The 144179-nt window shown below is 43.9% G+C and overlaps 5 protein-coding genes and 4 pseudogenes across 8 annotated transcripts; 5 read left to right on the top strand and 4 right to left on the bottom strand.

Annotated features, from left to right (window-relative positions):
* The first annotated feature begins 8254 nt into the window (after positions 1 to 8254).
* Positions 8255 to 12687, top strand: LOC132884733 (endonuclease domain-containing 1 protein-like). Of its 2 annotated transcripts, XM_060918628.1 has the most exons (5): positions 8255 to 8383; positions 8432 to 8495; positions 8544 to 8607; positions 11203 to 11643; positions 11837 to 12687. In XM_060918628.1, exons 4-5 carry the CDS (start codon positions 11341 to 11343, stop codon positions 12398 to 12400), a joined length of 867 nt encoding a protein of 288 aa, XP_060774611.1. In that variant the 5' UTR covers positions 8255 to 8383; positions 8432 to 8495; positions 8544 to 8607; positions 11203 to 11340; the 3' UTR covers positions 12401 to 12687. The 2 variants fall into 2 exon arrangements, with proteins under 2 accessions (XP_060774611.1, XP_060774612.1); XM_060918629.1 differs by having other exon boundaries at positions 8255 to 8495; positions 11207 to 11643.
* A 10222-nt stretch (positions 12688 to 22909) lies between these two features.
* Positions 22910 to 23023, bottom strand: LOC132885571 (U2 spliceosomal RNA; annotated as a pseudogene).
* A 12890-nt stretch (positions 23024 to 35913) lies between these two features.
* Positions 35914 to 40129, top strand: LOC132884257 (endonuclease domain-containing 1 protein-like). 2 transcript variants are annotated; one of them, XM_060918074.1, is made up of 3 exons: positions 35914 to 36058; positions 38677 to 39082; positions 39276 to 40129. In XM_060918074.1, the coding sequence occupies exons 2-3, from the start codon at positions 38780 to 38782 to the stop codon at positions 39840 to 39842; spliced, it is 870 nt and encodes a 289-aa protein (XP_060774057.1). In that variant the 5' UTR covers positions 35914 to 36058; positions 38677 to 38779; the 3' UTR covers positions 39843 to 40129. The 2 variants fall into 2 exon arrangements, with proteins under 2 accessions (XP_060774057.1, XP_060774058.1); XM_060918075.1 differs by having other exon boundaries at positions 35916 to 35954.
* A 6904-nt stretch (positions 40130 to 47033) lies between these two features.
* Positions 47034 to 47147, bottom strand: LOC132885569 (U2 spliceosomal RNA; annotated as a pseudogene).
* Positions 47148 to 60302: 13155 nt separating this feature from the next.
* LOC132884256 (endonuclease domain-containing 1 protein-like) lies at positions 60303 to 64281 on the top strand. Its single transcript, XM_060918073.1, has 3 exons — positions 60303 to 60373; positions 62821 to 63237; positions 63431 to 64281. The coding sequence occupies exons 2-3, from the start codon at positions 62935 to 62937 to the stop codon at positions 63992 to 63994; spliced, it is 867 nt and encodes a 288-aa protein (XP_060774056.1). The 5' UTR covers positions 60303 to 60373; positions 62821 to 62934; the 3' UTR covers positions 63995 to 64281.
* Positions 64282 to 71163: 6882 nt separating this feature from the next.
* On the bottom strand, positions 71164 to 71277 carry LOC132885570 (U2 spliceosomal RNA; annotated as a pseudogene).
* Positions 71278 to 72285: 1008 nt separating this feature from the next.
* LOC132884255 (endonuclease domain-containing 1 protein-like) lies at positions 72286 to 92413 on the top strand. Its single transcript, XM_060918072.1, has 3 exons — positions 72286 to 72372; positions 90998 to 91390; positions 91584 to 92413. Exons 2-3 carry the CDS (start codon positions 91088 to 91090, stop codon positions 92148 to 92150), a joined length of 870 nt encoding a protein of 289 aa, XP_060774055.1. The 5' UTR covers positions 72286 to 72372; positions 90998 to 91087; the 3' UTR covers positions 92151 to 92413.
* An 11917-nt stretch (positions 92414 to 104330) lies between these two features.
* Positions 104331 to 104430, bottom strand: LOC132885568 (U2 spliceosomal RNA; annotated as a pseudogene).
* A 638-nt stretch (positions 104431 to 105068) lies between these two features.
* Positions 105069 to 142986, top strand: LOC132884731 (endonuclease domain-containing 1 protein-like). 2 transcript variants are annotated; one of them, XM_060918626.1, is made up of 3 exons: positions 105069 to 105407; positions 116939 to 117312; positions 142394 to 142986. In XM_060918626.1, the coding sequence occupies exons 2-3, from the start codon at positions 117007 to 117009 to the stop codon at positions 142949 to 142951; spliced, it is 864 nt and encodes a 287-aa protein (XP_060774609.1). In that variant the 5' UTR covers positions 105069 to 105407; positions 116939 to 117006; the 3' UTR covers positions 142952 to 142986. The 2 variants fall into 2 exon arrangements, with proteins under 2 accessions (XP_060774609.1, XP_060774610.1); XM_060918627.1 differs by lacking the exon at positions 105069 to 105407 and adding an exon at positions 107834 to 107918.
* Positions 142987 to 144179: the final 1193 nt, after the last annotated feature.

Below are 144179 nucleotides of genomic sequence, written 5' to 3'. Positions count from 1 at the left end.
GATATGTATCCCCTTGGATACTCACCAGTATGCGATATGCTCCGGCCCGATCGAGGGCGGCTCCTGGCACGTGGGGGATCCGAACCACCGCGTCCACTTCCATTGCCAAGCACTGCTGTTGGAGGTGGCCTGGCTCCCCGCAGCGCCAGCAAATCGGCCCAGGCTTCCTCTCTGCACTGGCGATCTGGGGCTCACTCACCTGAGGGGGGGAAGAGACAGACACAGAAGGGAAAAACGGGAGGGCACCGCGGGTGTGACAGGCTGGCTGGGGTGGGGCCGGCCCTCGCCTCAGCGGTCCACCCGCTGGAGGACGGCCCGGCGAAGGTCCGCGTAGGCCAGCCGGCGGTCGGCGGGGAGCTATAGCGCGGCCAGCTGTGCCTCGCCCATTAGCAGGGGGAGGAGGCGCGCGGCGCGCTGTTCCACCGGCCAGCCCAAGGCCTCTGCTGCCTGCTCAAAGAGCATGAGGAAGGCCTCGGGGTCATCATGCGGGCCCATCTTAGTTAGGGTGAGGGAAGAAGGGCCCGCGGTGGTGGAGATGGTGGACCCCGCCGACATGAGGAGGTGCCGGAATGCCTGTCGATCTTCCTGCTGCGCCAGCACCAGGGCCTCGAACCGGTGCTCTTGCTCCTTCTGGAGGGTGACTAGTGCTTGGTGCTGGCTCTGCTGGGCCGTGGCGAGGGTGTGGACCAGGTCTGCGAAGGGGGAGGACTCCATGGGGCTGTTCTTTTCCTGTGCTCACTCCCAGGTTTCGGCACCACTGTAGCAGTTCGTAGGAGGGGAGGAGCACAGAAAGACGGCAGGCCAGAATAAAGTTCCATAATTTGTTTATTTTGCCCTTTTCAGATGCAAATTCACTCTCCCAGCCGCGCGCACACGCGCGCACACACACACACACACACACACACAAGTCATCTGGTTGGGGAGAGAGCTCACTTCCTCTGCTCTCTCTCTCTCTTTATATAGGGCGCGGTCACTGGGAAGACACACAAACACAGGTTAATTGACATCAGGTGTAGTGATTCTGCCTCTTACCTTCCATGACTCCGCCCTCTGGTCACAGACCGGCGCTTGACCACGCCCCTGCTGCCACAGAAAGCTACTGAATTCGAATCACAGACTGCCAATTTTATTTTTTTAACAGAACAATTAATGAATTTATCTCCATGTGGCCCTAAATTCTCTGCTATTTGTTCCTGCTTCAACATGACCCAACTCAAGATACTATGTCATGCATCGCGTGGTGGGCTTTCCCCGTTCATGCAAGTCATTGTGGGATACAAATTTGAAACAGGAGAGAAAAATGGAGGATGTGAGTGTGCGAATGAAACGTGAAAGACCGACGACAGTAACGGAAAGCGAGAAGAAAAAACGTTATGTTATCTATGAAGGAAAGGAAACGCAGGACCAAACTAATAAATATCAGCACTCACCGAGCACCTCGGTGTGATGAGCTGTTTGTTTAGCGACAGAATGATGGAACTGTCAGTGCACGCTCAAAGGGAAACCTGTAGATGGTGGTAATGCAACACTGTGGATGCCAGCTGCCATAAAACCCAAAAGAAGAAGAAGGTAAATCTGCGCATGCACACACGGACTTCCTCTGTCTGCTTGACTGCGCGAAGCGAGCGATTTCATGCACATTATTTGCTTGCTTCTTCTTCTTCTTCTTTCTCTCCACCTTTTCTCACTTCTACATGGGGTTGGCGTTTCTGACAAGTCTCCTCCACTCGCTCCTATGCTGCACTTCTTCCCCTGTGAGTCCTTTTCTTCTTAGAGCTTCCCTCACACTGTCCATCCATCTTCTTTTTGGTCTTCCATGATTTTGTGTTCCCTGCACTTCCATCTCCATCACTATCCTTCCAACGTGCTCCTCCTCCCTTCTCATTACATGGCCATACCATGGGAGTCTCTTTTCTTGCACTTTCTTGGAAGCTTCCATCACCTTAATAGTTCCTATTATTCTTTCATTCCTGACCTGATCCCTCTTTGTTACTCCACACACCCATCTTAACATTCTCATCTCAGCCACATCCAATCTTTTGTCTTGCGTCTTCTTTGTAGCCCATGTTTCTGTTCCATATAGCAGTGCTGGGCTTACTACTGTCTTATAAACCTTGCCCTTGGTCATGGCCGTAACTACCATTGAGGACACCGAGGTCATGTCCTCGGTATTTTTTTCAGAAATTTAAAATTGGTCTACGCTGAATTCGAGCAGTGATCAATGTAAAATGTAACGTCCACATCCACATGTCGTCTGTATTTCCCCCCAATAAAATTCACATTTGTCTAATGTCATCTGAAATCTCTCAGCCTCTATCTCTATCGTTGCCATGTCTAACGCAGCGTCACGCGACGTAGCCTATACTAGTGTCGGCCGGGGAAGTTGGGTTTTGGATAAAACAGGCAGGGTGTAGTCTACGCTCTATCACATATGCCTACCTAACCTAACGTAGGCTAATCGTCACATCGCATTATAGAGCTTTACCTGAGTGCAAAATGAAAACGTTGCAACAAACTACAGTGGTGCTTGAAAGTTTGTGAACCCTTTAGAATTTTCTATATTTCTGCATAAATAGGACCTAAAACATCATCAGATTTTCACACAAGTCCTAAAAATAGATAAAGAGAACCCAGTTAAACAAATGAGACAAAAATATTATACTTGGTCATTTATTTATTGAGGAAAATGATCCAATATTACATATCTGTGAGTGGCAAAAGTATGTGAACCTCTAGGTTTAGCAGTTAATTTGAAGTTGAAATTCAAGTCAGGTGTTTTCAATCAATGGGATGACAATCAGGTGTGAGTGGGGACCCTGTTTTATTTAAAGAAGAGGAATCCATCAAAGTCTGATCTTCACAACACAAGTTTGTGGAAGGGTATCATGGCACGAACAAAGGAGATTTCTGAGGACCTCAGAAAAAGTGTTGTTGATGCTCATCAGGCTGGAAAAGGTTACAAAGCCATCTCTAAAGAGTTTGGACTACACCAATCCACAGTCAGACAGATTGTGTACAAATGGAGGAAATTCAAGACCATTGTTACCCTCCCCAGGAGTGGTCAACCAACAAAGATCACTCCAAGAGCAAGGCGTGTAATAGTCGGCGAGGTCACAAAGGACCCCAGGGTAACTTCTAAGCAACTGAAGGCCTCTCTCACATTGGCTAATGTTAATGTTCATGAGTCCACCATCAGGAGAACACTGAACAACAATGGTGTGCATGGCAGGGTTGCAAGGAGAAAGCCACTGCTCTCCAGAAAGAACATTGTTGCTCTTCTGCAGTTTGCTAAAGATCACATGGACAAGCCAGAATGCTATTGGAAAAATGTTTTGTGGACAGATGAGACCAAAATAGAACTTTTTGGTTTAAATGAGAAGCCTTATATTTGGAGAAAGGGAAACACTGCATTCCAGCATAAGAACCATATCCCATCTGTGAAACATGGTGGTGGTAGTATCGTGGTTTGGGCCTGTTTTGCTGCATCTGGGCCAGGACGGCTTGCCATCGTTGATGGAACAATGAATTCTGAATTATATGAGCGAATTCGAAAGGAAAATGTCAGGACATCTGTCCATGAACTGAACTGCAAGAGAAGGTGGGTCATGCAGCAAGACAACGACCCTAAGCACACAAGTCGTTCTAATAAAGAATGGTTAAAGAAAAATAAAGTTAATGTTTTGGAATGGCCAAGTCAAAGTCCTGACCTTAATCCAATCGAAATGTTGTGGAAGGACCTGAAGCGAGCAGTTCATGTGAGGAAACACATTAACATCCCAGAGTTGAAGCTGTTCTGTACGGAGGAACGGGCTAAAATTCCTCCAAGCCGGTGTGCAGGACTGATCAACAGTTACCGCAAACGTTTAGTTGCAGTTATTGCTGCACAAGGGGGTCACACCAGATACTGAAAGCAAAGGTTCACATACTTTTGCCACTCACAGATATGTAATATTGGATCATTTTCCTCAATAAATAAATGACCAAGTATAATATTTTTGTCTCATTTGTTTAACTGGGTTCTCTTTATCTACTTTTAGGACTTGTGTGAAAATCTGATGATGTTTTAGGTCCTATTTATGCAGAAATATAGAAATTTCTAAAGGGTTCACAAACTTTCAAGCACCACTGTAAATTAAGGTTTGGACAGCCAACAGAAGAGCAGGGAAAGAGAAGGAGGGAAGGTGAGAAAATATTGTCAGTGCAGTGGCAGACCGTTCAGCGGTGTCATGCCAACTTTCCAAGGGGAAACGTTTCATTGTCATTGCCTATTACATTTTAGTTAGCATTTCAAGAAACATTCAAAACTACGTTGTCACAGGCAGCCCTGTGCAGGGCTGAGTAAACGGGCTTGTTTGAGTAACTCTCTCTCTTTCTCTCATAACTCTCTCTTTCTCTCTCACTCACTCACACAGACACACACACAAATAATACACTCTCACACACTCTCTAATACATAGTCTTCACACAGAACTAATAGCCCTACATTCTAATGTAATTTAAGATAATGAAATGTAAATAATGCCAATACTTCAGGTAGCTGAGCAATACACTCAGTTCAGTTCAGTTTTGACTTTTATGTCAGACAAAACTCCACAGTTATGATGGCACAGTTTTAGAATTGTTGAAGTAAATGTGTTGTGAGCCAAACTTACATTACAGGCAATGGTGAGAAAGAACACTCTGTTTCAGAGAATGCATGCAAATGGATCTCAATTCAAGACAGCCAGATAGACTGATGCCTTTACATTACTGCTCAGAATGTCTCTACACATACAGACACCCACAAATAACACACAAACTCTCAGTCTCTCTCTCTCTCTCTCTCTCTCACACACACACACACACTCACACACTACTATTATAAGGTGTAATACTAAAGCTTACAATTCAGCAGTTCACACCCTTTCTGTCATGTGTATGCTGCAATGTAAATAATGCCAATACTTTAGGTAACTGGTACTTTAGGTATGTATACTCAGTTCAAGAGTTCACTACCTTTCTACTTTTATGTCAGATAAAACACCACAGTTATGGTGCCACAGTTGTAGAATTGTTAAAATAAATGTGTCCACCACCAAATCTATCCCTGGTTTGTTATTTATTTAAGTTGTGCTGGGGGGGCCTTCGGTGCTGTCAGCCATGCTTGACCTCGGTATTTGAAAAATCCTGGTTATGGCCCTGCCCTTGGTCACAATATTTATTTTTCTGTCACATAATACTCCTGATGTCTTTTTCCAATTCCTCCAACCTGCCTGGATTCTACGTGTTATTTCAGCATCTAAATCTCCATCACTTGCCACTGTGGATCCCAGGTATTTAAAGTTCTCCACTCTTTTCAAGGACTCCCCTTGCATACTAACCTCACCCTCACTTCACAGAAACTCAGGTATTCAGTTTTCTTCCTGCTGATCTTTAATCCTCTCTCTTCTAAAGCCCTCCTCCAAAGCTCCAATTTCCTTCCGACTTCCAATCTGTTTGTGCAGCATATCACAAAGTCATCAGCAGACAGCATGCACCAGGGAGATGGGTCCCTTATTCCTTCAGAGATGACGTCTATTATTAAATCAAAGAGGTAGGGGCTGAGAGAAGACCCCTGATGCAGGCCCACTTGAATAGTAGTCCATCCAGTCAGGCCTACACTGGTCCTTACCCGAGTTCTAGCGCCCAAGTACATATCTTGTACTAAGCACACATACTTTTCTGGCCCACCTTTAATCCTCATGCACCACCATAATTCCTTTTCTCGGTCAATGAATGCCAGGTGCAAGCCTTTTCTCCTTTCCCAATGTTTTTCCATTAGCTGCCTCAGTGCAAAAACTGCATCCATGGTTCCCCTATCTGGCATAAAACCAAATTGCTCATTGCCTATTAATGTTTCTACCCTAAACCTTTTCTCTATTAACTTTTCCCAGATTTTCATTGTATGCAACATCAATTTTATACCTCTGTAATTGCCACAGTCTTGGGTGTCTCCCTTCTCCTTGTAGATAGGTACAATAACACTGTCTGTCCATTCATTTGGCATTTTCTCTTCCTGATAGATCTTTCGCATCAGGTCCCACAGCATATCCACTTCCTCTTCCCCCAAGCTCTTCCATACTTTCACTGGAAAACCATCTGGCCCACTTGCTTTTCCATTTTTCATCTTTTTTAATGCCTTCTCCACCTCATCCCTACTTATATCTGTGGTTAAACCCTATCCCCAAAAACTGTCCTAGGATTCTCCTCATTAAGCAAATTATCATAATATGTCTTCCATCTTTCCTTGATCTTGTCCTCATCATTTAACACCATTCCTTGGCCATCCTTAACTTGCTTTACATGAGTAAAATCCCTTGACGCTTTGTCCTGAGCCTTTGCAATCCTGTACAACTTCCTTTCTCCTCCCGGTGTTTCCAATTCTTCTTCCACCTCTTTCCACGCCTTTGCTTTGGCTACAGCCACCGCCTTTTTTGCCCTTTTCTTTGCTTGTTTAAACTCTTTTCTATCTACTTGTGATCTAGATAGCTCCCACTTCTTTTTCACCTTCTTCTTATCTTTCACTGCTTCTTGCACTTCTTCATTCCACCATCAAGCTTCTTTATCTTCCGGAGGTCCCTTTCTCAATGTTTTGCCTAGTACCTCCTCACCCACTTCATAACTCGCTTTACTATTTTCCTCCCATCACTGCTGGACTCCAGCGTATGGTCATGTTCTTTCCAACACTTTCTCTTTAAACTCCCTCTTAAGCTCTCCTTCTTTCAACCGCCACCACTTGATCTTTGATTCCACTTGCCTCCGTTTACTTCTCCTGGCCACTCTCCACTCTATATCCGCCACCGCCACCCACTCCCCATTTATGACCTTGCAGTTTCTCACCTCTTTCAAATGTTGCCTTCCACACATTAGAAAGACTATTTGAATTTCCCTCGCACTGCTCTTGTAGGTCACATACCAGTTCTCTTCTTTCTGGAAGAAAGTGTTGCATATCGCCAGATCAAAGGACGTAGTGTAATCTATCACTCTCTCCCCTTCCTCATTCATGTCTCTGATTCCTCACCCTCCATGCACTCTCTTCACCACTCCTCTTCCTCTGCCGATATGTCCATTCAGATCAGCACCAGAATTAAACTCTCCTCTGGCATCATACCAGTCTGCAGATCCATCTGCACCCAAAAGGCTTCTTTCTCTTCTTCCTCACAGCCAGTTTGGGGTGCATATGCACACAGGCTGTTCACAGTCTCCTCAAGACTAAGTCTGATGCTCATCACCCTATCACTCCTTCTGCTAATGCTGACTATGCTATCTTTGAGATACTTTGATATCACAATCCCCACTCCATTCCTTCCCTGCTGGTTTGCTCCAATGAAAAGTAGCTTATAGCCACTTCCCAGTTCCTTTATGTTAAAATGGACTTAATGAGAGAAAAACACAACCTTTTAATTGACAACCCGATCCCAGCTGTAAAATATGGTGGAGGTTCTGTGATGTTTTGGGGCTGTTTTTCCTCCACAGGCCTGGAAACCTTGTTAGGGTCCATGGCATCATGGACTCCATGAAACACCAGGACATTTTAAATCAGAATCTGGCTCCTCTGCTGGGAAACTAAAACTGGGTCATCATTGAATCTTCCAATAGTCCAATGATCCGATGCCCAAATTAACACAAAAATGGTCCACTGAGCACAGATTCAATCTTCTGCCTTGGCCAGCTCAGTCCCCTGAGCTGAACCACAGTGAAAACCTGTGGGCTGAGCTGAAGAGGAGAGAGCACAAGAGAGGGTCGAGGACTCTGGATGATCTGGAGAGATTGGGTCAAGAGGAGATGCCCTGCTCTGGATCTCCAACTTTATAAAATGTTACAGGAGAGACTCAGGGCTGTTTTACTGGTCAAGGGGGCTGGACAAAGGGACTATTAAACGCAGGGGTGCCAATAATAGTGGCACATGTATTTTTGTTGAAAATTATTATTTATTGATGAGGGATTTATTTTCCTCTGAATAAATTCATATCTATTAAAGTTTGGATTTTTCTCATTTTTTCAGTGCGAGATGAAGCGACTTCACTAAAATGTGGATTTTTTTCTAATCTTTTTACTAATCTTTACAAGGGTGCCAATAATTGTGGAGGGCTGTGTGTAATTACTTGGACATTTGAGAGAGGAATTAGTGTGTACATGTGACAGGAAGGGTGTTCGTTTCTCCCTAACCATGACTTTGACTTTTTTAACCATGAAACAGCGACAGCAGTGTTATAAAAAGGAGAGGATCTGAGACAGGAGAGCGAGAGAGCAGACGCTCCTTCTGCAGGTAAAGATCTCTCTCTCTCTCTCTCTCTGAAGATCTCCTCCTGGCATCATCTCACATCATCTACTGAACTGCAACATCAAGGTCCAGCAGCTAGTGGTGAGGCTCTCTCTCTCTCTCTCTCTCTCTCTCTCTCTCTCTCTGAAGATCTCCTCCTGGCATCATCTCACATCATCTACTGAACTGCAACATCAAGGTCCAGCAGCTAGTGGTGAGACTCTCGCTCTCTCTCTCTCTCTCTCTCTCTCTCTCTCTGAAGATCTCCTCCTGGCATCATCTCACATCATCTACTGAACTGCAACATCAAGGTCCAGCAGCTAGTGGTGAGACTCTCGCTCTCTCTCTCTCTCTCTCTCTCTCTCCCTCTTTCTCTCACGCTCTCCCTCTCTCTCACACACACACAGACACACACACGTGCATATACACACTGTTCTCTCTCTCTAGCACTGCATGCTGGGAGTTTGGGTGTGTGAGTGATTGTGGAATGAATGGGAAAGTTTTCTGACTGATACTTTCTTTTTCTACTTCCCACTTGTTTCTTGGTGTAAGGTGAGAGGAGTTTAATTCATCATTTTGTGGTTATTGGTTGGGATTTCTGTATAGTGGTAGATTTTCCATGAAGTATGGCGTCCCCCCTCAATGAGGTCCCCCCCATCTATTAGACATGGGATTAGAGTGGTGGCTGACACTCGTTATACCGTTGAACAAATTCTCCTGGCTGTAGGAGAGCAAATCGGACACAAGAACATCACCTACGGCTCTTGGATGAATAAGGTCATGATGGCTTTTGTCTGCGAGGAGCGTCTAGTTCACCTGTTGGTGGAGAAAGGCCTGGTGTTAGATGATCAGTTTATTGTTGTCTCACCGTTATTTGTACCATCAACATGTATTACCGTGTCAGGTGTTCCCCCATTTATCCCGAATGAGCTCCTCGAAAAAGAACTGACCCGGTTCGGAAAGTTTGTCAGTGGTTTTAGGACAGTCCGTCTGGGGTGTAAAGACGCTAGACTGCAGCATGTCCAGTCCCTGTGGAGACAGGCTTTCATGTGTCTTAACAGCCCCTCACAAACCCTTGAGATGTCTTTTAATGTGAAATATGAAATTGGTTTCTCCACAGTGTATGCGAGCTCTGGCAATATGAAATGTTTTGAATGTGGTGATGTCGGACATAAGCGCTCATCCTGTCCGCACAGAGAGCAAACAGCGGTCGGTGGTGCAGGTGAGCCACAGCCTGAGGGGGACGCTCACAGCGGGACCCCGCAAATCACACAGCAGGTCTCAGGAGACACTGATACCTCTTGATCTGGTACGAAAAGAAAGATGACAACTGAGGAAAACATCTCTAATTATAATGATGTTGAGGAAACTGAGGCACAGCCTGGATGTCGTGGAGTTGGACAGACTAAAGCAGTGAGAGACAGTCAGACAGCTGAGGCTGAGGAACAGCTCAGTGCACGTCCCGGTTCTCTCAGACAGGCGCTTGGGGCCGAATCTGCGGCTCAACCAACTACAGTGCTTGACTTTCCATCCTTGCCTGTCTGTGCTGCAGTGGAGGAACAGGAGGAGGAAGAAGATGGAGCCATTCTGTCTTTTCAAACTCCAGTACTACAGGACTTCTCAGCATCATTAAAGAAGGCCTTGTATGCAGTTGCTGTGAAGGTTCTAAATAGAATATTACTAGCTGGTGTATGGGAGTCAAGGTGGTTGGGTGTGTTGGCACCAAGTTCATCACCCAAAAGTAGCTGCAGATTTCTATATAAACCCTCCATAGAGAAACGCACAGCAGATCTGCAGTGGAGCTGTGGCACATATACTGTAGATCCAACAGATATGTGGCACATATAGATCCAAGGATGGAGAGTCATTGCCATTTTCGTAATGATGAGGAGACACTGCAGCACTTGTGGCTCAGCTGTCCCAGACCGAGTCCCCTTTTTTCTGTGCTACAGCCGATACGCAGGGGGTTAGGAGAGGTTTTAGAAGATACATTGCTTGTCTTTGGTCCAGGGTACATAGCAGCACAACGCAGACATATCAATTTGGTTAACTTTCTGATAGGTCAGGCAAAAATGTGCATCTGTCTCAGTAGAAGGAACAAAATGAAAGGGACAGGGTCCACAGATGTTTCGAGGGCTTACAGCTGCTCGGCTGAAAGTTGAGTTTGTATATTATAAAATGATGTTGAATTTAGAAGCTTTTCTTTCTGTTTGGGGAGATGGAGAGGTTTTATACACGATAGTGAACCATTCCCTTTTCCTAATTTTTGAATCACAGTCTTGTATTTTTTTTTTTTTTTTGGTGGGGGGGTAATTTAATGTAATTATCATCCAACTATTAAAGGACTGGTTAAAGGTCAAGGTCTCTCTCTCTCTCTCTCTTGCCCTCTCTCTCTCTCACACACACACACACACACACACACACACACATGTGCATATACACACTGCTCTATCTCTCTCTCTCTCTCTCTCTCTTTCTCAGTTCTGTATGGATTGTAATCTTACACAGATAATTACTGCACAAAACGTCTTAAGTATTTGGGAAAATATTTATTTATTTATTTTTATACATTTATTTTAAAGAACAATGTAAGACATTAAGAAATGAATAATATTTAAATTAATTCTGTTGTATTTAGAATAATCTTCAGGTCAGTTGTCGTCCACAGAGGTTGTTAACTGAGAGACTCCACTTCTGATCACATGTGAACCGTGTTTATCTCGTGCTGTGATGCAGAAAGATCACCTGAAAACATCAAAACTGTCCGAGTTTAAAGAGATTTGATATGAAATGGAAGATTGGAGACGACAGTTTGTTTGTTTGTTTGTTTGTTTGTTTAAAACGATGATTAACAGATTGATGGACGGATTCAGATGATGAACTTGAGTTTTGATTGGTGTTTGTGTTCCTCTTGTCCTCAGGTAGATTTCTGCTCTCCATCATCACACACCCCTCACACTCCTCACACACACTCCTCACACACACCCTTCACACTCCTCATACACACTCCTCACACACACCCTTCACACTCCTCACACACTCCTCCACCGTGTATCAGGATGAAGCTCCTCGCTCTTGTGCTCCTGCTCGCCGCTTTCTCCTCACCGATCCTGACGGAGGTTGTGGGTTCTTTCCAACAATCCTGTCCTAACTTCTTCATCCGAAACCCAGCAAACCAAAATCAGATCATCGTCCCGACTGTCTTCTCTGGACGTCAGTATCAGAAGATTTGTCAGCGCTTGGAAAACAATTACAGATTTGCCACCGTGTATGACACCGTGAGGAGGATCCCTGTTTACTCGGCCTATACGTTCATCAAGTTCGTGAACACTGAACGTTTTGACTGGAAAATTGAACCTCAGGTCAGTCGGTGTGTTTAAATGTTACAGGACTGATTTATTAACATGTGGAGCATTTAAGTACACAGATAATATCAAGTAAATATGCAGCAGTTAAAAGCACACCACTAGTTTCATTTCTGTAAAATCAGATTCTTATGTTTTATTTATCATGAACAGTGTAATTCACTACTGTTTCATTTCTCCTCCTTAACAGCTTGAAGACATCCCTGAATATAAAGATATCAGATACATGATTGACTCCCCGACAGATCCCGGAGATATCTGGAACCAGGCTGTGGACTCAGATTATGTCGGTAGTGGTTATACTCGAGGTCATGTGTTTCCAAATAGCTATGCTGCTGATCAGGATCAAGCAAATTCCACCTTCACTTTAACCAACATAGCACCACAAACCCAAAACGACAACGGGCAGTGGGAAAGGCAAGTGGAGCAACAGATGCTTAGACACTTGAGAGATGATTGCAGGCTAGACCAAAATCACCCGGCGTACATTGTGACCGGGGTCGTTCCTGGGAATCAGTGGTTACCCATAACAAGAAATAATGACAGTGACCCAAACGGAATTAACATTCCCAGTCATTATTGGAGCGCTTTCTGTTGCACCAATAAAAAGAATATTAAAGAACGCGAATCGAAGGCCTACATTGCTGAGATGGGGACCTTTTCTGTCCGAGAGCCCTCCCTTGACAAACTGAATAGCCGACTCACTTCCTTGTATGGTCAGTCGTTCAGTGTGTTTCCAGGATTACACTGCTGAAATCTGTTTTTAATCTGATCGCTAGTATTTTGTTTAGCAGTCAGTTAAAAGCCAAATTGATTGCTAAGCTTCTTCTTAACCTGAAATTCTTTCTTTACATCGAAAAAAAGCATAAAAACCGTTTTGCTTAATGAATGCTGATTTTAAAGAAAAGGGAAAAAATGCTGCATTAATCCTGGTACTATTAAAGAAAATAAATAAATAAAGCTATGTCTCATCTGTCTGATGCATTTCTCAGTTAATCATCCTACAGATCTTTTAATAAAACTTCACTGTTTGCTGCAAAACTGGTCGTTTTGTCGCCTCATCATTTCACAAAGTTTTAAGGTGAAATGTCACCTGAGTTTTCAGCTCCTTTATAAAAATGCTGAGCTGTTTCACTGTTGTGAAATTTTCTCAGAAACCGTTATTCTGTGAGATTCTTCTGATTAGAGATTTTTTTTTCAGAATAGTGTGTTGTAATTGCAAGTTTTGCAAGCTTCTTGAAACTGGTTCAAGGTCACTTGATGTTTGTTGAGTTCAGGGGAAAGTGATCTGGTGGTTAAAGATGTTCGAACTTCAACTGTGTCAGGAATGAATAAGTGATGACGTTCAGGAACAGTTTATTTCAGAGTGGTATCACGGCTTTCTTCGCTCTTCTTTCTCTAATAAACGGTCTTCTCTGGTCACATGTTGTTGTGTATTAAAGCTGTTCCTGCTCCTTTCGGTGGAGATAAAGCACCAAGTCCTGACTTGAGGAATAAACTCACCTCAGTTTTGTCCACAGGTTTATTATAGACGCTGTGTTTTCTATCACTCATGTACAAGTCTGTTTATTCCTGTATATATTGTACTGCTCGGCCTCCATGTTGGTGTCAATACTAACGTTTACTGCATTAGGTAACATGAACCGAGGTTCAACTTCAACATGAAGAAACCATCAGTGACATTAAAGAATTAACAAATTATTAACAGATGGTTGTTTCAATGTTAATGTTAAAAAGACTAAAAAAAAACAAAAGGAGTGTCATTTTTTTTTCTCCACTAAAGTTACGCGTGTGCATGAGTTCTGGGCAAAAACACTGCAGCTGAAATAAAGCACACACCTGCTCTCATGCATCTCCTTTATTATTATTATTATTATTATTATTATTATTATTATCCATCCATCATGGGCGTAACGACCATAGGCACTGGGGGGGACATGTCCCCCCCAATATTGGGAAAGTACCAATCTGTCCCCCCCAATATTTGGCGTATTAAATCAATATGAGACAAATAATATGCCATCCTGAACCATGGCATTATAATGAATCCTTGTTATGTCCGATTTACTTTCAATTTAGGAAGCACAGAGAAACAAACAAACAAAAAAAAACCCTTTGCGACCACCCCCTATGATTGTGCACTTGGGTCAGCCCATGTGGTTCGTTGGTTTGAAAATCCACTCAGTCGGACTGTCAGGTAGGCTGCTGGTGGACACATTCAAATGGCGGTAGCCGCAAAGAAAAGGAAGGACCCATGGGCGTAAAAATGCGTATGGACGCGTCCATACCAATATTCAGCTGAGTTTAAAATGTCCATACCATTTTTGAATGGAGAAGCCGCGATGCGGGAAACGCTGAATAAAAACACCAAACGCGGTATCGCTTCCAGCTGATTTTCAGTTGTGAACCTCAAAGACGGCTGGCTATTGGTGGGGACAGCAGGTAAAAAAAGCTTTATGAAGCTTTGATTGGCCCACCTCCCGTTGCCTTGACGTTGCTATGGTTTTTGATTGGCCCACCTCCCGTTGCCTTGACGTTGCTATGGTTTTTTGTTGTCATTGGCTGTAAGCAGTAGCAAGCGGTAAAATCAGCATCCAGCTCGCTGCTACAGCAAAACAGCACACAGGCAGTGATGTCGGGCAATAAAAGAAAACGTAAGGAAGACATATGACATTTTTGTCATATGATCCTGTAACAGCAAGGAGTTTCTGTTTGCAATCTCTCTCTATGTCTGTCTCTCTCTCTCTCACACACACACACACACACACACACACTAATAAATGCTTGTAGGTAATGCTAAATGTTTACTTATATTTACTTTTTTCTTGCTCATTGTTTGCATGTATATGCTTATGTATATGCATGTGTATGTAACCTCTGCAATAAAATGTAAAAATGTGAAACAATTGTCACGTAACCCTTTCAACTTAATGAATAAACATTTTTGCAAAATGCACTACAACTACCAAAACTCTTCACACTTCTACCACCCATACCTACATTACTTCCAGATTCTGAAATTGCAGTAACTCAAAAGGAAGCACATGATGTTTCAAATGTGTGAAAATAGTAAAAGTTGTGTGAAAATGAAGCAGCAGCACATAATTTTGATTGATTGTGTTGTTGTATTTTGGGTAGGTCATCCACTACAGCGAAATTCACAGCAACTTCAATGTCCACTTTCTCTGTGTGATAATGTATTGCCCATATACATGCAGATGTTAGCCTAAGTCTAAGACTGAGTGTACCTGGTGCTAAAAATCAAAATAACACAAAGGAATGGACAACCAATCATTTGTACAGTGTAGGCCACATTTCGTGCGACAACCATGGCGCACTGGGGCGCTTGGCCAAATTATGTCCCCACCAATATCAACACCGTTTTTACGCCCTTGGAAGGACCAACGGGCTGACATTCGCCTTTTTTTCCAGACGAGTCACAGACATGATGAGTCTGTCACAGAGAGTCACAGGCATGATGGAGGAAGGGAACAGACAGAAACCTGCTCTGAAGATGAACTGGTAAAGAGCATTGTATTACGAGTCCTTAAAACAACTTTATTTTTAACCTCATCATAGGCTGCATGTCATCAGTAGGCTAGTAATAAGAGCATACTGTCCTTTAATTAAATGTAAATAAATTAAATAAAATTATCATTTTGGTCAGTCATTATAGAGGGATTTCACTGACGTCACCCGAAACCGGAAGTAAACAGACCCTGCGCCATATTGGAAGACCAACAAACTCGTGATTAGGGGGAAATAACGGCAGCGGTATGTGAACCCACGAGAATAAAGTGGAGTGGCAAACGACTTAAACAAACAAATCTGAGCTGTTTTATTTATGATTTATTGGCCCAACAGTAGACTTGAAAGAAACCTGTGTGAGACTTGGCAAAAAACTGGATATAATGGATAAGTCTGTGCATGATCTGCGGACACTTTGAGGTAAGCAAACGCAAGAAATTCAGATTTAAAACATGCTAAACTGGCCCCAAGTTGATAACTGTATGAGGAGCAAGCCTCCCAGACTTCTACAATTTAATAATAATAATAATAATTTTAGGATGGTTTGGGGCTTGCTCTCCCTCCTATTATATAAATAAAGCATAGTTGTTGTGTAGGCATAGATCATAAATACATATGTATAATTTGGATAAATTAACCTAAATTATGGATACCTTAATAATAGCAAAAAGTATTAATTTTTCAACTGAAAAGATATATTGTTAAAAGATAAATATCAACAAGATTACCTTGGCCATAACTATATGTAGGTTATTCTTAACAACAGCTGTAATATCATGAACCAAGCCACTAACAACATAATTGTAAGCCTGTAGCCCTTTGTAGGCCTTCAAGTCATCAGCAGTGTAGGCACTGGGTGTAAACAACAAATAGTTTACAATGTCTGGGTAGCAAACAGATGGCAGAATTGGTGTCAGGTCCTCCTTATGTTTCCATTCTCCCTTGCCCCGAGCCTTATCATATGGGTCAAACCCATCAATCACAGCCAGTTTCTCCACATACCGTGCCCTTTCTGCAGCTGGTAATGTACTCACATAACCAGACTTATCAGCCATTGTGTCACTTCACTCTCGCTCGTAGTTTGTTTTGTATGTATATACTTGAGGTCTTCCAATATGGCGTCCTAACAAAATCTCGCGGTACGGTGACGTCATGCGGTAGCCCTCTATTCTTGAACGCCTCCATATTTTTGGGCCATTTATTTAGATAAAGTCAATATATTTTCTACAAAGTTCTATGTTGTTTTGACCTATTAACCAGGGTAATGCTCCTTTCTATTGCTTTGGTAGCCATTTTTTTGTAGCAATTTGGCATTTCTGCATTTGTTTGAAATGTGTGTGTGTGTGTGTGTGTGTGTGTGTGTGTGTGTGTGTGTGTGTGTGTTTGTGTGTGTGTGTGACTAGCTCTGGTGTGACAGATTTTCATGCAATGTTTTACATGTTTTTTGTATGTTGTATTGCGTTACATGTTTTGCAGTTGCACATTCTGTTTTGTGTTTTGCCTGATACACAATAAAAAAAAAACAAGATATAAATGTTAACATGTTCATTGGTAATTGTATTCATCAAAACAATGTTCTAGATAAGCACATCTTTATCAATAGGCCCATATAAAAATTGCACGAAATGCACTTAAAAATATTTTGGGAAGGGCTCAAATTTGGACCCCCCCCAATATTTATACCATGGTTACGCCCTTGCCATCCATCCTCTATACCGCTTCTCCGTCAAGGTCGTGGAGGAAGCTGGAGCCGATTCCAGGTGAGAGACAGGGTTAATCATTCACACTCACAGAGTTGACCGAATCTGCATGTCTTTGGACTGTGGGAGGAAACCCATGCAGGCACAAGGATTACATGCAAACTCCACACAGAAGGGCCCCAGTCAACCACGAGGTTCAAACCCAGAACCTTCTTGCTGTGAGGTGACAGTACTAACCACTGCACCACCCATGTTACAGTTTATGTCAATGCCCCAAACCACTCCGTGGCCAGTCAGAGGGGCACAGTAAGAGTGAGAGTGAACGTCAGTCTGATGAAGCTCCTGCTGCACTCCTGCTATGACCTCAGATGCCTCGTCAAAGCAGAAGTGAAACCTCTCTGCTTTATTTTAGTAGAAATACACAGGTGATTTTTTTTAATCGTAATTTAAAAAATCATTTATTTCAAACTTCTAAAGCAGCATTCAAATGCAATAACTTTGCGGTGCAGACTTGTCACTTATCTATGCCAAGTCACATAAAATACTTTGTTTTGAAACAGATAAAAATAAATCCCAATTCCAACCAACGATTTCAATCTTCATGACTTTATTTATTAACTGATATGAGTACAATGATCGATGTTAATAATCCAGTTGTGATTTGTAATCATCTCCTGAATCAATATCCCAGCAACAATGACAGATGTCTGTCTCTGTGTTGGAAGGAAATAACTGACTGTTTGGATATGTCTGTGTGTCTGGGTGTGTGGACATAATAAAGAGAACAGATAAAGAAATCGAAAGACTGAAAATGAATTTATAAAATCATGACTGAGTGAAAACTGAATGAGACAAAACGAAAAGTCTGTCTTGAAATTGTGCTTCACCACCAGGAGATGGCAGCATCGAGAACCAGCTCCTCCTCATCACGACTCCACATGAGGGAGCAGCTCGATTGCTCCAGAAACACAGTCGGTCTCGCTCATGCTTAGCCACAACACACTCTGAGGCATTTTACATTCACGCTTACACTTATTTAAACCTATTTTACATATTTTCCCTCCCGGTGGTAACTCTCTTATCATGCAGATGCCTCCGACAGACCACGGGTCATGCAGATAGAAGCAGAAATGAGGATTTTGTTTCCTGTTTCTTGTATTTCATATCGTCAGACAAAGGAGAGTCTTGGGAATGAAGGAGTTTGAGCTCTTTACTGCAGATTTCCATACAGGAACATGCAAACTGACATAAATAGATACAGACAGTTACTTGTACACAGAGCAGAAGAGAAAAGGCTGGGCAGCATGGGAGCCATCATGGGTTCAAGTGAATCTCAGGACCAGGGCCTGCTTATTATCAGTCTTTGACAAAGCACACAGCAACAAGCCTTAAATACAAACACAAAATATAGCCACAAGCAGTGATGAAGGGCCTGAGCACCTCCGGTTCCGCGACCCATCACACATGGTCATCATACAACGCACACGCATCTGAGATGTGCGACAAAAGCCTGGGTATCTGATGTATGCACCACCAGTCATGAGTTTTTAGGCAATGAAGTCATTACTGTCCAGGTCCAGATGGTGGCGTTAGAACATAGACAGACTGTGTACGTGTACTGTAGATGACATTATGGTCAGTGTGTAAAGGATCCTGTGAAATGTGGACCTCATCATGTGATATACTCTGCACAACTCGGATTCTCTCCTGGTGTTCTCAGCATGCAGGTGAAATTGTGGATGCTTGTGATAAATCATGGAGCTGTGACTGTGTGGCTACTGTAGATGTGTGTGTGGTAAAGGGCAGGAGTTTCTGTGAATGGAGCTCATTAATTTAACAACTTACGGTATCTACATGATAATTTTGTTGTCACCTTTCGAAATACCTCTAAAATTGATGGGGTAATATGTAAGAATTTCTGTGGCACTTCAGGGAGTAAAAAGTGGAAATGTGTCAAAGTGTTTGCAAATCAGCATGGAGCTGTAACATGTGAGTGTGTAAGATATGACGTGAGCTTGCACATATCAGATGGGTTGATTTAGAGCAATAGGAACAGACAGTGTATTGTGTACGTAGGACATATTTGGTTGACGATTCTTGGGTTTCACGTGACGTCACATCTGCCTCATTAGTTATTCAAAACTTTAGCTGGTGGTCAACCAAAGCTCAGCTGACAAAGCGCTTGTACGGAGAAGGTGCACTGCTCACGTGAAAAATGCCTTCCGCTTGCGTTGTTTTAGGTTGTTCGAATCAATCAAACCTGATAAAAGTTTCTTCAGGGTTCCCCATGAACTAATGAAAAAAGGTGAATGAACACAGGATTTCACAAAAAGACATTGAGAAAGGTGGCTTTTGAACCTCTCACTGAAATCGAAGGGAGTTGAGTCAAAACATGCTCGAGTTTGCAGTGGCCGCCTGGTGAAAGGTTTGTATTTCCCTCTCAGCTCTGTCCTTAGTGTTTTCCAAGTACTTTTCTTGCTATGTGTCATTATTTTACGATACTTTTTTTAGTCACAAAACGCTAAAGTCCCCAGCTGTTTCTTTGTTTACTCTTCACTCGATGGCCGCCATACTGAAAACAACGTGTGTCTCGCTTTCTTTAACAGGGCGTCCTAGCAGTCTTTTCAATGACAACAGCATAGACAGGGCTCCAACACTGAAAATAGGTCATGATAAAGTCAAACAGCAGTCAGAGGAAGATAAAGAGCGTGAAGTAAGAGCAAAATCACGAGAGGAGACACGCAAACGTTCAGAGGGTGCTGAGGCTTTACTGCAGTTCCACAAGAAAATGAGATAGAATACAAAACAAATCAGCCACCAAAGCAAGTGCACGTGATCAAAACAACCACAAATAATAAAGTCCATATGCATGAAGGTCACAACAAAATTTTTACCCAGCCGTACAGTTACAATGATCTGCTCATCAGAAATCTCATCTCATCTCATTATCTGTAGCCGCTTTATCCTGTCCTACAGGGTCGCAGGCAAGCTGGAGCCTATCCCAGCTGACTACGGGTGAAAGGCGGGGTTCACCCTGGACAAGTCACCAGGTCATCACAGGGCTGACACATAGACACAGACAACCATTCACACTCACATTCACACCTACGGTCAATTTAGAGTCACCAGTTAACCTAACCTGCATGTCTTTGGACTGTGGGGGAAACCGGAGCACCCGGAGGAAACCCACGCAGACACGGGGAGAACATGCAAACTCCGCACAGAAAGGCCCTCGCCGGCCCCAGGGCTCGAACCCGGACCCTCTTGCTGTGAGGCGACAGCGCTAACCACTACACCACCGTGCCGCCCCTCATCAGAAATAGAAGAAATATTTACACTTACTCAAGCTGATCTTTGGCTGGATTGAGTCGAAGTAAGAAAAAAATGGCATCGCTCATCATCACTGATGCAGTTCTCAAGACTGAACCAAATCACGATATTATATACATATATATACACGCCAAGACCCGCAAAACTGGCAATTCACAGTTCATTTCTTCTCTCTCTTCCAGCGGGCTTCCCTTTGCTTGTGGTACGTTGCAGCTCTTCTATCGCAGTACGACTTGCAGATGGTCTTTGTAACCGCTCTCCATTTCTCTCTATTGAGTGCAGAGTGATTCTACGTACCCAACACACTTCCACTTTTCAGATCTTTTTTTAAAATGTCCTTAAACCTTAGTTTGGGACGGCCGACAGGTCACGATCCACTTGCTAGTTCAGAGAATAATAGTTGTTTTGGGACTCTGTTATCATCCATGCGGCAGAGGTGTCCCAGCCAGCGGAGACGACTCCTAACTAACTTGATTTCGATGTCTTCGACATTTGCGTGTCGGAGGACTTCCTCATTGCTTATAAAATCATCCCACTTGATCTTGAGAATGAGACATAGATGACGTTGTTGCAGAGAACGAAGCTCCCTAACTTCATGCTGATACAACCTCGATTCCAAAAAAGTTGGGACAAAGTACAAATTGTAAATAAAAACGGAATGCAATAATTTACAAATCTCAAAAACTGATATTGTATTCACAATAGAACATAGACAACATATCAAATGTCGAAAGTGAGACATTTTGAAATTTCATGCCAAATATTGGCTCATTTGAAATTTCATGACAGCAACACATCTCAAAAAAGTTGGGACAGGGGCAATAAGAGGCTGGAAAAGTTAAAGGGACAAAAAAGGAACAGCTGGAGGACCAAATTGCAACTCATTAGGTCAATTGGCAATAGGTCATTAACATGACTGGGTATAAAAAGAGCATCTTGGAGTGGCAGCGGCTCTCAGAAGTAAAGATGGGAAGAGGATCACCAATCCCCCCAATTCTGCGCCGACAAATAGTGGAGCAATATCAGAAAGGAGTTCGAGAGTGTAAAATTGCAAAGAGTTTGAACATATCATCATCTACAGTGCATAATATCATCAAAAGATTCAGAGAATCTGGAAGAATCTCTGTGCGTAAGGGTCAAGGCCGGAAAAGCATACTGGGTGCCCGTGATCTTCGGGCCCTTAGACGGCACTGCATCACATACAGGCATGCTTCTGAATTGGAAATCACAAAATGGGCTCAGGAATATTTCCAGAGAACATTATCTGTGAACACAATTCACCGTGCCATCCGCCGTTGCCAGCTAAAACTCTATAATTCAAAGAAGAAGCCGTATCTAAACACGATCCAGAAGCGCAGACGTCTTCTCTGGGCCAAGGCTCATTTAAAATGGACTGTGGCAAAGTGGGAAACTGTTCTGTGGTCAGACGAATCAAAATTTGAAGTTCTTTATGGAAATCAGGGACTCCGTGTCATTCGGACTAAAGAGGAGAAGGACGACCCAAGTTGTTATCAGCGCTCAGTTCAGAAGCCTGCATCTCTGATGGTATGGGGTTGCATTAGTGTGTGTGGCATGGGCAGCTTACACATCTGGAAAGACCCCATCAATGCTGAAAGGTATATCCAGGTTCTAGAGCAACATATGCTCCCATCCAGATGACGTCTCTTTCAGGGAAGACCTCGCATTTTCCAACATGACAATGCCAAACCACATACTGCATCAATTACAGCATCATGGTTGCGTAGAAGAAGGGTCCGGGTACTGAACTGGCCAGCCTGCAGTCCAGATCTTTCACCCATAGAAAACATTTGGCGCATCATAAAACGGAAGATACGACAAAAAAGACCTAAGACAGTTGAGCAACTAGAATCCTACATTAGACAAGAATGGGTTAACATTCCTATCCCTAAACTTGAGCAACTTGTCTCCTCAGTCCCCAGACGTTTACAGACTGTTGTAAAGAGAAAAGGGGATGTCTCACAGTGGTAAACATGGCGTTGTCCCAACTTTTTTGAGATGTGTTGTTGTCATGAAATTTAAAATTACCTAATTTTTCTCTTTAAATGATACATTTTCTCAGTTTAAACATTTGATATGTCATCTATGTTCTATTCTGAATAAAATATGGAATTTTGAAACTTCCACATCATTGCATTCCGTTTTTCTTTACAATTTGTACTTTGTCCCAACTTTTTTGGAATCGGGGTTGTTACATTACAGGCATTTAGCAAATGTTCTTATCCAGAGTGATGTACAACATACCCAGAGCAGCCTGAGTAGCAGTTGGGGGTTAGGTGTTTTGCTCAAGGGCACTTCAGCCATTCCTGCTTGTCCAGGGAATCAGACTGGCAAACTTTTGGTCCCAAAACTGCTTCTCTCATCATTCAGCCATAAGAAGAAACCTTTATTTATTTGTCACATGCACACTTCAAGCACAGTGAAATTCATCCTCTGCATTTAACCCATCTGAAGCAGTAAACACACGCACCCAGAGCAGAGGGCAGCCACTAGAGCGCCTGGGGAGCAGTCAGGGGTCAGGTGCCTCGCTCAAGGACGCCTCAGCCCAAGGCCACCCCACATTAACCTAACTGCATGTCTTTGGACTGTGGGGGAAATCGGAGCACCCGGAGGAAACCCACGCAGACACGGGGAGAACATGCAAACTCCACACAGAAAGGCACTCGCCGGCCACGGGGCTCGAACCCAGAACCTTCCTGCTGTGAAACGACCGTGTTAACCACTACACCACCGTGCCGCCCTAATTAAACTGATAAAAACAGATACTGCACTTGATCTTAACCAAAAGGCCAAGAAGCAAAAGTTGTTGCAAAAGGTGTTGCATTAAGGTTTGATGCTGGTGTCTTCTTCGGCAGTGGTATGATGGTGGTGGCCTTGAAGCACGGGGGTATGATGGCTTGGCTCAGGAAGGTGTTGTGAATAACTTCCCTCAGTTCTTATTAACATTTAATAACAGTTCTTATTCTCCAGATGTGCCAGGCTCAGGTGCAGTGCTGCCAGTATGGTGTCATCAGTGGAACGGTTAGGGCAGTAGTATGCAAACTGAAGTGGATCAAGTATTTCAGGGAGTCTTGATGTTATGTGGTCCTTGACCAGCTTCTTTAAGTATTTCATTCTGATGGAAGTGAGTGCTATAGGGTGGTAGACATTGAGGGTTGATGCTGGTGTATCACAGTGGTAAACATGGCCTTGTCCCAACTTTTTTGAGATGTGTTGTTGTCATGAAATTTAAAATCACCTAATTTTTCTCTTTAAATGATACATTTTCTCAGTTTAAACATTTGTCTTCTTTGGCAGGGGTATGATGGTGGTGGCCTTGAAGCACGGGGGTACAATGGCTTGGCTCAGGAAGGTGTTGTGAATGTCTGTGAGGACATGCGTTAGTTGGTCTGCACAAGCTTTCCGTGGGTTGACTCTGAGCAGGATCCTCCTGAGGTCACTTGGATCAAGACAGAGTACTTCATCATCTAGGCAGCAGTGAACTTATAGTAGCAACAGTTTATTCCAGGTTGATATGATGGCTTGCTTCATTCTTTTTTCTCTCCACAGATGTTGAGTCTTGTCTTAAGTTTCCCTTAATGAGCATGACTGCAAGAAGTATGGAATAAAATGCAACACTGTGTGCAATTTCAGGAAAATAATCCACAACAGGGTGGTGTGATGCAGACGAAGTGAAGTGGAATTACTCTTACCACCATGAAGCTGATTATTTCCTCTAACAGAACTGCCCCAAGTGGTTTTAACCAGAACTATTCTTTACACTCCCCTCTCGACCACAACACTACACGACCGGTGTACATGACCTTCTACAGATAAAGACCACTCGACTAAGATCTCTTCCTGCAATCATCTCACATCTCCTTCTGAACTTCAACATCAAGTTCCAGCAGCTTCTGGTGAGAAACAGGTTGGTTTTATTCATTTTTATACTGGGCATGAATTACTTTCAAGATCTGAAGAGTAAATATGTTAAATAAATAAATCATGCATGACCTGTCCAATTAAATCAGTGGGTGTGGTCCACTCGTGCATCATCTCTCTTTCAGTCTGTATTAGCCTAACATTCAAGAGTCCTGTGTGTCAGAAGGAGCATTTTTATAAAACACAGGAACATTGACTTTGTTTTATGGAGGAGTTTCCCATGTCGTTTTTGTAAACCAATACAATACAAAAGCATGAAAGTCGAGTCAAGTTTTTAAATCATTTTCAGTCGTCTAATACAGGAGTGTCCAAGGTTTTTTCAAAGGAGGGCAGATTAGATGACAACACAATATCAGGGAACTGATCAGTAAAATATACACATCCAGTCAGCTCCATAAATATGTCTAATAAAATATATTTGGGTTGAAGTTAAATGAATATGAGCTCAATATTCAGACATTCGGCTTTAATGTAAGAGTATTTACATCAGGTGAAGGGTGTAGGAATTACAGTGCTTTTTAAATCTGAATATTTTTTGCATTGCCCATGATTTTTCATGATGCTCCATAATGTTAAACCCCTTCATTACCACAATAGTCTCTTGACATATGAGAAATATTTGCACACACATTTGCCCTGGTTTTTGATGAGGAAGTATTCTTATTTCAGTCTCTTTTGAAATTTAGTTTGATTTGTTTTTAAATAATAGTAATATTTATTCATTTTGATTTACCAGTGTATTTTTGACTTCCCATTACAAAGAGCAAAAGTACATCCATAGGTCTGATCTTAATGTACCTCTGCTAGTGACTTCAGGAAGTGTGAAGGATGTGGTTGTGGTGGAAAATATTACCTTCTGAAGAAAAAAACAACAACAACAACAACAACAACAACAGTTAAACTCACACAGACACAGCTGAGTCCAGAGTAATATGTTGATGATCACCGCGGCTGGGGAGAAGAGCTTCAGAGAACAAGGTGTTAGATGCCATTAAACAGTTCCCTGCACAGGGCTAGTGTTTCATGACTGGTTACAGGTAGACAAAGGATTTCATGCTAATTGGTCAAATGAAGAGTCTACACCCATAAACCTGATCTTTCTGTCGGTCTACTGATAAGAGCAGGTCTCTCCTTAATTTAAATCAAGTCAAGTCAAGTCAACTTTATTGTCAAATATGCTATACATGCTCGACAAATTTCAGTCCTCTCTGACCCACGGTGCAAACAGGCAATGCAATAAATAAAAAATAAAAATAGAATAATTGAAAAAAAAACAATATAAACAGTATAAACACTCTAGATAGAAACTAGACATAGACTAAACACTCAGACAAACAATATAAACAGTATAAATAAACAGTATAAACACTAGATGAGAACAAGACATAGACTAAACACTCAGACAATATAAACAGTATAAACACTAGATAAGAACTACACAAAGACTAAACACTCAAACAGACAATATAAACAGTATAAACACTCTAGATATGAACTAGACGTAGACTAAACACTCATATAGACATACACACACACACACACACACACACTCTGGTTCAAATAAACAAAACAGACAAGGGCACTTGAGGTATAGCAGGTAAACATGAAATAAGCAGAATAAACAAACTAGCAGCTGTTAAGGTGAGGTAGTGCGGAATAGTGCAAATGAGCGAGGTAAAGTGAGATGTGCGGTCCCTGAGTTCAGTGTGTTAATGAACGATGAGGTGTGTGTGTGTGTGTGTGTGTGTGTGTGTGTGTGTGTGTGTGTGTGTGTGTGTGTGTGTGTGTGTTGGGGGGGAAACTGTGAGGATGACATGTCAGATACTGAAGGGGGGGCAGGGGGGTGTGCGAGCAGAATCTGTGGCAGGGGCAGAGGGGGGAGGAGGGGCAGAACAGGGAGGGAGTTGAGCCTCCTGACCGCCTGGTGAAAGAAACTGTTCTTGAGCCTGCTGGTTTTGGCCCGGAGACTCCGCAGTCTCCTCCCCGACGGCAGCAGGCTGAAGAGGCTGTGAGATGGGTGGGTGGGGTCACCTGCAATCCTGATGGCTTTGCGGGTGAGGCGGGAGTTATAAATATCCATTAGAGAAGGGAGAGAGACACCAATGATCCTCTCAGCTGTTCTCATGATGCGCTGCAGAATCTTGCAGCAGGACACGGTGCAGGCGCCGTACCACACGGTGATGCAGCTGGTCAGGATGTTCTCAATGGTGCCTCTGTAGAAAGTGTGCATGATGGGGGCCGGGGCTCTTGCTCTCCTCAGTTTGCGGAGGAAGTACAGACGCTGTTGGGCTTTTTTGGCCAGTGATGCGGTGTTGTTGCTCCAGGACAGGTCTTCAGAGATGTGCACACCCAGAAACTTGGTGCTGCTCACCCTCTCCACTGCAGCACCGTCGATAGATAGTGGAGCATGCTGAGTGCAGGGTGTCCGCGGAGTCTAAAAAAGTCTAAAATTACACATTTTCAATTTTAGGCCTAAAAAAGTCTAAAATACAGAGATATTTTGCACTGTTGGTCTAAAATCTCATTTGGGTAATTTAAGACCTAGGTTACGTGCAGAATAATTCTGCACGTAGACAATCTTCCCGGAAGTTCCTTTCAGCTCCTAGATGTCACCCGGGATTGGTTGGCACCTAGGTGCTGAAAGGAACTTCCGGGAAGATTTTCTAGTTTCGGTTGTGTTGCCAGATTGGGCGGTTTTAAATGCGTTTTGGCGGGGTTTGAACATATTTTGGGCTGGAAAATGTCAGCAGTATCTAGCAACACTGCCGGCGGGAAGATTTCCTGGTTCCGGTTTACAGCGCTGACTCAGTTCGTGCAATTGCTGGTGTTGCATAGGCTACCGTGTAAGCTCTGGCAATTTCAGCGACAAATTAAAAATGGAAGCAGACGAATTGGTTCCTAAAAGAACTAGTAAGGGGTCAGTCATCTGGCATTTTTGGATATCGTGAGGAGGACGTGGAACAGCAAATGCCAGTTTGTAAAGTGTGCAAAAAACCTGTCATCACGAAAGGCAGCAGCACTACAAATATGTTCCATCACCTGAAGACTCACCCGGTACAGTATGAAGAGTCTCTTAAACTCCGAACTACTTGCCCACGAGCTAAAACCCCCCACAAGCTAAACAAATGACCATGGTGGCCTCGTTCTCCAAAGCCGCCCATATGAGAAACTGAGTCAGAGATGGAGAGCTATAACGGATGCAATCACTCACTTCGTTGCCGAAGACATGATCCCAGTTAGTATAGTGGAAAAACCAGGCTTCCAAAAATTACTAAACACACTTGATCCCAAATATGAGTTGCCTGGTCGCGGACATTTTACAGAAAAGGCAGTACCGGAATTATACACATCTGAGAGGCAGAGCCAGAAAACACTCAGTTCAAAAGTGTGCAAAGAGAAAAATGATGTTTTGCAGATCTCTCTCTTCTCTCCCTCAATCTCTCTCTCTATTGTGAATGTTCCAGTGGTTCTCAGTAGTCAGGTTAATAGCTTGGAGATCTATTTTTTAAAATAATTTAATGAATGCGCACTTTTCTTATTTAGGCTAAATGTCTTTCTCAGTGTTGAGCTTGCACTTTATTGGTTTGAGCTCTGAGCAGCTCTGTATTGTGTTGCCCCTTTGTTGCAATTTTCAAGATTGTTTTTGCAGTTTGTGCCTCATCTTTGTTGAATAAAAATAGTCTTATTTCAATTCAATTGTGATTAATCACTAACATGAAAATTTAAAATGTGTTGTTGAAAACCACCTTTAAAGTTAACCAAGAATGTTATTTAATCTGCAGGGATTGTAGTGAAAACAGTAAAGAGTAAAAGTTAGATTTCATGGGGTCCTTTAGAGGAGATTTAAATATATCGAGATATATATCGTATATCGTGAAATGGAGAAAATGTATCGGGATATTCATTTTTTCCCATATCGCACAGCCCTATTGTCACGGTTTGTAGCAAAATGGGCAAATGCAAGTTTAACGACTGCTGGCTTGAACACAATGATTTCGTAGACTGGTTAAAACGTGTACCAAACAATCCGTTTGAGGCGTAATGCACATTGTGCAAAAGAACACTCAAACTCAGCACCCTGGGTGTAAAGGCACCGGAATCGCACGCGAAAGCGGAGAAGCACCAGGCTGCCCATAAAAGTCTGCAACATTCGCATGCCATCACTCAATTTTGTTCACCGTTGTCAGGTCCAAGCACATCTCGAGACGGTGTATCAGCGAACTCCGTACGAACTGTAACGTTACAACACGCAAACCGTACGGAATCGAATGCCTCATTCTCAAGTGATTTGCGGGATGTCTTTGGCTCCACTGCAACTTAGTTCCTCATTAATGCAAGAGCACACCCTAGGGATGTAATGAGTTCATTGGTGAATGATAATAAATTTTGTTATTTCGAAAGTAATTCAGGCTCTCCCAATTTTCTTTATTTTTTTGTGCGGCATAAGTCTTAAATTTAACCTGTTATGGTCTTAAAAAGGTCTTAAAAAGTCTTAAATTGAACTTGTTCAAGCCTGCAGAAACCCTGTGGGTGTGCTCTCTCCTGAAGTCCACAACAATCTCCTTCGCCTTCTCCACGTTCAGACGGAGATTGTTGTCCTTGCACCACATGGCCAAGCGGCTCACCTCACTCCTGTAGGTTGTCTCATTGCCATTGTTGATGAGACCCACCACAGTCGTGTCATCCGCAAACTTAATGAAGAGATTTGAGTTGGATGTTGGTGTGCAGTCGTGGGTCAGCACAGTGAAGAGGAGGGGGCTTAGCACACATCCTTGGGGGGCCCCCGTGTTCAGTGTGATGGTGCTGGAGGAGTTGCTGCCGACCTGTACAGTCTGTGGTCTCCCCGTCAGGAAGTCCAGCAGCCAGTTGCACAGGGAGGTGTTGAGTCCTAGCTGGTCCAGTTTATGAATGAGCTGCTGAGGAATGATTGTGTTGATTGCTGAGCTAAAGTCTATGAACAGCATTCTGTCATACGTATGAGTCTTTTGTCTCCAGGTGGGTGAGGGCTGAGTGGAGGGCAGTGGAGATGGCGTCATTGGTCGAACGGTTGGACTGATATGCAAACTGGAAAGGGTCCAGGGCGGGGGGGAGGGCAGACTTGATATGCCTCATGACTAGCCGCTCGAAGCACTTCATGAGGATGGGAGTGAGTGCGACAGGGCGGTAGTCATTGAAGCAGGAGGGAGACGGCTTCTTCGGGACCAGGATGATGGTGGTGGTTTTGAGGCACGTGGGGACAACAGCCTGGCTCAACGAGATGTTGAAGATGTCTGTAACGACATCTGCGAGCTCCTCGGCACAGTCTCTCAGGACACGACCAGGAATGTTATCAGGACCCAGGGCTTTTCATGCATTTGTCGTCCTGAGAGCTCTCCTCACGCTGTCTGGGGACAGCGTCAACACCTGGTCGCCAGGAGGTGGTGGGGTCTTCTGTGCCGTGGTGCTGTTGTCTGCCTCAAAGCGAGCGAAGAAGTCGTTCAACTGATTCAGCAGAGACGTGAAGTTGTCACAGGTCTGTGGCGAAGGCTTGTAGTCTGTGATGGTCTGAATCCCCCGCCACAGGTTCCTGGTGTCTCTGCTGTTGTTGAAATGGTCAGCAATGTGCCTGGAATACTGTCTCTTGGCCACCCTGATGCCTCGTGACAGATTGGCCCTAGCTGTCCTCAGGCCCACCTCGTCCCCAGCTCTGAAGGTGAGGTTCCGAGCCCACAGGAGCCTATGGACTTCCCCTGTCAGCCATGGCTTCTGATTGGCCCAAATGGAGATGGTTCTGGTGACCGTAACGTCGTCCATGCACTTCCTCATGTAGGCAGTGACAGTCTCCGTGTACTCCTGGAGATCTGTGATGTTGCTGTAGGTGGCCGCCTGTCTGAACATGCTCCAGTCAGTGGTGGAAAAACAGTCCTGGAGTGCCTCTGAGCAGGGGCGGTCCTGGGGGCAGTCCGACCGGGCGGCACGAGCGCGGGCGCGAAAAAAAAAAATGGTCCCAAAAGAAAAGGTCCCCAAAAAAAAAACTGCCAAAAAAAAAAAACAAGACGGGCGGGGGGGATCTAATGGATAGGAAAAGGTCAAAGCCATCAGGTGCCCAATTCCGGAAGAAAAGGAAAGAAGAGGAGGAGAAACGAGCAAAAGAAAAAGGTATGCTTTATGAATCAATTTCAGTGAGTGACATGAATTAGTGCCCTAATTAGCCTTATATTATTGATGCTTGCTAACATGGTCATAGCTTTACATGGTCATTTAAACATTTCTCGTCATGTGTTGTACGTCGGGGACACGGCCCATTATAAATTTGCTGTTACCAGAATGGCAATGAGTCGTAATGTATTACTTAAGACTCTGTGTAATGTCATAGTAGTGTAGTACTATGGTAGTAAAGTCTTTTTGATGACTAGTACAACATTCCGCTGGCGGGATTGTGCATATTATGGGGCTACGACAAGTTAGTATATATGTATGTATATATATATATATATATATATATATATATATATATATATATATATATATATATATATAGACTGTATATATATATATATATATATATATATATATATATATATATATATATATAGTATATATATGTATATAGACTGTTTTCCTCTTACTTCTTTTGCACGTCTTGTTATTTATGACAAATTATAGTGGTTTGCCATTTTTGCCACTTTAAAGAGTGTTAACTTCTTCATTTGTTACTTCTTGTTATTTATGCTACACAATAGTGTTTGTTATTTCTTCTTATGTGTACAGTAATATGTATAGGATTTACGTCTTCTCTGTCGTTAGTTCATTTATTTATGATACATGATTGCGTTTTACCATTTTTGCCACTTTAATGTGTAGTATTTTTAGATCTTTTGTCACTTCATGTTATGCTGTAATTGTGATTGTTTAACTGTTGAGCTTCTTTTGTTATTTATATGGTGCGACTTTAATGGAGGTTTAAGTCTTCTTGTTAATAATAATGGTGAATGGTACTCTATGATAATTCATTGTGCACTCTGTTGGTAAAACTGACTGACTTGTGCAATATTTCGACCATCAGGTGGTGCTGTAGTGCAGTTGTGCTTTCTTTAATAGCTGTGGATAGCTGTAATGCGAAGTCATTGAGTCTTTTTGTTTATTGTTTATCTTTTATTGTTTATCTTTGTATTTTTTATTGCACTAGTCATTAAAACTGGAAATTTGTTCTTGAAAATAGCTGTTGTGAGTTTGTGTATGGGGTCGTGTGTGTTCTGGACGAAGTTAGTGTTTTCTTAGGTGGTGGGTGGGAGGTGGTTGTCGGGTTGGGCGGGGGCAGACTTCTCCCACCGCCTGAGCCCTACAGAGTCCCGGTATGATGTGGGGGATCGAGAACTACTAGCGGTCAAACTGGCCCTTGAGGAATGGAGGCACTGGCTGGAGGGAGCGCAACATCCATTTCTGGTGTGGACGGACCATAAGAACCTGGAGTACCTCCAGCAAGCAAAGAGACTGAACCCACGACAGGCTAGGTGGGCCTTGTTTTTCAGTCGATTCAACTTCACCCTATCGTACCGCCCCGGCTCTAAGAACACCAAACCTGAAGCGCTTTCCAGGCTGTTCTCTGCCACCAACAGAGAGAGTGAGGTTGGACCTATTATCCCTGTGTCCCGGATTGTGGCCCCTGTCTGCTGGGGTGTTGAGGAGGCCGTCCGACGAGCTCAACGCCAGGACCCCAGTCCTGGGACGGGGCCACCGGGCCTCTTGTACATCCCTTGACAAGCCCGGGCCAAGGTTCTCCAGTGGGGTCACTCCTCCCCTCTCACCGCCCACCCGGGAGCTCGGAGGACCCTGGACTTCCTGAAAAGACGCTTCTGGTGGCCGAGCATGGAGAAGGAAGTAAGGTCATTCGTCCTGTCCTGTGATGTATGCACCAGAAGCAAGAACCCATGACAGCATCCCCAGGGCCTCCTGCATCCTTTGACCATTCCCTGGCATCCCTGGTCCCACGTGGCAGTCGACTTCATCATGGGTCTCCCTGAGTCACAAGGTAATGCCGTCATTTTGGTCATAGTAGACAGATTTTCTAAGGCCTGCCGCTTCATACCACTGTGCAAGCTCCCTTCTGCCCTGGAAACTGCCAAACTCATGTTCACTCATGTCTTCCGAGGTTTTGGTCTCCCACAGGACATCGTTTCAGACCGGGGGCCCCAGTTCTCCTCCCGAGTATGGCATGGGTTCTGCAAGCTCATCGGGGCCACTGCCAGCCTCTCCTCTGGGTTCCATCCCCAGTCCAATGGTCAGACAGAGAGGCTCAACCAGGACCTGGAAATCACCCTGCGAGGCCTGGTGAAGGATAACCCAACATTATGGAGCACCTGGCTGCCATGGGCGGAGTACGCCCACAACACCCTGCAGTTATCGGCCACCAGGTTGTCGCCGTTCCAGTGCCAATTCGGGTTCCAGCCACCTTTGTTTCCAGAACAGGAGGAGGACGCTGGGGTGCCCTCGGTCAACCAGTATGTCAGACGGTGTCGCAAGACCTGGAACAAGGTCAGGAGGACTCTCATTCAGACTTCCAGAACCAATCAGACTCAGGCCAACCGCCATAGAAGGCCTGCCCAAGTTTTCCGCCCTGGGCAGCGGGTTTGGCTGTCCACCAAGGACCTTCTGCTGTGGGTGGAGAACCGCAAACTTGCTCCTCGCTACATTGGCCCCTTCAAGGTGGTGCGCAGGGTGAACACTGTTGCCTACCGGCTCCAGTTGCCCCGGACTCTAAGGATCAACCCCACATTCCATGTTTCCCTGTTGCGGCCCGTACTGACATCCATGTATGCCCCTGCCCCTAGGAATCCCCCGCCCCCCCCCGCATCTTCCAGGGTCAGACTGTTTTCACCGTGCGCTGCCTGCTGGACTCTTGCCGGGTCCGCGGGGGCCTTCAATATCTGGTAGACTGGGAGGGCTATGGTCCTGAGGAGCGCTGCTGGGTTCCCGCTCAGGACGTCTTAGATAAAGAACTGTGTCGGGACTTCCATTCGGCCCCTCCGGATCGCCCTGGGAACGTCAGGAGACGCTCCTGGGGGGGGGGGGGGGGGGGGGGGGGTCCTGTTAGGACTGGGACTGTTTTAGCCTCTAGAGGCCGCTGTTATTTCCTTTTCTTGTCATGTTTGTCTCTGTTCCGTGTTCCTTGCCTTTGTCTTTGTAGGTTTTGTACTTTGCTTTTCTTTTTGGACTTTTTGGACTTGGTATTTACTGTTTTTTGGATCTTCTGAGCGTTGGTATTTTTGCCTCTTCTTTTCTGGTTTTTTGGCTTTTGTATTGACTTTGAACTTTTGGATTTTTTATTTTTTCCCTTATATCTTCTGAGTGGGGGCGGCACGGTGGTGTAGTGGTTAGCGCTGTCGCCTCACAGCAAGAAGGTCCTGGGTTCGAGCCCCGTGGCCGGCGAGGGCCTTTCTGTGTGGAGTTTGCATGTTCTCCCCGTGTCCACGTGGGTTTCCTCCGGGTGCTCCGGTTTCCCCCACAGTCCAAAGACATGCAGGTTAGGTTAACTGGTGACTCTAAATTGACCGTGAGTGTGAATGGTTGTCTATGTGTCAGCCCTGTGATGACCTGGCGACTTGTCCAGGGTGTACCCCGCCTTTCGCCCGTAGTCAGCTGGGATAGGCTCCAGCTTGCCTGCGACCCTGTAGAAGGATAGAGCGGCTAGAGATGATGAGATCTTCTGAGTGTTTTTGGACTACACCTTTTGGATTGTACATATTGTAAATAAACTGTTTTTTGCTACTCTACTTTTGCCTCACACCTCTGCACTTGAGTCATCCCCCTGGTGGCCTAGTGGGGGTTTGCTGGATTATCACACCAGCGACCCAGGTTTGAATCCCAGCAAAACCCTAACAGACGCTTTGTCCTGAGCCTTTGCAATCCTATACAACTTCCTTTCTCCTCCCGGTGTTTCCAATTCTTTTTCCACCTCTTTCCATGCCTTTGCTTTGGCTACAGCCACTGCCTTTTTTGCCCTTTTCTTTGCTTGTTTAAACTCTTCTCTATCTACTTGTGATCCAGATAGCTCCCTCTTCTTTTTCACCGACTTCTTATCTTTCACCACTTCTTGCACTTCTTCATTCCACCATCAAGCTTCTTTATCTTCCAGAGGTCCCTTTCTCAATGTTTTGCCTTGTACCTCCTCATCCACTTCATAAATCGCTCTACTATTTTCCTCCCACCACTGCTGGACTCCAGCGTACGGTCGTGTTCTTTCCAACACTTTCTCTTTAAACTCCCTCTTAAGCTCTCCTTCTTTCAACCACCACCACTTGATTTTTGATTCCACTTGCCTCCGTTTACTTCTCCTGGCCACTCTCCACTCTATATCCGCCACCACCACCCAGTCCCCATTTATGACCTTGCAGTTTCTCGGCTCTTTCAAATGTTGCCTTCTACACATTAGAAAGTCTATTTGAATTTCCCTCACACCGCTCTTGTAGGTCACGTACCAGTTCTCTTCTTTCTGGAAGAAAGTGTTGCATATTGCCAGATCAAAGGACATAGTGTAATCAATCACTCTCTCCCCTTCCTCATTCATGTCTCAGATTCCTCACTCTCCATGTACTCTCTCCACCACTCCTCTTCCTCTGCCCATATGTCCATTCGGATCAGCCCCCAGAATTAAACTCTCCTCTGGCATCATACCAGTCTCCAGATCCATCTGCACCCAAAAGGCTTCTTTCTCTTCTTCCTCACAGCCAGTTTGGGGTGCATATGCACACAGGCTGTTCACAGTCTCCTCAAGACTAAGTCTGATGCTCATCACCCTATCATTCCTTCTGCTAATGCTGACTATGCTATCTTTGAGATACTTTGATATCACAATCCCCACTCCATTCCTTCCCTGCTGGTTTGCTCCACTGAAAAGTAGCTTATAGCCACTTCCCAGTTCCTTTATGCTAAAATGGACTTAATGAGAGAAAAACCCAACCTTTTAATTGACAACCCGATCCCAGCTGTAAAATATGGTGGAGGTTCTGTGATGTTTTGGGGCTGTTTTTCCTCCACAGGCCTGGAAACCTTGTTAGGGTCCATGGCATCATGGACTCCATGAAACACCAGGACATTTTAAATCAGAATCTGGCTCCTCTGCTGGGAAACTAAAACTGGGTCATCATTGAATCTTCCAATAGTCCAATGATCCGATGCCCAAATTAACACCAAAATGGTTCAGTGAGCACAGATTCAATCTTCTGCCTTGGCCAGCTCAGTCCCCTGAGCTGAACCACAGTGAAAACCTGTGGGCTGAGCTGAAGAGGAGAGAGCACAAGAGAGGGCCGAGGACTCTGGATGATCTGGAGAGATTGTGTCAAGAGGAGATGCCCTGCTCTGGATCTCCAACTTTATAAAATGTTATAGGAGAGACTCAGGGCTGTTTTACTGGTCAAGGGGGCTGGACAAAGGGACTATTAAACGCAGGGGTGCCAATAATAGTGGCACATGTATTTTTGTTGAAAATTATTATTTCTTGATAAGGGATTTGTTTTCCTCTGAATAAATTCATATCTATTAAAGTTTGGATTTTTCTCATTTTTTCAGTGTGAGATGAAGCGACTTCACTAAAATGTGGATTTTTTTCTAATCTTTTTACTAATCTTTACAAGGGTGCCAATAATTGTGGAGGGCTGTGTGTAATTACTTGGACATTTGAGAGAGGAATTAGTGTGTACATGTGACAGGAAGGGTGTTCGTTTCTCCCTAACCATGACTTTGACTTTTTTAACCATGAAACAGCGACATCAGTGTTATAAAAAGGAGAGGATCTGAGACAGGAGAGCGATAGAGCAGACGCTCCTTCTGCAGGTAAAGATCTCTCTCTCTCTCTCTCTCTCTCTCTCTGAAGCTCTCCTCCTGGCATCATCTCACATCATCTACTGAACCTCAACATCAAGGTCCAGCAGCTAGTGGTGAGACTCTCGCTCTCTCTCTCTCTCTCTCTCTCTCTCTCTCTCTCTCACACACAGACACACACACGTGCATATACACACTGTTCTCTCTCTCTCTAGCACTGCATGCTGGGAGTTTGGGTGTGTGAGTGATTGTGGAATGAATGGGAAAGTTTTCTGACTGATACTTTCTTTTTCTACTTCCCACTTGTTTCTTGGCGTAAGGTGAGAGGAGTTTAATTCATCATTTTGTGGTTATTGGTTGGGATTTCTGTATAGTGGTAGATTTTCCATGAAGTATGGCGTCCCCCCTCAATGAGGTCCCCCCCATCTATTAGACATGGGGTTAGAGTGGTGGCTGATGCTCGTTATACCGTTGAACAAATTCTCCTGGCTGTAGGAGAGCAAATCGGACACAAGAACATCACCTACGGCTCTTGGATGAATAAGGTCATGATGGCTTTTGTCTGCGAGGAGCGTCTAGTTCACCTGTTGGTGGAGAAAGGCCTGGTGTTAGATGATCAGTTTATTGTTGTCTCACCGTTATTTGTACCATCAACATGTATTACCATGTCAGGTGTTCCCCCATTTATCCCGAATGAGCTCCTCGAAAAAGAACTGACCCGGTTCGGAAAGTTTGTCAGTGGTTTTAGGACAGTCCGTCTGGGGTGTAAAGACGCTAGACTGCAGCATGTCCAGTCCCTGTGGAGACAGGCTTTCATGTGTCTTAACAGCCCCTCACAAACCCTTGAGATGTCGTTTAAGGTGAAATATGAAATTGGTTTCTCCACAGTGTATGCGAGCTCTGGCAATATGAAATGTTTTGAATGTGGTGATGTCGGACATAAGCGCTCATCCTGTCTGCACAGAGAGCAAACAGCGGTCGGTGGTGCAGGTGAGCCGCAGCCTGAGGGGGACGCTCACAGCGGGACCCCGCAAATCACACAGCAGGTCTCAGGAGACAAGGATACCTCTTGATCTGGTACGAAAAGAAAGATGACAACTGAGGAAAACATCTCTAATTATAATGATGTTGAGGAAACTGAGGCACAGCCTGGATGTCGTGGAGTTGGACAGACTAAAGCAGTGAGAGACAGTCAGACAGCTGAGACTGAGGAACAGCTCAGTGCACGTCCCGGTTCTCTCAGACAGGCGCTTGGGGCCGAATCTGCGGCTCAACCAACTACAGTGCTTGACTTTCCATCCTTGCCTGTCTGTGCTGCAGTGGAGGAACAGGAGGAGGAAGAAGATGGAGCCATTCTGTCTTTTCAAACTCCAGTACTACAGGACTTCTCAGCATCATCAAAGAAGGCCTTGTATGCAGTTGCTGTGAAGGTTCTAAATAGAATATTACTAGCTGGTGTACGGGAGTCAAGGTGGTTGGGTGTGTTGGCACCAAGTTCATCACCCAAAAGTAGCTGCAGATTTCTATATCAACCCTCCATAGAGAAACGCACAGCAGATCTGCAGTGGAGCTGTGGCACATATACTGTAGATCCAACAGATATGTGGCACATATAGATCCAAGGATGGAGAGTCATTGCCGTTTTCGTAATGATGAGGAGACACTGCAGCACTTGTGGCTCAGCTGTCCCAGACCGAGTCCCCTTTTTTCTGTGCTACAGCCGATACGCAGGGGGTTAGGAGAGGTTTTAGAAGATACATTGCTTGTCTTTGGTCCAGGGTACATAGCAGCACAATGCAGACATATCAATTTGGTTAACTTTCTGATAGGTCAGGCAAAAATGTGCATCTGTCTCAGTAGAAGGAACAAAATGAAAGGGACAGGGTCCACAGATGTTTCGAGGGCTGACAGCTGCTCGGCTGAAAGTTGAGTTTGTATATTATAAAATGATGTTGAATTTAGAAGCTTTTCTTTCTGTTTGGGGAGATGGAGAGGTTTTATACACGATAGTGAACCATTCCCTTTTCCTAATTTTTGAATCACAGTCTTGTATTTTTTTTTTTTTGGGGGGGGGGGGGGTAATTTAATGTAATTATCATCCAACTATTAAAGGACTGGTTAAAGGTCAAGGTCTCTCTCTCTCTCTCTCTCTCTCTCTTGCCCTCTCTCTCTCTCTCACACACACACACACACACACACACACACACACACACACACGTGCATATACACACTGCTCTCTCTCTCTCTCTCTCTCTTTCTCAGTTCTGTATGGATTGTAATCTTACACAGATAATTACTGCACAAAACGTCTTAAGTATTTGGGAAAATATTTATTTATTTATTTTCATACATTTATTTTAAAGAACAATGTAAGACATTAAGAAATGAATAATATTTAAATTAATTCTGTTGTATTTAGAATAATCTTCAGGTCAGTTGTTGTCAACAGAGGTTGTTAACTGAGAGACTCCACTTCTGATCACATGTGAACCGTGTTTATCTCGTGCTGTGATGCAGAAAGATCACCTGAAAATATCAAAACTGTCCGAGTTTAAAGAGATTTGATATGAAATGGAAGATTGGAGACGACAGTTTGTTTGTTTGTTTGTTTGTTTGTTTGTTTGTTTGTTTGTTTGTTTGTTTGTTTGTTTAAAACGATGATTAACAGATTGATGGACGGATTCAGATGATGAACTTGAGTTTTGATTGGTGTTTGTGTTCCTCTTGTCCTCAGGTAGATTTCTGCTCTCCATCATCACACACCCCTCACACTCCTCACACACACTCCTCACACACACCCTTCACACTCCTCACACACTCCTCCACCGTGTATCAGGATGAAGCTCCTCGCTCTGGTGCTCCTGCTCGCCGCTTTCTCCTCACCGACCCTGACGGAGGTTGTGGGTTCTTTCCAACAATCCTGTCCTAACTTCTTCATCCGAAACCCAGCAAACCAAAATCAGATCATCGTCCCGACTGTCTTCTCTGGACGTCAGTATCAGAAGATTTGTCAGCGCTTGGAAAACAATTACAGATTTGCCACCGTGTATGACACCGTGAGGAGGATCCCTGTTTACTCAGCCTATACATTCATCAAGTTCGTGAACACTGAACGTTTTGACTGGAAAATTGAACCTCAGGTCAGTCGGTGTGTTTAAATGTTACAGTACTGATTTATTAACATGTGGAGCATTTAAGTACACAGATAATATCAAGTAAATATGCAGCAGTTAAAAGCACACCACTAGTTTCATTTCTGTAAAATCAGATTCTTATGTTTTATTTATCATGAACAGTGTAATTCACTATTGTTTCATTTCTCCTCCTTAACAGCTTGAAAACATCCCTGAATATAAAGATATCAGATACATGATTGACTCCCCGAGAGATCCTGGAAATATCAGGAACCAGGCTGTGGACTCAGATTATGTCGGTCGTGGTAATTATACTCGAGGTCATGTGTTTCCAAATAGCTATGCTGCTGATCAGGATCAAGCAAATTCCACCTTCACTTTAACCAACATAGCACCACAAAACCAAAGCGACAACGGGGAGTGGGAAAGGCAAGTGGAGAAAAAGATGCTTAGACACTTGAGAGATGTTTGCAGGCTAGACCAAAATCACCCGGCGTACATTGTGACCGGGGTCGTTCCTGGGGATCAGTGGTTACCCATAACAAGAAATAATGCCAGGTACCCAAACGGAATTAACATTCCCAGTCATTATTGGAGCGCTTTCTGTTGCACCAATAAAAAGAATATTAAAGAACGCAAATCAAAGGCCTACATTGCTGAGATGGGGAACTTTTCTGTCCGAGAGCCCTCCCTTGACAACCTGAATCGCCGACTCACTTCCTTGTATGGTCAGTCGTTCAGTGTGTTTCCAGGATTACACTGCTGAAATCTGTTTTTAATCTGATCGCTAATATTTTGTTTAGCAGTCAGTTAAAACCCAAATTGATCGCTAAGCTTCTTCTTAACCTGAAATTCTTTCTTTACATCGAAAAAAAGCATAAAAACCGTTTTGCTTAATGAATGCTGATTTTAAAGAAAAGGGAAAAAATGCTGCATTAATCCTGGTACTATTAAAGAAAATAAATAAATAAAGCTATGTCTCATCTGTCTGATGCATTTCTCAGTTAATCATCCTACAGATCTTTTAATAAAACTTCACTGTTTGCTGCAAAACTGGTCGTTTTGTCGCCTCATCATTTCACAAAGTTTTAAGGTGAAATGTCACCTGAGTTTTCAGCTCCTTTATAAAAATGCTGAGCTGTTTCACTGTTGTGAAATTTTCTCAGAAACCGTTATTCTGTTAGATTCTTCTGATTAGAGATTTTTTTTTCAGAATAGTGTGTTGTAATTGCAAGTTTTGCAAGCCTCTTGAAACTGGTTCAAGGTCACTTGATGTTTGTTGAGGTCAGGGGAAAGTGAACTGGTGGTTAAAGATGTTCGAACTTCAACTGTGTCAGGAATGAATAAGTGATGACGTTCAGGAACAGTTTATTTCAGAGTGGGATCACGGCTTTCTTCGTTCTCTAATAAACGGTCTTCTCTGGTCACATGTTGTTGTGTATTAAAGCTGTTCCTGCTCCTTTCGGTGGAGATAAAGCACCAAGTCCTGACTTGAGGAATAAACTCACCTCAGTTTTGTCCACAGGTTTATTATAGACGCTGTGTTTTCTATCACTCATGTACAAGTCTGTTTATTCCTGTATATATTGTACTGCTCGGCCTCCATGTTGGTGTCACTACTAACGTTTACTGCATTAGGTAACATGAACCGAGGTTCAACTTCAACATGAAGAAACTATCAGTGACATTAAAGAATGAGCAAATAAATAACAGATGGTTGTTTCAATGTTAACGTTAAACAGACTAAAAAAAAAAAAAAACCAAAAGGAGTGTCATTTTTTTTCTCCACTAAAGTTACGCGTGTGCATGAGTTCTGGGCAAAAACACTGCAGCTGAAATAAAGCACACACCTGCTCTCATGCATCTCCTTTATTATTATTATTATTATTATTATTATTATTATTATTATTATTATCCATCCATCCTCTATACCACTTCTCCATCAGGGTTGTGGAGGAAGCTGGAGCCGATTCCAGGTGAGAGACAGGGTTAATCATTCACACTCACAGAGTTGACCGAATCTGCATGTCTTTGGACTGTGGGAGGAAACCCATGCAGGCACAAGGATTACATGCAAACTCCACACAGAAGGGCCCCAGTCAACCACGAGGTTCAAACCCAGAACCTTCTTGCTGTGAGGTGACCGTACTAACCACTGCACCACCCATGTTACAGTTTATGTCAATGCCCCAAACCACTCCGTGGCCAGTCAGAGGGGCACAGTAAGAGTGAGAGTGAACGTCAGGCTGATGAAGCTCCTGCTGCACTCCTGCTATGACCTCAGATGCCTCGTCAAAGCAGAAGTGAAACCTCTCTGCTTTATTTTAGTAGAAATACACAGGTAATTTCTTTTAATCGTAATTTAAAAAATCATTTATTTCAAACTTCTAAAGCGGCATTCAAATGCAATAACTTTGCGGCGCAGACTTGTCACTTATCTATGCCAAGTCACATAAAATACTTTGTTTTGAAACAGATAAAAATAAATCCCAATTCCAACCAACGATTTCAATCTTCATGACTTTATTTATTAACTGATATTAGTACAATGATCGATGTTAATAATCCAGTTGTGATTTGTAATCATCTCCTGAATAAATATCCCAGCAACAATGACATATGTCTGTCTCTGTGTTGGAAGGAAATAACTGACTGTTTGGATATGTCTGTGTGTCTGGGTGTGTGGACATAATAAAGAGAACAGATAAAGAAATCGAAAGACTGAAAATGAATTTATAAAATCATGACTGAGTGAAAACTGAATGAGACAAAATGAAAAGTCTGTCTTGAAATTGTGCTTCACCACCAGGAGATGGCAGCATCGAGAACCAGCTCCTCCTCATCACGACTCCACATGAGGGAGCAGCTCGATTGCTCCAGAAACACAATCGGTCTCGCTCGTGCTTAGCCAAAACACACTCTGAGGCATTTTACATTCACGCTTACACTTATTTAAACCTATTTTACATATTTTCCCTCCCGGTGGTAACTCTCTTATCATGCAGATGCCTCCGACAGACCACGGGTCATGCAGATAGAAGCAGAAATGAGGATTTTGTTTCCTGTTTCTTGTATTTCATATCGTCAGACAAAGGAGAGTCTTGGGAATGAAGGAGTTTGAGCTCTTTACTGCAGATTTCCATACAGGAACATGCAAACTGACATAAATAGATACAGACAGTTACTTGTACACAGAGCAGAAGAGAAAAGGCTGGGCAGCATGGGAGCCATCATGGGTTCAAGTGAATCTCAGGACCAGGGCCTGCTTATTATCAGTCTTTGACAAAGCACACAGCAACAAGCCTTAAATACAAACACAAAATATAGCCACAAGCAGTGATGAAGGGCCTGAGCACCTCCGGTTCCGCGACCCATCACACATGGTCATCATACAACGCACACGCATCTGAGATGTGCGACAAAAGCCTGGGTATCTGATGTATGCACCACCAGTCATGAGTTTTTAGGCAATGAAGTCATTACTGTCCAGGTCCAGATGGTGGCGTTAGAACATAGACAGACTGTGTACGTGTACTGTAGATGACATTATGGTCAGTGTGTAAAGGATCCTGTGAAATGTGGACCTCATCATGTGATATACTCTGCACAACTCGGATTCTCTCCTGGTGTTCTCAGCATGCAGGTGAAATTGTGGATGCTTGTGATAAATCATGGAGGTGTGAATGTGTGGCTACTGTAGATGTGTGTGTGGTAAAGGGCAGGAGTTTCTGTGAATGGAGCTCATTAATTTAACAACTTACGGTATCTACATGATAATTTTGTTGTCACCTTTCGAAATACCTCTAAAATTGATGGGGTAATATGCAAGAATTTCTGTGGCACTTCAGGGAGTAAAAAGTGGAAATGTGTCAAAGTGTTTGCAAATCAGCATGGAGCTGTAACATGCGAGTGTCTAAGATCTGACGTGAGCGTGCACATATCAGATGGGTTGATTTAGAGCAATAGGAACAGACAGTGTATTGTGTACGTAGGACATATTTGGTTGACGATTCTTGGGTTTCACGTGACGTCACATCTGCCTCATTAGTTATTCAAAACTTTAGCTGGTGGTCAACCAAAGCTCAGCTGACAAAACGCTTGTACGGAGAAGGTGCACTGCTCACGTGAAAAATGCCTTACGCTTGCGTTGTATTAGGTTGTTCGAATCAATCAAACCTGATAAAAGTTTCTTCAGGGTTCCCCATGAACTAATGAAAAAAGGTGAACGAACACAGGATTTCACAAAAAGACATTGAGAAAGGTGGCTTTTGAACCTCTCACTGAAATCGAAGGGAGCTGAGTCAAAACATGCTCGAGTTTGCAGTGGCCACCTGGTGAAAGGTTTGTATTTCCCTCTCAGCTCTGTCCTTAGTGTTTTCCAAGTACTTTTCTTGCTATGTGTCATTATTTTACGATACTTTTTTTAGTCACAAAACGCTAAAGTCCCCAGCTGTTTCTTTGTTTACTCTTCACTCGATGGCCGCCATACTGAAAACAACGTGTGTCTCGCTTTCTTTAACAGGGCGTCCTAGCAGTCTTTTCAATGACAACAGCATAGACTGGGCTCCAACACTGAAAATAGGTCATGATAAAGTCAAACAGCAGTCAGAGGAAGATAAAGAGCGTGAAGTAAGAGCAAAATCACGAGAGGAGACACGCAAACGTTCAGAGGGTGCTGAGGCTTTACTGCAGTTCCACAAGAAAATGAGATAGAATACAAAACAAATCAGCCACCAAAGCAAGTGCACGTGATCAAAACAACCACGAATAATAAAGTCCATATGCATGAAGGTCGCAACAAAATTTTTACCCAGCCGTACAGTTACAATGATCTGCTCATCAGAAATCTCATCTCATCTCATTATCTGTAGCCGCTTTATCCTGTCCTACAGGGTCGCAGGCAAGCTGGAGCCTATCCCAGCTGACTACAGGCGAAAGGCGGGGTTCACCCTGGACAAGTCGCCAGGTCATCACAGGGCTGACACATAGACACAGACAACCATTCACACTCACATTCACACCTACGCTCAATTTAGAGTCACCAGTTAACCTAACCTGCATGTCTTTGGACTGTGGGGGAAACCGGAGCACCCGGAGGAAACCCACGCGGACACGGGGAGAACATGCAAACTCCACACAGAAAGGCCCTCGCCGGCCACGGGGCTCGAACCCGGACCTTCTTGCTGTGAGGCGACAGCGCTAACCACTACACCACCGTGCCGCCCCTCATCAGAAATAGAAGAAATATTTACACTTACTCAAGCTGATATTTGGTTGGATTGAGTCGAAGTAAGAAAAAAATGGCATCGCTCATCATCACTGATGCAGTTCTCAAGACTGAACCAAATCACGATATTATATACATATATATACACGCCAAGACCCGCAAAATTGGCAATTCACAGTTCATTTCTTCTCTCTCTTCCGGCGGGCTTCCCTTTGCTTGTGGTACGTTGCAGCTCTTCTATCGCAGTACGACTTGCAGATGGTCTTTGTAACCGCTCTCCATTTCTCTCTATTGAGTGCAGAGTGATTCCACATACCCAACACACTTCCACTTTTCAGATCTTTTTTTAAAATGTCCTTAAACCTTAGTTTGGGACGGCCGACAGGTCACGATCCACTTGCTAGTTCAGAGAATAATAGTTGTTTTGGGACTCTGTTATCATCCATGCGGCAGAGGTGTCCCAGCCAGCGGAGACGACTCCTAACTAACTTGATTTCGATGTCTTCGACATTTGCGTGTTGGAGGACTTCCTCATTGCTTATAAAATCATCCCACTTGATCTTGAGAATGAGACATAGATGACGTTGTTGCAGAGAACGAAGCTCCCTAACTTCATGCTGATACAACCCCGATTCCAAAAAAGTTGGGACAAAGTACAAATTGTAAATAAAAACGTAATGCAATAATTTACAAATCTCAAAAACTGATATTGTATTCACAATAGAACATAGACAACATATCAAATGTCGAAAGTGAGACATTTTGAAATTTCATGCAAAATATTGGCTCATTTGAAATTTCATGACAGCAACACATCTCAAAAAAGTTGGGACAGGGGCAATAAGAGGCTGGAAAAGTTAAAGGGACAAAAAAGGAACATCTGGAGGACCAAATTGCAACTCATTAGGTCAATTGGCAATAGGTCATTAACATGACTGGGTATAAAAAGAGCATCTTGGAGTGGCAGCGGCTCTCAGAAGTAAAGATGGGAAGAGGATCACCAATCCCCCCAATTCTGCGCCGACAAATAGTGGAGCAATATCAGAAAGGAGTTCGAGAGTGTAAAATTGCAAAGAGTTTGAACATATCATCATCTACAGTGCATAATATCATCAAAAGATTCAGAGAATCTGGAAGAATCTCTGTGCGTAAGGGTCAAGGCCAGAAAACCATACTGGGTGCCCGTGATCTTCGGGCCCTTAGACGGCACTGCATCACCTACAGGCATGCTTCTGTATTGGAAATCACAAAATGGGCTCAGGAATATTTCCAGAGAACATTATCTGTGAACACAATTCACCGTGCCATCCGCCGTTGCCAGCTAAAACTCTATAGTTCAAAGAAGAAGCCGTATCTAAACACGATCCAGAAGCGCAGACGTCTTCTCTGGGCCAAGGCTCATTTAAAATGGACTGTGGCAAAGTGGAAAACTGTTCTGTGGTCAGACGAATCAAAATTTGAAGTTCTTTATGGAAATCAGGGACGCCGTGTCATTCGGACTAAAGAGGAGAAGGACGACCCAAGTTGTTATCAGCGCTCAGTTCAGAAGCCTGCATCTCTGATGGTATCGGGTTGCATTAGTGTGTGTGGCATGGGCAGCTTACACATCTGGAAAGACCCCATCAATGCTGAAAGGTATATCCAGGTTCTAGAGCAACATATGCTCCCATCCAGATGACGTCTCTTTCAGGGAAGACCTCGCATTTTCCAACATGACAATGCCAAACCACATACTGCATCAATTACAGCATCATGGTTGCGTAGAAGAAGGGTCCGGGTACTGAACTGGCCAGCCTGCAGTCCAGATCTTTCACCCATAGAAAACATTTGGCGCATCATAAAACGGAAGATACGACAAAAAAGACCTAAGACAGTTGAGCAACTAGAATCCTACATTAGACAAGAATGGGTTAACATTCCTCTCCCTAAACTTGAGCAACTTGTCTCCTCAGTCCCCAGACGTTTACAGACTGTTGTAAAGAGAAAAGGGGATGTCTCACAGTGGGAAACATGGCCTTGTCCCAACTTTTTTGAGATGTGTTGTTGTCATGAAATTTAAAATTACCTAATTTTTCTCTTTAAATGATACATTTTCTCAGTTTAAACATTTGATATGTCATCTATGTTCTATTCTGAATAAAATATGGAATTTTGAAACTTCCACATCATTGCATTCCGTTTTTCTTTACAATTTGTACTTTGTCCCAACTTTTTTGGAATCGGGGTTGTTACATTACAGGCATTTAGCAAATGTTCTTATCCAGAGTGATGTACAACATACCCAGAGCAGCCTGAGTAGCAGTTGGGGGTTAGGTGTTTTGCTCAAGGGCACTTCAGCCATTCCTGCTTGTCCAGGGAATCAGACTGGCAAACTTTTGGTCCCAAAACTGCTTCTCTCATCATTCAGCCATAAGAAGAAACCTTTATTTATTTGTCACATGCACACTTCAAGCACAGTGAAATTCATCCTCTGCATTTAACCCATCTGAAGCAGTAAACACACGCACACACACCCAGAGCAGTGGGCAGCCACTAGAGCGCCTGGGGAACAGTCAGGGGTCAGGTGCCTCACTCAAGGACGCCTCAGCCCAAGGCCACCCCACATTAACCTAACTGCATGTCTTTGGACTGGGGGGGAAACCGGAGCACCCGGAGGAAACCCACGCAGACACGGGGAGAACATGCAAACTCCACACAGAAAGGCCCTCTCCAGCCGCTGGGTTCGAACCCAGAACCTTCCTGCTGTGAAACGACCGTGTTAACCACTACACCACCGTGCCGCCCTAATTAAACTGATAAAAACAGATACTGCACTTGATCTTAACCAAAAGGCCAAGAAGCAAAAGTTGTTGCAAAAGGTGTTGCATTAAGGTTTGATGCTGGTGTCTTCTTCGGCAGTGGTATGATGGTGGTGGCCTTGAAGCACGGGGGTATGATGGCTTGGCTCAGGAAGGTGTTGTGAATAACTTCCCCCAGTTCTTATTAACATTTAATAACAGTTCTTATTCTCCAGATGTGCCAGGCTCAGGTGCAGTGCTGCCAGTATGGTGTCATCAGTGGAACGGTTAGGGCAGTAGTATGCAAACTGAAGTGGATCAAGTATTTCAGGGAGTCTTGATGTTATGTGGTCCTTGACCAGCTTCTTTAAGTATTTCATTCTGATGGAAGTGAGTGCTATAGGGCGGTAGACATTGAGGGTTGATGCTGGTGTATCACAGTGGTAAACATGGCCTTGTCCCAACTTTTTTGAGATGTGTTGTTGTCATGAAATTTAAAATCACCTAATTTTTCTCTTTAAATGATACATTTTCTCAGTTTAAACATTTGTCTTCTTTGGCAGGGGTATGATGGTGGTGGCCTTGAAGCACGGGGGTACAATGGCTTGGCTCAGGAAGGTGTTGTGAATGTCTGTGAGGACATGCGTTAGTTGGTCTGCACAAGCTTTCCGTGGGTTGACTCTGAGCAGGATCCTCCTGAGGTCACTTGGATCAAGACAGAGTACTTCATCATCTAGGCAGCAGTGAACTTATAGTAGCAACAGTTTATTCCAGGTTGATATGATGGCTTGCTTCATTCTTTTTTCTCTCCACAGATGTTGAGTCTTGTCTTAAGTTTCCCTTAATGAGCATGACTGCAAGAAGTATGGAATAAAATGCAACACTGTGTGCAATTTCAGGAAAATAATCCACAACAGGGTGGTGTGATGCAGACGAAGTGAAGTGGAATTACTCTTACCACCATGAAGCTGATTATTTCCTCTAACAGAACTGCCCCAAGTGGTTTTAACCAGAACTATTCTTTACACTCCCCTCTCGACCACAACACTACGCGACCGGTGTACATGACCTTCTACAGATAAAGACCACTCGACTAAGATCTCTTCCTGCAATCATCTCACATCTCCTTCTGAACTTCAACATCAAGTTCCAGCAGATTCTGGTGAGAAACAGGTTGGTTTTATTCATTTTTATACTGGGCATGAATTACTTTCAAGATCTGAAGAGTAAATATGTTAAATAAATAAATCATGCATGACCTGTCCAATTAAATCAGGAGGTGTGGTCCACTCGTGCATCATCTCTCTTTCAGTCTGTATTAGCCTAACATTCAAGAGTCCTGTGTGTCAGAAGGAGCATTTTTATAAAACACAGGAACATTGACTTTGTTTTATGGAGGAGTTTCCCATGTCGTTTTTGTAAACCAATACAATACAAAAGCATGAAAGTCGAGTCAAGTTTTTAAATTATTTTCAGTCGTCTAATACAGGAGTGTCCAAGGTTTTTTCAAAGGAGGGCAGATTAGACGACAACACAATATCAGGGAACTGATCAGTAAAATATACACATCCAGTCAGCTCCATAAATATGTCTAATAAAATACTGTATATTTGGGTTGAAGTTAAATGAATATGAGCTCAATATTCAGACATTCGGCTTTAATGTAAGAGTATTTACATCAGGTGAAGGGTGTAGGAATTACAGTGCTTTTTAAATCTGAATATTTTTTGCATTGCCCATGATTTTTCATGATGCTCCATAATGTTAAACCCCTTCATTACCACAATAGTCTCTTGACATATGAGAAATATTTGCACACACATTTGCCCCGGTTTTTGATGAGGAAGTATTCTTATTTCAGTCTCTTTTGAAATTTAGTTTGATTTGTTTTTAAATAATAGTAATATTTATTCATTTTGATTTACCAGTGTATTTTTGACTTCCCATTACAAAGAGCAAAAGTACATCCATAGGTCTGATCTTAATGTACCTCTGCTAGTGACTTCAGGAAGTGTGAAGGATGTGGTTGTGGTGGAAAATATTACCTTCTGAAGAAAAAAACAACAACAACAACAACAGTTAAACTCACAGAGACACAGTTGATTCCAGAGTAATATGTTTATGATCACCGCGGCTGGGGAGAAGAGCTTCAGAGAACAAGGTGTTAGATGCCATTAAACAGTTCCCTGCACAGGGCTAGTGTTTCATGACTGGTTACAGGTAGACAAAGGATTTCATGCTAATTGGTCAAATGAAGAGTCTACACCCATAAACCTGATCTTTCTGTCGGTCTACTGATAAGAGCAGGTCTCTCCTTAATTTAAATCAAGTCAAGTCAAGTCAACTTTATTGTCAAATATGCTATACATGCTCGACAAATTTCAGTCCTCTCTGACCCACGGTGCAAACAGGCAATGCAATAAATAAAAAATAAAAATAGAATAATTGAAAAAAAAACAATATAAACAGTATAAACACTCTAGATAGAAACTAGACATAGACTAAACACTCAGACAAACAATATAAACAGTATAAATAAACAGTATAAACACTAGATGAGAACAAGACATAGACTAAACACTCAGACAATATAAACAGTATAAACACTAGATAAGAACTACACAAAGACTAAACACTCAAACAGACAATATAAACAGTATAAACACTCTAGATATGAACTAGACGTAGACTAAACACTCATATAGACATACACACACACACACACACACACACACACACACTCTGGTTCAAATAAACAAAACAGACAAGGGCACTTGAGGTATAGCAGGTAAACATGAAATAAGCAGAATAAACAAACTAGCAGCTGTTAAGGTGAGGTAGTGCGGAATAGTGCAAATGAGCGAGGTAAAGTGAGATGTGCGGTCCCTGAGTTCAGTGTGTTAATGAACGATGAGGTGTGTGTGTGTGTGTGTGTGTGTGTGTGTGTGTGTGTGTGTGTGTGTGTGTGTTGGGGGGGAAACTGTGAGGATGACATGTCAGATACTGAAGGGGGGGCAGGGGGGTGTGCGAGCAGAATCTGTGGCAGGGGCAGAGGGGGGAGGAGGGGCAGAACAGGGAGGGAGTTGAGCCTCCTGACCGCCTGGTGAAAGAAACTGTTCTTGAGCCTGCTGGTTTTGGCCCGGAGACTCCGCAGTCTCCTCCCCGACGGCAGCAGGCTGAAGAGGCTGTGAGATGGGTGGGTGGGGTCACCTGCAATCCTGATGGCTTTGCGGGTGAGGCGGGAGTTATAAATATCCATTAGAGAAGGGAGAGAGACACCAATGATCCTCTCAGCTGTTCTCATGATGCGCTGCAGAATCTTGCAGCAGGACACGGTGCAGGCGCCGTACCACACGGTGATGCAGCTGGTCAGGATGTTCTCAATGGTGCCTCTGTAGAAAGTGTGCATGATGGGGGCCGGGGCTCTTGCTCTCCTCAGTTTGCGGAGGAAGTACAGACGCTGTTGGGCTTTTTTGGCCAGTGATGCGGTGTTGTTGCTCCAGGACAGGTCTTCAGAGATGTGCACACCCAGAAACTTGGTGCTGCTCACCCTCTCCACTGCAGCACCGTCGATAGATAGTGGAGCATGCTGAGTGCAGGGTGTCCGCGGAGTCTAAAAAAGTCTAAAATTACACATTTTCAATTTTAGGCCTAAAAAAGTCTAAAATACAGAGATATTTTGCACTGTTGGTCTAAAATCTCATTTGGGTAATTTAAGACCTAGGTTACGTGCAGAATAATTCTGCACGTAGACAATCTTCCCGGAAGTTCCTTTCAGCTCCTAGATGTCACCCGGGATTGGTTGGCACCTAGGTGCTGAAAGGAACTTCCGGGAAGATTTTCTAGTTTCGGTTGTGTTGCCAGATTGGGCGGTTTTAAATGCGTTTTGGCGGGGTTTGAACATATTTTGGGCTGGAAAATGTCAGCAGTATCTAGCAACACTGCCGGCGGGAAGATTTCCTGGTTCCGGTTTACAGCGCTGACTCAGTTCGTGCAATTGCTGGTGTTGCATAGGCTACCGTGTAAGCTCTGGCAATTTCAGCGACAAATTAAAAATGGAAGCAGACGAATTGGTTCCTAAAAGAACTAGTAAGGGGTCAGTCATCTGGCATTTTTGGATATCGTGAGGAGGACGTGGAACAGCAAATGCCAGTTTGTAAAGTGTGCAAAAAACCTGTCATCACGAAAGGCAGCAGCACTACAAATATGTTCCATCACCTGAAGACTCACCCGGTACAGTATGAAGAGTCTCTTAAACTCCGAACTACTTGCCCACGAGCTAAAACCCCCCACAAGCTAAACAAATGACCATGGTGGCCTCGTTCTCCAAAGCCGCCCATATGAGAAACTGAGTCAGAGATGGAGAGCTATAACGGATGCAATCACTCACTTCGTTGCCGAAGACATGATCCCAGTTAGTATAGTGGAAAAACCAGGCTTCCAAAAATTACTAAACACACTTGATCCCAAATATGAGTTGCCTGGTCGCGGACATTTTACAGAAAAGGCAGTACCGGAATTATACACATCTGAGAGGCAGAGCCAGAAAACACTCAGTTCAAAAGTGTGCAAAGAGAAAAATGATGTTTTGCAGATCTCTCTCTTCTCTCCCTCAATCTCTCTCTCTATTGTGAATGTTCCAGTGGTTCTCAGTAGTCAGGTTAATAGCTTGGAGATCTATTTTTTAAAATAATTTAATGAATGCGCACTTTTCTTATTTAGGCTAAATGTCTTTCTCAGTGTTGAGCTTGCACTTTATTGGTTTGAGCTCTGAGCAGCTCTGTATTGTGTTGCCCCTTTGTTGCAATTTTCAAGATTGTTTTTGCAGTTTGTGCCACATCTTTGTTGAATAAAAATAGTCTTATTTCAATTCAATTGTGATTAATCACTAACATGAAAATTTAAAATGTGTTGTTGAAAACCACCTTTAAAGTTAACCAAGAATGTTATTTAATCTGCAGGGATTGTAGTGAAAACAGTAAAGAGTAAAAGTTAGATTTCATGGGGTCCTTTAGAGGAGATTTAAATATATCGAGATATATATCGTATATCGTGAAATGGAGAAAATGTATCGGGATATTCATTTTTTCCCATATCGCACAGCCCTATTGTCACGGTTTGTAGCAAAATGGGCAAATGCAAGTTTAACGACTGCTGGCTTGAACACAATGATTTCGTAGACTGGTTAAAACGTGTACCAAACAATCCGTTTGAGGCGTAATGCACATTGTGCAAAAGAACACTCAAACTCAGCACCCTGGGTGTAAAGGCACCGGAATCGCACGCGAAAGCGGAGAAGCACCAGGCTGCCCATAAAAGTCTGCAACATTCGCATGCCATCACTCAATTTTGTTCACCGTTGTCAGGTCCAAGCACATCTCGAGACGGTGTATCAGCTAACTCCGTACGAACTGTAACGTTACAACACGCAAACCGTACGGAATCGAATGCCTCATTCTCAAGTGATTTGCGGGATGTCTTTGGCTCCACTGCAACTTAGTTCCTCATTAATGCAAGAGCACACCCTAGGGATGTAATGAGTTCATTGGTGAATGATAATAAATTTTGTTATTTCAAAAGTAATTCAGGCTCTCCCAATTTTCTTTATTTTTTTGTGCGGCATAAGTCTTAAATTTAACCTGTTATGGTCTTAAAAAGGTCTTAAAAAGTCTTAAATTGAACTTGTTCAAGCCTGCAGAAACCCTGTGGGTGTGCTCTCTCCTGAAGTCCACAACAATCTCCTTCGCCTTCTCCACGTTCAGACGGAGATTGTTGTCCTTGCACCACATGGCCAAGCGGCTCACCTCACTCCTGTAGGTTGTCTCATTGCCATTGTTGATGAGACCCACCACAGTCGTGTCATCCGCAAACTTAATGAAGAGATTTGAGCTGGATGTTGGTGTGCAGTCGTGGGTCAGCACAGTGAAGAGGAGGGGGCTTAGCACACATCCTTGGGGGGCCCCCGTGTTCAGTGTGATGGTGCTGGAGGAGTTGCTGCCGACCTGTACAGTCTGTGGTCTCCCCGTCAGGAAGTCCAGCAGCCAGTTGCACAGGGAGGTGTTGAGTCCTAGCTGGTCCAGTTTATGAATGAGCTGCTGAGGAATGATTGTGTTGATTGCTGAGCTAAAGTCTATGAACAGCATTCTGTCATACGTATGAGTCTTTTGTCTCCAGGTGGGTGAGGGCTGAGTGGAGGGCAGTGGAGATGGCGTCATTGGTCGAACGGTTGGACTGATATGCAAACTGGAAAGGGTCCAGGGCGGGGGGGAGGGCAGACTTGATATGCCTCATGACTAGCCGCTCGAAGCACTTCATGAGGATGGGAGTGAGTGCGACAGGGCGGTAGTCATTGAAGCAGGAGGGAGACGGCTTCTTCGGGACCAGGATGATGGTGGTGGTTTTGAGGCACGTGGGGACAACAGCCTGGCTCAACGAGATGTTGAAGATGTCTGTAACGACATCTGCGAGCTCCTCGGCACAGTCTCTCAGGACACGACCAGGAATGTTATCAGGACCCAGGGCTTTTCATGCATTTGTCGTCCTGAGAGCTCTCCTCACGCTGTCTGGGGACAGCGTCAACACCTGGTCGCCAGGAGGTGGTGGGGTCTTCTGTGCCGTGGTGCTGTTGTCTGCCTCAAAGCGAGCGAAGAAGTCGTTCAACTGATTCAGCAGAGACGTGAAGTTGTCACAGGTCTGTGGCGAAGGCTTGTAGTCTGTGATGGTCTGAATCCCCCGCCACAGGTTCCTGGTGTCTCTGCTGTTGTTGAAATGGTCAGCAATGTGCCTGGAATACTGTCTCTTGGCCACCCTGATGCCTCGTGACAGATTGGCCCTAGCTGTCCTCAGGCCCACCTCGTCCCCAGCTCTGAAGGTGACGTTCCGAGCCCACAGGAGCCTATGGACTTCCCCTGTCAGCCATGGCTTCTGATTGGCCCGAATGGAGATGGTTCTGGTGACCGTAACGTCGTCCATGCACTTCCTCATGTAGGCAGTGACAGTCTCCGTGTACTCCTGGAGATCTGTGATGTTGCTGTAGGTGGCCGCCTGTCTGAACATGCTCCAGTCAGTGGTGGAAAAACAGTCCTGGAGTGCCTCTGAGCAGGGGCGGTCCTGGGGGCAGTCCGACCGGGCGGCACGAGCGCGGGCGCGAAAAAAAAAAATGGTCCCAAAAGAAAAGGTCCCCAAAAAAAAAACTGCCAAAAAAAAAAAACAAGACGGGCGGGGGGGATCTAATGGATAGGAAAAGGTCAAAGCCATCAGGTGCCCAATTCCGGAAGAAAAGGAAAGAAGAGGAGGAGAAACGAGCAAAAGAAAAAGGTATGCTTTATGAATCAATTTCAGTGAGTGACATGAATTAGTGCCCTAATTAGCCTTATATTATTGATGCTTGCTAACATGGTCATAGCTTTACATGGTCATTTAAACATTTCTCGTCATGTGTTGTACGTCGGGGACACGGCCCATTATAAATTTGCTGTTACCAGAATGGCAATGAGTCGTAATGTATTACTTAAGACTCTGTGTAATGTCATAGTAGTGTAGTACTATGGTAGTAAAGTCTTTTTGATGACTAGTACAACATTCCGCTGGCGGGATTGTGCATATTATGGGGCTACGACAAGTTAGTATATATGTATGTATATAGACTGTATATATATATATATATATATATATATATATATATATATATATATATATATATACTGTATATATATATATATATATATATATATATATATATATATATATATAGTATATATATGTATATAGACTGTTTTCCTCTTACTTCTTTTGCACGTCTTGTTATTTATGACAAATTATAGTGGTTTGCCATTTTTGCCACTTTAAAGAGTGTTAACTTCTTCATTTGTTACTTCTTGTTATTTATGCTACACAATAGTGTTTGTTATTTCTTCTTATGTGTACAGTAATATGTATAGGATTTACGTCTTCTCTGTCGTTAGTTCATTTATTTATGATACATGATTGCGTTTTACCATTTTTGCCACTTTAATGTGTAGTATTTTTAGATCTTTTGTCACTTCATGTTATGCTGTAATTGTGATTGTTTAACTGTTGAGCTTCTTTTGTTATTTATATGGTGCGACTTTAATGGAGGTTTAAGTCTTCTTGTTAATAATAATGGTGAATGGTACTCTATGATAATTCATTGTGCACTCTGTTGGTAAAACTGACTGACTTGTGCAATATTTCGACCATCAGGTGGTGCTGTAGTGCAGTTGTGCTTTCTTTAATAGCTGTGGATAGCTGTAATGCGAAGTCATTGAGTCTTTTTGTTTATTGTTTATCTTTTATTGTTTATCTTTGTATTTTTTATTGCACTAGTCATTAAAACTGGAAATTTGTTCTTGAAAATAGCTGTTGTGAGTTTGTGTATGGGGTCGTGTGTGTTCTGGACGAAGTTAGTGTTTTCTTAGGTGGTGGGTGGGAGGTGGTTGTCGGGTTGGGCGGGGGCAGACTTCTCCCACCGCCTGAGCCCTACAGAGTCCCGGTATGATGTGGGGGATCGAGAACTACTAGCGGTCAAACTGGCCCTTGAGGAATGGAGGCACTGGCTGGAGGGAGCGCAACATCCATTTCTGGTGTGGACGGACCATAAGAACCTGGAGTACCTCCAGCAAGCAAAGAGACTGAACCCACGACAGGCTAGGTGGGCCTTGTTTTTCAGTCGATTCAACTTCACCCTATCGTACCGCCCCGGCTCTAAGAACACCAAACCTGAAGCGCTTTCCAGGCTGTTCTCTGCCACCAACAGAGAGAGTGAGGTTGGACCTATTATCCCTGTGTCCCGGATTGTGGCCCCTGTCTGCTGGGGTGTTGAGGAGGCCGTCCGATGAGCTCAACGCCAGGACCCCAGTCCTGGGACGGGGCCACCGGGCCTCTTGTACATCCCTTGACAAGCCCGGGCCAAGGTTCTCCAGTGGGGTCACTCCTCCCCTCTCACCGCCCACCCGGGAGCTCGGAGGACCCTGGACTTCCTGAAAAGACGCTTCTGGTGGCCGAGCATGGAGAAGGAAGTAAGGTCATTCGTCCTGTCCTGTGATGTATGCACCAGAAGCAAGAACCCATGACAGCATCCCCAGGGCCTCCTGCATCCTTTGACCATTCCCTGGCATCCCTGGTCCCACGTGGCAGTCGACTTCATCATGGGTCTCCCTGAGTCACAAGGTAATGCCGTCATTTTGGTCATAGTAGACAGATTTTCTAAGGCCTGCCGCTTCATACCACTGTGCAAGCTCCCTTCTGCCCTGGAAACTGCCAAACTCATGTTCACTCATGTCTTCCGAGGTTTTGGTCTCCCACAGGACATCGTTTCAGACCGGGGGCCCCAGTTCTCCTCCCGAGTATGGCATGGGTTCTGCAAGCTCATCGGGGCCACTGCCAGCCTCTCCTCTGGGTTCCATCCCCAGTCCAATGGTCAGACAGAGAGGCTCAACCAGGACCTGGAAATCACCCTGCGAGGCCTGGTGAAGGATAACCCAACATTATGGAGCACCTGGCTGCCATGGGCGGAGTACGCCCACAACACCCTGCAGTTATCGGCCACCAGGTTGTCGCCGTTCCAGTGCCAATTCGGGTTCCAGCCACCTTTGTTTCCAGAACAGGAGGAGGACGCTGGGGTGCCCTCGGTCAACCAGTATGTCAGACGGTGTCGCAAGACCTGGAACAAGGTCAGGAGGACTCTCATTCAGACTTCCAGAACCAATCAGACTCAGGCCAACCGCCATAGAAGGCCTGCCCAAGTTTTCCGCCCTGGGCAGCGGGTTTGGCTGTCCACCAAGGACCTTCTGCTGTGGGTGGAGAACCGCAAACTTGCTCCTCACTACATTGGCCCCTTCAAGGTGGTGCGCAGGGTGAACACTGTTGCCTACCGGCTCCAGTTGCCCCGGACTCTAAGGATCAACCCCACATTCCATGTTTCCCTGTTGCGGCCCGTACTGACATCCATGTATGCCCCTGCCCCTAGGAATCCCCCGCCCCCCCCCGCATCTTCCAGGGTCAGACTGTTTTCACCGTGCGCTGCCTGCTGGACTCTTGCCGGGTCCGCGGGGGCCTTCAATATCTGGTAGACTGGGAGGGCTATGGTCCTGAGGAGCGCTGCTGGGTTCCCGCTCAGGACGTCTTAGATAAAGAACTGTGTCGGGACTTCCATTCGGCCCCTCCGGATCGCCCTGGGAACGTCAGGAGACGCTCCTGGGGGGGGGGGGGGGGGGTCCTGTTAGGACTGGGACTGTTTTAGCCTCTAGAGGCCGCTGTTATTTCCTTTTCTTGTCATGTTTGTCTCTGTTCCGTGTTCCTTGCCTTTGTCTTTGTAGGTTTTGTACTTTGCTTTTCTTTTTGGACTTGGTATTTACTGTTTTTTGGATCTTCTGAGCGTTGGTATTTTTGCCTCTTCTTTTCTGGTTTTTTGGCTTTTGTATTGACTTTGAACTTTTGGATTTTTTATTTTTTCCCTTATATCTTCTGAGTGGGGGCGGCACGGTGGTGTAGTGGTTAGCGCTGTCGCCTCACAGCAAGAAGGTCCTGGGTTCGAGCCCCGTGGCCGGCGAGGGCCTTTCTGTGTGGAGTTTGCATGTTCTCCCCGTGTCCACGTGGGTTTCCTCCGGGTGCTCCGGTTTCCCCCACAGTCCAAAGACATGCAGGTTAGGTTAACTGGTGACTCTAAATTGACCGTGAGTGTGAATGGTTGTCTATGTGTCAGCCCTGTGATGACCTGGCGACTTGTCCAGGGTGTACCCCGCCTTTCGCCCGTAGTCAGCTGGGATAGGCTCCAGCTTGCCTGCGACCCTGTAGAAGGATAGAGCGGCTAGAGATGATGAGATCTTCTGAGTGTTTTTGGACTACACCTTTTGGATTGTACATATTGTAAATAAACTGTTTTTTGCTACTCTACTTTTGCCTCACACCTCTGCACTTGAGTCATCCCCCTGGTGGCCTAGTGGGGGTTTGCTGGATTATCACACCAGCGACCCAGGTTTGAATCCCAGCAAAACCCTAACAGACGCTTTGTCCTGAGCCTTTGCAATCCTATACAACTTCCTTTCTCCTCCCGGTGTTTCCAATTCTTTTTCCACCTCTTTCCATGCCTTTGCTTTGGCTACAGCCACTGCCTTTTTTGCCCTTTTCTTTGCTTGTTTAAACTCTTCTCTATCTACTTGTGATCCAGATAGCTCCCTCTTCTTTTTCACCGACTTCTTATCTTTCACCACTTCTTGCACTTCTTCATTCCACCATCAAGCTTCTTTATCTTCCAGAGGTCCCTTTCTCAATGTTTTGCCTTGTACCTCCTCATCCACTTCATAAATCGCTCTACTATTTTCCTCCCACCACTGCTGGACTCCAGCGTACGGTCGTGTTCTTTCCAACACTTTCTCTTTAAACTCCCTCTTAAGCTCTCCTTCTTTCAACCACCACCACTTGATTTTTGATTCCACTTGCCTCCGTTTACTTCTCCTGGCCACTCTCCACTCTATATCCGCCACCACCACCCAGTCCCCATTTATGACCTTGCAGTTTCTCGGCTCTTTCAAATGTTGCCTTCTACACATTAGAAAGTCTATTTGAATTTCCCTCACACCGCTCTTGTAGGTCACGTACCAGTTCTCTTCTTTCTGGAAGAAAGTGTTGCATATTGCCAGATCAAAGGACATAGTGTAATCAATCACTCTCTCCCCTTCCTCATTCATGTCTCAGATTCCTCACTCTCCATGTACTCTCTCCACCACTCCTCTTCCTCTGCCCATATGTCCATTCGGATCAGCCCCCAGAATTAAACTCTCCTCTGGCATCATACCAGTCTCCAGATCCATCTGCACCCAAAAGGCTTCTTTCTCTTCTTCCTCACAGCCAGTTTGGGGTGCATATGCACACAGGCTGTTCACAGTCTCCTCAAGACTAAGTCTGATGCTCATCACCCTATCATTCCTTCTGCTAATGCTGACTATGCTATCTTTGAGATACTTTGATATCACAATCCCCACTCCATTCCTTCCCTGCTGGTTTGCTCCACTGAAAAGTAGCTTATAGCCACTTCCCAGTTCCTTTATGCTAAAATGGACTTAATGAGAGAAAAACCCAACCTTTTAATTGACAACCCGATCCCAGCTGTAAAATATGGTGGAGGTTCTGTGATGTTTTGGGGCTGTTTTTCCTCCACAGGCCTGGAAACCTTGTTAGGGTCCATGGCATCATGGACTCCATGAAACACCAGGACATTTTAAATCAGAATCTGGCTCCTCTGCTGGGAAACTAAAACTGGGTCATCATTGAATCTTCCAATAGTCCAATGATCCGATGCCCAAATTAACACCAAAATGGTTCAGTGAGCACAGATTCAATCTTCTGCCTTGGCCAGCTCAGTCCCCTGAGCTGAACCACAGTGAAAACCTGTGGGCTGAGCTGAAGAGGAGAGAGCACAAGAGAGGGCCGAGGACTCTGGATGATCTGGAGAGATTGTGTCAAGAGGAGATGCCCTGCTCTGGATCTCCAACTTTATAAAATGTTATAGGAGAGACTCAGGGCTGTTTTACTGGTCAAGGGGGCTGGACAAAGGGACTATTAAACGCAGGGGTGCCAATAATAGTGGCACATGTATTTTTGTTGAAAATTATTATTTCTTGATAAGGGATTTGTTTTCCTCTGAATAAATTCATATCTATTAAAGTTTGGATTTTTCTCATTTTTTCAGTGTGAGATGAAGCGACTTCACTAAAATGTGGATTTTTTTCTAATCTTTTTACTAATCTTTACAAGGGTGCCAATAATTGTGGAGGGCTGTGTGTAATTACTTGGACATTTGAGAGAGGAATTAGTGTGTACATGTGACAGGAAGGGTGTTCGTTTCTCCCTAACCATGACTTTGACTTTTTTAACCATGAAACAGCGACATCAGTGTTATAAAAAGGAGAGGATCTGAGACAGGAGAGCGATAGAGCAGACGCTCCTTCTGCAGGTAAAGATCTCTCTCTCTCTCTCTCTCTCTCTCTGAAGATCTCCTCCTGGCATCATCTCACATCATCTACTGAACCTCAACATCAAGGTCCAGCAGCTAGTGGTGAGACTCTCGCTCTCTCTCTCTCTCTCTCTCTCTCTCTCTCTCTCTCTCTCTCTCTCACACACACACAGACACACACACGTGCATATACACACTGTTCTCTCTCTCTCTAGCACTGCATGCTGGGAGTTTGGGTGTGTGAGTGATTATGGAATGAATGGGAAAGTTTTCTGACTGATACTTTCTTTTTCTACTTCCCACTTGTTTCTTGGCGTAAGGTGAGAAGAGTTTAATTCATCATTTTGTGGTTATTGTTTGGGATTTGTGTATAGTGGTAGATTTTCCATGAAGTATGGCGTCCCCCCTCAATGAGGTCCCCCCCATCTATTAGACATGGGGTTAGAGTGGTGGCTGACGCTCGTTATACCGTCGAACAAATTCCCCTGGCTGTAGGAGAGCAAATCGGACACAAGAACATCACCTACGGCTCTTGGATGAATAAGGTCATGATGGCTTTTGTCTGCGAGGAGCGTCTAGTTCACCTGTTGGTGGAGAAAGGCCTGGTGTTAGATGATCAGTTTATTGTTGTCTCACCGTTATTTGTACCATCAACATGTATTACCGTGTCAGGTGTTCCCCCATTTATCCCGAATGAGCTCCTCGAAAAAGAACTGACCCGGTTCGGAAAGTTTGTCAGTGGTTTTAGGACAGTCCGTCTGGGGTGTAAAGATGCTAGACTGCAGCATGTCCAGTCCCTGTAGAGACAGGCTTTCATGTGTCTTAACAGCCCCTCACAAACCCTTGAGATGACGTTTAAGGTGAAATATGAAATTGGTTTCTCCACAGTGTATGCGAGCTCTGGCAATATGAAATGTTTTGAATGTGGTGATGTCGGACATAAGCGCTCATCCTGTCCGCACAGAGAGCAAACAGCAGCCGGTGGTGCAGGTGAGCCACAGTCTGAGGGGGACGCTCACAGCGGGACCCCGCAAATCACACAGCAGGTCTCAGGAGACACTGATACCTCTTGATCTGGTACGAAAAGAAAGATGACAACTGAGGAAAACATCATCTCTAATTATAATGATGTTGAGGAAACTGAGGCACAGCCTGGATGTCGTGGAGTTGGACAGACTAAAGCAGTGAGAGACAGTCAGACAGCTGAGACTGAGGAACAGCTCAGTGCACGTCCCGGTTCTCTCAGACAGGCGCTTGGGGCCGAATCTGCGGCTCAACCAACTACAGTGCTTGACTTTCCATCCTTGCCTGTCTGTGCTGCAGTGGAGGAACAGGAGGAGGAAGAAGATGGAGCCATTCTGTCTTTTCAAACTCCAGTACTACAGGACTTCTCAGCATCATCAAAGAAGGCCTTGTATGCAGTTGCTGTGAAGGTTCTAAATAGAATATCACTAGCTGGTGTACGGGAGTCAAGGTGGTTGGGTGTGTTGGCACCAAGTTCATCACCCAAAAGTAGCTGCAGATTTCTATATAAACCCTCCATAGAGAAACGCACAGCAGATCTGCAGTGGAGCTGTGGCACATATACTGTAGATCCAACAGATATGTGGCACATATAGATCCAAGGATGGAGAGTCATTGCCATTTTCGTAATGATGAGGAGACACTGCAGCACTTGTGGCTCAGCTGTCCCAGACCGAGTCCCCTTTTTTCTGTGCTACAGCCGATACGCAGGGGGTTAGGAGAGGTTTTAGAAGATACATTGCTTGTCTTTGGTCCAGGGTACATAGCAGCACAACGCAGACACATCAATTTGGTTAACTTTCTGATAGGTCAGGCAAAAATGTGCATCTGTCTCAGTAGAAGGAACAAAATGAAAGGGACAGGGTCCACAGATGTTTCGAGGGCTGACAGCTGCTCGGCTGAAAGTTGAGTTTGTATATTATAAAATGATGTTGAATTTAGAAGCTTTTCTTTCTGTTTGGGGAGATGGAGAGGTTTTATACACGATAGTGAACCATTCCCTTTTCCTAATTTTTGAATCACAGTCTTGTATTTTTTTTTTTTTTTGGGGGGGGGTAATTTAATGTAATTATCATCCAACTATTAAAGGACTGGTTAAAGGTCAAGGTCTCTCTCTCTCTCTCTCTCTCCCTCTCTCTTGCCCTCTCTCTCTCTCTCTCTCTCTCTCTCTCACACACACACACACAAACACACACACACATGCATATACACACTGCTCTCTCTCTCTCTCTCTCTCTCTCTCTCTCTCTCTCTCTGTCTCCCTCTTTCTCAGTTCTTCTGTATGGATTGTAATCTTACACACATAATTACTGCACAAAACGTCTTAAGTATTTGGGAAAATATTTATTTATTTATTTTCATACATTTATTTTAAAGAACAATGTAAGACATTAAGAAATGAATAATTTTAAAATTAATTCTGTTATATTTAGAATAATCTTCAGGTCAGTTGTCGTCCACAGAGGTTGTTGACTGAGAGACTCCACTTCTGATCACATGTGAACCGTGTTTATCTCGTGCTGTGATACAGAAAGATCACCTGAAAACACCAAAACTGTCCGAGTTTAAAGAGATTTGAAATGAAATGGAAGATTGGAGATGGCAGTTTGTTTGTTTGTTTGTTTGTTTGTTTGTTTGTTTGTTTGTTTGTTTGTTTGTTTAAAACGATGATTAACAGATTGATGGACGGATTCAGATGATGAACTTGAGTTTTGATTGGTGTTTGTTTTCCTCTTGTCCTCAGCTAGATTTCTGCTCTCCATCATCACACACCCCTCACACTCCTCACACACACTCCTCACACACACCCTTCACACTCCTCACACACACTCCTCACACTCCTCCACCGTGTATCAGGATGAAGCTCCTCGCTCTGGTGCTCCTGCTCGCCGCTTTCTCCTCACCAATCCTGACGGAGGTTGTGGGTTCTTTCCAACAATCCTGTCCTAACTTCTTCATCCGAAACCCAGCAAAACAAAATCAGATCATCGTCCCGACTGTCTTCTCTGGACGTCAGTATCAGAAGATTTGTCAGCGCTTGGAAAACGGTTACAGATTTGCCACCGTGTATGACACCGTGAGGAGGATCCCTGTTTACTCAGCCTATACATTCATCAACGAAGTGATCACTCAACGTTCTGACTGGAAAATTGAACCTCAGGTCAGTCGGTGTGTTTAAATGTTACAGTACTGATTTATTAACATGTGGAGCATTTAAGTACACAGATAATATCAAGTAAATATGCAGCAGTTAAAAGCACACCACTAGTTTCATTTCTGTAAAATCATATTCTTATGTTTTATTTATCATGAACAGTGTAATTCACTACTGTTTCATTTCTCCTCCTTAACAGCTTGAAAACATCCCTGAATATAAAGATATCAGATACATGATTGACTCCCCGAGAGATCCTGGAGATATCTGGAACCAGGCTGTGGACTCAGATTATGTCGGTAGTGGTTATACTCGAGGTCATGTGTTTCCAAATAGCTATGCTGCTTATCAGTTTCAAGCAGATTCCACCTTCACTTTAACCAACATAGCACCACAAACCGAAAACGACAATGGGGAGTGGGAAAGGCAAGTGGAGCAACAGATGCTTAGACACTTGAGAGATGATTGCAGGCTAGACCAAAATCACCCGGCGTACATTGTGACCGGGGTCGTTCCTGGGGATCAGTGGTTACCCATAACAAGAAATAATGTCAGGTACCCAAAGGGAATTAACATTCCCAGTCATTATTGGAGCGCTTTCTGTTGCACCCATATAAATAATATTCAAGAACGCGAATCAATGGCCTACATTGCTGAGATGGGGACCTTTTCTGTCCGAGAGCCCTCCCTTGACAAACTGAATAGCCGACTCACTTCCTTGTATGGTCAGTCGTTCAGTGTGTTTCCAGGATTAGACTGCTGAAATCTGTTTTTAATCTGATCGCTAGTATTTTGTTTAGCAGTCAGTTAAAACCCAAAGTGATCGCTAAGCTTCTTCTTAACCTGAAATTCTTTCTTTACATCGAAAAAAAGCATAAAAACCATTTTGCTTAATGAATGCTGATTTTAAAGAAAAGGGAAAAAATGCTGCATTAATCCTGGTACTATTAAAGAAAATAAATAAATAAAGCTATGTCTCATCTGTCTGATGCATTTCTCAGTTAATCATCCTACAGATCTTTTAATAAAACTTCACTGTTTGCTGCAAAACTGGTCGTTTTGTCGCCTCATCATTTCACAAAGTTTTAAGGTGAAATGTCACCTGAGTTTTCAGCTCCTTTATAAAAACGCTGAGCTGTTTCACTGTTGTGAAATTTTCTCAGAAACCGTTATTCTGTTAGATTCTTCTGATTAGAGATTTTTTTTTTTTCAGAATAGTGTGTTGTAATTGCAAGTTTTGCAAGCTTCTTGAAACTGGTTCAAGGTCACTTGATGTTTGTTGAGGTCAGGGGAAAGTGAACTGGTGGTTAAAGATGTTCGAACTTCAACTGTGTCAGGAATGAATAAGTGATGACGTTCAGGAACAGTTTATTTCAGAGTGGTATCACGGCTTTCTTCGCTCTTCGTTCTCTAATAAACGGTCTTCTCTGGTCACATGTTGTTGTGTATTAAAGCTGTTCCTGCTCCTTTCGGTGGAGATAAAGCACCAAGTCCTGACTTGAGGAATAAACTCACCTCAGTTTTGTCCACAGGTTTATTATAGACGCTGTGTTTTCTATCACTCATGTACAAGTCTGTTTATTCCTGTATATATTGTACTGCTCGGCCTCCATGTTGGTGTCACTACTAACGTTTACTGCATTAGGTAACATGAACCGAGGTTCAACTTCAACATGAAGAAACCATCGGTGACATTAAAGAATTAACAGATTATTAACAGATGGTTGTTTCAATGTTAATGTTAAAAAGACTAAAAAAAACAAAAGGAGTGTCATTTTTTTTTCTCCACTAAAGTTACGCGTGTGCATGAGTTCTGGGCAAAAACACTGCAGCTGAAATAAAGCACACACCTGCTCTCATGCATCTCCTTTATTATTATTATTATTATCCATCCATCCTCTATACCGCTTCTCCGTCAAGGTCGTGGAGGAAGCTGGAGCCACTTCCAGGTGAGAGACAGGGTTAATCATTCACACTCACAGAGTTGACCGAATCTGCATGTCTTTGGACTGTGGGAGGAAACCCATGCAGGCACAAGGATTACATGCAAACTCCACACAGAAGGGCCCCAGTCAACCACGAGGTTCAAACCCAGAACCTTCTTGCTGTGAGGTGACAGTACTAACCACTGCACCACCCATGTTACAGTTTATGTCAATGCCCCAAACCACTCCGTGGCCAGTCAGAGGGGCACAGTAAGAGTGAGAGTGAACGTCAGGCTGATGAAGCTCCTGCTGCACTCCTGCTATGACCTCAGATGCCTCGTCAAAGCAGAAGTGAAACCTCTCTGCTTTATTTTAGTAGAAATACACAGGTAATTTTTTTTAAATCGTAATTTAAAAAATCATTTATTTCAAACTTCTAAAGCAGTATTCAAATGCAATAACTTTGCGGCACAAACTTGTCACTTATCTATGCCAAGTCACATAAAATACTTTGTTTTGAAACAGATAAAAATAAATCCCAATTCCAACCAACGATTTCAATCTTCATGACTTTATTTATTAACCGATATTAGTACAATGATCGATGTTAATAATCCAGTTGTGATTTGTAATCATCTCCTGAATAAATATCCCAGCAACAATGGCAGATGTCTGTCTCTGTGTTGGAAGGAAATAACTGACTGTTTGGATATGTCTGTGTGTCTGGGTGTGTGGACATAATAAAGAGAACAGATAAAAAAAATCGAAAGACTGAAAATGAATTTATAAAATCATGACTGAGTGAAAACTGAATGAGACAAAACGAAAAGTCTGTCTTGAAATTGTGCTTCACCACCAGGAGATGGCAGCATCGAGAACCAGCTCCTCCTCATCACGACTCCACATGAGGGAGCAGCTCGATTGCTCCAGAAACACAGTCGGTCTCGCTCGTGCTTAGCCAAAACACACTCTGAGGCATTTTACATTCACGCTTACACTTATTTAAACCTATTTTACATGTTTTCCCTCCCGGTGGTAACTCTCTTATCATGCAGATGCCTCCGACAGACCACGGGTCATGCAGATAGAAGCAGAAATGAGGATTTTGTTTCCTGTTTCTTGTATTTCATATCGTCAGACAAAGGAGAGTCTTGGGAATGAAGGAGTTTGAGCTCTTTACTGCAGATTTCCATACAGGAACATGCAAACTGACATAAATAGATACAGACAGTTACTTGTACACAGAGCAGAAGAGAAAAGCCTGGGCAGCATGGGAGCCATCATGGGTTCAAGTGAATCTCAGGACCAGGGCCTGCTTATTATCAGTCTTTGGCAAAGCACACAGTAACAAGCCTTAAATACAAACACAAAATATAGCCACAAGCAGTGATGAAGGGCCTGAGCACCTCCGGTTCCGCGACCCATCACACATGGTCATCATACAACGCACACGCATCTGAGATGTGCGACAAAAGCCTGGGTATCTGATGTATGCACCACCAGTCATGAGTTTTTAGGCAATGAAGTCATTACTGTCCAGGTCCAGATGGTGGCGTTAGAACATAGACAGACTGTGTACGTGTACTGTAGATGACATTATGGTCAGTGTGTAAAGGATCCTGTGAAATGTGGACCTCATCATGTGATATACTCTGCACAACTCGGATTCTCTCCTGGTGTTCTCAGCATGCAGGTGAAATTGTGGATGCTTGTGATAAATCATGGAGCTGTGACTGTGTGGCTACTGTAGATGTGTGTGTGGTAAAGGGCAGGAGTTTCTGTGAATGGAGCTCATTAATTTAACAACTTACGGTATCTACATGATAATTTTGTTGTCACCTTTCGAAATACCTCTAAAATTGATGGAGTAATATGTAAGAATTTCTGTGGCACTTCAGGAAGTAAAAAGTGGAAATGTGTCAAAGTGTTTGCAAATCAGCATGGAGCTGTAACATGCGAGTGTCTAAGATCTGACGTGAGCGTGCACATATCAGATGGGTTGATTTAGAGCAATAGGAACAGACAGTGTATTGTGTACGTAGGACATATTTGGTTGACGATTCTTGGGTTTCACGTGACGTCACATCTGCCTCATTAGTTATTCAAAACTTTAGCTGGTGGTCAACCAAAGCTCAGCTGACAAAGCGCTTGTACGGAGAAGGTGCACTGCTCACGTGAAAAATGCCTTACGCTTGCGTTGTATTAGGTTGTTCGAATCAATCAAACCTGATAAAAGTTTCTTCAGGGTTCCCCATGAACTAATGAAAAAAGGTGAACGAACACAGGATTTCACAAAAAGACATTGAGAAAGGTGGCTTTTGAACCTCTCACTGAAATCGAAGGGAGCTGAGTCAAAACATGCTCGAGTTTGCAGTGGCCGCCTGGTGAAAGGTTTGTATTTCCCTCTCAGCTCTGTCCTTAGTGTTTTCCAAGTACTTTTCTTGCTATGTGTCATTATTTTACGATACTTTTTTTAGTCACAAAACGCTAAAGTCCCCAGCTGTTTCTTTGTTTACTCTTCACTCGATGACCGCCATACTGAAAACAACGTGTGTCTCGCTTTCTTTAACAGGGCGTCCTAGCGGTCTTTTCAATGACAACAGCATAGACTGGGCTCCAACACTGAAAATAGGTCATGATAAAGTCAAACAGCAGTCAGAGGAAGATAAAGAGCGTGAAGTAAGAGCAAAATCACGAGAGGAGACATGCAAACGTTCAGAGGGTGCTGAGGCTTTACTGCAGTTCCACAAGAAAATGAGATAGAATACAAAACAAATCAGCCACCAAAGCAAGTGCACGTGATCAAAACAACCACGAATAATAAAGTCCATATGCATGAAGGTCACAACAAAATTTTTACCCAGCCGTACAGTTACAATGATCTGCTCATCAGAAATCTCATCTCATCTCATTATCTGTAGCCGCTTTATCCTGTCCTACAGGGTCGCAGGCAAGCTGGATCCTATCCCAGCTGACTACGGGTGAAAGGCGGGGTTCACCCTGGACAAGTCGAGAGGTCATCACAGGGCTGACACATAGACACAGACAACCATTCACACTCACATTCACACCTACGCTCAATTTAGAGTCACCAGTTAACCTAACCTGCATGTCTTTGGACTGTGGGGGAAACCGGAGCACCCGGAGGAAACCCACGCGGACACGGGGAGAACATGCAAACTCCACACAGAAAGGCCCTCGCCGGCCACGGGGCTCGAACCCGGACCTTCTTGCTGTGAGGCGACAGCACTAACCACTACACCACCGTGCCGCCCCTCATCAGAAATAGAAGACATATTTACACTTACTCAAGCTGATCTTTGGCTGGATTGAGTCGAAGTAAGAAAAAAATGGCATCGCTCATCATCACTGATGCAGTTCTCAAGACTGAACCAAATCACGATATTATATACATATATATACACGCCAAGACCCGCAAAATTGGCAATTCACAGTTCATTTCTTCTCTCTCTTCCGGCGGGCTTCCCTTTGCTTGTGGTACGTTGCAGCTCTTCTATCGCAGTACGACTTGCAGATGGTCTTTGTAACCGCTCTCCATTTCTCTCTATTGAGTGCAGAGTGATTCTACGTACCCAACACACTTCCACTTTTCAGATCTTTTTTTAAAATGTCCTTAAACCTTAGTTTGGGACGGCCGACAGGTCACGATCCACTTGCTAGTTCAGAGAATAATAGTTGTATTGGGACTCTGTTATCATCCATGCGGCAGAGGTGTCCCAGCCAGCGGAGACGACTCCTAACTAACTTGATTTCGATGTCTTCGACATTTGCGTGTCGGAGGACTTCCTCATTGCTTATAAAATCATCCCACTTGATCTTGAGAATGAGACATAGATGACGTTGTTGCAGAGAACGAAGCTCCCTAACTTCATGCTGATACAACCCCGATTCCAAAAAAGTTGGGACAAAGTACAAATTGTAAATAAAAACGTAATGCAATAATTTACAAATCTCAAAAACTGGTATTGTATTCACAATAGAACATAGACAACATATCAAATGTCGAAAGTGAGACATTTTGAAATTTCATGCCAAATATTGGCTCATTTGAAATTTCATGACAGCAACACATCTCAAAAAAGTTGGGACAGGGGCAATAAGAGGCTGGAAAAGTTAAAGGTACAAAAAAGGAACAGCTGGAGGACCAAATTGCAACTCATTAGGTCAATTGGCAATAGGTCATTAACATGACTGGGTATAAAAAGAGCATCTTGGAGTGGCAGCGGCTCTCAGAAGTAAAGATGGGAAGAGGATCACCAATCCCCCCAATTCTGCGCCGACAAATAGTGGAGCAATATCAGAAAGGAGTTCGAGAGTGTAAAATTGCAAAGAGTTTGAACATATCATCATCTACAGTGCATAATATCATCAAAAGATTCAGAGAATCTGGAAGAATCTCTGTGCGTAAGGGTCAAGGCCGGAAAAGCATACTGGGTGCCCGTGATCTTCGGGCCCTTAGACGGCACTGCATCACATACAGGCATGCTTCTGTATTGGAAATCACAAAATGGGCTCAGGAATATTTCCAGAGAACATTATCTGTGAACACAATTCACCGTGCCATCCGCCGTTGCCAGCTAAAACTCTATAGTTCAAAGAAGAAGCCGTATCTAAACACGATCCAGAAGCGCAGACGTCTTCTCTGGGCCAAGGCTCATTTAAAATGGACTGTGGCAAAGTGGAAAACTGTTCTGTGGTCAGACAAATCAAAATTTGAAGTTCTTTATGGAAATCAGGGACGCCGTGTCATTCGGACTAAAGAGGAGAAGGACGACCCAAGTTGTTATCAGCGCTCAGTTCAGAAGCCTGCATCTCTGATGGTATGGGGTTGCATTAGTGTGTGTGGCATGGGCAGCTTACACATCTGGAAAGACACCATCAATGCTGAAAGGTATATCCAGGTTCTAGAGCAACATATGCTCCCATCCAGATGACGTCTCTTTCAGGGAAGACCTCGCATTTTCCAACATGACAATGCCAAACCACATACTGCATCAATTACAGCATCATGGCTGCGTAGAAGAAGGGTCCGGGTACTGAACTGGCCAGCCTGCAGTCCAGATCTTTCACCCATAGAAAACATTTGGCGCATCATAAAACGGAAGATACGACAAAAAAGACCTAAGACACTTGAGCAACTAGAATCCTACATTAGACAAGAATGGGTTAACATTCCTATCCCTAAACTTGAGCAACTTGTCTCCTCAGTCCCCAGACGTTTACAGACTGTTGTAAAGAGAAAAGGGGATGTCTCACAGTGGTAAACATGGCCTTGTCCCAAATTTTTTGAGATGTGTTGTTGTCATGAAATTTAAAATTACCTAATTTTTCTCTTTAAATGATACATTTTCTCAGTTTAAACATTTGATATGTCATCTATGTTCTATTCTGAATAAAATATGGAATTTTGAAACTTCCACATCATTGCATTCCGTTTTTCTTTACAATTTGTACTTTGTCCCAACTTTTTTGGAATCGGGGTTGTTACATTACAGGCATTTAGCAAATGTTCTTATCCAGAGTGATGTACAACATACCCAGAGCAGCCTGGGTAGCAGTTGGGGGTTAGGTGTTTTGCTCAAGGGCACTTCAGCCATTCCTGCTTGTCCAGGGAATCAAACTGGCAAACTTTTGGTCCCAAAACTGCTTCTCTCATCATTCAGCCGTAAGAAGAAACCTTTATTTATTTGTCACATGCACACTTCAAGCACAGTGAAATTCATCCTCTGCATTTAACCCATCTGAAGCAGTAAACACACGCACACACACCCAGAGCAGAGGGCAGCCACTAGAGCGCCTGGGGAACAGTCAGGGGTCATGTGCCTCGCTCAAGGACGCCTCAGCCCAAGGCCACCCCACATTAACCTAACTGCATGTCTTTGGACTGTGGGGGAAATCGGAGCACCCGGAGGAAACCCACGCAGACACGGGGAGAACATGCAAACTCCACACAGAAAGGCACTCGCCGGCCACGGGGCTCGAACCCAGAACCTTCCTGCTGTGAAACGACCGTGTTAACCACTACACCACCGTGCCGCCCTAATTAAACTGATAAAAACAGATACTGCACTTGATCTTAACCAAAAGGCCAAGAAGCAAAAGTTGTTGCAAAAGGTGTTGCATTAAGGTTTGATGCTGGTGTCTTCTTCGGCAGTGGTATGATGGTGGTGGCCTTGAAGCACAGGGGTATGATGGCTTGGCTCAGGAAGGTGTTGTGAATAACTTCCCCCAGTTCTTATTAACATTTAATAACAGTTCTTATTCTCCAGATGGTCCAGGGTCAGGTGCAGTGCTGCCAGTATGGTGTCATCAGTGGAACGGTTAGGGCAGTAGTATGCAAACTGAAGTGGATCAAGTATTTCAGGGAGTCTTGATGTTATGTGGTCCTTGACCAGCTTCTTTAAGTATTTCATTCTGATGGAAGTGAGTGCTATAGGGCGGTAGACATTGAGGGTTGATGCTGGTGTATCACAGTGGTAAACATGGCCTTGTCCCAACTTTTTTGAGATGTGTTGTTGTCATGAAATTTAAAATCACCTAATTTTTCTCTTTAAATGATACATTTTCTCAGTTTAAACATTTGTCTTCTTTGGCAGGGGTATGATGGTGGTGGCCTTGAAGCACGGGGGTACAATGGCTTGGCTCAGGAAGGTGTTGTGAATGTCTGTGAGGACATGCGTTAGTTGGTCTGCACAAGCTTTCCGTGGGTTGACTCTGAGCAGGATCCTCCTGACGTCACTTGGATCAAGACAGAGTACTTCATCATCTAGGCAGCAGTGAACTTATAGTAGCAACAGTTTATTCCAGGTTGATATGATGGCTTGCTTCATTCTTTTTTCTCCCCACTATTGTTGAGTCTTGTCTTAAGTTTCCCTTAATGAACATGACTGCAAGAAGTATGGAATAAAATGCAACACTGTGTGCAATTTCAGGAAAATAATCCACAACAGGGTGGTGTGATGCAGACGAAGTGAAGTGGAATTACTCTTACCACCATGAAGCTGATTATTTCCTCTAACAGAACTGCCCCAAGTGGTTTTAACCAGAACTATTCTTTACACTCCCCTCTCGACCACAACACTACGCGACTGGTGTACATGACCTTCTACAGATAAAGACCACTCGACTAAGATCTCTTCCTGCAATCATCTCACATCTCCTTCTGAACTTCAACATCAAGTTCCAGCAGCTTCTGGTGAGAAACAGGTTGGTTTTATTCATTTTTATACTGGGCATGAATTACTTTCAAGATCTGAAGAGTAAATATGTTAAATAAATAAATCATGCATGATCTGTCCAATTAAATCAGTGGGTGTGGTCCACTCGTGCATCATCTCTCTTTCAGTCTGTATTAGCCTAACATTCAAGAGTCCTGTGTGTCAGAAGGAACATTTTTATAAAACACAGGAACATTGACTTTGTTTTATGGAGGAGTTTCCCATGTCGTTTTTGTAAACCAATACAATACAACAGCATGAAAGTCGAGTCAAGTTTTTAAATCATTTTCAGTCGTCTAATACAGGAGTGTCCATGGTTTTTTCAAAGGAGGGCAGATTAGACGACAACACAATATCAGGGAACTGATCAGTAAAATATACACATCCAGTCAGCTCCATAAATATGTCTAATAAAATACTGTATATTTGGGTTGAAGTTAAATGAATATGAGCTCAATATTCAGACATTCGGCTTTAATGTAAGAGTATTTACATCAGGTGAAGGGTGTAGGAATTACAGTGCTTTTTAAATCCGAATATTTTTGCATTGCCCATGATTTTTCATGATGCTCCATAATGTTAAACCCCTTCATTACCACAATAGTCTCTTGACATATGAGAAATATTTGCACACACATTTGCCCTGGTTTTTGATGAGGAAGTATTCTTATTTCAGTCTCTTTTGAAATTTAGTTTGATTTGTTTTTAAATAATAGTAATATTTATTCATTTTGATTTACCAGTGTATTTTTGACTTCCCATTACAAAGAGCAAAAGTACATCCATAGGTCTGATCTTAATGTACCTCTGCTAGTGACTTCAGGAAGTGTGAAGGATGTGGTTGTGGTGGAAAATATTACCTTCTGAAGAAAACAACAACAACAACAACAACAGTTAAACTCACAGAGACACAGTTGATTCCAGAGTAATATGTTTATGATCACCGCGGCTGGGGAGAAGAGCTTCAGAGAACAAGGTGTTAGATGCCATTAAACAGTTCCCTGCACAGGGCTAGTGTTTCATGACTGGTTACAGGTAGACAAAGGATTTCATGCTAATTGGTCAAATGAAGAGTCTACACCCATAAACCTGATCTTTCTGTCGGTCTACTGATAAGAGCAGGTCTCTCCTTAATTTAAATCAAGTCAAGTCAAGTCAACTTTATTGTCAAATATGCTATACATGCTCGACAAATTTCAGTCCTCTCTGACCCACGGTGCAAACAGGCAATGCAATAAATAAAAAATAAAAATAGAATAATTGAAAAAAAACAAACAATATAAACAGTATAAACACTCTAGATAGAAACTAGACATAGACTAAACACTCAGACAAACAATATAAACAGTATAAATAAACAGTATAAACACTAGATGAGAACAAGACATAGACTAAACACTCAGACAATATAAACAGTATAAACACTAGATAAGAACTACACAAAGACTAAACACTCAAACAGACAATATAAACAGTATAAACACTCTAGATATGAACTAGACGTAGACTAAACACTCATATAGACATACACACACACACACACACACACACACACTCTGGTTCAAATAAACAAAACAGACAAGGGCACTTGAGGTATAGCAGGTAAACATGAAATAAGCAGAATAAACAAACTAGCAGCTGTTAAGGTGAGGTAGTGCGGAATAGTGCAAATGAGCGAGGTAAAGTGAGATGTGCGGTCCCTGAGTTCAGTGTGTTAATGAACGATGAGGTGTGTGTGTGTGTGTGTGTGTGTGTGTGTGTGTGTGTGTGTGTGTGTTGGGGGGGAAACTGTGAGGATGACATGTCAGATACTGAAGGGGGGGCAGGGGGGTGTGCGAGCAGAATCTGTGGCAGGGGGCAGAGGGGGGAGGAGGGGCAGAACAGGGAGGGAGTTGAGCCTCCTGACCGCCTGGTGAAAGAAACTGTTCTTGAGCCTGCTGGTTTTGGCCCGGAGACTCCGCAGTCTCCTCCCCGACGGCAGCAGGCTGAAGAGGCTGTGAGATGGGTGGGTGGGGTCACCTGCAATCCTGATGGCTTTGCGGGTGAGGCGGGAGTTATAAATATCCATTAGAGAAGGGAGAGAGACACCAATGATCCTCTCAGCTGCTCTCAGGATGCGCTGCAGAGACTTGCAGCAGGACACGGTGCAGGCGCCGTACCACACGGTGTTGCAGCTGGTCAGGATGTTCTCGATGGTGCCTCTGTAGAAAGTGTGCATGATGGGGGCCGGGGCTCTTGCTCTCCTCAGTTTGCGGAGGAAGTACAGACGCTGTTGGGCTTTTTTGGCCAGTGATGCGGTGTTGTTGCTCCAGGACAGGTCTTCAGAGATGTGCACACCCAGAAACTTGGTGCTGCTCACCCTCTCCACTGCAGCACCGTCGATAGATAGTGGAGCATGCTGGGTGTGCTCTCTCCTGAAGTCCACAACAATCTCCTTCGTCTTCTCCACGTTCAGACGGAGATTGTTGTCCTTGCACCACATGGCCAAGCGGCTCACCTCACTCCTGTAGATTGTCTCATCGTCATTGTTGATGAGACTCACCACAGTTGTGTCATCCGCAAACTTAATGAAGAGATTTGAGCTGGATGTTGGTGTGCAGTCGTGGGTCAGCACAGTGAAGAGGAGGGGGCTTAGCACACATCCTTGGGGGGCCCCCGTGTTCAGTGTGATGGTGCTGGAGGAGTTGCTGCCGACCCGTACAGTCTGTGGTCTCCCCGTCAGGAAGTCCAGCAGCCGGTTGCACAGGGAGGTGTTGAGTCCCAGCTGGTCCAGTTTATGAATGAGCTGCTGAGGAATGATTGTGTTGAATGCTGAGCTAAAGTCTATGAACAGCATTCTGACATACGAGTCTTTTGTCTCCAGGTGGGTGAGGGCTGAGTGGAGGGCAGTGGAGATGGCGTCATTGGTCGAACGGTTGGACTGATATGCAAACTGGAAAGGGTCCAGGGCGGGGGGGAGGGCAGACTTGATATGCCTCATGACTAGCCGTTTGAAGCACTTCATGAGGATGGGAGTGAGTGCGACAGGGCGGTAGTCATTGAAGCTGGAGGGAGACGGCTTCTTCGGGACCAGGATGACGGTGGTGGTTTTGAGGCACGTGGGGACAACAGCCTGGCTTAGCGAGATGTTGAAGATGTCTGTAAAGACATCTGTGAGCTCCTCGGCACAGTCTCTCAGGACACGACCAGGAATGTTATCAGGACCCGGGGCTTTTCATGCATTTGTCGTCCTGAGAGCTCTCCTCACGCTGTCTGGGGACAGCGTCAACCCCTGGTCGCCAACACCTGGCAAGGGCTTGTAGTCTGTGATGGTCTGAATCCCCCGCCACAGGTTCCTGGTGTCTCTGCTGTCGTTGAAATGGTCAGCAATGTGCCTGGAATACTGTCTCTTGGCCACCCTGATGCCTCGTGACAGATTGGCCCTAGCTGTCCTCAGGCCCACCGCGTCCCCAGCTCTGAAGGCGGCGTTCCGAGCCCACAGGAGCCTATGGACTTCCCCTGTCAGCCATGGCTTCTGATTGGCCCGAATGGAGATGGTTCTGGTGACCGTAACGTCGTCCATGCACTTCCTCATGTAGGCAGTGACAGTCTCCGTGTACTCCTGGAGGTCTGTGATGTTGCTGTAGGTGGCCGCCTGTCTGAACATGCTCCAGTCAGTGGTGGAAAAACAGTCCTGGAGTGCCTCTGAGGACCCCTCTGGCCACACACATCTGTTTTGTAGCTGGTTTGGTAACTTTAACCAGCGGCCTGTATGCTGGCATTAGCATAACAGTGGAGTGATCTGAGGCCCCAAGGTGGGAAAGGAGTAGAGCTTTGTAGGCATCTTTATGCATGGTGTAAACATTGTCCAGAGTATTGTTTCCACGTGTGGGAAAGTTGATATGTCCATAGAGTTTTGGAAACACGCTTTTGGGGTTTGCATGGTTGAAATCCCCAGCCAGGATGAGGAAAGCATCTGGGTGGGCTGTCTGCTGCTCACTGATGTGCTGATAGAGTTCATTCAGTGCTTCACTCCTATTGTTATTGGAGCCGGGAGGGATGTATAATGCTACCAGCAATATGGCTGTAAATTCCCTCGGCAGGTAGAATGGCTGGCACTTAATAATCATAAACTCCACCAGAGGTGAGCAGTGTTTGCAGACCACAACAGCATCACGGCACCAGGCATCACTGATGTAAACAGAGAGTCCTCCGCCGCGAGTCTTCCCCCCCTCGACTAGCGCTCTGTCTGACCGGTAGCATGTTAGCCGGGCTAGCTGAATGGCACAGTCCGGGACGCTGTCATTAAGCCATGTTTCCACAAACACAAGGACACAGCACTTACTCACAGACTTAAAAGATGAGCGGAGCAGGCGGACATAATCCAGCTTGTTGTCCAGCGAGCGTACATTGGCCAGAGTGATGGTAGGGACAGCCGGCCGGTGAGGGCTAGCCACTAGCCTAGCTCGGATACCTCCGCGCTTGCCTCTCTTCTGCTTCCACATGTTCCACCTGTGGCGCTTCCACTGCGGGCTGGATGCAGGAGTGGGGATCGGTGCTTGAGCAGGCCTCCGGAGCAAACCGTAGCCGCATAGCACTTCCGCGTCTGCTGGATTTATATCCGTGAATATATTTCTGCGGATGTCGAGCAGAAACTCATGGGAGTATGTGCACCTTGAGACTAATGTACGCGACAAAGACGAACAGATACACACTGTTTTAAAACACAAAAAACACGAAAACACCATTCTGTCGGGACAGAGAGGAGCCGCTGCATGTGTGCGCGCCACCATCTTGTACTTAAGTTACAATGTACAACCCCGATTCCAAAAAAGTTGGGACAAAGTACAAATTGTAAATAAAAACGGAATGCAATGATGTGGAAGTTTCAAAATTCCATATTTTATTCAGAATAGAACATAGATGACATATCAATTGTTTAAACTGAGAAAATGTATCATTTAAAAAGAAAAATTAGGTGATTTTAAATTTCATGACAACAACACATCTCAAAAAAGTTGGGACAAGGCCATGTTTCCCACTGTGAGACATCCCCTTTTCTCTTTACAACAGTCTGTAAACGTCTGGGGACTGAGGAGACAAGTTGCTCAAGTTTAGGGATAGGAATGTTAACCCATTCTTGTCTAATGTAGGATTCTAGTTGCTCAACTGCCTTAGGTCTTTTTTGTCGTATCTTCCGTTTTATGATGCACCAAATGTTTTCTATGGGTGAAAGATCTGGACTGCAGGCTGGCCAGTTCAGTACCCGGACCCTTCTTCTACGCAGCCATGATGCTGTAATTGATGCAGTATGTGGTTTGGCATTGTCATGTTGGAAAATGCAAGGTCTTCCCTGAAAGAGACGTCGTCTGGATGGGAGCATATGTTGCTCTAGAACCTGGATATACCTTTCAGCATTGATGGGGTCTTTTCAGATGTGTAAGTTGCCCATGCCACACGCACTAATGCAACCCCATACCATCAGAGATGCAGGCTTCTGAACTGAGTGCTGATAACAACTCGGGTCGTCCTTCTCCTCTTTAGTCTGAATGACACGGCGTCCCTGATTTCTATAAAGAACTTCAAATTTTGATTCGTCTGACCACAGAACAGTTTTCCACTTTGCCACAGTCCATTTTAAATGAGCCTTGGCCCAGAGAAGATGTCTGCGCTTCTGGATCGTGTTTAGATACGGCTTCTTCTTTGAACTATAGAGTTTTAGCTGGCAACGGCGGATGGCACGGTGAATTGTGTTCACAGATAATGTTCTCTGGAAATATTCCTGAGCCCATTTTGTGATTTCCAATACAGAAGCATGCCTGTATGTGATGCAGTGCCGTCTAAGGGCCCGAAGATCACGGGCACCCGGTATGGTTTTCCGGCCTTGACCCTTACGCACAGAGATTCTTCCAGATTCTCTGAATCTTTTGATGATATTATGCACTGTAGATGATGATGTGTTCAAACTCTTTGCAATTTTACACTGTCGAACTCCTTTCTGATATTGCTCCACTATTTGTCGGCGCAGAATTAGGGGGATTGGTGATCCTCTTCCCATCTTTACTTCTGAGAGCCGCTGCCACTCCAAGATGCTCTTTTTATACCCAGTCATGTTAATGACCTATTGCCAATTGACCTAATGAGTTGCAATTTGGTCCTCCAGCTGTTCCTTTTTTGTCCCTTTAACTTTTCCAGCCTCTTATTGCCCCTGTCCCAACTTTTTTGAGATGTGTTGCTGTCATGAAATTTCAAATGAGCCAATATTTTGCATGAAATTTCAAAATGTCTCACTTTCGACATTTGATATGTTGTCTATGTTCTATTGTGAATACAATATCAGTTTTTGAGATTTGTAAATTATTGCATTCCGTTTTTATTTACAATTTGTACTTTGTCCCAACTTTTTTGGAATCGGGGTTGTATTTTATGTATTCAATGGTTCTTGAGTTCTCCTTTCTCCAGGTAGATTTCTGCTTTCCATCACCTCAAACACCACAAATGCTCCTCACACGCTCCTCCACTGTGTATCAGGATGAAGCTCCTTGCTCTGGTGCTCCTGCTTTCCACTTTCTCCTCACTGACCCTGATGGAGGTGGTGAGCAATTTTGGACAATGTTCCAAGTTCTTCATCCGAAGCCCAAATAAAAGAAGCACGATCATCACCCCAACAGTTTTCAAAGGGTATCAGTATAAGAAGATTTGTCAGCGCTGGAAACAGGCATACAGATTTGCAACACTCTATGACACTGAGCACAGGATCCCAGTCTACTCAGCCTACAAATACACTGGGTATCAGAAAACCGTCTGAAACAAAGAGTGGAAAAATGAGCCCCAGGTGAGTGGAGCATTGTCTATACAAGCCATGTGTGACTGAGAAGCTGCTGAGGTGCTTGACTGCCCTTTAAAAAAAAAAAAACTGATCATGATGCTCACAAATGATTCAGCCTTTTTAAATGTGTCACTCAGAATCAGAATGAGTCACTGAGTCGTTCTGTTATTTCATTTCATTTCATTTCATTTCCTGCTTCACAATTCAGTATGTTCTGTCCATGAAGTCAACATCAAGGGAAACCTTTTTCACAAACTCTCTTTGAAAGCTAAAACCTTCCTGTGCTGCACGTTTTAGTGTTTCTGATTCCCATCAAGGACGTGTTAGTGAGTTTTCACCACTGAACTCTACCTAAAAATCCGGAGAGCTCATAGGCTCATCAGAGTGAAGCCATCTGTCCACCATATTACCACTCCCATCGTGAAGCAGAACAGTCATTTAGACTACTGGAAGCTACACAAAACCAGAGAAGTTATTTCTGGAGTTGGTGAGAAAAAATACAAGCACAATGGCTGCATGTTCAGCAGTGAACTGTACAAACCATCAAGTCAGAGGTTGTGGACGGACATTTCATCTGTGAGTATTGATCGTGTGTGATCATTGATACAGGTGTGCGCACAGTGCTGTTTGCGTGGACCCCCATAGCATTTTATGATGGTTTGCAAGAGTGAAAGAAAAAAATAACAAAAAAAATCTGTGTCATCGTCTTGTCTGTTTTTGTTGAAAATCTGACATTGATGTCTGGAATGAACACTGTGACTGGGTCAGATTTTCAGTGGAAATGTCCTGGACTGGATCAAAGCCAAAGTCTTTGATATTGAATGTGAGAGCTCAAGCTCAACGGCTCAAATTCAAAAAGTAAAACGAACGGAGTAAACGAGCCTCAGGAGCCTAAATGAAAGAAGGACCGTAGCCTTAGGCAGAAATGGCAGTGAGGGATGCAAATAAAAAGAGAGATGTTATTGTTCTAGTTTGGTCAGGAGTTATTTTCTTTTACTGAAGACTAAGCACAACTGACAATGTAGATCATCACTTGCACAAATTGACAAAATGGGTTAGATTGTCTGTTTTAATGATGTGATTTTAGTTTAAATGGAGTGCGAGTAGATTGATAAGTACTCTTAAATCAGGGTTGGTCATATGTCCCAGTCAATGGCTTATTTCCCAGACAGCGTCTGATATATGATCTCCTGTACAAAGAAAAACTGAAATAATCTTCATAAAAATAATTATAGTAGTAAACGAGCCGTTCAATAAACTGATTAGAGACTGAACTGGAAAAGGGGGAAAAAAACAATAACAGTGAAGGGGAGCACTATAAAGATATGTAAGGAATGTGGGTAAAGTGGAAAAAATAAGAGGAGGGAATGAAAGGGAAAAAATGTCAGGAGATACTTTTTTCTTGGGGAAAATTTGATCGGATACCACGGTTAAGCACATAAGCCACTTGAATGTGCGTAGTCTACTGCCAAAAGTTGACAAACTTCGTGAGCTAGCTGCCAAAGCTCATCCCAGTGTCATCGGGATTACAGAATCATGGCTGGATGATTCGGTGCTGGATTCGGAGAGTGTTATCCCTGGATACATTACTGTGAAAAAAAGATCGAAATTGCCAAGGTGGGGGAGTTTGTGCCTATGTATATAAAGACATTGCTTTCCACCACAGAAAAGACATTGGTGATAGCCTAGAGACAGTCTGGTTGGAGTTAAGTTTACCAAAGACCAAACCAATTCTTTTCATCGTGTGCTATAGGCCTCCTAAACAAAGTGACTTTTTTGCAGAATTTGAAAGTTCATGCATGAATGTTGACATTTTGAATTGGTCAGAATGTGTTATCATGGGTGATTTCAATGTGGATTATAACAATAAAGGTTTCCCTTGATGTTTACTTCATGGACAGAACACACTGAATTGTGAAGCAAGAAATGAAATGAAATGAAATGAAATGAAATAACGGAACGACTCAGTGACTCATTCTGATTCTGAGTGACACATTTAAAAAGGCTGAATCATCTGTGAGCATCATGATCTGCTGGGATTTTTTTTTAAAGGGCAGTCAAGCACCTCAGCAGCTTCTCAGTCACACATGGCTTGTACGGTATATACAATGCTCCACTCACCTGGGGCTCATTTTTCCACTCTTCATTTTGATTGGTTTTCTGATACCCAGTGTATTTGTAGGCTGAGTAGACTGGGATCCTGCGCTCAGTGTCATAGAGCGTTGCAAATCTGTATGCCTGTTTCCAGCACTGACAAATCGTCTTATACTGATACCCTTTGAAAACTGTTGGGGTGATGATCATGCTTCTTTTATTTGGGCTTCGGATGAAGAACTCAGAACACTTAGACTTGTCAAAAGCCTTCACCACCTCTGTCAGGGTCAGCGAGGAGAAAGCAGAGAGCAGGAGCACCAGAGCGAGGAGCTTCATCTTGATACACGATGGAGGAGTGTGTGAGGAGTGTGGGAGGTGATGGAAAGCAGAAATCTACCTGAAGAAAAGAGAACACGAGAACCAAAAGACAATTTCAAGACAAACAGTTGCTGAACTCCATCTTGACTTTGTTTAGTCAGGTATATCGATTAGCAAATGGTACTTTCTAATTTGTTTATTCAACGCAATGTTTTTTGCTTTAAATAGTGCAATTGTGTTTGGGAATATATTATTTGCTCTTAATTTACACAATGGATGAGTAAAATGTACTGATAAAAAATGTGAGCAGAGTGTTTATCGTGCATGCAGACAGTTGGCTGCAAGGTGCTGCTTTTGACTGGGGTAAAATTCATTTCGTATTTAGACATTTGGGTTTTTGCGGTCAGTAAACACACACACACGTGCATATACACACTGCTCGCTCTCCCTCTCTCGCTCTGCACTGCATGCTGGGAGTTTGCTGGTGGAGGATGTGGTGAGGTTGGCTGAGAGCTTACATTTCTCTTTCTTACTTTTTTGCTATTCTTTCTTGTATTATTTACTAATTGTTTTGAACCCCCATCAGCTCCATCACTGCCTCAGACTGAACCAGCTCCGACTGAAGAGCACTCACAGCCTGCTCCTCCAGAAGCTCATCCTGATGTTATAGTAGAAGCTGAGACAGAGGAGGGAACACAGGGGACATGCTCTGAGATGGCTTTAGAAAGCTCACAGTGTGGCAATAAGACAGAGACCTAGCTCAGGGACATCGAGAGCAGCTCTGATGAAGATACGGACACCTCTGAGTAAATCCTGTAACAACTCTCAATTATACACAGTATCTCAAATAAATTCATTCCTAGACTTGACCAAAGGCGCCAGAAAACCCCAACTCAGTGTTTTCTTCCCAAATTTGTCACGTTTCTATCTGTCCTGTCACGGAGCCATGCAGCATGCAACCCTGGAAGTAGAGCCCTGCACTCTCGCGGGACCCGCCGCAAAGCAGTGCGGCGCGGGACAAATTTTGAAAGCTCATTGCGGGCGCGGGCGGGACCGGAAGTGCACATATGTGCGTGCGGGCAGGAGCGGGAGTGCACATATGCGGCGCGGGCGGTAGCGGTAATAAGCTGCAGTCCCGCTAACTAAAAACGTGTTTGAAATAAAATTTATAAATTATTAATTTATGTCTATCATATATAATTTGTGCTGGATATTTTATTTGCCATTAATAAAAACACTTTAAGATGCCTAAATTTGCTGAGAGAGTCAGATTGCCAGATTGAGTGAGGAATGGCATCTTAAATTTGCCATTGATCACCCTAACGGGCAATCCTTTGATCACTCTAATGACTCGCCGTTCACACCCAGCCTCCACTAACATGATGCCTCAATCACACCTGAGATGAGCTGGTCATCAGAATTCTGGTTCTGATCCAGGAGAGGATAAATATCTCTTGTACGTTTCCGATTCTTTTCCTCTTCCGTGTTTGAGATCTCCGATCATGGCAGAAGAGCAGAGCTCCTCTACTGAATCTCACAGTGCTTCAAAAGTAAGTGCTGGTTTAAAAAGAGGTGCATTTACCGTTAAAAAGTCAAGAGTCCTGAAATCGGACATTTGGAAGTCGTCCTCACTCGTGTACGACGCGGATGGAACTCAGCTGCCCTTTGCTTGCTGTGATAAGTGCCAAAAGGTTCTGACATACAACGGCCATAAATCAGGTAGTTAGAAATGCTTAACAAATGTAAACTGGCTTAGCCTAATGTTTTGTATGGCTGAACAAATATACCAAATTTCCACTTGGATTTACGTGCTCGCCTGTCTTTTATTATTATTATTATTATTATTATTATTATTATTATTATTATTAGGGCCCGAGCCCGAATGGGCGAAGGCCCTATTGATCTTGTAAGAGTTCACTATTCTTCTTCTTCTTCTTCTTTATTTTTCTCCGCTGTTGAGCCATTTTCGGGGCGCTTGCCATGGGCGAAAACGCACGAAATTTGGCACCAGTTCCGAGAATTGCCACCGTTACTCAGAACCAAAAGCCCAAACTTGGCCGGGCCTCAGGGCCTCTATAGCGCCCCCTAAGTCGTTGTGATTTTGGCCTCCCGCATTAAGGTGCCTGGTTGCCATGTAGTTTGTAGTAGTGGCATGCCATTTGGTACGCATATGTATCTCACTAAGCCGGACAAAAATGTGATGCCAATGCATTAGCCACGACCAACAGGAAGTGAGGTAATTTCACTTTTGTGCGAAATGCATGGCCACGAAGAGGGCGCAACTCCTCCTAGACCGTTCATGGGAATGTCACCAAAATTGATACACATCATCTACAGACACGGCTGACAAAAGTTACTAAATACGTTTCACGTAGGATAAACCGTTCAGAAGTTATACGTCAATCAATTTTCAATGCACAATTTTACATGCTTAAAAATTCATAACAAATCTTCTAATTGCTCAAAACTGCTCATACTTCACACGCAAATCACTCGTTGGGCTTCTGACATGTTACCCAATTTCCGTGATATTTCGCCACTGGGGGCGCTATTTTTGGGCAAAAAATCCAATCTTTCCTCAAATTTGATCACACTTCACGGCCACCCTCTTACTACCTCCCATGTCATGTATACCACATTTTGGGAATTTTCGTCCATGGGGGGCGCTGTTTTTGGCCGACGCAATTGCTCCAAAACGGGTTTTTGGTAAATAATTCCATAATGCTTTTCCTTCACACCACTACCTTGTGATAGTACGTTGCTGTTGTAGACACTTATTTTTCCAACTCATAATCGCTCATGTACAGCATAGCGCCACCTACTGACATGGGAAAAACCAAAAAATTTATTCTTCAAAAATCTATATCTCATCTTCTATTTACTCAATTGTCATCAAACTTCATACGCAAACTCTTCATAGCTCACCTGACATATACGCCAAATTTTGTGCACTTTCGCCCCTGGGGGTGCTGGTTATGGCAAAAATGATATTGCAGCTTCTGATTTGTCAAACTTGGCAAGCAAACTCTTTACAAGACCCTTATTGGGGCGCTTGCCATGGTCGACAACGCACGAAATTTGGCTCCTTTTCCTTAGACTGCCACCGCTACTGAGAACCAAAAGCCCAGATCCAGGCGGGCCTCAGGGCCTCTATAGCGCCCCCTAACGTGTTGTGATTTTTGCCTCTCGCATTAAGGTGCCTGCTTGGCATATAGTTTCTAGTTATTATTATTATTATTATTATTATTAGGGCCCGAGCACCGTACAGTGCGAGACCCTATTGTTTTTGAAGGATTATTATTATTATTATTATTATTATTATTAGGGCCCGAGCACCGTGCAGTGCGAGACCCTATTGTTGCCATGTGTCCAATTCTGTGCTTTGTCGCCATTGTGGGAGTAATGTCTCTTGCCGAAGAAGCTGTGGAAGGTATTTCGCGGGGACGCATGCCCCCGCCCCCCTTGGCCGCTGGCGCGAGGGCCCGTCAAGGCCGCTTGCGGCTTTAATTATTATTATTATTAGTGCTGTAAAAAATGTCGCGTTATTATCGCGTTAACTTGACTCAATTTTAAAGGCGATATTTTTTTTATCGCGAGATTAACGCTCTGTGACATGATGTAGGTTTTTCATAAGCTTTTGAAACTAGTAGAGATGGGATTTATGGCTCTTTGATGGGATCCGCATCTTTGTGATCCGTTCTTTGAAAAGAGCCGTTCAAAAGACTGGCTCATTTGGCTCTTTTTAAATATTTTTTTCAGTTTTAAGAAGACAGCGTCTGTAAACTCAATGCTATCCCAGAAATCCTTCCTGTAATATGCAAATTTCGCCGCCTCTGATTGGACAGCGCGACGCATCAACAGGCAGAAAAAGTGTAAAAGTACGAAATGTGTTAAGTGAGCTGAAACAGTAAAGATCAGATTCAATGCAATGTTTATCAACGAACAACTTAAAGTTAATATAATAGTGTACTTTATATTATAATTAAGCATGTCAAGCCTACCGTCCCTGTGTAACCTGTCTCTCTCTGATTAGAGTTGTAGACTAACTCAAGCAGGAAATCTTTTCACTGAGTGAAGTGGAAGAAGAGTGAAGTTCGCTTCTCTTGCTAACTCTGCTTTGCAATAAAAAAAAAGCACCATTGGTACAAAGCAAACCCATTCACTTTTTGATACAAATCAGAGAATTACAATGGCTTCTCAGGTGATAAAAGTTCGCGATTAATTATTTTAATCGCTTGATAGCACTTATTATTATTAGAGATACTACATGCTGAATTCAGAAACAAGGTAAATAAAAACAAACGTGAAGTTCACGTTTGTTATTATTTACCTTGTTTCTGAATTCAGCATGTAGCGTCTCTAGTAATAATGAACATGAGCTGTAGATATTTATGCTCAAATCCACTCAACGTAGGGGGCGAGGCACCATCACGCTGTGTCAAGACAAGAACTTCCCTGAGAAATAACGCGAGCGTCTGCATCATGCGGGATTTGCGGGTGGGGGCGGGACAAAATATGGCAAGTGCGGGCGGGAGCGGGACTGAAAATCATAATTCTTTGCGGGCGCGGGCGGGAGTGTGACTGAAAAATCCGACCCGCGCAGACCTCTACCTGGAAGAACTCGACCAACCCAAACAATACCGCTTAAAGAAACTAATGCCAAAAGTAAAAAGAATGATTCAGTGCAAGTCCAAAAAGAAGAGACACTATATTAAAGAGAAGCGAAAGAATCACCGTATATTCCTCAGTGATATTTTTAAGCTCATCATTATGGCATCTCTAAACATCAGCTCTCTTAATATCAACGGCTGTCACAGTACTGAGAAGAGGTTCAGTCTTTTCAGCTTTCTACCACTAAAAAAAGCAAACATCTTTTTCTTTTTTTTTTTACAATAGACCCACACAGACATTAACAATCAGACAGAGTGGCTAACCGAGTGGAAAGGTCAGGGTTTCCTCAGTCATGGGTCAAACATGAGCGCCGAGGTCGCCATACTGCTTTCCCCAGATATTCAAGAACAGCCAGTAAACATCGTAGAAATAGTACCCGGGAGGATGCAGAGAGTAGATATCGATCTCAACAAACTCTCCTTTTCCCTGATCAACATTTACGCTCCCAACGTTGGCACAGACCGTATTCAGTTTTTCAGTTGTCTGAATAAAGCCATCTCAGACATTCCCCAGGAAAGGATCATTATTCTAGCTGGTGATTTCAACTGCACATTGAACCACAGCTTAGACCGTAACCACGATGAACCTCATCCTCACTCAGCAGAGACACTCAGAACCGTAATACAGAACCACAGCCTAGTAGATGTGTGGAGGGAAACTCGACCCACAGACAGACAGTACACCTGGCTAAAATACACCTCTGAAAAGATCCAGACAGCAAGACTGGATAGGTTTTACACTCAGAGTTTCAACAGAGGCAGGTTCTACAACATCCATCCCACTCCACTCTCTGACCATCACTACATCTCTGTCATTGTCACAACCTCACTGAGCACGTTCCGTCAGCATCACTGGCACTTTAACAATACTTTACTACAGGATCACCTTTTTATTCATGCTTTCACACTTTTCTGGGTTTCTTGGAGAGAGAGAAAATCACAGTATTCATCATTAAGTCAGTGGTGGGATGTTGGTAAAATCCAGATCCAGCTTTTTCGCCAACAATACACCAGGAACAACACCAACGAAATCAAGAGGAAGATCAGCCTTCTTAAAAGAGAAATCCTCAAACTAAGCAGTTCAATAAGCAAAGAAGAGGAAACAAGAACAACCACAGAAAAGCTGGAACACAACAAACTTCTCCTGAAACACCTCTATGAAGAAAGAGATCAAGGTGCAATGGTACGAGCAAGGTTAACACAGTTTAATAAAACGGACTCTTCAACTTCTTTCTTCTTTGCATTGGAGAAAAAAATCAGAGGGAAGCACTCCATCAGCCACATAAAACTACCCAGCAGACAAGAAACCACCGACAAAAATAAAATAATCTCACATGCGTTATCGTTCTATGAAGAACTGTACAGCAGCCAGCCATGTGACCCTGATGCCACTGAGGAACTCCTCAGCAGACTACCACAGCTGAGTGAGCATGAGAGGAGTGAACTTGAAGAACCACTCTCACTCAAGGAATTCAGTACAGCCACCCAACAACTGTCAAACGGCAAGTCACCAGGGCTGGATGGTCTGACCTCTGAGTTCTACAAAACCTTCTGGTCTCTCATCGGCCCAGACCTCCACTCGGTCATACAAGAATGCATGGAATCCAAGATCTTACCCCTGAGCCTTAGGAGAGCCGTAATCACCTTTATTCCCAAAAAAGGCGACCTCGGGAGCTTAAAGAACTGGCAACCTGTGTCTCTCCTAGGAATTGACTATACATTTTTTTCAAAGACACTAACAAACCTCTTAAAAACATTTTTGGCCACAATAATCCATGAGGACCAATCATATTGCATCCCTGAACAATCAATCTTCGACAAACTTTTCCTAGTACAAGACCTTTTACACCTCACTAGAATTCATAAAGCAGATGTTGGACTCATCTCATTGGACAAAAAAAGGCATTTGACAGAGTAGACCATGGCTACCTCTTCAAGACCCTTGAAGCCTTTGGCGTTGGATAACGCTTCATCACATGGATCAGGCTGCTTTACACTGATGTGCACAGCATGCTAAAAATAAATGAAACGTTAACACGAACTTTCCCCATACTCAGAGGTGTTCGACAAGGCTGCAGCCTGCCTGGGTTCCTGTACGCACTCTCCATCAAGCCCCTGCTTAAACGCCTGCGAGAAAACCTGCAAGGCTTCTCAGTACTAACTCCTGACGTGTCTGACATGACCACAGTTAAACTCGCAGCAGACACCGATGATGTGACTGTAATAATAATATCTAATGACAACATTAACCATCTGTGTTCTCGCCTCAAGGTCTTTCAGGAAGCATGATCGGCACGCATTAACTGGAACTAAACAAACACTCTACTCGTAGGACAATGGCAGGATGAGAGTCCACCTCGACTACCACAGCAGTGTACATGGAATAAGGAAGGACTACGAATATTGGGAATCTTCCTGGGGACAGAGGAGTAAATGCAGAAGAACTGGGATGGACTGGAAAACAAAGTGTTGGAAAAGCTGGACAAATGGAGATGGATTCAATCATGACTGTCTTATAGGGGCAGAGTCTTGGTCTTAAACAACTTGGCTGCTTCAAAGCTATGGCACCGCCTAACAGTACTGGATCCACCTCCAGAGCTACTACATCAACTCCAGAAGTGCTTTGTGGACTTTGTATGGTACGGTCACCACTGGTTACCAGCCGGTGCACTGAGTTTACCAGCGTGTGAGGGCGGGCAGAGTCTGATCCAACTTCAGTCCAAATTGAAGGCCATGGGGTTACAAGCAGCCTAGAAACTGCTGTACAGTCCTGACACTGTACCGTGGGTGAGGTTTGGACTCTCAGTACTGAGATTTGCAGGCAGGATGGGACTCGACAGGCAAATGTTTTTAATGTCCACTAATGCTACAAAGACTGTGCCAGCCAGAACCTTTTACAAGACTGTCTTTAAAGTCTGGGGCCAGGTTAGAGTATATCGGAAAGACCATTACGGTCTGAACGAGCCACTCTTTTACAACACTTGGTTCCCTGAACAGACCATGTCCAACAGCGAGATCACCACCTTTGTGTCTGCAGGAGAGGCGAAAGTAAGAGACCTCTTTGACCAGGAAAAGAGAGAGTGGTTGCCAGCATCCCAACTGACCAAGGAGATCAGGGCAGATCAGAGAGGATTGTGGGTAACATAATGAAGATGGTGAAAACTCTGTTTCCCATATCACTATAAACGACTATATAACTGGAGGTCCGGAACAGACGTCCTTTCCAGAACTGTACATAACCCCCCGTGAAGCCCCTGACGAAGATATCACAGGGCAACTGCTCTCATATAAAACAGTCAAAAATATCCTACTTTCAACAGCAACAAAAAACAACGATACATCTCTGTTTTACAAAACAAACTTTCCAGAGAGCTGAAAAGCAGAACAGACACAAAATGGCAAACACACCTGCCCATATCTCCACCTCAGTCCCCCTCATGGAGAGTGCTATACAAGAGCCCACTGCCAAAGCGATCCGGAGACCTACAGTGGCGAGTTCTCCACGCTGCAATGCCAATGAACACCTTTCTGTTCAAGTGCAACCTCGCTAGCTCTTCCCTCTGCAACTTCTGTGGACTACCAGACACCATGTTCCACTGCTTCAGTGACTGCCGCCGGCTGGACCGTCTCTTCAACACACTGGAGAGAACCATCAGTAAGCTTGGAGCACCCTTCTCAAAATCCACATTCATCCTCAGATGCAAATATTCCAGCTCACGCCGAGAGCTCTGTACTCTGGTGAACTTTCTGACAGGACAGGCAAAAGTAGCGATCTGGAAATCTTACAGACTAAAGACTGGAGGAAAAGACATGAACACTGTGAACTTCTTTAAAGCACTGACAGAATCACGCATAAAACTAGAGCACGAATTCCACAGACTCAACAGGAACACAGAAACCTTTGAAAAAAAAACCTGGTGTGCAAACAAAGGACTGTTCTCTATAATGGACGATAACAAACTCAATTTTCACTGGTGATCAGTGACCTTTAATATAATCTTTTTTCATGCTGTAAATATGTAAATAATTTTCTTTTAACTATCACAGTTGTAAATAAAGAGCATATAAAAGTCAAAGTCTCTCTCTCTCATCATAAAATATTGGGGGAAAATATTTATTTATTTATTTATTTATTTGGGGGTTTTATACATTTATTTTAAATAACGATGTAAGGCATTAAGAAATGAATAATTTTTAAATTGGCGGCACGGTGGTGTAGTGGTTAGCGCTGTCACCTCACAGCAAGAAGGTCCGGGTTCGAGCCCCGTGGCCAGCGAGGGCCTTTCTGTGTGGAGTTTGCATGTTCTCCCCGTGTCCGCGTGGGTTTCCTCCGGGTGCTCCGGTTTCCCCCACAGTCCAAAGACATGCAGGTTAGGTTAACTGGTGACTCTAAATTGAGCGTAGGTGTGAATGTGAGTGTGAATGGTTGTCTGTGTCTATGTGTCAGCCCTGTGATGACCTGGCGACTTGTCCAGGGTGTACCCCGCCTTTCGCCCGTAGTCAGCTGGGATAGGATCCAGCTCGCCTGCGACCCTGCACAGGATAAGCAGCTGCAGATAATGGATGGAGGGTTACTCAGATCCGCGATGTATTTCGTGTGAAAAACGTGAATGTGTTTTTTGTTTCTTTGTTTAAAGCGATGATTAACAGATTGATGGATGGATTCAGATGATGAACTTGAGTATTGATTGCGTTCCTCTTGTCCTCAGGTAGATTTCTGCTCCCCATCATCTCACACTCCTCACACACACTCCTCACACACACCCCTCACACTCCTCACACACTCCTCCACCGTGTATCAGGATGAAGCTCCTCGCTCTGGTGCTCCTGCTCGCCGCTTTCTCCTCACCGATCCTGACGGAGGTTGTGGGTTCTTTCCAACAATCCTGTCCTAACTTCTTCATCCGAACCCCAGCAAAACAAAATCAGATCATCGTCCCGACTGTCTTCTCTGGACGTCAGTATCAGAAGATTTGTCAGCGCTTGAAAAATAAATACAGATTTGCCACCGTGTATGACACCGTGAGGAGGATCCCTGTTTACTCGGCCTATACGTTCATCAAGAAAGTGATCACTCAACGTTCTGACTGGAAAATTGAACCTCAGGTCAGTCGGTGTGTTTAAATGTTACAGTACTGATTTATTAACATGTGGAGCATTTAAGTACACAGATAATATCAAGTAAATATGCAGCAGTTAAAAGCACACCACTAGTTTCATTTCTGTAAAATCAGATTCTTATGTTTTATTTATCATGAACAGTGTAATTCACTACTGTTTCATTTCTCCTCCTTAACAGCTTGAAGACATCCCTGGATATAAAAAAATCAGAGAGATGATTAAGTCCCCGAGAGATCCCAAAGGTATCTGGAAGCAGGCTGTGGACTCAGATTATGTCGATCGTGGTAATTATACTCGAGGTCATGTGTTTCCAAAAAGCTATGCTGCTGATCAGGTTCAAGCAGATTCCACCTTCACTTTAACCAACATAGCACCACAAAACCAAAGCGACAACGGGCAGTGGGAAAGGCAAGTGGAGAAAAAGATGCTTGAAGACTTGAAAAATGTTTGCAGGCTAGACCAAAATCACCCGGCGTACATTGTGACCGGGGTCGTTCCTGGGAATCAGTCCTTCCAAATAACAAGAAATAATGACAGTTACACAAACGGAATTAACATTCCCAGTCATTATTGGAGCGCTTTCTGTTGCACCAATAAAAAGAATATTAAAGAACGCAAATCAAAGGCCTACATTGCTGAGATGGGGAACTTTTCTGTCCGAGAGCCCTCCATTGACAACCTGAATCGCCGACTCACTTCCTTGTATGGTCAGTCGTTCAGTGTGTTTCCAGGATTACACTGCTGAAATCTGTTTTTAATCTGATCGCTAATATTTTGTTTAGCAGTCAGTTAAAACCCAAATTGATCGCTAAGCTTCTTCTTAACCTGAAATTCTTTCTTTACATCGAAAAAAAGCATAAAAACCGTTTTGCTTAATGAATGCTGATTTTAAAGAAAAGGGAAAAAATGCTGCATTAATCCTGGTACTATTAAAGAAAATAAATAAATAAAGCTATGTCTCATCTGTCTGATGCATTTCTCAGTTAATCATCCTACAGATCTTTTAATAAAACTGGTCGTTTTGTCGCCTCATCATTTCACAAAGTTTTAAGGTGAAATGTCACCTGAGTTCTCAGCTCCTTTATAAAAACGCTGAGCTGTTTCACTGTTGTGAAATTTTCTCAGGCCCTGTCCACACGGCAACGGATTCAGGTGAATCCGATAAAATTTTTTATCGTTTCGGCCTGGCGTCCACACGGCACCGGCGTTTTGGGTGCCCCAAAACGATATTTTTTGAGAACGGTTTCCAGAGTGGAAAAATCTGGCAACGGCGCCGTTGCGAAGTCATCTGGATGAGTAGAACGGATTTGTTTACGATGACGTCACAACCACATGACTAGAACAAGCAGCACTCACTCATTCACGCCGGGTAGAAGAAGGGGTTTATGCGCATGCGTCCTACTTCTTCTATTGTTCTGGTGTCTCCGATGGGACCGTCTTACAGCGCACGTAGAGGTGTGGCATGTGTATTGCATTGTTTTCAGCAAGCGTTGCGTTGCCATATGTACCTGATATTTTACTGATCCATTGCCCATGTGGACGCGATATTTTTTTTACTTGCTAAAAAAAAAATCTCGTTGTCGTGTGGATGTAGCCTCAGAAACCGTTATTCTGTGAGATTCTTCTGATTAGAGTTTTTTTTCAGAATAGTGTGTTGTAAATGCAAGTTTTGCAAGCTTCTTGAAACTGGTTCAAGGTCACTTGATGTTTGTTGAGGTCAGGGGAAAGCGAACTGGTGGTTAAAGATGTTCGAACTTCAACCGTTTCAGGAATGAATAAGTGATGACGTTCAGGAACAGTTTATTTCAGAGTGGTATCACGGCTTTCTTCGCTCTTCTTTCTCTAATAAACGGTCTTCTCTGGTCACATGTTGTTGTGTATTAAAGCTGTTCCTGCTCCTTTCGGTGGAGATAAAGCACCAAGTCCTGACTTGAGGAATAAACTCACCTCAGTTTTGTCCACAGGTTTATTATAGACGCTGTGTTTTCTATCACTCATGTACAAGTCTGTTTATTCCTGTATATATTGTACTGCTCGGCCTCCATGTTGGTGTCACTACTAACGTTTACTGCATTAGGTAACATGAACCGAGGTTCAACTTCAACATGAAGAAATCATCGGTGACATTAAAGAATTAACAAATTATTAACAGATGGTTGTTTCAATGTTAATGTTAAAAAGACTAAAAAAACCAAAAGGAGTGTCATTTTTTTTTCTCCACTAAAGTTACGCGTGTGCATGAGTTCTAGGCAAAAACACTGCAGCTGAAATAAAGCACACACCTGCTCTCATGCATCTCCTTTATTATTATTATTATTATTATTATCCATCCATCCTCTATACCGCTTCTCCGTCAGGGTTGTGGAGGAAGCTGGAGCCAATTCCAGCTGACTTCAGGTGAGAGACAGGGTTAATCATTCACACTCACAGAGTTGACCGAATCTGCATGTCTTTGGACTGTGGGAGGAAACCCATGCAGGCACAAGGATTACACGCAAACTCCACACAGAAGGGCCCCAGTCAACCACGAGGTTCAAACCCAGAACCTTCTTGCTGTGAGGTGACAGTAATAACCACTGCACCACCCATGTTACAGTTTATGTCAATGCCCCAAACCACTCCGTGGCCAGTCAGAGGGGCACAGTAAGAGTGAGAGTGAACGTCAGGCTGATGAAGCTCCTGCTGCACTCCTGCTATGACCTCAGATGCCTCGTCAAAGCAGAAGTGAAACCTCTCTGCTTTATTTTAGTAGAAATACACAGGTGATTTTTTTTAATCGTAATTAAAAAAATCATTTATTTCAAACTTCTAAAGCGGCATTCAAATGCAATAACTTTGCGGCGCAGACTTGTCACTTATCTATGCCAAGTCACATAAAATACTTTGTTTTGAAACAGATAAAAATAAATCCCAATTCCAACCAACGATTTCAGTCTTTATGACTTTATTTATTAACTGATATTAGTACAATGATCGATGTTAATAATCCAGTTGTGATTTGTAATCATCTCCTGAATAAATATCCCAGCAACAATGACAGATGTCTGTCTCTGTGTTGGAAGGAAATAACTGACTGTTTGGATATGTCTGTGTGTCTGGGTGTGTGGACATAATAAAGAGAACAGATAAAGAAATCGAAAGACTGAAAATGAATTTATAAAATCATGACTGAGTGAAAACTGAATGAGACAAAACGAAAAGTCTGTCTTGAAATTGTGCTTCACCACCAGGAGATGGCAGCATCGAGAACCAGCTCCTCCTCATCACGACTCCACATGAGGGAGCAGCTTGATTGCTCCAGAAACACAATCGGTCTCGCTCGTGCTTAGCCACAACACACTCTGAGGCATTTTACATTCACGCTTACACTTATTTAAACCTATTTTACATATTTTCCCTCCCGGTGGTAACTCTCTTATCATGCAGATGCCTCCGACAGACCACGGGTCATGCAGATAGAAGCAGAAATGAGGATTTTGTTTCCTGTTTCTTGTATTTCATATCGTCAGACAAAGGAGAGTCTTGGGAATGAAGGAGTTTGAGCTCTTTACTGCAGATTTCCATACAGGAACATGCAAACTGACATAAATAGATACAGACAGTTACTTGTACACAGAGCAGAAGAGAAAAGCCTGGGCAGCATGGGAGCCATCATGGGTTCAAGTGAATCTCAGGACCAGGGCCTGCTTATTATCAGTCTTTGACAAAGCACACAGCAACAAGCCTTAAATACAAACACAAAATATAGCCACAAGCAGTGATGAAGGGCCTGAGCACCTCCGGTTCCGCGACCCATCACACATGGTCATCATACAACGCACACGCATCTGAGATGTGCGACAAAAGCCTGGGTATCTGATGTATGCACCACCAGTCATGAGTTTTTAGGCAATGAAGTCATTACTGTCCAGGTCCAGATGGTGGCGTTAGAACATAGACAGACTGTGTACGTGTACTGTAGATGACATTATGGTCAGTGTGTAAAGGATCCTGTGAAATGTGGACCTCATCATGTGATATACTCTGCACAACTCGGATTCTCTCCTGGTGTTCTCAGCATGCAGGTGAAATTGTGGATGCTTGTGATAAATCATGGAGCTGTGACTGTGTGGCTACTGTAGATGTGTGTGTGGTAAAGGGCAGGAGTTTCTGTGAATGGAGCTCATTAATTTAACAACTTACGGTATCTACATGATAATTTTGTTGTCACCTTTCGAAATTCCTCTAAAATTGATGGGGTAATATGTAAGAATTTCTGTGACACTTCAGGGAGTAAAAAGTGGAAATGTGTCAAAGTGTTTGCAAATCAGCATGGAGCTGTAACATGTGAGTGTGTAACACGGGCGCAGATAGAGGGGGGGACGGGGGGGATTCGTCCCACCCAGATTTAAATTCACCTCGTTCGGTCCCCCCCACTTATAGGGAGGAAAAAACGTCTATGCTGTCTTTCTTTGCATAAGGCAAACCTCACGGAAAAATCAAAAGACTAATTACCATTCGGTTTATTGAGGTGCACAGCAGCACATACATAGTTGCAACTGCGCAGACTGCACAGGTTCCGAGCTCGAGCTTGGTTGCTATGGTTACCCACAACAAGTTTGACAGGCATATCGGGGACAGCGCCTCCTAGTTCAGGACCCCAACATGGCATGATGAAGGGTGCCAAAAGGCAGAAAACGATCGCATCGTTTTTTCAAAAAAAAAAACGACTGTAAGTAAACTGTGCCTTACTTTATCATATCACCTTGCAATTTTTTGATAGTCTGTTCAAAGTAATGTCGTAGTGAAAGTAAAATCATACGGAGTAGAGATGCCTTTCTGGTAGCCTCCTTCTTTCGGTGGTAGCCTGTAGATACAGTGCTCAGAAGGCAGTTTTAATGTTTAATCTGGCGTTCCCTGCCATAATTTCAGCGAGCATATTGTTTCATAAGGAAACTTTGCAAAGAGTTGTTGACTGACTGCCGCTCACGCAACACACAGGCATAGTTAGAAAGTCAGGATGCACTGGTTTACACTTTACACACACACACGTAGCCCAGCCTCTCGCTATGGTTAACAGTTGGAACTTAGCGGTTTTAAAACTAGTTTTGCAGTTTTGCAATTTCTGTGCGTGATGATAATGTGCAAACTTTGGATTTCCATAGGCTATGTTAAAATGTTATCATTGTCCTGGCCTGCAGGTAGTTCCTGGTGATGGCAGTGAGGGAGGTGAAATAACATGTATACACACTACCGTTCAAAAGTTTGGGGTCACCCAGACAATTTTGTGTTTTCCATGAAAAGTCACACTTTTATTTACCACCATAAGTTGTAAAATGAATAGAAAATATAGTCAAGACATTTTTCTGGCCATTTTGAGCATTTAATCGACCCCACAAATGCGATGCTCCAGAAACTCAATCTGCTCAAAGGAAGGTCAGTTTTATAGCTTCTCTAAAGAGCTCAACTGTTTTCAGCTGTGCTAACATGATTGTACAAGGGTTTTCTAATCATCCATTAGCCTTCTGAGGCAATGAGCAAACACATTGTACCATTAGAACACTGGAGTGAGAGTTGCTGGAAATGGGCCTCTATACACCTATGGAGATATTGCACCAAAAACCAGACATTTGCAGCTAGAATAGTCATTTACCACATTAGCAATGTATAGAGTGGATTTCTGATTAGTTTAAAGTGATCGTCATTGAAAAGAACAGTGCTTTTCTTTCAAAAATAAGGACATTTCAAAGTGACCCCAAACTTTTGAACGGTAGTGTGTGTGTATATATATATATATATATATATATATATATATATATATATATATATATATATATATATATGAGTGATTCCACGCTTATGGGTACTGAAATGGGGACATGAACTTATTTTTAAAAATTCACCTAAAACCATTTCTTTTTTTTACCATCAGGTCACAAAACATGTAATCTTTAATGAATGATATGTTAAAAGATAACTTTAATTTTCTGAGATGCAATAAAAACATATTTATATGCCAAAGTCAGAACGTAACAGAAGTGTTGTGGACATATATATATTCTCAATTTTAACAATGTAGAATTACTTTTTGAAACATAGGAAGGTGATGTTTTAGCAAATATAATTAATAAACATGTGTAGTAGAATAAACATACACATTCTTTCAATAAGATTAACATGGTATATAGCTAGATTGTAATTAATTTGTAACAGACACGAGATGGACAGTCGTAACAGAAGTAATGTAACAGACATCATTTTGGAACTCATAGGCTTGACTTTGGCATATAAATATGTTTTTATTACATCTCAGAAAATTAAAGTTATCTTTTAACATATCATTCATTAAAGATTACATGTTTTGTGACCTGATGGTAAAAAAAGAAATGGTTTTAGGTGAATAAGTTCATGTCCCCATTTCAGTACCCATAAGCGTGGAATCACTCATGTATATATATATATACACAAAATAGAATAATTTGCTGACAGCTCAGTCCCCCCCAGTTCAAAAATCCTATCTGCGCCCCTGGTGTGTAAGATCTGACGTGAACTTGCACATATCAGATGGGTTGATTTAGAGCAATAGGAACAGACAGTGTATTGTGTACGTAGGACATATTTGGTTGACGATTCTTGGGTTTCATGTGACGTCACATCTGCCTCATTAGTTATTCAAAACTTTAGCTGGTGGTCAACCAAAGCTCAGCTGACAAAGCGCTTGTACGGAGAAGGTGCACTGCTCACGTGAAAAATGCCTTACGCTTGCGTTGTTTTAGGTTGTTCGAATCAATCAAACCTGATAAAAGTTTCTTCAGGGTTCCCCATGAACTAATGAAAAAAGGTGAACGAACACAGGATTTCACAAAAAGACATTGAGAAAGGTGGCTTTTGAACCTCGCACTGAAATCGAAGGGAGCTGAGTCAAAACATGCTCGAGTTTGCAGTGGCCACCTGGTAAAAGGTTTGTATTTCCCTCTCAGCTCTGTCCTTAGTGTTTTCCAAGTGCTTTTCTTGCTATGTGTCATTATTTTATGGTACTTTTTTTAGTCACAAAGCATTAAAGTCTCCAGCTGTTTCTTTGTTTACGCTTCACTCGATGGCCGCCATACTGAAAACAACGTGTGTCTCGCTGTCTTTAACAGGGCGTCCTAGCGGTCTTTTCAATGACAACAGCATAGACTGGGCTCCAACACTGAAAATAGGTCATGATAAAGTAAAACAGCAGTCAGAGGAAGATAAAGAGCGTGAAGTAAGAGCAAAATCACGAGAGGAGACACGCAAACGTTCAGAGGGTGCTGAGGCTTTACTGCAGTTCCACAAGAAAATGAGATAGAATACAAAACAAATCAGCCACCAAAGCAAGTGCACGTGATCAAAACAACCACGAATAATAAAGTCCATATGCATGAAGGTCGCAACAAAATTCTTACCCAGCCGTACAGTTACAATGATCTGCTCATCAGAAATAGAAGAAATATTTACACTTACTCAAGCTGATCTTTGGCTGGATCAAGTCGAAGTAAGAAAAAAAATGTCACTGCTCATCATCACTGATGCAGTTCTCAAGACTGTCCTGAATCATGAATTGATTCGCTGTCCTGAAATTGAGTAGCGGTCCTGAATCATGAATTGAATCGCTGTCCTGAATCATCCGAAGCGCATAAAATCCGCACGCCATCTCAGAACAAGTTTTACCTCCAAATAGCCTAAATTATGTCTGACAGATTTTATCCTGTGGGTGCTCCCACCGCGAAAGAGAAACCAATCGAAATCGAAAGAGTGAAAGTGATTATTATGCTGTTACCATGTGAACAGTCCTTTATGAATGCATAATTGTGTGATCAGTGCTCCAACTCAAGTGTGACTGAGGAAGGTGACAAGTTTTGTTTCATCTATTTTCGGTAATTTAAAAACCATAATATTATTTGGCAGTGAGCACATAGGAAAGTATGAAGTATAAAGTTTCTGTCAGTATGTTTATCATGCTAGTATGATAAAAATTTTGTGAAGATATTTATCTAAAAACATGAACTACTCATTCTAAACCTGTCGAGCTTCGCCGGAGAAGCTCTTGACCACAAAGGGTTAACACAAGACTTGACTAAACAGATATGCTTTCAGCCGAGACTTAAACACTGTGACTGTGTCTGAGTCCCGAACACTACTTGGAAGGCTGTTCCATAACTGTGGGGCTTTGTAAGAAAAGGCTCCGCCCCCTGATGTAGCCTTCACTATATGAGGTACCAGCAGATAGCCTGCACCGTTTGATCTAGTCAGCATGGCGGGTCATAATGGACCAGAAGTTCACTCCGGCACTGTGGTGCGAGACCATTCAGTGTTTTAAAGGTCAAAAGTTGTATTTTATAATCAATACAAAATTTGATTGGGAGCCAATGCAGAGTGGATAAGACAGGGGTGATGGGGTCGTATTTTCTAGTTCTAGTAAGGACTCTTGCTGCTGCATTTTGAACTAACTGGAGCTTGTTTATGCTCCTACTGGAACATCCAGACAGTAAGGCATTACAATAATCCAACCTGGAGGGAACGAAAGCATGAACTAGTTTTTCTGTATCATGTAGTGACATTCACTTTCATATCTTCGCAATATTTCTGAGATGAAAGAAAGCTATCCAGGTAATGTTATCAATGTGAGTTTCGAATGAAAGACTGGGGTCAATAATCACTCCGAGGTCTTTTACTGCTGCATGTGAAGAAACAGAAAGGCCATCCAGAGTTACTGTGGAATCAGAAAACCTCCTTCTTGCTGCATGTGGTCCGAGTACAAGTACTTCAGTCTTGTCAGAGTTAAGCAGATGGAAGTTAATAAGCATCCAGTGTCTAATGTCCTTTACACATTCCTCAATTCTATTAAGCTGGTGTCTCTCATCTGGTTTTGCAGAAACACAGAACTGTGTAACAGTGAAAACTAATACCATGCTTAAGAATAATATCAACCAGAGATAACAAATATAAAGAAAAAAGCAGTGGGCCGAAGACAGAACCTTGTGGAACACCAAACTTTACCTCAATATGTCTATAAAACTTGCCATTTACATCAACATACCGATAGCGATCAGTTAAATAAGACCTGAGCCAGGAGAGGGCCGTTCCCGTAACTCCCACAACATTTTCTAGTCTATCCAGCAGAATGGAACAATCAATAGTGTCAAAGGCTACACTAAGGTTAAGCAATACAAGCAGCGAGACACAGCCCTGATCAGACGCCAACAGTAGGTCATTTACTCCTTTATCCAGAGCTGTCTCTGTGCTATGATGAGGTCTAAATCCTGATTAATACATTTCATGGATGTTCCTATGTCGATACGAGCATAACTGCTGTGCCACAGCTTTTTCTAGGATCTTGTAGATAACGAGGAGGTTTGATATTGGCCTATAATTCAATCTCTAAATCGGAGTCAAGGTCAGATTTTTTAATCAGGGGTTTGATACCCAATAGCTTAAAGGATTTGGGTACATAGCCAATTCTAAGAGAAGAACTGATTATTTTTAGAAGTGGTTCAATTGCTTCTGGTATTATTTGTTCGAAGAGTGGTGTAGGTAAGGGATCTAGTACACAAGGTGAAGATTTTGATATGGAAGTTAATGAAATTAGTTCAATTTCTCTAAGGGGAGTAAAACATTCTAATTGTTGATCTGATACAGTTATATTGTTAATTACAGGGTTGCTTAAATTATCTGGCTTTAAATTAGTAGCTTGAATTTTTTGTCAGACATTTTCAATTTTGTCGTTGAAAAAATTCATGGAGTTGTTGCTACTACATATTGCAGGTGTGCATGTGTCTATAGTGGTCTGGTGAACGACCTGCTGAATGACCTCCAGATCTTTAATAAAACTTCAGTGGTTGCTGTGGAAGTGGAAGAATTTGTCACCTCATCATTTCATCAAACTGCTGAGTTTTCAGCTTCTTTATGAAAACACTGAACTGTTTAACTGAGGTGTAAACCTCTTGAAGAACATGTTGCATTATTCTGTTTAGTGAACTATTTTGTCAGCAAAATGTGTGTTAAAACCTCAAACTTCGCACCATGCCAGTGAAAATTCATAGCATGAGCTTTCTGAAGCTGTTTACAGGTCACATAAAGTTATGAACTGGTAGTTCAAGAAATTAGAACGTCAACAGTGTAAATAATTCATCAGTAGTCAAAGTTAAAGTGAACTTTATTGCCATCCAGATCACACTACAAGTCGTGGACAGCAGAATGAACTTGTGTCGCTCTGAGCTCCATGTGCAGTGAAAGATATAGTAGACATACATAGACAAACTGAGACCGAACAAATATTGCAGCTGTTATTTCCAATACTTGGTTTATTGCACAATGCAATGTGATAATAAATAATATAAACATTGTCACTGATATGTATTTATGAAGGGTTCGAGAAATATAAACAGTTGAATGGTCATTAAAATGGCATAAGATGAGGGGTGTGTGTGCACGTGCGTGTAAATATATTTTTATTTTTATTTAAGGGAATTGAGGAGTCTGATGGGAGCAGCACGGTGGTATAGTGGTTAGCACTGTCTCACTTTCTATAGTGCCTCTGTCGAATGTGGTGAGAACAGGAGGGGAAGGTTTGCTCTTCTCAATTGCTCTGGGAAGTGCAGTCGCTGCTGTGCCCTCTTGACGAGGGAGGTGGTGTTTGCAGACCACGTTAGGTCGTCTGTGATGTGCAACCTCAGGAACCTGGTACTCCTAACTGACTCCACAGTGTTGCAGTTGATCGTGAGCAGCGTCTGTACTGCATGCTTCTTCCTGAAGTCAACAGTGTTCTCCTTTGTCTTGCTGACATTCAATGACAGTTTGTTGTTATTGCACCAGGCAATGAGTTGGTTCACATCCTCCCTGTAGGCTGAGTCTTCATCATTGCTGATGAGGCCTACCACTGTTGTCATCCACAAACTTGATAATGTAGTTCGAGTTATACTGGGCACAACAGTCATCAGGGTGAACAGTAGAGGACTCAGAACACAGCCCTGGGAAAGCCCGGTGTTTAGGATGATGGTCTCAGAAGTGGGATTTTTTTCTGAATTTGTACTGTCTGGGGACTGTCTGTGAGAAAGTCTAGTATCCAGTGGCATGTTGAGACCCAGTGGGCCAAGTTTCCTAACCAAATGTTAGGGGATAACTGTACTGAAGGTGGAACAGAAATTAATGAAGAGCATCCACACATAACATTATACAACCCTGAATCCCCCTAATTCTGTGTCGACAAATAGTGGAGCAATATCAGAAAGGAGTTTGACAGTGTAAAATTGCAAAGAGTTTGAACATATCATCATCTACAGTGCATAATATCATCAAAAGATTTAGAGAATCTGGAAGAATCTCTGTGCGTAAGGGTCAAGGCCGGAAAACCATACTGGGTGCCCGTGATCTTCGGGCCCTTAGACGGCACTGCATCACATACAGGCATGCTTCTGTATTGGAAATCACAAAATGGGCTCAGGAATATTTCCAGAGAACATTATCTGTGAACACAATTCACCGTGCCATCCGCCGTTGCCAGCTAAAACTCTATAGTTCAAAGAAGAAGCCGTATCTAAACATGATCCAGAAGCGCAGACGTCTTCTCTGGGCCAAGGCTCATTTAAAATGGACTGTGGCAAAGTGGAAAACTGTTCTGTGGTCAGATGAATCAAAATTTGAAGTTCTTTATGGAAATCAGGGACGCCGTGTCATTCGGACTAAAGAGGAGAAGGACGACCCGAGTTGTTATCAGCGCTCAGTTCAGAAGCCTGCATCTCTGATGGTATGGGGTTGCATTAGTGCGTGTGGCATGGGCAGCTTACACATCTGGAAAGACACCATCAATGCTGAAAGGTATATCCAGGTTCTAGAGCAACATATGCTCCCATCCAGACGACGTCTCTTTCAGGGAAGACCTTGCATTTTCCAACATGACAATGCCAAACCACATACTGCATCAATTACAGCATCATGGCTGCATAGAAGAAGGGTCTGGGTACTGAACTGGCTAGCCTGCAGTCCAGATCTTTCACCCATAGAAAACATTTGGCGCATCATAAAACGGAAGATACAACAAAAAAGACCTAAGACAGTTGAGCAACGAGAATCCTACATTAGACAAGAATGGGTTAACATTCCTATCCCTAAACTTGAGCAACTTGTCTCCTCAGTCCCCAGACGTTTACAGACTGTTGTAAAGAGAAAAGGGGATGTCTCACAGTGGTAAACATGGCCTTGTCCCAACTTTTTTGAGATGTGTTGTTGTCATGAAATTTAAAATCACCTAATTTTTCTCTTTAAATGATACATTTTCTCAGTTTAAACATGTGATATGTCATCTATGTTCTATTCTGAATAAAATATGGAATTTTGAAACTTCCACATCATTGCATTCCGTTTTTATTTACAATTTGTACTTTGTCCCAACTTTTTTGGAATCGGGGTTGTATTACATTACAGGCATTTAGCAAATGTTCTTATGCAGAGTGATGTACAACATACCCAGAGAAGCCTGGGTAGCAGTTGGGGGTTAGGTGTTTTGCTCAAGGGCACTTCAGCCATTCCGGCTCGTCCAGGGAATCAGACTGGCAACCTTTTGGTCCCAAAACTGCTTCTCTCATCATTCAGCCATAAGAAGAAACCTTTATTTATTTGTCACATGCACACTTCAAGCACAGTGAAATTCATCCTCTGCATTTAACCCATCTGAAGCAGTAAACACACACACCCAGAGCAGTGGGCAGCCACTAGAGCGCCTGGGGAGCAGTCAGGGGTCAGGTGCCTCGCTCAAGGACGCCTCAGCCCAAGGCCATCCCACATTAACCTAACTGCATGTCTTTGGACTGTGGGGGAAACCGGAGTACCCGGAGGAAACCCACACAGACACAGGGAGAACATGCAAACTCCACACAGAAAGGCCATCTCCAGCCGCTGGGTTCGAACCCAGAACCTTCTTGCTGTGAGATGACCGTGTTAACCACTACACCACCATGCTGCCCTAATTAAACTGATAAAAACAGATACTGCACTTGATCTTAGCCAAAAGGCCAAGAAGCAAAAGGTGTTGCATTAAGGTTTGATGCTGGTGTCTACTTCGGCAGTGGTATGATGGTGGTGGCCTTGAAGCACGGGGGTATGATGGCTTGGCTCAGGAAGGTGTTGTGAATAACTTCCCCCAGTTCTTATTAACATTTAATAACAGTTCTTATTCTCCAGATGTGCCAGGCTCAGGTGCAGTGCTGCCAATATGGTGTCATCAGTGGAACGGTTAGGGCAGTAGTATGCAAACTGAAGTGGATCAAGTATTTCAGGGAGTCTTGATGTTATGTGGTCCTTGACCAGCTTCTTTAAGTATTTCATTCTGATGGAAGTGAGTGCTATAGGGCGGTAGTCATTGAGGGTTGATGCTGGTGTCTTCTTCGGCAGTGGTATGATGGTGGTGGCCTTGAAGCACGGGGGTACAATGGCTTGGCTCAGGAAGGTGTTGTGAATGTCTGTGAGGACATGCGTTAGTTGGTCTGCACAAGCTTTCCATGGGTTGACTCTGAGCAGGATCCTCCTGACGTCACTTGGATCAAGACAGAGTACTTCATCATCTAGGCAGCAGTGAACTTATAGTACCAACAGTTTATTCCAGGTTGATATGATGGCTTGCTTCATTCTTTTTTCTCTCCACAGATGTTGAGTCTTGTCTTAAGTTTCCCTTAATGAGCATGACTGCAAGAAGTATGGAATAAAATGCAACACTGTGTGCAATTTCAGGAAAATAATCCACAACAGGGTGGTGTGATGCAGACGAAGTGAAGTGGAATTACTCTTACCACCATGAAGCTGATTATTTCCTCTAACAGAACTGCCCCAAGTGGTTTAAACCAGAACTATTCTTTACACTCCCCTCTCGACCACAACACTACGTGACCGGTGTACATGACCTTCTACAGATAAAGACCACTCGACTAAGATCTCTTCCTGCAATCATCTCACATCTCCTTCTGAACTTCAACATCAAGTTCCAGCAGCTTCTGGTGAGAAACAGGTTGGTTTTATTCATTTTTATACTGGGCATGAATTACTTTCAAGATCTGAAGAGTAAATATGTTAAATAAATAAATCATGCATGACCTGTCCAATTAAATCAGTGGGTGTGGTCCACTCGTGCATCATCTCTCTTTCAGTCTGTATTAGCCTAACATTCAAGAGTCCTGTGTGTCAGAAGGAACATTTTTATAAAACACAGGAACATTGACTTTGTTTTATGGAGGAGTTTCCCATGTCGTTTTTGTAAACCAATACAATACAACAGCATGAAAGTCGAGTCAAGTTTTTAAATCATTTTCAGTCGTCTAATACAGGAGTGTCCAAGGTTTTTTCAAAGGAGGGCAGATTAGACGACAACACAATATCAGGGAACTGATCAGTAAAATATACACATCCAGTCAGCTCCATAAATATGTCTAATAAAATATATTTGGGTTGAAGTTAAATGAATATGAGCTCAATATTCAGACATTCGGCTTTAATGTAAGAGTATTTACATCAGGTGAAGGGTGTAGGAATTACAGTGCTTTTTAAATCTGAATATTTTTTGCATTGCCCATGATTTTTCATGATGCTCCATAATGTTAAACCCCTTCATTACCACAATAGTCTCTTGACATATGAGAAATATTTGCACACACATTTGCCCCGGTTTTTGATGAGGAAGTATTCTTATTTCAGTCTCTTTTGAAATTTAGTTTGATTTGTTTTTAAATAATAGTAATATTTATTCATTTTGGCGGCACGGTGGTGTAGTGGTTAGCGCTGTCGCCTCACAGCAAGAAGGTCCGGGTTCGAGCCCCGTGGCCGGCGAGGGCCTTTCTGTGCGGAGTTTGCATGTTCTCCCCGTGTCCGCGTGGGTTTCCTCCGGGTGCTCCGGTTTCCCCCACAGTCCAAAGACATGCAGGTTAGGTTAACTGGTGACTCTAAATTGACCGTAGGTGTGAATGTGAGTGTGAATGGTTGTCTGTGTCTATGTGTCAGCCCTGTGATGACCTGGCGACTTGTCCAGGGTGAACCCCGCCTTTCGCCCGTAGTCAGCTGGGATAGGATCCAGCTTGCCTGCGACCCTGTCGAACAGGATAAAGCAGCTAGAGATAATGAGATGAGATGAGATTTATTCATTTTGATTTACCAGTGTATTTTTGACTTCCCATTGCAAAGAGCAAAAGTACATCCATAGGTCTGATATTAATGTGCCTCTGCTAGTAACTTCAGGAAGTGTGAAGGATGTGGTTGTGGTGGAAAATATTACCTTCTGAAGAAAAAACAACAACAACAACAACAACAGTTAAACTCACACAGACACAGTTGAGTCCAGAGTAATATGTTTATGATCACCGCGGCTGGGGAGAAGAGCTTCAGAGAACAAGGTGTTAGATGCCATTAAACAGTTCCCTGCACAGGGCTAGTGTTTCATGACTGGTTACAGGTAGACAAAGGATTTCATGCCAATTGGTCAAATGAAGAGTCTACACCCATAAACCTGATCTTTCTGTCGGTCTACTGATAAGAGCAGGTCTCTCCTTAATTTAAATGTATTTTATGTATTCAATGGTTCTTCAGTTCTCCTTTCTCCAGGTAGATTTCTGCTTTCCATCACCTCAAACACAACAAACGCTCCTCACACACTCCTCCACTGGGTATCAGGATGAAGCTCCTCGCTCTGGTGCTCCTGCTTTCCGCTTTCTCCTCACTGACCCTGATGGAGGTGGTGAGCAATTTTGGACAGTGTTCCGAGTTCTTCATCCGAAGCCCAAATCAAAGAAACATCATCACACCGATGGTTTTCAAAGGGTATCAGTATAAGAAGATTTGTCAGCGCTGGGAAAACAGATACAGATTTGCAACACTCTATGACACTGAGCGCAGGATCCCAGTCTATTCAGCCTACAAATACACTGGTTCTAAGAAAACCGTCCGAACCGAAGAGTGGAAAAATGAGCCCCAGGTGAGTGGAGCATTGTATATACGAGCCATGTGTGACTGAGAAGCTGCTGAGGTGCTTGACTGCCCTTTAAAAAAAAAAACTGATCATGATGCTCACAAATGATTCAGCCTTTTTAAATGTGTCACTCAGAATCAGAATGAGTCACTGAGTCGTTCTGTTATTTCATTTCATTTCCTGCTTCACAATTCAGTATGTTCTGTCCATGAAGTCAACATCAAGGGAAACCTTTTTCACAAACTCTCTTTGAAAGCTAAAACCTTCCTGTGCTGCACGTTTTAGTGTTTCTGATTCCCGTCAAGGACGTGTTAGCGAGTTTTCACCACTGAACTCTACCTAAAAATCTGGAGAGCTCATAGGCTCGTCAGAGTGAAGCCATCTGTCCACCATATTACCACTCCCATCGTGAAGCAGAACAGTCATTTAGACTACTGGAAGCTACACAAAACCAGACAAGTTATTTCTGGAGTTGGTGAGAAAAAATACAAGCACAGTGGCTGGATGTTCAGCAGTGAACTGTACAAACCATCAAGTCAGAGGTTGTGGACGAACATTTCATCTGTGAGTATTGATCGTGTGTGATCATTGATACAGGTGTGCACACAGTGCTGTTTGCGTGGACCCCCATAGCATTTTATGATGGTTTGCAAGAGTGAAAGAAAAAAATAACAACAGAAAATCCGTCTCATCGTCTTGTCTGTTTTTGTTGAAAATCTGACATTGATGTCTGGAATGAACACTGTGACTGGGTCAGATTTTCAGTGGAAATGTCCTGGACTGGATCAAAGCCAAAGTCTTTGATATTGAATGTGAGAGCTCAAGCTCAATGGCTCAAATTCAAAAAGTAAAACGAACGGAGTAAACGAGCCTCAGGAGCCTAAATGAAAGAAGGACCGTAGCCTTAGGCAGAAATGGCAGTGAGGGATGCAAATAAAAAGAGAGATGTTATTGTTCTAGTTTGGTCAGGAGTTATTTTCTTTTACTGAAGACTAAGCACAACTGACAATGTAGATCATCACTTGCACAAATTGACAAAATGGGTTAGATTGTCTGTTTTAATGACGTGATTTTAGTTTAAATGGAGTGCGAGTAGATTGATAAGCACTCTTAAATCAGGGTTGGTCATATGTCCCAGTCAATGGCTTATTTCCCAGACAGCGTCTGATATATGATCTCCTGTACAAAGAAAAACTGAAATAATCTTCATAAAATAATTATAGTAGTAAACGAGCCGTTCAATAAACTGATTAGAGACTGAACTGGAAAAGGGGAAAAAAAACAATAACAGTGAAGGGGAGCACTATAAAAATATGTAAGGAATGTGGGTAAAGTGGAAAAAATAAGAGGAGGGAATGAAAGGGAAAAAATGTCAGGAGATACTTTTCTTGGGGAAAATTTGATCAGATACCACGGTTTAACACATAAGCCACTTGAATGTGCGTAGTCTACTGCCAAAAGTTGACAAACTTCGTGAGCTAGCTGCCAAAGCTCAACCCAGTGTCATCGGGATTACAGAATCATGGCTGGATGATTCGGTGATGGATTCGGAGATTGTTATCCCTGGATACATTCCTGTGAAAAAAGATCGAAATTGCCAAGGTGGGGGAGTTTGTGCCTATGTATATAAAGACATTGCTTTCCACCACAGAAAAGACATTGGTGATAGCCTAGAGACAGTCTGGTTGGAGTTAAGTTTACCAAAGACCAAACCAATTATTTTCATCGTGTGCTATAGGCCTCCTAAACAAAGTGACTTTTTTGCAGAATTTGAAAGTTCATGCATGAATGTTGACATTTTGAATTGGTCAGAATGTGTTATCATGGGTGATTTCAATGTGGATTATAACAATAAAGGTTTCCCTTGATGTTTACTTCATGGACAGAACACACTGAATTGTGAAGCATGAAATGAAATGAAATGAAATAACGGAACGACTCAGTGACTCATTCTGATTCTGATTGACACATTTAAAGAGGCTGAATCGTTTGTGAGCATCATGATCTGCTGGGATTTTTTTTAAAGGGCAGTCAAGCACCTCAGCAGCTTCTCAGTCACACATGGCTTGTACGGTATATACAATGCTCCACTCACCTGGGGCTCATTTTTCCACTCTTCATTTTGATTGGTTTTCTTATACCCAGTGTATTTGTAGGCTGAGTAGACTGGGATCCTGCGCTCAATGTCATAGAGTGTTGCAAATCTGTATGCCTGTTTCCAGCGCTGACAAATCTTCTTATACTGATACCCTTTGAAAACTGTTGGGGTGATGATCGTGTTTCTTTTATTTGGGCTTTGGATGAAGAACTCAGAACACTTAGACTTGTCAAAAGCCTTCACCACCTCTGTCAGGGTCAGCGAGGAGAAAGCAGAGAGCAGGAGCACCAGAGCGAGGAGCTTCATCCTGATACACGATGGAGGAGTGTGTGAGGAGTGTGGGAGGTGATGGAAAGCAGAAATCTACCTGAAGAAAAGAGAACACGAGAACCAAAAGACAATTTCAAGACAAACAGTTGCTGAACTCCATCTTGACTTTGTTTAGTCAGGTATATCGATTAGCAAATGGTACTTTCTAATTTGTTTATTCAACGCAATGTTTTTTGCTTTAAATATTGCAATTGTGTTTGGGAATATATTATTTGCGCTTAATTTGCACAATGGATGAGTAAAATGTACTGATAAAAAATGTGAGCAGAGTGTTTATTGTGCATGCAGACAGTTGGCTGCAAGGTGCTGCTTTTGACTGGGGTAAAATTCATTTCGTATTTAGACATTTGGGTTTTTGCGGTCAGTAAACACACACACACGTGCATATACACACTGCTCGCTCTCCCTCTCTCGCTCTGCACTGCATGCTGGGAGTTTGCTGGTGGAGGATGTGGTGAGGTTGGCTGAGAGCTTACATTTCTCTTTCTTACTTTTTTGCTATTCTTTCTTGTATTATTTACTAATTGTTTTGAACCCCCATCAGCTCCATCACTGCCTCAGACTGAACCAGCTCCGACTGAAGAGCACTCACAGCCTGCTCCTCCAGAAGCTCATCCTGATGTTATAGTAGAAGCTGAGACAGAGGAGGGAACACAGGGGACATGCTCTGAGATGGCTTTAGAAAGCTCACAGTGTGGCAATAAGACAGAGACCTAGCTCAGGGACATCGAGAGCAGCTCTGATGAAGATACGGACACCTCTGAGTAAATCCTGTAACAACTCTCAATTATACACAGTATCTCAAATAAATTCATTCCTAGACTTGACCAAAGGCGCCAGAAAACCCCAACTCAGTGTTTTCTTCCCAAATTTGTCACGTTTCTATCTGTCCTGTCACGGAGCCATGCAGCATGCAACCCTGGAAGAACTCAACCAACCCAAACAATACCGCTTAAAGAAACTAATGCCAAAAGTAAAAAGAATGATTCAGTGCAAGTCCAAAAAGAAGAGACACTATATTAAAGAGAAGCGAAAGAATCACCGTATATTCCTCAGTGATATTTTTAAGCTCATTATTATGGCATCTCTAAACATCAGCTCTCTTAATATCAACGGCTGTCACAGTACTGAGAAGAGGTTCAGTCTTTTCAGCTTTCTACCACTAAAAAAAGCAAACATCTTTTTCTTTTTTTTTTTACAATAGACCCACACAGACATTAACAATCAGACAGAGTGGCTAACCGAGTGGAAAGGTCAGGGTTTCCTCAGTCATGGGTCAAACATGAGCGCCGAGGTCGCCATACTGCTTTCCCCAGATATTCAAGAGCAGCCAGTAAACATCGTAGAAATAGTACCCGGGAGGATGCAGAGAGTAGATATCGATCTCAACAAACTCTCCCTTTCCCTGATCAACATTTACGCTCCCAACGTTGGCACATACCATATTCAGTTTTTCAGTTGTCTGAATAAAGCCATCTCAGACATTCCCCAGGAAAGGATCATTATTCTAGCTGGTGATTTCAACTGCACATTGAACCACAGCTTAGACCGTAACCACGATGAACCTCATCCTCACTCAGCAGAGACACTCAGAACCGTAATACAGAACCACAGCCTAGTAGATGTGTGGAGGGAAACTCGACCCACAGACAGACAGTACACCTGGCTAAAATACACCTCTGAAAAGATCCAGACAGCAAGACTGGATAGGTTTTACACTCAGAGTTTCAACAGAGGCAGGTTCTACAACATCCATCCCACTCCACTCTCTGACCATCACTACATCTCTGTCATTGTCACAACCTCACTGAGCACGTTCCGTCAGCATCACTGGCACTTTAACAATAGTTTACTACAGGATCACCTTTTTATTCATGCTTTCACACTTTTCTGGGTTTCTTGGAGAGAGAGAAAATCACAGTATTCATCATTAAGTCAGTGGTGGGATGTTGGTAAAATCCAGATCCAGCTTTTTTGCCAACAATACACCAGGAACAACACCAACGAAATCAAGAGGAAGATCAGCCTTCTTAAAAGAGAAATCCTCAAACTAAGCAGTTCAATAAGCAAAGAAGAGGAAACAAGAACAACCACAGAAAAGCTGGAACACAACAAACTTCTCCTGAAACACCTCTCTGAAGAAAGAGATCAAGGTGCAATGGTACGAGCAAGGTTAACACAGTTTAATAAAACGGACTCCTCAACTTCTTTCTTCTTTGCACTGGAGAAAAAAAATCAGAGGGAAGCACTCCATCAGCCACATAAAACTACCCAGCAGACAAGAAACCACCGACAAAAATAAAATAATCTCACATGCGTTATTGTTCTATGAAGAACTGTACAGCAGCCAGCCATGTGACCCTGATGCCACTGAGGAACTCCTCAGCAGACTACCACAGCTGAGTGAGCATGAGAGGAGTGAACTTGAAGAACCACTCTCACTCAAGGAATTCAGTACAGCCACCCAACAACTGTCAAACGGCAAGTCACCAGGGCTGGATGGTCTGACCTCTGAGTTCTACAAAACCTTCTGGTCTCTCATCGGCCCAGACCTCCACTCGGTCATACAAGAATGCATGGAATCCAAGATCTTACCCCTCAGCCTTAGGAGAGCCATAATCACCTTTATTCCCAAAAAAGGCGACCTCGGGAGCTTAAAGAACTGGCAACCTGTGTCTCTCCTAGGAATTGACTATACATTTTTTTCAAAGACACTAACAAACCTCTTAAAAACATTTCTGGCTACAATAATCCATGAGGACCAATCATATTGCATCCCTGAACAATCAATCTTCGACAACCTTTTCCTAGTACAAGACCTTTTACACCTCACTAGAATTCATAAAGCAGATGTTGGACTCATCTCATTGGACCAAAAAAAGGCGTTTGACAGAGTAGACCATGGCTACCTCTTCAAGACCCTTGAAGCCTTTGGTGTTGGATAACGCTTCATCACATGGATCAGGCTGCTTCACACTGATGTGCACAGCATGCTAAAAATAAATGAAACGTTAACACAAACTTTCCCCGTACTCAGAGGTGTTCGACAAGGCTGCAGCCTGCCTGGGTTCCTGTACGCACTCTCCATCAAGCTTCTGCTTAAACGCCTGCGAGAAAACCTGCAAGGCTTCTCAGTACTAACTCCTGACGTGTCTGACATGACCACAGTTAAACTCGCAGCAGACACCGATGATGTGACTAATAATAATAATATCTAATGGCAACATTAACCATCTGTGTTCTCGCCTCAAGGTCTTTCAGGAAGCATGATCGGCACGCGTTAACTGGAACAAAACAAACACTCTACTTGTAGGACAATGGCAGGATGAGAGTCCACCTCGACTACCACAGCAGTGTACATGGAATAAGGAAGGACTACGAATATTGGGAATCTTCCTGGGGACAGAGGAGTAAATGCAGAAGAACTGGGATGGACTGGAAAACAAAGTGTTGGAAAAGCTGGACAAATGGAGATGGATTCAACCATGACTGTCTTATAGGGGCAGAGTCTTGGTCTTAAACAACTTGGCTGCTTCAAAGCTATGGCACCGCCTAACAGTACTGGATCCACTTCCAGAGCTACTACATCGACTCCAGAAGTACTTTGTGGACTTTGTATGGTACGGTCACCACTGGTTACCAGCCGGTGCACTGAGTTAACCAGCGTGTGAGGGCGGGCAGAGTCTGATCCAACTTCAGTCCAAATTGAAGGCCATGGGGTTACAAGCAGCCTAGAAATGGCTGTACAGTCCTGACACTGTACCGTGGGTGAGGTTTGGACTCTCAGTACTGAGATTTGCAGGCAGGATGGGACTCGACAGGCAAATGTTTTTAATGTCCACTAATGCTACAAAGACTGTGCCAGCCAGAACCTTTTACAAGACTGTCTTTAAAGCCTGGGGCCAGGTTAGAGTGTATCGGAAAGACCATTACGGTCTGAACGAGCCACTCTTTTACAACACTTGGTTCCCTGAACAGACCATGTCCAACAGCGAGATCACCACCTTTGTGTCTGCAGGAGAGGCGAAAGTAAGAGACCTCTTTGACCAGGAAAAGAGAGAGTGGTTGCCAGCATCCCAACTGACCAAGGAGATCGGGGCAGATCAGAGAGGATTGTGGGTAACATAATAAAGATGGTGAAAACTCTGTTTCCCATATCACTATAAGCGACTATATAACTGGAGGTCCGGAACAGACGTCCTTTCCGGAACTGTACATAACTTCCCGTGAAGCCCCTGACGAAGATATCACAGGGCAACTGCTCTCATATAAAACAGTCAAAAATATCCTACTTTCAACAGCAACAAAAAAACAACGAAACATCTCTGTTTTAAAAAACAAACTTTCCAGAGAGCTGAAAAGCAGAACAGACACAAAATGGCGAACACACCTGCCCATATCTCCACCTCAGTCCCCCTCATGGAGAGTGCTATACAAGAGCCCACTGCCAAAGTGATCTGGAGACCTACAGTGGCGAGTTCTCCACGCTGCAATGCCAATGAACACCTTTCTGTTCAAGTGCAACCTCGCTAGCTCTTCCCTCTGCAACTTCTGTGGACTACCAGAAACCGTGTTCCACTGCTTCAGCGACTGCCACCGGCTGGACCGTCTCTTCAACACACTGGAGAGAACCATCAGTAAGCTTGGAGCACCCTTCTCAAAATCCACATTCATCCTCAGATGCAAATATTCCAGCTCACGCCGAGAGCTCTGTACTCTGGTGAACTTTCTGACAGGACAGGCAAAAGTAGCGATCTGGAAATCTTACAGACTAAAGACTGGAGGAAAAGACATGAACACTGTGAACTTCTTTAAAGCACTGACAGAATCACGCATAAAACTAGAGCATGAATTCCACAGACTCAACAGGAACACAGAAACCTTTGAAAAAAAAACCTGGTGTGCAAACAAAGGACTGTTCTCTATAATGGACGATAACAAACTCAATTTTCACTGGTGATCAGTGACCTTTAATATAATCTTTTTTCATGCTGTAAATATGTAAATAATTTTCTTTTAACTATCACAGTTGTAAATAAAGAGGATATAAAAGTCAAAGGCTCTCTCTCTCTCTCTCTCTCTCTCAGTTCCGTCCTGATTGTAATCTTGCACAGATAATTATTGCCCAAAACACCATAAAATATTGGGGGAAAATATTTATTTATTTATTTATTTGGGTTTGTTATACAGTGGGGCAATAAAGTATTTAGTCAGCCACCAATTGTGCAAGTTCTCCCACTTAAAAAGATGAGAGAGGCCTGTAATTTTCATCATAGGTATACCTCAACTATGAGAGACAGAATGGGGGGAAAGAATCCAGGAAATCACATTGTAGGATTTTTAATGAATTAATTGGTAAATTCCTCGGTAAAATAAGTATTTGGTCACCTACAAACAAGCAAGATTTCTGGCTCTCACAGACCTGTAACTTCTTCTTTAAGAGGCTCCTCTGTCCTCCACTCGTTACCTGTATTAATGACACCTGTTTGAACTCATTATCAGTATAAAAGACACCTGTCCACAACCTCAAACAGTCACACTCCAAACTCCACTATGGCCAAGACCAAAGAGCTGTCAAAGGACACCAGAAACAAAATTGTAGACCTGCACCAGGCTGGGAAGACTGAATCTGCAATAGGTAAGCAGCTTGGTGTGAAGAAATCAACTGTGGGAGCAATTATTAGAAAATGGAAGACATACAAGACCACTGATAATCTCCCTCGATCTGGGGCTCCACGCAAGATCTCACACCGTGGGGTCAAAATGATCACAAGAACGGTGAGCAAAAATTCCAGAACCACACGGGGGAATCTAGTGAATGACCTGCAGAGAGCTGGGACCAAAGTAACAAAGGCTACCATCAGCAACACACTACGCCGCCAGGGACTCAAATTCTGCAGTGCCAGACGTGTCCCCCTGCTTAAGCCAGTACATGTCCAGGCCCGTCTGAAGTTTGCTAGAGAGCATTTGGATGATCAAGAAAAGGACTGGGAGAATGTCATATGGTCAGATGAAACCAAAATAGAACTTTTTGGTAAAAACTCAACTTGTCATGTTTGGAGGAGAAAGAATGCCGAGTTGCATCCAAAGAACACCATACCTACTGTGAAGCATGGGGGTGGAAACATCATGCTTTGGGGCTGTTTTTCTGCAAAGGGACCAGGACGACTGATCCGTGTAAAGGAAAGAATGAATGGGGCCATGTATCGTGAGATTTTAAGTGAAAACCTCCTTCCATCAGCAAGGGCATTGAAGATGAAAAGTGGCTGGGTCTTTCAGCATGACAATGATCCCAAACACACCGCCCGGGCAATGAAGGAGTGGCTTCGTAAGAAGCATTTCAAGGTCCTGGAGTGGCCTAGCCAGTCTCCAGATCTCAACCCCATAGAAAATCTTTGGAGGGAGTTGAAAGTCCGTGTTGCCCAGCGACAGCCCCAAAACATCACTGCTCTAGAGGAGATCTGCATGGAGGAATGGGCCAAAATACCAGCAACAGTGTGTGAAAACCTTGTGAAGACTTACAGAAAACGTTTGACCTCTGTCATTGCCAACAAAGGGTATATAACAAAGTATTGAGATGAACTTTTGTTATTGACCAAATACTTATTTTCCACCATAATTTACAAATAAATTCTTTAAAAATCAGACAATGTGATTTTCTGGATTTTTTTTTCTCATTCTGTCTCTCATAGTTGAAGTGTACCTATGATGAAAATTACAGGCCTCTCTCATCTTTTTAAGTGGGAGAACTTGCACAATTGGTGACTGACTAAATACTTTTTTGCCCCACTGTACATTTATTTTAAATAACGATGTAAGACATTAAGAAATGAATAATATTTAAATTAATTCTGTTGTATTTAGAATAATCTTCAGGTCAGTTGTCGTCCACAGAGGTTGTTAACTGAGAGACTCCACTTCTGATCACATGTGAACCGTGTTTATCTCGTGCTGTGATGCAGAAAGATCACCTGAAAATATCAAAACTGTCCGAGTTTAAAGAGATTTGATGTGAAATGGAAAATTGGAGACGACAGTTTGTTTTAATTTTGTTTGATTTGTTTTTTTGTTTCTTTGTTTAAAACGATAATTAACAGATTGATGGATGGATTCAGATGATGAACTTGAGTATTGTTTGTGTTCCTCTTGTCCTCAGGTAGATTTCTGCTCTCCATCATCACACACCCTTCACACTCCTCACACACTCCTCCACCGTGTATCAGGATGAAGCTCCTCGCTCTGGTGCTCCTGCTCGCCGCTTTCTCCTCACCGACCCTGACGGAGGTTGTGGGTTTTTTCCAACAATCCTGTCCTTCCTTCTTCATCCGAAACCCAGCAAACCAAAATCAGATCATCGTCCCGACTGTCTTCTCTGGAAGTCAGTATCAGAAGATTTGTCAGCGCTTGGAAAACAATTACAGATTTGCAACACTCTATGACACTGAGCGGAGGATCCCAGTCTACTCAGCCTACAAATACACTGGGTATAAGGAAACCGTCCGAAACGAAGAGTGGAAAAATGAGCCCCAGGTGAGTGGAGCATTGTCTATACGAGCCATGTGTGACTGAGAAGCTGCTGAGGTGCTTGACTGCCCTTTAAAAAAGAAAAACGCAGATCATGATGCTCACAAATGATTCAGCCTCTTTAAATGTGTCACTCAGAATCAGAATGAGTCACTGAGTCGTTCTGTTATTTCATTTCATTTCCTGCCTCACAATTCAGGGGTGTAGTGGGCGTGGTACGCGGGGGGACGCCGTCCACCCACTTCTCCCGAGGTGAGATAAAAAAAACAAAAAACAAACTGTAATTCAATGGGCTGAGTTTATCCGCTCTACAGTAAGTGACACGTGCCTTTGTGCTCATCATCAATGCCCTCCAATCGAACGTTACGTAAAACGTAGCGACGCAAAGTAGAATACATTCTAAACGCAGCCGAGATATTAGAATTATGTAAACGGTTGACTCCGCCATCTGTCGGTTTAATGCTTTATGATCTTTGAAGTTCTAATGCGATTTTTGCTCAGTATAGGCCTATGATTTTGAATAGCCTAATAATAACAGTAGGGTCTCTGTGTGTGTGCGTGTGTGATTTCCGGGCGTTCATGCAGCAGCACCGAGAGGGCAACAGAACTGATATAATCGCCTGCCTGCTCATCCTTACGCGGATAATTTCACCACATACTGTATTATATATATGATTTGAAATTCATAATCTTTGTGGCCTTCCTGTTTAGTGTTTTGTTGTACATCCAAAAAAGTGAAATGATAATAAATTTAAAGAAATACTCAAGTCTTTAAGAAGGAGTGCATGGTAGGGCTTAACCCAATGGCTGCATGTCATGTATTTTGTATCCGCAGGTGCCTCAATCGCGCCAGACTAAATGCTTGATTTATTCGATTGGTGCCTTTTATAATAAATTTCAGCCCATTGCTGGTTTGTATGCGATGTGAGTGAGTGACGTGACTTTTTTTGAACTTCTGGACACATGCTGCAGCTGTTGCCACGGCAGTAAGTAGGCTAGTAAAAATATCGAATTCCGAATGCAGCTCGGCTCAAATGAACATGAATCGAACATGAACAAAGGTGTTTGTGTATCATAATTTCCAATATTTTGGCTTCACGCCTGATAGTCCATGTTAAACCTATGCAAGTTTATGTTGAGTTCCAGCAGCAGAGTGGTGCTGTCTACGACGATGCATTCGGAAGGAGAAGGCGAATTTGTTCCTTTTTAGCCATTTCGGCATATTTATTGGAGACAAAATAAACCGCAGCTTTTCGCCATAACAGTTGGGCTGTACTGACAAACACGAATGAAAATTGCACACATAAAAATGTCTGGAAAAAAGTGTCTTCTTGTGCCCTCTTGTGTTGATAAAAGAACGTAACATTTATACAAATCATTCATACCAAACATAGGCGACCAAACAAAGGCTACCGCTTCTGACATGATATCAAATCGATGACGTCACGAATCGCGTACCCCCACTTTAAAAATCTCCACTACACCACTGGTTCTGTCCATGAAGTAAACATCAAGGGAAACCTTTTTCACAAACTCCCTTTGAAAGCTAAAACCTTCCTGTGCTGCACGTTTTAGTGTTTCTGATTCCTGTGAAGGACGTTTTAATGAGTTTTCACCACTGAACTCTACCTAAAATTTCTGGAGAGCTCATTGTCCAATCCGCGCTGTACAGACGAGTGAACCGTCCAAGACGCCATATTACCACACCCATTGCGTGTATTTGGTTTCTGTGTTAAAGTGCTGTATCTTCTGAACTCTACCTAAAAATCTGGAGAGCTCTGTAATGGAAATTTCTAATAAACACTTCAGAACGCTTAGCAGTTGTCTTTTCAGTTATTTATTATAGTAGATCATATAAAATAGAAAAAGAAGAAAAGAAGACACCACTTCTGATGATGCCGAGAGTACGCGCACTCTGCGTTGTGTTTTTGTGGCTGTTATCTTGTTAAGATTGCGCTGCGTGCTGTTCAGATGCGTTACCAGGAGATCTCCGAGGACAAGAAGAGAGCGAACCACATGAGTTAAATCAATCTGGTTTATTCTCGGCGTGTCCTGACACACAGCTGCGTCAGGGCGTTTATATACACTTCATAGGGAGTATCAGCAGTGGAAAGTTATGGAATGTGTTTTGCACACTCAGTATCAAGGTCACACAGGAGTTATGCACAGTTCAACAAGATGTTTCACACAAAAACATAGACAAAATCAGAATATGAAACGGGAACAGAACATGTGAAAAGTACAAAATGTACAGAGCAGCACGTATTATCTCTGGCCTAAAGTTAACCCTAAACTGCTACACTACACGACAGTCACCCTTGGGCCGCGCATTTACAAGAGTAGGTTTAGGAGTATTCAGGATTATATTCTTACAATCCCCTCTTTAATACTCTGACGCAAGCCCAGAGTATTATTCACACCCCAGTCTTGGCCGACAACCTTACCTCTGGGTCTGTATTGTCTGTCAGGAAAACCTTAGTTTGAGTATACGAGGGCCACAGGCTGAGCCATGTCATATTAACCTTAGAGTAGTTAGATGGGGCTATTCGGACCGGAAAAGGATCGCTGCTGTCATGGGGTAACAAAGAACACACATAACAAGGTATACTCATATTCATTGATGTTTTTACAGTGAAGTTTATATATTTCCAAAACTCGTTATCCCTTGGGTCCCGGTGTATTGCTTGTGCGGGTAACCCTGCCCCAAGCGTTGAGATCAGCACGATGATGAAGAAAGTCATACTGGTCACTGACTTTGTTCTCTAATGCTCACAGGGTGCAGACGGCGAAAAATATCACAGGCTCCCGTGCTTTTCAGACTCTTCAGCCCAGAACTTTGCAAGACTCACCAACCATCCCCTCTTTGTAGATCAGCCGAAACTGGATTGCTCCAGATGCTGGAAGGGGATCCCTGAAAAGGCCGTCAGCTATTGTCACAGCAACTTTCTGAAACACAAAAATCTGTTAAGCATCAACAATATAGATTTCTATTACATTGGAGCCTTCTTTATTCTGCTGGCATGGATCCACTGTGGAAAAAGGTCCGTTAGCACAGCCGTGCGAGTTACAGCGAGTACATCGGTGGGCCCACTGTAGGGTGACTCCTCCATGGGAGCGTTTAGTTTAGCGAATCTCTTTACTAAAACTCTGTCCCCTACCTCAAAGGGGTGAGTGTGTGCCTCTGGAATGGGAGGCTTTTTGGAATTTACTCTCGCCCAATACTCATCCAGCACCCGCATGAGACCCACCGCGTACTCGCTGAGATGTACTTCAAGATCACCCGTTCCTATAACCTGCATGCCTCTACGCCAAGGGACAGGAAAGGGGCGTCCCATGACGAGCTCGTACGGAGATAAATTGTCGAGAGCGACCTGAGCAGTCATGCGCATATCAGCGAGGACCAACGGTAAAACTTGGACCCAATTTTTCGTGCCTGCGTCTTGCATAGCCTTACGCAACTTACCCTTAATTGTTCTATTCGCGCGCTCCACAATGCCAGAGGACTGTGGATGGTATGGGATATGAAAACGCCAATTGATCTTGAGGTCTTTACATAGCTCCTGCGTTACCTTAGAGGTGAACGGCGTTCCCTTATCAGAGTCAATTCCTACCGGAAGACCGTAACGTGGGATAATTTCCTGTGTAAGTTTGTTCACTGCTGTTCGGGCGTTCTCTTTGCTGCACGGGAAAGCCTCAATCCACCGTGAAAATTTGTCAATCATGACCAAAAGGTATTTGAACGGGCCCTGCTTTGGCATGTGAGTGAAGTCGATCTGCCATTCTTGGAAAGGCGTGTCGGGTATGGGAAGGTGCTGATGTACCGCGCCTGGTTTAGATAGATTATTCTGGGCGCACGTTAAACACTTGTCCAGAATGTTGTGTGCGTCTGTGTGCAAATTATTGATGCAAAATGTTCTGTTCATATCTTCCACTACCCCTCTTCGGCCGCGATGAGTGGGACCATGGAACTCGCGGACGAGAAAGGGAGTACAGTGACGAGGTAAACAAAGACGGCCCTGTGCGTCAAGCAAAACGCCACTCTTCTCTGTCGCGCCCTGGGCGTCCCAGAACTGTGTATCTGCCACAGAGGCCGAGGCCTGGATAGAAATGAGATCTATGTCAGGTAAGACAGCGCTAACCATGCGATCAGTAGAAACTAAAGCGCAATTAAAGCCTGGAGGCAGGACACCGGATGCGGCTGCAGCTTTAGCGACTCGATCAGCGAATGAATTGCCCTTTACTTCAAATGAGTCCCCTCTTGTGTGCGCGCGTGTCTTAACAATGGCCAACGTGCACGGAAGGAGACAGGCGGTGATTAAATCAGTAACAAGTGAAGAATGAGAAATGGGCTTACCGTCGGCTGTCGTAAACCCCCGAGACGCCCAAATGCGGCCGAAGTCGTGCGCCACGCCGAAAGCGTAGCGTGAGTCGGTGTAAATAGTAACGTCTGTGTCTTGAGCCAAAATACATGCGCGAGTCAAAGCATAGAGCTCCGCAGCCTGAGCAGAAGAAAAAGGCAAAGAATGAGCTTCAACAATTTCATCAGGGAGGCGACAAACAGAGTAACCACACAGGAACACACCATCCGCAGGGCGGGAACAGGAACCATCTACAAAAAGAGAATCGCCTGTGGAAAGAGGGGTGGAGTGTAAGTCTGGGCGGATGCTAGTTTCAAAAACGATATTAGAAAGACAGTCATGTGAGTCAAACGCAACATCGTCATCCTGTGAGTTAAGAAGACGCTGAAGAGCGTGGGCGACAGAATCAAACGACGAGGAGGGCTTAACAGTGAGATGCTCTGTGGCCAAAAGAATAAACTCATAGCCAGAGCGACGCTGAGCAGACAAATGCTGAGTGCTAAGATTCCGCAGAATGTACACGACGTCATGTGAAGTGTGTAAAATGAGCGGATGCGACAAAACAAGTTTTTCAGCGTCCGTGACCATGAGAGCACACGCAGCAACAGCCCTAAGACAGCCAGGAAGCCCTTGTGCCACAGCGTCAAGAGTTTTAGACAGAAACGCGCAAGGTCGCATGCCCCCCCCGTGCTCCTGAGCCAGCACCCCAGAGGCGGTCCCCTTCTGATTGCACACATACAGGTGAAACGGCAAACGATAGTTCGGCAGCCCGAGAGCAGGGGCGGAGCACAAAGCTTGCTTCAGAGCCTTGAAGGCCGTTAGCATGTCCTCAGTCCAGACCAGGGGCTGAGTCAAAGGATCTGAGTGACTTATAGCTGAACGCAAACACTTGTCATAGATTGAACAGTCAGGGATCCATTGACGACAGTAATTGATGAGGCCCAGAAATGCCATGAGAGCGTGCTTGGTTGCAGGTACCTGAGTGTCCATAATGACTTGAACGCGTTCCGGGCTAAGCCTCCTGGAACCCTGGGAGAGGTCATGTCCCAAGTAGCGAACAGTTGTGAGGCAAAACTGCAACTTCGTGCGGGAGACCTTGAAACCCTTCTGCGCCAGGAGTGTGAGGAGAGACAATGTGGCGGCAGCACAAGCGTCTTGATCCTCCGCCGTTACCAGAAGATCATCCGCGTACTGGAGCACCGTGGAGCCCCGGGGAAGACAGAGATCAGCCAGCGCGTCCCGCAATACGGCAGTGAAGACCGCCGGTGAGTCAATGAAACCCTGTGGCAACCGCGTCCACGTGTATTGTCTTCCCCTGTGTGTGAAAGCAAACAGGGGCTGAGTCTCATGGCCCACAGGAACACTGAAAAAAGCAGAGCACAAATCAATCACAGAGAAATAAGCATGGTCACACGGAATAGAAGACATAAGAGAAGGAACGTCAGGGACCACTGGAGCCACGGGAACGATGAGTTCATTTATTTTACGTAGATCTTGAGTGAGGCGCCATGTGCCATCCGGTTTTGGGACCGGGTTCACTGGGGTGTTATACGGGCTGACACAAGGAACCACGACACCTTGCTGCAAAAGAGATTGTAGAATATTGTCAATACCATCGAGCTTACTAGGAGACAGAGGGTATTGTTTAACATAAACAGGTGTAGAGTGTTTAATAACAGCTTCATACGGAGAGCAGCTCACAGAGCCCACATCGTCCTTATGATCCGCCCACAGGGTGTTAGGAAGAGCAGAGAGAACAGGGGAAAAAGCTTGGGACGTACAAGCAGCGTTCAGAATGTTATGTGGCAGCACAGAACTGGATAGAGCAAAAACATCAGGCGGAGCACCGTCCGGAGTATCAACAATCATGTGTGAGCCGCTAAAGGAGATCGAGAGTCCGAGAAGACTCATGAGGTCGCGACCTAAAAGATTAAAAGGGCACTCTGGCATAAAAATGAAAGAGTGTGAAAAACGCAATGAAGGGTCCAGAGTGCAGATGACAGGTAAGGGTGGTGTACAACTAGAGTCAAAAGGAACCCCTTCTATCCCCACAGAGCTAACAAACCGTGTAGATAAAGGACCCTCATAATCCCTCCCTACTGAGGACATAGTGGCCCCAGTATCAAGTATAAACGGATACTCCCTTCCTGCCAAACACAGAGGCACAAGAGGGAGCTCCGCGTTACGAGGAGAGCTAAAAGAGAGATTTAACATGGCAACGGCTGTGGATTCCGTACCCTGGGGGCAGCCCTATAGCGGGGCGTGATAGCGCTGGTCCTGTCCGTTATTCTGCCGATAGCCCTTAGGTCCGGGATTCTGGCCTTGCAACACATCCCCTAATTCTCCCGTCCTACTCTGCTCATCCCTCCGCCGCGCATAGCATTCCCTCATCCAGTGGCCCTCCTTTCCACAATAGTGGCACCTGCCTGTTTTCTTCCGGTTCCCACCCGACCATGTGCGAGGCCCGGTGCGTGTTTTGTCATTATTATGACGATACGACCCGGGGCCCTGTGGGGCCACAGATAAACATGCTTTATTAGTCTTACAATCTAACAACCCATCACTTTCCATTGTCCTCAACCGTTCACCCGCTTGGCGAAGGACCAAATGAGTCCTATCGCTCAAGTGATGTTTCAAAACGTTCTGAACCTCAGGGCGGCAGTTAGATAAAAAGGTGGACAGGAACATTGGATTGGGTTGAGTCATGTCCAATTCTAACCCACCCAGGTGCTGCCAAACTTCACCAAAACGTTTCCAAAAGGCCGACGTCACTTCTGACTTTTCCTGTTTACAGTTAGTAACCTGCGACAGATCACGGTTCGCTTGTTTCATAGCCAGTAAATACCTAGTTAACTGCTCACGCAGGAGCTGCAAAGCATTCGGTGTGTCCCTCCAAAAAAATGTCGACACGGTGCGCTGACGCGGACGGCCACCTTCCTGAGCCGGAGCTATTTCTTCCTTTATATTCATAGCGACGTCATTTCTAGGTTGCAACACATCGACTATTTCGAGCAAACGCTCCTCATCATATAATCTGTGTCAACTGATGAGGTGTTCAAATGTGCGAGCTGATCTGAACAGAGCTGCCAGACATACACATACAGAGGGCTTCCAAACCCATACTGCACACCGCACATTTCACTTACTTCAATAGTTAGTCCATCTGGAGTGGATGTGAGATTTACTTCTAATTTGCACATTAAATCATGTGCTAACAAATTTACTGGACATGTATATGAGATGAGGAATGAGTGGGACGTAACTATTCCTCCCTCGCTTTACATGGGAGGTTAACTGAGAAAGTTTTGGTTTTGGAATAGCCTTTAAAACAGGTCTCGGGGTGTAAACACCCTTTGATTTATCCCATACCTTCTTCATGTCAAACCATTTCTTCGTAAATCATACCCTGCGCGCATATAAGGGCGGTCCCAATCCGGATCGCCTAAGCTTTCATAAATCATACGGTGCGCTGAAGCAAGGAAGCCTGGATTAAACGTCCCATCACGGGGATACGATGGAATCTGAGGATTTGCCTCCGTCCACCCAGCCAAATTGTCCAGCCACGGCGTAACGTAATAGCCTAAACCACACTTATTCATCCATTCCGCCGGGGTGTCTGTGACCTCAGGTTTAGGATACGAGCCCCCCATCGTACATTAAAGCAAACGGATCTGAACAGAAACAAACAGCAGATATTTATCTAAATTTCTATAGCACGCTCTTCCTGGACTCGAACCAGGGAAAACAAAGCCCTCCTTAGGGCACTACACAAATTTCTATAGCGCGCTCTTCCTGGACTCGAACCAGGGAAAACAAAGCCCTCCTTAGGGCACTACGGAACTACTTCCAACCAGGTAGTCAATCAAACATGTCTTACCTGATTGAGAGTATCACGTCGGGGTCACCAAATTGTTAAGATTGCGCTGCGTGCTGTTCAGATGCGTTACCAGGAGATCTCCGAGGACAAGAAGAGAGCGAACCACATGAGTTAAATCAATCTGGTTTATTCTCGGCGTGTCCTGACACACAGCTGCGTCAGGGCGTTTATATACACTTCATAGGGAGTATCAGCAGTGGAAAGTTATGGAATGTGTTTTGCACACTCAGTATCAAGGTCACACAGGAGTTATGCACAGTTCAACAAGATGTTTCACACAAAAACATAGACAAAATCAGAATATGAAACGGGAACAGAACATGTGAAAAGTACAAAATGTACAGAGCAGCACGTATTATCTCTGGCCTAAAGTTAACCCTAAACTGCTACACTACACGACAGTCACCCTTGGGCCGCGCATTTACAAGAGTAGGTTTAGGAGTATTCAGGATTATATTCTTACATATCTATTATACTCTAAAGGCATTCGCTTAATGCTTGTGTCTTCACGTGATTGGCTCAAGATTTTCTATGAAACTTTGTTAAAGCGTGCACCTGGTGTGCTCTGGTATGTGCAGGCGGATGCGTAGTTAGGGAGAACTCAGACACCCTGCTTATCACCACCAAGGCCACAGAAAGGCGATTACAACATGGGAAAAACATCTTTCTCAGTACACTAGGCCACTTGAGCTCAACACACAGAAACACAGAGAATAGCAATGTTCATCCACTAAATTTCCCTCACATTTCCCCCCTTTTTATCCTATAATAATAAAATGTACACAATTTCAGTGGTAAGAGTTCCCAGAGAGATTCGACTTAACACGTCATTGAGCGTACAGGGATAATGCTAAGGCTGTTTTGTAAGACATAGATGTCTTAAGTTAATGCTAGCAAGCTATATACATAGATCAGGAAACAATAGAACAGAAAAGCAACCACAAATGAGTGTGTTTTAAGGTAGGGCTAATTTCATATCAGCTGTGCTGACGTCGTCAAACGGTGGGTTGTAGTCTTTGTGTGGGTTTGGAGGCCAGTCAGGCCAGTCGTCTGGGTCTATTTTCACCATCTGGTAACCAATATTTGTCAGCTGCCTCTGAAACACAGACATACAACATTGACAGAAAACAGGGAGCAAACATCGCATCACAATCACTAAACCCAGGACCGGTATGGTGGATGGAATCAGAGTCTTCCATCCACTGAACCAACACCATCAGCTGTCTTCAACTCCTCCATGTTCATCTGCTCGTAATTGTTCAGCAACCTTGAGCATCTTGTTCAGTGCCTCAGTGATGTTACCAAGTTAACCCTTGTCTAGGGTGACCAGATTTCCCTAGTCTGAAACCGGGACACTTTTGCGGGCGACCATGCTCGTGCACGCACACCTTTTTTTTACGTAAATGTGACACTCAGAGAGGTGCTCTTATCATTTTGTTGAAGCTCACATTTATCAACATCTCACATGAAATAAAACAAACAGGCATTCTGTTATCTAGTAGCATAGTGGTATACAGATCAGTTAAATTATGGTCAGACAACAGATTTTGTAATGGCTGAGAATAGGCCAGGCTATGTCCATAGGCCACATTTAAACTGATTTATTTCATGTGTTTGTGAGAACACCGAGAAGAATGCATATGCACATGTAGGCTATATCTCTAAAATTGTATGCACTATAGCATGAACTTAAAAAGTAGATATGTGACCTCAACATAGTCTAGGTCAGAATCAACCTTACTAACCATTCCCCACAACTGAATGAATAAAGCAAGAAGATGTGGACAAAAGTGAACACTTTAATGGAAGGTGCAACAAGCTGTTCAACACAGCAATATGGCCAAACTGTCAGAATGGTATGTTAAACAGAAACAAAAAAGAGACAAGTGATTTGAGAATATATACGGAAGCCGAGAGAGGCCCTTCATATAATCCGAGGCTCTTCATATAATCCTTTTTTTTATTCACCTTGTTATCCCAAGATAACGACATAATTAATTCAGGATCTCGGGAAAACAACACAACTAATTTGAGATCTCGAGAAAACAAAACCGTTATTCCGAGATCTCGAGAAAACAAAACAATTATTCCGTGATCTCGAGAAAACAAAACAATTATTTCATGATCTCGAGTAAACAGCTGAGAAATGGTTCATTCAGGTGCGCCAAGAGACTTGTGATATGCTGACTTTGGGGCTATTTCTCATTCTGTATAGATGCAACTTTGGTCATTAGAATGTCTGGAATAATCGATCACCTAATAAGGCAATATTTTGATCAGGGGTTGACACAGGGAGAGATTGCATTAAGTCTTTTAATAAGGGATAATTTCAAAATTAGTCCGCGGCACCACAGGAGCGCACATCATTTGCAACGTAGGCTACCCAACTCAGTACAAGAACAAAATACTTACAGTGTGCGCAGTAGGCTTCGTGCGCATTGTTCTGCACCTCTCGGAGGAAGGGGTAGGTGCCCTGTAAATCTTTGGAAAAGGTACATTTTCTTTTCAGCATAATTGCTGTGGCATTACTGCTGCTAGCTACTAGACAAAGAACATTCGTGCCAGTTAATGTTTATTTTATTGTTGCATGGCAACACGTTCTGTTGTCTGGAATAATGTGGCTAAATAAACACCCATGCCACAGGGCCAGGGGGCAGTAACCAAGAAAGTTTGCGATTCCTGTCAATTCATCAAAATAGTAAATGCAGACATTTCTCCGCTAATGATTCCCACGCTGCTCAGTCGCAAACGTCGCGAGTGGCGAAACCCGGGACATATCCGTGTCCTGACAGACTTTTGTCGGGACTCGGGACACACAACCCCAAATCGGGACTGTCCCGGTAAAACCGGGACGTCTGGTCACCCTACCCTTGTCCTTCTTGATGTTTGTTGGTGCTCAGAGGGCGGGCACGCCCTATCAGCCCTCATCCCACCTCACCGGGACTTGGAGGAAACTCGAAACCCTAAGACTTATCTATCGGCTAGACATTGAAATACTCTTCCCTATTGAGGGTGCGTGCATGATTGATGTGATACTCTCACTGTTCCATGCAGTGATGCTTTTCTTCCTCATGAGCTTTAGTCAGCATCTGGGTCACTTAGGCCTTCTTTTCCCTCCTGCTCAGCCGGTTCAGGAACCCTCCTGCAGTGGCTAGCGTGGATCCATGTCACTCTGCCTGTGACCTTCACTGCCATTGGGGTCGTGAGCAGGACCTGGAATGGGCCATTCCACCGTGGCTTGTTCCACTTGGTTCGTCGGAAGTCCTTCACCACTATCCAATCCCCTGGTTGTAGATCGTGCAGAGGTCCCTCAGCGGGTTTGGGAAGTGCTTCTTTTACCTGTTTGTGGATAGATTTCAAAGCAGAGGACAACGTTGCACAGTAGTTCAACATTGCATCATCACACAGCGTGGTGTCCGGCAGTGTTCCTTGAGCTGGCCCTATCCCCGTGTTGGGTACTCATCCAAACAGAATTTCAAATGGGCTTAACCCATGTTTAGGCCTAGTTTGTATCCTCATTTGTGTGAGTACTACAGGGAGGACCTTTGTCCATCCTAGTCCTGTTTCTGCACAAGCTTTGCTTGCTTGGTTTATTTTTAAGGGACCCATTTTCCCTCTCTACTGTTCCAACGCTGGCAGGACGGTAGGCACAATGTTGTTTCAGGTCTATCCCTAGGAATGCTCCTATTTTCTTTAGGGCTGCATTAACAAAGGGTGTTCCATTGTCACTTGAGATTTTGCTAGGTATACCCCACCTAGGAATTATATCTCTCAGGAGTGCTTTGACTACTGCCTCTGAGTCTTGTTTAGCTGTGGGGAATACTTCAACCCATTTTGAAAACATCAACTATTACCAGGCAATACCTTTTCCCTTCACTAGGTGTCAGTTCAATGAAGTCCATTTGGAGATGAGCAAATGGTTTGTCTGGTATTGGGTGTACTGCTTGAGTTAGTTTGATACCTTGACCTGCATTATGTTGTGCGCATATCAAGCATTGCTTGCAAAATTTTGCAGCATAATTTGAAAACCCCTTTGTGAACCATCTCTTTATTACTTCTGCTACCATCCCCCCTTTTTGACACATGGGTGAGCCCATGGGCCAATTTTGCATAGAAAGGGAACATGTGTTTTGGTAGACAGGGACAGCCCGAGGGACAAACCTAGACCAAGTTTCCAAAGATACAGCTGGCCTGTTTCCAGACTCGTCTCTCATCCAGGGTGGCAGTGCTCTGAAGGTCCGCTAGCTGTAAACAGGAGGTAGAAACCTGAGGAAAAGCAAGGTTAGAGGGTGAACTGGAAGCTGAGGCTGCACACTTAGTTGCTGCGTCCGCCCTGTCATTTCCTTGAGACACAAGATCAGTATTGTTAGTATGGGCAGCACACTTGCACACAGCAATGGCTCTAGGGAGTAGAATAGCATCCAACAACTCAGAGACCAGTTTATGATGTGCAATGGGAGATCCTGTGCTAGTGAGAATTTTTGTGTTTCCAAATGGTGCACAACGCCAAATGTGTACCTGCTGTCCATAAAAATATTGACAGATTGCCCTGCAGCTAATTTGCATGCCTCGATAAGGGCACAGAGCTCTGCGGCCTGTGCCGACAGGTTTGAGGACAGACACAACGCCTTGAGGACCTCGTGATCTGAGACTACGGCAAAACCTACTTTGTTCTTTCCCATCTCTGGAGGCTGAACCATCCACATAGAGAATCATGTCTGGATTTTCCAAAGGGTCGCTCTTTAAGTCTGCCCTGGGGGAACAAAAATAGTTAGTGAGAGCAACACAGTCATGTGGCTCTCCATCGTCCTCTGTAGGGAGAAGAGAGACAGAATTCAGAACAGAACAACGTTTCACAATGATGTTAGGCATATCAAGTATGACAGTGTTATACTTTAACCATCTCTGTGCTGACAAATGTGACGTCTTTTTCTCCAACAGAAGGAGGGAGACAGCATGTGGGACCAAAAGGGGTGAGGTTAGAGTACCCCACAATATTTCTGGAAGCAGTTACCACCTTTTCAGCTGCAGCAACTACACGCAGGAAACAGGAAATCCAGCCGCCACTGGGTCCAATTTGCTGGAGAAGTAGGCTACAGGTCTTAATCTATCCCCGTGCTTCTGCAAAAAAAAAAAGAGGTCATGAAACCCTTCTTTTCATCTACAGTTTGAAAAAATGGTTTATTGGGGTCAGGCAATCCCAGAGTGGATGTGGTCTGCAGAGCGCTCTTTAGGGACGTCAGGCGTGCACGAAACAACCGCAGCATTGACTGCTTGCAGATCTTGGACAAACCTCCACTCATCGGGCTGGGATGGTTTTCTTGCCTTCTTAACTGGAAAAATAGGAGTGCACACTGGAGAGTCCTGGCAAGGGACAATTACATCTGCCTTCAGCAATGAATCAAAGACAGGTCTTATACCTGCGATTGCTTCTGGTTTGAGTGGGTACTGGGTCTGTTTAGGCCTGAAATCTGATTTGGGGGTGATCACCACTGGTTCAGCATTCTTTATTAGGCCTACATCATGTTTACCCTTCGCCCAAACGGAATTTGGAACTCCCGCCAATTGGGGGTGCACCTCTGCTGGAGTTATGCCTGTGGAAACAGAGACAACAAGCCACTATGGCCAGGGTCCCCAGGACCCTGGTCATCAGTGGCTAATATTACACTGCACTTAACATGCACACACATAGCATGACTTTGTTTGTAGACCCCAAGCTTTTGGCAAAACAACACACTAGGGTCCTCTGTTTTAGGACCATTCATTGCCATTGACTGCACACTTCTTGACCCATTTCCCCACGTCTTTCCAATGGGTGGCTCATGGCTTTGCTAACGAGACATGGGGTATAGAATTAACGATGTCAAAGAAATCATGTTGGCAGCAGTCAACCTCAGAGTCCTCTGATACGAGGCCGCGTATAACATGTTTGAGAACACTGCGATTAACATTGATGCAGCTGTTTGGACAACAAGTAAAATGGACCTGCACAGTGCAATAATGTTTAGACCAATATGTAGTTTTGAGGGTCAATCTTTCACGTGCATGGGGGTCTGCAAACCAAGTCTTTTCAAACTCGACATCTTGCCCTTGGTGAACATGTGCTGTGCAATGCAAATCTTCCTCTTTCATATATAATCTGTGTCAACTGATGAGGTGTTCAAGTGTGCGAGCTGTACAAGGTGTTTGGGAGTTTGTGCGAGTTGATCTGAGCAGAGCCGCCAGACATACACATACAGGGGGCTTCCAAACCCATACTGTACACTGCACATTTCAGTTATTTCAATAGTTAGTCCATCTGGAGTGGACGTGAGATTTAGTCCTAATTTGCACATTAAATCGCGTGCTAACAAATTTACTGGACATGTATGTGAGATGAGGAATGAGTGGGACGTGACTATTCCTCCCTTGCTTTTACACAGGAGGTTGACTGAGAAAGTTTCGGTTACAGGTCGTCCTGAGATGCCCATCATCTGAATAGAATTTGAGCTGAGCGGTAGGTCTACTGGAAGTACCCCATGTTGTATGACAGTGTCCTGCTCCAGGATCTACTAAAAAGGTTAACACATGCCCACATACAGTGAGGGGCATACAAGGGAGTTTAGAGAAGGGAGTAGTTGTGTATTTTAACAAACTTAATGCAACTTCAGGTGTATCTATCTGGACTGGTGTATCGGGCGTTTCTGTGTAGTCTTGCTGTTGCATGCAGGTGCTGCTACTAATGTGTTTAACGTTATATGAATGCTCCTGTCTATGTGTATCATCAGGTGTGTGTGTGTGTGTTACCTCCCCTGTTCTCTGTGTGGGGCCCGTTCCCGTAGTCCGCCCGTCAGTCTGCTTTGCTGTACTCCTCATGGGGCTTCTGCCTGCTACTGTGGAGACAATCTCGAGCAATGTGTCCCTTCTGATTGCAGTTGTAGCGGGTTGCGCCTTTTATCCAGGATGAGTCACCCCAGGTCATCCTGCCTCGGCCCCTACCTCGACCTCTTCCTCTAGGTCCAGGCTGAGCAGTCTGGAGAAGACTGAGAGTGGCGGCGTGTAGGTCTTGGTCTCTTTGTGTTGACTTTTTCTTCTCCTTCTCTTTCAGCAGCTTTTCTGCATGCACAGCGTACTGCTCGATCTTGGTGAGACTGGCAGTTTCCCACAGGAGACAGAGCTGCTTTACTGACTTGGCCACTGCTGGATCCATACCGTTCATGAAACTGTTCCGCAGGTGCGCTTCCCAGACTTCAGGAGTGCCTTCCACTCCAGCCAGGGTCACGGGTATGGTCAGGCCACTGTGTTTCTCATGCATGGCGGTGAGACGGGCGAGAAACACTGACACCACTTCTCCATCTTCTTGCTTACACATACTGATCTTAGTCATGTCTATGTTCAAGGGAAAAGCACTGTCCAGATGAGCACAGAGAGCAGTGATGGTATCTCTGTACTCACTATTGCCAGCTGCGCTCCAGTCTGGTGTAGTCATTCGCTGGTCAGCTTCCGGCCACTCTTTGGAAACTTTGTTCCAATCTATACCCATCTTGGTCATGAGCAGGCGGCGAAGTTCATGGGTGGTCAGTCGGAATTCTCTGTAAAATATCAACAGCTCATTACCAAATCTCTTTCCTCCTACCTCTCTCACGTTGGGAAGAGAAGCCATGCTTTCCTTCATGTCAGCTGTCATCCAGGGTCCGTGGACGAGAAGCATGCTGTCAGCTCCAGCCACTTCCACCACTGGAAGATGAAGGACTTCAGACTTTAGGTTATGGCCTTGTGGACCCATTGGTGAGCATGTGGTCAGGTCCAGGAGAGGGTGTCTCTTCCGTCGCCATATGCAAGACCGGATCTCGTGTGTGATGGAGAAGTGAGGGGAAGCGCTGATGCTGGAGGTGGCTGGTAGGCTGGGAGAGATTCCAGAGGCTCTTTTTTTTTTTTTTGCTTTGTCTCGACTTCTCCCCCTTTCTGTGGGTGAAGCACTTGTGGGAGTGATGCTCCGCCTTGCTGAGGAGGCAGTGTGTGTCGGGGTGATGGGGCAGACTCCAGGTCAGGGTCCATCTGAAATTTCAAACACTGAGAAGAGGGTGAGAGCTCTGCCTGTCGTTTCTCTCTTTTGTACTCTCTCTTAAGTGTTTCTTCTTTCCATGCAGAAAACACCCTCCAGTCCCCTAAGAACTTAATATTATCTGCAGACTCTTCTTTTTCCTTCCGTTTCAACTTTTCTTCTAACTGTTCTATCTGCCTGGGACTAAAACTGCCCTTCTCAGGGAATCCTAAGTCCTTTACCTATATGTCAAACTATGCCAAATAATCCTCGCCATACGAGGTTTTCATAAACTGGATGTTTGGGCTGTCATAGGAACACCCAATTCTTATTATAGCACATGTAGCCTCACACTTACTTGCTTTTTCTTTTCTTTCCCTAACTTACAGTTTCTATTCCTCATTGTACACTGTTATATCAATAGGTTATGACAACAATGGCTGAGTTTTATATTAGGATTACAAGAAGAACAAGTTGGACTATGTCCAAAAATGCGACACAATAATCCTTTAGGTATGTTCTTATTAGTAAACAATTTATCTGACATTTACCTTCAGCTAAAAGTAGGTATCATTTAGCACAACAACCTCAAAGACAACTCACGCATGTGTACAAAATCTATTTCTCTGTTTCAGAATTTGGAGGAGGACAGTACTCTGTTAATTCATCAATATTTTGCGTGCACACCGGTGTGTCTTGGTGATTTTGTGATCGAACCTCTCTATCCCGTCCTACGACGGGCCAGTTGTTCACACAGAACAAAGGGAGCAAGATTCAATTCTTTCCCAGTTATGAATCGCTGAACGTGAGTCTGTCGAGGCACGCACCCGTACTTCCTTCTCTCAAGTAGGTGAGCCATTACCCAGTCGTCACTTAGGCGGATATTTCTCTTACACAACCCAATAAACTACTCGCGGTTTATTGTCTCAAAATTGTGTTTTATCCATTTCAGCAAACATATTGATGGTACCACAGCTTAGCAGTCCTCCTGGGCTTGGACAAACTTCTGTCCATCTCTTATATCAGTCTTCCTTGACTGGGACAATCTCTGTCCATCTCTTATCAGTCTTCATTGACTAGGACAAATCTCTGTCTGTCTCTTGTATCAGTCTTTAAATACTGTTTCCACTAATTTCTTTACACAAGAACCCAAAGTTGTCACTTACTGGTTCGGTGAGCCCTGACAGTCTGGTCTCTCATCCGAGTTCTCAGCTCCGCACTGTAGCCTTGGGAGTGTTCCATCGTCCAAGGATCAGACTCGTAGGGCCCACCCAAGGACGCCAAATTATAATGGAAATTTCTAATAAACACTTCAGAACGCTTAGCAGTTGTCTTTTCAGTTATTTATTATAGTAGATCATATAAAACAGATATATAAAATAGAAAAAGAAGAGAAGAAGACACCACTTCTGATGATGCAGAGAGTACGCGCACTCTGAGTTGTGTTTTAGTGGCTGTTATCTATTATACTCTAAAGGCATTCGCTTACTGCTCGCGTCTTCACGTGATTGGCTCAAGATTTTCTATGAAACTTTGTTAAAGCGTGCACCTGGCATGCTCTGGTATGTGCAGGTGGATGCGTAGTTAGGGAGAACTCAGGCATCCTGCTTATCACCACCAAGGCCACAGAAAGGCGATTACAACATGGGAAAAACAACTTTCTCAGTTCACTAGGCCACTTGAGCTCAACACACAGAAACACAGAGAATAGGAATGTTCATCCAATAAATTTCCCTCACAGCTCATAGGCTCATCAGAGTGAAGCCATCTGGTCACCATCTTACCACTCCCATCATGGAGCAGAATAGTCATTTAGATGAATGGAAGCTACACAAAACCATCCATCCATCCATCCATCTTCTACCGCTTATCCAGATCCGGGTCATGGGGGTAACAGCCTAAGCAGAGCAGCCCGGACTTCCCTCTCCCTGGCCACCTCCACCAGCTCTTCTGGGGGAATACTGAGGTGTTCCCAGGCCAGCCGAGAGATGTAATCTCTCCAGCATGTCCTGGGTCTGCCCTGGGGTCTCCTCCCGGTGGGGCATGCCCAGAAACCCCCCCTTGGGAGGCATCCAGGGGGTATCATAACAAGGTGCCCAAACCACCTCAACTGACTCCTTTCGATGTGGGGGAGCAACGGTTCTACTCTGAGTCTCTCCCGAATGACCAAGCTTTTCACCCTGTCCCTAAAGAAGAGCCCAGCCACCCTGCGGAAAAAAACTAATTTCTACCGCTTGTATCCATGATCTCATTCTTTTGGTCACTACCCATAGCTCGTGACCATTGGTGAGAGTGGGAATGTAGATGGACCAGTAAATTGAGAGCTTTGTCTTTTGGCTCAGCTCTCTCTTTACCGTAACAGACCGGTTTAGTGTCCACATCACTGCTGAGGCTGCCCCGATCCATCTGTCCAACTCCTGCTCCCCCTTACCCTCACTTGTGAACAAAACTCAGAGATACTTAAACTCCTCCACTTTAGGTAACAACTCCCCCCTGACCCTGAGTAGGCACTCCACCTGTTTCTGGCGCCATGGCCATGGACTTGGAGGTGCTGATCCTCATCCCAGCCACTTCGCACTCAGCTGCAAAATGTCCCAGCGCATGCTGTAAGTCACAGATTGATGAAGCCATCAGGACCACATCATCCACAGAGACGCAGATATGTGATCCTGCTGCCACCAAACCAGACAGCCTCCTCCGCTTGGCTGTGCCTGGAAATTCTATCCATACAGTAAAAGTTATGAACAGAACCGGTGACAAAGGGCAGCCCTGGTGGAGTCCCACATGCACAGGGAACGAGTCCGACTTACTGCCGACGATGTGAACCAAACTCCTGCTCCAGTCATACAGGGTCCGAATGGCCCACAGTAGTGGGCCCTGAACCCCAGCATAGGCTTTCCCAGGGAGGCTGAGAAGTGTGATCCCCTATAGTTGGAACACACTCTCCAGTCCCCCTTTTTAAAAAAGGGGACCACCACCCCAGTTTGCCAATCCAGAGGCACTGTCCCTGACCTCCACGCAATGTTGAAGAGGCGTGTCAGCCAAGACAGCCCAAGAACATCCAGTGCCTTCAGGAACTCAGGACGAATCTCATCCACCCCCAGAGCCCGGTGACTGAGGAGCTTTTTAACCACCTCAGCAACCTCTGCCCCTGTGATGGGCGAGTCCTCCCAAGCACCCTCAGACTCTGCAATCTCCTCAGACAACATGAAGGTGGGATTGAGGAGATCCTCAAAGTATTTGTAGCAGTTCAATAGGGGTGAGTGGAGCACAGAGGACGGCAGGACAGAGAGCAGGTTTGCAAAGGGATTTATTGCCACACTTTTCAGTGAACAACTTTTCGAATGAACAGACACACATCAACACAACCAGCATCTAGTTCGGGGATCAGCTCCTCTGCTCTCGCTCTCCCTCCTTAAATAGGGCGTGGTCACTGGGAAGACGCAGACAAACACAGGTTAATTGCCATCAGGTGTAGTGATTCTGCCACTTACCTTCCCTGACTCCGCCCTCCTGTCACAGACCGGCGCTTGACCACGCCCCTGCTGCCACAGTATTCCTTCCATCATTGGACGATGTCTCCAGTTGAGGTCAACAGCACTCCATCCTCGCTGTAAACATTAGGGACAGAGCACTGCTTTCCCTTCCTGAGCCGTCAGATGGTTTGCCAGAATCTCTTTGAAGCCAACCAAAAGTCACTTTCCATTGCCTCGCCGAACTCCTCCCACACCCGAGATTTTGCTTCACTGACCACCAGAGCTGCATTCCGCTTGGCCCATCGGTATCTGTCAGCTGCCTCTGGAGACCCACAGGCTAACCAAGTCCGATAGGACTCCTTCAGCTTGACGGCTCCCCTCACCACAAGTGTCCACCACCGGATTCGGGGATTACCACCACGACAGGCACCAACAACCTTGCAGCCACAGCTCTGCATGGCCACCTCAGCAACGGAGGTGTGGAACATGGTCCACTCAGACTCAATGTCCCCATCCTCCCCGGTTTGCAGTTGAAGCTCTGCCGGATGTGGCAGTTGAAGATCTGATGGACGGGAGCCTCTGCCAGATGTTCCCAGCATACCCTCACTACTCGTTTGGGTCTGCCAGCTCTATCCGGCCTCCTCCCCCACCATCTGATCCAGCTCGCCACCAGGTAGTGATCAGTTGACAGCTCTGCTCTTCTCTTCACAAAACCAAACAAGTTATTTATAGAGTTGGTGGGAAAAAAATACAAGCACAATGGCTGCATGTGCAGCAGTGAACTGTACAAACCGTCAAGTCAGAGTATGTAGTGGAAATTCATTATGTCTGATAATTATAACTATTCTTTTAAGTTTGTTTCTTAAGACACGTATTTTTAAGTATGTTACCTCGCTTGTTGATAGTTTCGGCGAACACTTCCGCCTTCTTCAAAACAGTCACCAGATGTCGAGTGGTGACGTGCCTTATCAGCTGATGTTACTCTATGGAGGCGTGAACGTCCCGCCCAATTTGACAGGTAGTCCACGCCTCCTGCTGTCAGGTCGCTGCCCCAGGACTGCGCTCCAGGTGTGCGACAGCGCGTACGCTCCCTCATCCCGGTTCGTGGTCCTCTGCGCCCGCTTACGTATCTCCACTGCCTCCAAAATCCAACGCTGATATCTATTCTCTTCAGCGCGAATGACTCTGGCCTCTTCCCAATTCATAATATGATTTTGTCGTTTGCAGTGGTCTGAAATGGCTGATTTTAAGTTTTCTTGGTTTGCTTTTTCTTTTTCGGATCTTGTGAGTCTTTTTGTTGTTTCTTTTTCACATTCTAATTGGTGTTCTTTCCTGCGAGTGTGGAAGCATCTGCCCGTTTCACCAATATAGACTTTATTGCATGAGCGGCAAGGGATTTCATATATGATATATGATATTTCGTTCCTAAGGAACGAAATAGCAGGCATCCTCACCTCAGCTAAACCGCCACCCAGAAACACAACTAAACAGGAAATGGAAGCCATCAGAACACTCACAAAGAACAAGAAAATAACAATACTACCGGCTGATAAAGGGAGGACCACGGTTATCATGGACACTAATCAATATGAAAAACAAATGAATGAAATGCTCACGGACCCCAACACATATGAAATACTCAAAAAAGACCCGACGGAGGCGGCACGGTGGTGTAGTGGTTAGCGCTGTCGCCTCACAGCAAGAAGGTCCTGGGTTCGAGCCCCATGGCCGGCGAGGGCCTTTCTGTGTGGAGTTTGCATGTTCTCCCCGTGTCCGCGTGGGTTTCCTCCGGGTGCTCCGGTTTCCCCCACAGTCCAAAGACATGCAGGTTAGGTTAACTGGTGACTCTAAATTGAGCGTAGGTGTGAATGTGAGTGTGAATGGTTGTCTGTGTCTATGTGTCAGCCCTGTGATGACCTGGCGACTTGTCCAGGGTGTACCCCGCCTTTCGCCCGTAGTCAGCTGGGATAGGCTCCAGCTTGCCTGCGACCCTGTAGAAGGATAAAGCGGCTAGAGATGATGAGATGAAGACCCGACGGAGGAAAAGAAAAAAAGACAAACTATTACTCAAACCGTTAATGGATGACAACAAAATTGATAAACAAACATACAACCACCTCATCCCCACAGCAGACATCACCCCCCGGATATACGGCACACCGAAAATTCATAAACCCGGAGCACCACTAAGACCCATAGTAGACAGTATAGGATCAGTTACCTACAACCTTTCCAAGACACTGGCAGACATAATTAAACCACTCCTCGGACTTACGGAATACCATTGCAAAAACTCAAAACAACTGGTGAAAGAACTAAAGGAAATCAAGATAAAAAAGGATGAAATCTTTGTATCACATGACGTCATATCCCTCTTTACAAAAACACCAGTCACAAACACTCTTAACATAGTAGAAAACCGGTTAAAAGCAGACAGAACCCTGAAAAAACGTACAAAACTTACAGCACAGGACGTAACAAAACTATTATATTTCATTTCCACGTCCACATATTTCCAATACAGAGGTACAATCTATAGACAAAAAGAGGGATTTGCAATGGGGGACCCGCTATCTGCCACTCTATGCAACTTTTTTATGGAGGATCTGGAAACCCGAGCCATAGAAACAGCACCGGATGACTGCAAACCTATCTTCTGGAAAAGATATGTTGATGACATTCTTGAAATAACCAAAACAGGCCACACACAACAACTCACGGATCATCTAAACTCCATAGACAAGACAGGCAACATCAAATTCACACACGAAGAGGAAACGGACAAGACAATAGCATTTCTGGACCTAAAAATACACCACACAGAAGAAGGGAACATCAGAATTACAACATACAGAAAACCTACACACACCGACCAATATCTTCTCTGGACATCTGAACATCCCATCGCACACAAAATGTCAGTAATCAGAACACTATACGACCGAACACAGAACATCACGGAGGAGAAAGACAGACAGGAGGAGGAACAACACATCCAACAGGCATTAAAAAACTGCCAATATCCACCGTGGGCAATTCGAAAAGGAAAATCACAGACACAAAAAAAGGAAAGAAACAAACAAACAAGAAAAAACACAGAAAAAACAAACCGGGGCTTTGTCACACTACCATACATAAAAGGAGTCACAGAACACATCCAACGATCCATGAGGAAATACCACATCAACACCCCGGTCAAACCATACAAGAACCTCCGACAGCTGCTAGTTCACCCCAAAGATAAAATACAACTGGACAATAAATGCAATATCATATATGAAATCCCTTGCCGCTCATGCAATAAAGTCTATATTGGTGAAACAGGCAGATGCTTCCACACTCGCAGGAAAGAACACCAATTAGAATGTGAAAAAGAAACAACAAAAAGACTCACAAGATCCGAAAAAAGAAAAAGCAAACCAAGAAAACTTAAAATCAGCCATTTCAGACCACTGCAAACGACAAAATCATATTATGAATTGGGAAGAGGCCAGAGTCATTCGCGCTGAAGAGAATAGATACCAGCGTTGGATTTTGGAGGCAGTGGAGATACGTAAGCGGGCGCAGAGGACCATGAACCGGGATGAGGGAGCGTACGCGCTGTCGCACACCTGGAGCGCAGTCCTGGGGCAGCGACCTGACAGCAGGAGGCGTGGACTACCTGTCAAATTGGGCGGGATGTTCACGCCTCCATAGAGTAACATCAGCTGATAAGGCACGTCACCACTCGACATCTGGTGACTGTTTTGAAGAAGGCGGAAGTGTTCGCCGAAACTGTCAACAAGCGAGGTAACATACTTAAAAATACGTGTCTTAAGAAACGAACTTAAAAGAATCGTCAAGTCAGAGGTTGTGGACGGACATTTCATCTGTGAGTATTGATCGTGTGTGACCATTGATACAGGTGTGCGCACAGTGCTGTTTGCATGGACCCCCTATAGCATTTTATGATGGTTTGCAAGAGTGAAAGAAAAAAATAACAGAAAATCCGTCTCATCGTCTTGTCTGTTTTTGTTGAAAATCTGACACTGATGTCTGGAATGAACACTGTGACTGGGTCAGATTTTCAGTGGAAATGTCCTGGACTGGATCAAAGCCAAAGTCTAGACATGTTTGATATTGAATGTGAGAGCTCAAGCTCAACGGCTCAAATTCAAAAAGTAAAACGAAGGGAGTAAACGAGCCTCAGGAGCCTAAATGAAAGAAGGACCGTAGCCTTAGGCAGAAATGGCAGTGAGGGATGCAAATAAAAAGAGAGATGTTATTGTTCTAGTTTGGTCAGGAGTTATTTTCTTTTACTAAAGACTAAGCACAACTGACAATGTAGATCATCTACACACGCCTACTTGCACAAATTGACAAAATGGGTGAGATTGTCTGTTTTAACAATGATTTTAGTTTAAATGGAGTGTGAGTAGATTGATAAGTACTCTTAAATCAGGGTTGGTCATATTTCCCAGTCAGTGGCTTATTTCTTGGATGGCGTCTGATATATGATCTCCTGTACAAAGAAAAACTGAATAATTATAGTTGTAAATGAGCCATTCAATAAACTGATTAGAGACTGAACTGGAAAAAGGGGGAGCAATAACAGTGAAGGGGAGCACTATAACGATATGTAAGGAATGTGGGTAAAGTAGAGAAAATAAGAGGAGGGAATGAAAGGAAAAAAGTCAGGAGATACTTTTATTGGGGAAAATTTGATCGGATACCACAGTTTAACTCATAAGCCAAATACACATGATGGGTGTGGTAATATGGCGGCCAGATGGCTTCACTTGTTTAAACTGTGGGGCACAAGCTATGAGCTTTCTAGATTTTTACGTAGAGCTCAGTGGCCCTATCCAATCAAATTTGCCCCAAGAAAAGTATTTCCTGACTTTTTTCCGTTTCATTACCTCCTCTTATTTTCTCAGCTTTACCTCCCATTCCTTTCATATCTTTATATACGCTATCTTTATATACACTTTCTTATGCATGTATTGTCTATCTATTTTCTATTTGGTCAATAATAATAATAATAATAATAATAATAAAATCTGCAGTAATCTTCCTGAATGTGTCCATGATGATAAAATGTACTGAATACTGTAAATTATGATTAAAACACAAACACCCCACAAAAATCAACCATTCTCTCTCTCTCACACACACACACACACACACACTATAAATAACATGTCCAGTTTTGTGTGGCTTCCTCAGCAGAGATATGACCATACCGATCCAATGTGACTGGTAATCTGGCGGCCAGATGGCTTCACCTTCACTGGCCAATGAGCTGTCCAGATATTTTATGTAGAGATCAGTGTTTTTCACTGACTAACAGCTTCTTTCTCTTCATTCATAACAGCTGGAAAACAGGAAAGACAGTCGAGCGATGATGATTGTGATCTCTCCTGCTGAGATGGAACAATATTCTCACCAGGCTGTGGACAGAGACTATGCAGAGAGCAGTGTGTATACGAAAGGTCATGTGTTTCCACATTTGTTTGCTTCTGATCAGGCTCAGGCAGATTCCACCTTCACATTTACTAATATAGCACCACAAACACCAGGTCAAAATAATGAATGGGAACAAAAAGTAGAGATACCGATGAAGGATTACATACAGAAGATGTGCAGACCAAGTAGAGAAAACCCCACTTATATAGTGACTGGGGTGGTTCCAGGGGATAAATGGATCCCCATAAGAAGACAAAATAGAGAAAAACCTCAAGGTGTTAACATTCCCGGATATTTCTGGGCTGCTTTCTGTTGTGACATCAATCAGGGTCAAATCATTTCAAAGGCCTACCTCGCTAGGATGGTGGATTTCAATGTCCGGAATCCCTCCATGGCCAACCTGAATCGCCGACTCTCTAAACTGTATGGTCAGCCGTTCAGTGTGTTTCCAGGAACAAACTGCTAAAACTAGTTTTTAATCTGATCAGTAATGTTTTGTTCAGCAATCAGTTAAAAACCAAATTGATTGCTAAGCTTCTTCTTAACCTGAAATTTGTTATTTTGATCTTTAAAAAAAGCATGAAAACTGTTTTGCTTAATTAATGGCGATTTTTAAAAGAAAGAAAGAAAGAAAGAAAGAAAGAAAGAAAGAAAGAAAGAAAGAAAGAAAATGCTGCATTAATCATGGTACCATTGAAGAAAATAATTAAATAAAGCCTGTGTCTCATCTGATGCATTTCTCTGTTAATCACCCTGTGGATCTTTAATAAAACTTCACTGTTTGCTGTGAAACTGGTCGATTTTGTCGCCTCGTCATTTTATCACACTGCACAGTAACACTTTCTGGAGACAAGAAATGTAGTAGTAGTAGTAGTATAGGTAATTGTATGGGGCCGAGTAAAATTAAGGATTAAATTTCACGAGTGATTTTGAAGTTTTGAAAATTGCCAGAGTCATGAAGTGACGAGGGCAATTTCAAAACCGTCAAAATCACGAGTGAAACTGATCCTTAATTTTACGAGGAACCATACAATTACTTGTTTATAATATATAGGGCCAAATTCATACTTCGGAAGCCATTCAAGTTCACAACATTTGTCATTCACATTTTCTGAACCAATCAGGGCGCGAGACTATCTTGCACATTTGAATCAGTTTCTAAAGCATTCCTTGTTTTCGCAAATCTCTTGCTTTTCCCTTGAGGACTTTTCATGATTCTTGAAAAGTAACATCTTTCAGGATTGATCCTGGATATTTCTCTTGTCTCAGATGCCGATCCAATGCTGCCTGCATTACTTTAAGAGAGTCTGGTTTGTAGTTTTCCCCGTTTTCTTTCCTCACTTCTGCATAAAACTGCGATAGCACCTTGTCTAACTCGCAGCATTCATACGCCACTAGAGAGTCGTTTATTTGTCTTTCTGCGGCCCATTTCTTAAACACGGAAAGCCAAAAATTCGTACTTTTTTTTGGTATTTTCATTTTCACTTGCAGCTTTCAATTGGTTTATCATTACTTCATCAAATATAGCAAAACGCGGCATTGCTGAGTCAGCAGAGTCAGCCATTTTGTTGACAAAATTTGCTAATTTTTGTAACCGTAACCAAGCAACGAACTAGCCAATAGCACACCTGACTTGGCTCATTCAATCAACTGAACTGTCTTCACACAGTCAAATACTTGCAGCCACACCCACC

The sequence above is a fragment of the Neoarius graeffei genome, chromosome 4 (genome assembly GCF_027579695.1).
Source record: "Neoarius graeffei isolate fNeoGra1 chromosome 4, fNeoGra1.pri, whole genome shotgun sequence".
In the NCBI taxonomy this organism is placed as follows: Eukaryota; Metazoa; Chordata; class Actinopteri; order Siluriformes; family Ariidae; genus Neoarius; species Neoarius graeffei.
Note: the sequence above shows the minus strand (reverse complement) of the source record. Positions and strands in the feature narration are given on the sequence as shown.

Excerpts from the sequence above, each read along its gene's own strand:
- LOC132884256 (XM_060918073.1), top strand. The coding sequence starts at position 62,935 with ATGAAGCTCCTCGCTCTGGTGCTCCTGCTCGCCGCTTTCTCCTCACCA. Across the intron at positions 63,238-63,430 it reads ACTGGAAAATTGAACCTCAG|CTTGAAAACATCCCTGAATA; the intron begins GTCAGTCGGTGT and ends CCTCCTTAACAG.
- LOC132884257 (XM_060918074.1), top strand. The coding sequence starts at position 38,780 with ATGAAGCTCCTCGCTCTGGTGCTCCTGCTCGCCGCTTTCTCCTCACCG. Across the intron at positions 39,083-39,275 it reads ACTGGAAAATTGAACCTCAG|CTTGAAAACATCCCTGAATA; the intron begins GTCAGTCGGTGT and ends CCTCCTTAACAG.
- LOC132884731 (XM_060918626.1), top strand. The coding sequence starts at position 117,007 with ATGAAGCTCCTCGCTCTGGTGCTCCTGCTCGCCGCTTTCTCCTCACCG. Across the intron at positions 117,313-142,393 it reads AGTGGAAAAATGAGCCCCAG|CTGGAAAACAGGAAAGACAG; the intron begins GTGAGTGGAGCA and ends CATTCATAACAG.
- LOC132884255 (XM_060918072.1), top strand. The coding sequence starts at position 91,088 with ATGAAGCTCCTCGCTCTGGTGCTCCTGCTCGCCGCTTTCTCCTCACCG. Across the intron at positions 91,391-91,583 it reads ACTGGAAAATTGAACCTCAG|CTTGAAGACATCCCTGGATA; the intron begins GTCAGTCGGTGT and ends CCTCCTTAACAG.
- LOC132884733 (XM_060918628.1), top strand. The coding sequence starts at position 11,341 with ATGAAGCTCCTCGCTCTTGTGCTCCTGCTCGCCGCTTTCTCCTCACCG. Across the intron at positions 11,644-11,836 it reads ACTGGAAAATTGAACCTCAG|CTTGAAGACATCCCTGAATA; the intron begins GTCAGTCGGTGT and ends CCTCCTTAACAG.